This window comes from Saccostrea echinata, unplaced genomic scaffold (genome assembly GCF_033153115.1).
Source record: "Saccostrea echinata isolate AGI-Se365-2 ecotype Australia unplaced genomic scaffold, CSIRO_AGI_Sech_v1 ptg000004l, whole genome shotgun sequence".
In the NCBI taxonomy this organism is placed as follows: domain Eukaryota; kingdom Metazoa; phylum Mollusca; class Bivalvia; order Ostreida; family Ostreidae; genus Saccostrea; species Saccostrea echinata.
In genome coordinates this window covers 622,501-765,000 of record NW_026889753.1, presented here as the reverse complement: position 1 = coordinate 765,000, position 142,500 = coordinate 622,501, and the positions used below count along the sequence as shown (strand labels likewise).

The window sequence follows — 142,500 nt, the reverse complement described above, 5'->3', positions numbered from 1 at the left end:
GATAGGTGGTAGATGCAGCTTAAATTTTTAAAGCGCAAGCACTGTAAACAAGAATTATTATGGAGCCTTCCGAACTTCGTATTCGTATACACTGTAGATAAAAACCCAAGCAGCTGTGGAAACATAAATGCGCATTGATTGAACACCACAGTATAACACCACAGTCTGAGAGTCTTCCGAATAAAGGGTCGAAACATATCATGACGGATGGCATCGGCGGTGTTTGCAGCAATTCCATCAGGTGGCAGGGGATAGTTTCGTACTAAAGACCCGGTCAAATTTCTTAAAAAATTGAGATATCCCCTGTTTGATGTGATATTTTATGTAGAAAAATGATTAGAATAATTATGGGACACATTTGCAGTGTAGCAGAGTGCTTGCTGAAAAAAATGATGTGCAACATGTAGGTGTCACTATGACGCTTATCATATACAGAGTTGTAAATGCGAAACTAAGACACATGGTCAGTTGCAGAGGAAATTCAGCTGAAAAGCAGTAGGCCTTAGAAGAAGGTGTGCATCTCAGAGGGAAGGTGAATGACCCCATATCAATTGGTGAATTTTTATTAGGGCTTGCATTGATTTACAGACTACTGGGTGTTTTATCCTGCTTGCTCGGGCCTGGGGTGGGTTGTATGGGTATGAATGAGGCCCAAATCTTGGAAAAACAAGCCAAAATTTGGGGAGTCCCCAGGTGCATTTTTGGTACATGTGCACTCTAATACGCAGATTACATGTAATTTGTTGACATAATTTGTGAGCCATGGGCATATGAAGTGTAATTAATTACCCCTGGAAAACTGTCCCCATGTACATGTTTTTATGGATCGCATGTATATGTGTACCCCCTCGGCACATGTTTGGCATTAAAAAAAACTATCCTCTGCCACCTCAGTGCCGTATGTAAGTAGCAAGTGTTTGTGACGAAGCCCACATACGGATAAGTTGGCATGGAAAAAAATATGTCAACTTTAGTACAAAGATCTCAATGATTTTCCATTCATAATGATTGATGTGCATCTCCAAATTCTGTAGTAATTAAAATAAGAACAAATAGTGCATTATATATTTCTCAAATGGTTGTGCTGTATTAACACTGTGACAAATGTCCAATCTGCAGCTTTATTCATTGTAATTTTATGAATGATGAACAATACCACTGCCTAATGAGACATCAAAATGCTAATCATTATGTTTATTAATCCCCTACCGGTGAAACCGTAGGGGACTATAGATTTCCTCTGAGTCTGTCCGTCCGTCTGTCTGAATAGCTATCTGTCCGTCTAGCTGTTCCTCTGTCTGTCTGTCAGTCTGTTCCACTTGGTTTTCCGCACTTTTTTCCTAAACGCTTGCAGATATTGAGCTGATTTTTGGTATGTGAGTGTATCTTGATGAGTTACAGATTAAGTTTGCATTTCGTTCCGCTTCATTGATATTTGACGGAAGTACGACCTTTTCAATTTTCAATGGTTTTCCGCTATTTTTTTCTAAACGCTTGCAGATATTGAGCTGATTTTTGGTAAGTGACTTTACCTTGATTAGTTATAGATGCATTTCGTTCCGCTTTTTTAACGGAATTATGGCATTTTCAATTTTTAACGGGAACCAGATTACACTTGTCGGTAGGGGACTCGTATTGCTAATGCAATACTCTCAGAATGCTTGTTATGATTATTAGTTTGTATACCTAATCGCAATCATCTGTTATCTTAGTGCGATATGACACTCTGTATATTTGTTGTTGAGGAAAAAATTTTAAAAAAATTGATATATTATATTATAAATTAACTTTGAAGAATTCATACCAAATTAATTTTGAAAATCAAGACTATCCATTAAGAACAGTCAATTTAATTTGATAGATGCTATCAATTGCAATTAAGAGGTTAGATTCCTCTGCCCATTTCCAAAGAGATGTAGATAACACCTGCTTGATCAGAGATGCCCTAACAGAAATGATTTAGACAGTTTTCTTACACCAATCAATCTTTAACTTCGCAATTTGGCTCTTATCAAAAATGCTCTTCACGTGTTACTCACATGGTAAAAATAAAATTCATCTAGTTATTGCAAGAAACAGAAGAAATATTGTATTTGTTATAAATATATAGCTGTACAGTATATAATAAAATATCAGTATTTTCTTGATATAACATTTTTGAATAAGGATGCTACAGTACTCTTGCATCATGGGGATTATCTTCATTAAAACATGGTGTTGTTTATATTTAAAAAAAAGTCCCTTGATAAAGGGTCGTAGTGACCTTAATGTAGGATGCAACAAACCTTCAACGTAAGGTGCATTACTTGATTAAGGTCTAATAGTTTTCCAGTGTAAGCCGGACAGTGTTTGCCATGTATGACTATATCACCTCAATTTAAGACCAGAGTGACATTTTTAATGTGCGACGCACAAACTATATAAGCCGACAAAGTTTGCTGAATATGAAAAAGCTAATAGACGGACGGACAGATGCACGGACTATGCCATACTATAATACGTCGAGAGGCCAGCCACCAGTGCTATTTTGCATATTATGATGATGATCATTTCTCTGATTTAAAGCTAAAGAGTAAAGCTCACAGGGGGGTCGATAGAGAAACCAAAAAAATCCTTTCAAAACCGGTCATAGGACATTGATTTTTACCACCGTAATATGACAGAATTTTGCTGACTCGGCGGAAGAAACAGATATACACTGGAAATATCACATCCTAAATGCTAATTAAATTTGAATTAATGAAAACCATTTAAATATACATCGAAAATAATATCTAAACTTCAATTACCTTGTCATACCACTATATAAAAATATTTCTGCCAAAACATTGTTGTATCAAATCAATCAATTCAAACGAGTAGACATGTAAATGTTAGGAGGAAGTCTTGAAAAATACAAGAGGCCCAAGGGCCTTAACGGTCACCTGAGTATAGTACAACAATTTCGAAGTTAAATACACTGATAGATGAAGCAATGTGCCCTAAAGCAAGAGAAGTAGGAAGATTAGGATCAACAAAATAATTAGTCTAGTATTCAGTATCAACTCATAAATTAAGTTCTAATCTGTCCCCCACTTAACACTATCACCATGCAGACTATTGACAAACTATTAGTGCTTCTGTACTATTTTTAAACCCATATTAAGACCTCTAGCATTGACCTCTCTTATGGTCTTTGAAGAACTTTTAATAAGATAAGTTATTTTTGTCTCATTTTTATTTATCTATTACTTACAGGTCTACCTGATTATTAAAACTAAGAAAGTACTTTTTTAATTATATGATAAACATTCTTGCATAATTATCTTATTCTATTAACCTTTCAAATACATTATTTACAGTGATTAATTGTCAAAGGTGAATGGAAAAGGGGAATAACTTCTCTCAGTAGAATACAAATTGATAGAGCCCTGCCCAGGACCAGAATGCTTAGACGAATGGTCCAGATGTTTAAAAATCTGGTAGAAATACACTTACTCATATCAAACTTTTACTCAGTTTGCTTCCGATATGCCCAGAAGCAGAGAAGAATTTCACAGGCACAATGCATTTTCACTACAGATTCAACAAAGCCTTACCCTAACACCAGAACCCAAGACCAAGGGTCAAGAAATTTACAAATTTGGAAGAGTTACCCTCATCATCATAACTATGGACTTCAAAGAATTAACACTTTTCCACTATATTATCAAAAGTCCCCCCCCCCTCGTTATGCCAGAACCCCTGACCCTAGGACCACAAGATTTATAAATTCTGTTCAAAGCTCCCATTTTCATCATAGCTAAGCAATTTATTTATCAGCTCAACACTAAGGAGCAGACAGGATTAATTAATGATTAATTAATAGAATTAATGCTTTTTCACTATATAATCAATAGAGCCCCCCCCCTCCTCAAGAACCCCAAAAACTGAGGCCATATATTTAAAAATTTTGGAAGAGGCATCCTTGTCTATCATAATCATGCACTTAGTTTGTTTAAATAATCTCCAGTAGCAGAGAAGAAGATTTTCAAAGAATCAATGCATTTTCACTATTTAATCAATAGAGCCCCACCCTAACACCAGAACCCCTGACCCTGGGGCCATGAATTTCACAATTTTTGAAAAGGCATCCTTATGCATCATAACCATGCACTTAGTTTGTTTAAATAGTCTTCAGTAGCAGAGAAGAAGATTTTCAAAGAATCAATGCATTTTCACTATATAATCAATAGAGCCCCGCCCTTACACCAGAAACCCTGACCCTGGGGTCATGAATTTCACAATTTTGGAAGAGGCACTCTTGCTCATCATAACTATGTACTTAGTTCTTTTATTTAATACCCAGGAGCAGAGAAAAAGATTTTCAAAGAATTAATGCATTTTCACTATATAATCTATAGAGCCACGCCCTAACACCAGAACCCCTGACCCTGGGGCCATGAATTTCACAATTTTGGAAGAGGCACTCTTGCTCATCATAACTATGTACTTAGTTCTTTTATTTAATACCTAGGAGCAAAGAAGAAGATTTTCAAAGAATTAATGCTTTTCCACTATATAATCTATAGAGCCACGCCCTAACACCAGAACCCCTGACCCTGGGGCCATGAATTTCATAATTTTGGAAGAGGCACTCTTGCTTATCATCATAACTATGTACTTAGTTCCTTTATTTAATACCCAGGAGTAGAGAAGAAGATTTTCAAAGAATCAATGCATTTTCACTATATAATCCATAGAGCCATGCCCTAACACCAGAACCCCTGACCCTGGGGCCATGAATTTCACAATTTTGGAAGAGGCACTCTTGCTCATCATAACTATGTACTTAGTTCTTTTATTTAATACCCAGGAGCAGAGAAGAAGATTTTCAAAGAATTAATGCATTTTCACTATATAATCAATAGAGCCCCGCCCTAACACAAGAACCCCTGACCCTGGGGCCATGAATTTCACAATTTTGGAAGAGGCACTCTTGCTCATCATAACTATGTACTTAGTTCCTTTATTTAATACCCAGGAGCAAAGAAGAAGATTTTCAAAGAATTAATGCTTTTCCACTATATAATCTATAGAGCCACGCCCTAACACCAGAACCCCTGACCCTGGGGCCATGAATTTCACAATTTTGGAAGAGGCACTCTTGCTCATCATAACTATGTACTTAGTTCCTTTTATTTAATACCCAGGAGTAGAGAAGAAGATTTTCAAAGAATTAATGCATTTTCACTATATAATCTATAGAGCCACGCCCTAACACCAGAACCCCTGACCCTGGGGCCATGAATTTCACAATTTTGGAAGAGGCACTCTTGCTCATCATAACTATGTACATAGTTCTTTTATTTAATACCCAGGAGCAGAGAAGAAGATTTTCAAAGAATTAATGCATTTTCACTATATAATCTATAGAGCCACGCCCTAACACCAGAACCCCTGACCCTGGGGCCATGAAATTCACAATTTTTGAAAAGGCATCCTTATGCATCATAACCATGCACTTAGTTTGTTTAAATAGTCTTCAGTAGCAGAGAAGAAGATTTTCAAAGAATCAATGCATTTTCACTATATAATCAATAGAGCCCCGCCCTAACACCAGAAACCCTGACCCTGGGGCCATGAATTTCACAATTTTGGAAGAGGCACTCTTGCTCATCATAACTATGTACTTAGTTCTTTTATTTAATACCCAGGAGCAGAGAAGAAGATTTTCAAAGAATTAATGCATTTTCACTATATAATCCATAGAGCCCCGCCCTAACATCAGAACCCCTGACCCTGGGGCCATGAATTTCACAATTTTGGAAGAGGCACTCTTGCTCATCATAACTATGTACTTAGTTCCTTTATTTAATACCCAGGAGCAAAGAAGAAGATTTTCAAAGAATTAATACTTTTCCACTATATAATCTATAGAGCCACGCCCTAACACCAGAAACCCTGACCCTGTGACCATGAATTTCACAATTTTGGAAGAGGCACTCTTGCTCATCATAACTATGTACTTAGTTCCTTTATTTAATACCCAGGAGCAGAGAAGAAGATTTTCAAAGAATTAATGCATTTTCACTATATAATCAATAGAGCCCCGCCCTAACACCAGAACCCCTGACCCTGGGGCCATGAATTTCACAATTTTGGAAGAGGCACTCTTGCTCATCATAACTATGTACTTAGTTCCTTTATTTAAAACCCAGGAGCAAAGAAGAAGATTTTCAAAGAATTAATGCATTTTCACTATATAATCTATAGAGCCACGCCCTAACACCAGAACCCCTGACCCTGGGGCCATGAATTTCACAATTTTGGAAGAGGCACTCTTGCTCATCATAACTATGTACTTAGTTCTTTTATTTAATACCCAGGAGCAGAGAAGAAGATTTTCAAAGAATTAATGCATTTTCACTATATAATCAATAGAGCCCCGCCCTAACACCAGAACCCCTGACCCTGGGGCCATGAATTTCACAATTTTGGAAGAGGCACTCTTGCTCATCATAACTATGTACTTAGTTCCTTTATTTAATACCCAGGAGCAGAGAAGAAGATTTTCAAAGAAATAATGCACTTTCACTATATGATCTATATAGCCCCACCCTGGGGCCAGAACCTCTGATCCTGGGGCCATGAATTTCACAATTTTGGTAGAGGGCTCAATGCTAATTACAATGATGCCAACAGTTTGACTGCTTGATGTCCAGGAGTAAAGAAGAAGATTTTTAAAGATTGCATTATTTTTGGTGGTTTTAGCCCCACCCCTCAGGCCCCAGGGGGGCAGGGACCATGAAATTCACAAATTTTGTTCCCCTTCACCTATAGATGCTATATACCAAATTTGGTTGAAATTGGTTGAGCGGTTCTAGAGAAGAAGTTAAAAATGTTCAAAAGTTAACGCACGACAGACGACGCACGACGCACGACGACGGACGAAAACAGATAGCAATAGGTCACCTGAGTGACTCAGGTGACCTAAAAATACCTATTTCCGTATCGAGTCCGACTGCTGCAAATCCTCATAATTCTTTTCACAAGCAATAGATATGACTAATTTGCAAAAGGAAATTAAAAATTCATAAAAAGGGAAGGAAACCAGAGATATACAGTTCCATAAAATGAAAAAAGTTCATTATGTAAAAAGAAAGTGAAAGTTAGAGAGTAATAACTCCTTAATTTAAGCTGCCATGTAAACTATTCTTTTTCGTATACACTATCACCTTGCATAAGCTGGAAGAGACAAACACTTCTGAACTTAACAAGTGCCGAGCAAATAAAACGCGACGAAAATCACAGGAGGAGTATAGTGCCCGGGGTCAATCCACCTGACAGAGAAATGTAGGTCAGCAACAAAAAGAATAAGAGGGACAACATTGAAAGCATACAAAAACAGAATCCCCTTACAAAATTTACCATAGTAGTACATGTAATTATAGTTTACCTTAGTTAACTATACTTTAACAATGATACTATGAAATTTTACTATACTTTAATATTCAATTTAGAACTTTTCTTGAGATTTAGAGTTCTACTATGTATTAAATCTCATATGTGGGTATATGATGTAAATTTTGAAAATATGTGAATATACATGTACAAATAATATTTAATCTTTAACTCACCTGAGCCGAAGGCTCAAGTGAGCTTTTCTGATCGAAATTTGTCCGTTGTCTGTCGTCGTCGTTGTTGTTGTCGTAAACTTTTCACAATTACATCTTCTTCTCCAAAACTACTGGGCCAATTTCAACCAAACTTGGCACAGAGTATCCTTGGGAAAAGGGGATTAAAGTTTCTTCAAATAAAGGGCCACGCCCTCTTCCAAGGGGAGATAATTACAAATTAGTGAAAAATTAATGGCATCTTTTAAAAATTTTCTTCTCAAGAACCACTGGGCCAGGAAAGATGAAACTCATGTGGAATCATCCTCAGGTAGTGTAGATTCAAGTTTGTTCAAATCATGACCCCCGGGGGTAGGGTGGGGCCACAATGGACGATCAAAGTTTTACATAGGAATATATAGGAAAAATCTTCTCAAGAACAGCAAAGTCATGATTGGTCATATTTATATGGAAGGATCCTTAGGTGGTGTAGATTCAAGTTTGTTCAAATCATGACCCCCGAGGGTAGGATGGGGCCACAAATGATGATTAAATTTATGCATAGGAATACATAGGAAAAAAATTTAAAAATCTTCTCTAGAACAGCAAAGCTATGATTGGTCATAGTAATATGGAAGCATCCTCAGGTAGTGTAGATTCAGATTTGTTCAAACCTTACCATAACCCCCGGGAGTAGGGTGGGACCATTATGAAAGTTCAAACTTGTAGGAAAAAAAGTCATAGACAAAGAAATATGTAAGCATCTTTAGTTAGTGTATATTCAATTTTGTAGATTCAGTGTAGATTCAATTTTGTTCAAATCATACCCCCCACCCCACCCCCACCTCCACCCCGTCCCTTTTTAGGGGTAGGTCGGGACCACTTATGCAATAAAGCTTTTCTTTTTGCTTTTTTTCTAGCCACAGTGCTCAGGTGAGCGATGTGGCCCATGGGCCTCTTGTTTCAAATCGAATGATCACATGTCAGGATTAAAAAAAGTAAATATATCAATTTCAAATCAATAGTAAAATACTTTAAATTACTATCAAAATACCGTATAGCGGAATTTTTTTTAGCGGGTGCTAACTTTGGCTTTAGCGGTTTGGTGGTAGCCTGCTAAAATTTTAATCGCTAAATTTGCACCTTTACGTACAAGTTCTAAACACAAGAATAATAATTTTGATCAGTCTGTTATGAAGAATAAGGCCTTTCTGCACTCTTGTGTAAATCAGTATTCAAACTTACAGAAGGCTCACTTGATGATACATTTACGTGTCTAAGGTACCTGAAATACTTTTAATGTAACTGGCTTGCAACTTCATTGAACACCGTGTCCGCTAAAAATAGTTCCGCCAAAATTATTGGCATACCTTTGAGCATGCAAAACGCCAAATTTTACACCCGAAAAATAAACCCGCGATACGGTAGTAAAAACTTTCATCCATTGATTTACTTGAGTGAAAACTTTGATACGATAGGAAAATATGGTAAATTTTAAGGAAGATGCAACAGGTCAGGAAAACCTCAGAGATCTCGAGGTGACGAACGGAATTGCAAAAAAGTTTACGAACAGACCGATAAACCTGTAATGGATAAAGATTAAGACTCACAGCAATAGAGGGGAGAACAATGCAAGGTAGTTCCAGTCTGTGAAGTTCCACTAAACATCCAACCGGAACTGAAGTATATTGAACTTCCGACATATGTTTATATGCCAGGTGTGCCAGTGACTAAATGAATAAAACTCCTACATTTCTAATGGCATATCTCAAAATGCTTCAGAAGAATTTTTAACAAATTTATTTTTGGTATAATGTTAAGTCATTTTGTTTCTATTTTGAGTTTATGTTTGGTTATTGCCATCGCTAACGTTTTGATCATCAGTCATGAATCGTTATTTTGGTGTCACAAAAATGTCCACCTTAAGCACAATACATGTATTATAATTAAAAGCAATGTATATATAGTTATTTGTTCATGTATTGAGAATTTTTTTACAGGGCTTGATAACATGCACACTATTGGAACATGTCACTCCATCTTCCGCCTGGATGATTATAGTGCTGCGGAAAGCAATGTGTAGGGAATATACATGTACATGAATATACATGTAGATAGCAGAGCGACATAAGGGACTATCTGTTCGGTGTTATTCTATAAAACACCAAATTAACATATATTGAAATATATTAACCTGTACCTATCTTCAAACTAATGAATCCATCTTTGAATAATTAAACTTAATTCAATTGCAGATAGGTTTAATTGAATTATATCTATCTTTATTTGAAGATAGGTACAATCGATATAAATTTAGATAGGTACAATTTAAACATCTCCAGAAAGGATTTGAAGATAGGTTCAAATCAATAATATATACTAGGTTCAATACCATTGCACCTATTTTAAAATAATTACACCTATCTTTAAATAGTTAAACTTCAGATGAAATGAATTACACCTTCAATTCCATTACAGATGTAGGTTCAATTGAATTAATTATAACTATCTTTAAATTATTTGAAGATAGGTAAAGTTGATATTTTTTAGATAGGTACAATTTCAATACCTCCAGAGTGGATTTGAAGATAGGCTCAAATCAATTATATATATTAGGTTCAATTGATTCCATTGCATCTATCTTGAAATCAAATATACCTATCTTTAATTCTTGGTATTTGCACCTACTGAGTATTTTCAATTCTATAATATCTATCTTGTATCAATTGTACCTATCTCTCAATTAATTAAAGATAGGTATAATTCAATTGTATTTATCTTTAATTGATCTGAAGATAGGTACAATTAATTTGAAGATATTTACAAGTATTTGAAGATAGGTAAAAATCAAATACGTTGTAATTGTATTTATCTTGAATTAATTGAGCTTATCTCCAAATGAATTGAAGATAGGCAAAATTGAATTAAAAATAGGTCTTAATGAATAAAAGATAGATCTAAATAATTATACCTATCTTTAAATAAGTGAATCAAAGTTCAAATGAACTACACCTATCTTTAATAAATTTACATCTATCTTTAATTCAATTACGGATAGGTTCATTTTAATTGTACCTATCTTTAAATCATCTGAAGAAAGGAAAACTTGATTTAAAGATAGGCACAATTCAATTGAAGATAGGTGCAATTTAAACATCTTCACAAAGAATTTGTAGATATATATATAAATTATTTAATCAGTTATACCTATAGGTTCAATTTAATTGCAGCTTTCTTTAAATCAATTATACTTAGCTTAATTTTAGGTAATTGTATCTATCTTCAATTCTATCAAATCTATTATACCAAATGAATTAAAGATAATTATAATGTGATTAAACCCTTCTTCAATTCATTAGGAGATAGGTACAATTAATTTGAATATAGTTACAAATAATTGAAGATAGGTACCAACATTTGAACATATGTCACTGGTAATTTGGCATTCCAAATCCTTCCGGTGTGTTAATATAACATCAGGATGTCTGGTAAAATTTCTCTCACTCAGACCTATTCCATCTGTTACACAGTTAAGAGTATTTTGGGATGCCAGAACTACAGGTGCTCGATTTCATGATGACGTATTTAGTGTATTGAGTGTTCTCTTATTTCGGTCTGCATCATGAACATGATGATTGAAATGAAAACTGATAACCACTGATATTCGAATTTTTTCTTTCAATATGGTGGTTCTGTATGCATTAAAAAAGGTAAAGGGACGACGCTTGCAATCTTTTTTTTTTTTGGGGGGGGGGGGGGCAATTCACATTAAATCTTGTTTAATATCTACATTTTCCCTACCGATTGCGGATGAAATCTAGCTTTGAAAAAGATTGTCCGTTTAAACAGCAACTTGCTGACCGATACACCACGCAGTCACATATATATGAGATGTGAATTCTCAAAAACTCTAAAGAACTTTTAGAAAAATTAAAACGTCTGTAACATTAAAAAGTACGACTTTTCTACATTTAATACAACCATTTCTTACGATAAATTAAAAACTAGACTTTTTGATATCATAGATAACTGCTTTCCAATAAAAATGGAAGTCGGAAATTTTCCTATCTTGTGACTGGTCATCAACAGAATTACTTTGTTAAAATTACTCTGATCTACACACAAGTACTCTGAAGTTCATATTAAAAGATTGCTGGAGTTCCTAATTCACAACATTTAAGTAATCTCCGGAATTGGGGTCTTCCAACAAACTGTTGGAAGTTCGTTGGGCACTAATTGTGCTCCTTTATTAGCCGGCCTGTTTTTATATTCCTATGAAGCAGAATTTATTCAAAATCTTCTTCATATTAAGAAGAAGAAAACACTTGCTGTGGCCTTCAACTCGACATTTAGATATATCGACATGTATTAGCAATTAACAACAGCTACCTTCATTCATATGTCGATTCGATATACATGTATTCCAGTTTTTGTTTGTTTGTTTTTATGTTGTTTAACGTCCCTCTCGAGAATTTTTCACTCATGTGGAGACGCCACCACTTGCCGGTGGAGAGCTGCAAATTTTGTCCTATACTCGGCACTTACCAGTGAACTTGAAATAAAAGACACTACGGAGATTGTCACATATGTTTCATATTTGGATGTTTTCCTGACTATAGACTATAAAGGCCAACTCAATTGCATGACAAACGAGATGACTTCAACTTTTCCATCGTCAACTTTCCTTATTTATGTATTAATATCCCGGTATCACCTGCATATGATGTTAACATCTCCCAACTTATTCGATATTCAAGGGCATGCTCCGAGTACGATCAATTTTTAAAACTGAGGCAGGCTACTGAAAGATAAGTTGATGTTAGAGGGATTTCAACAACCTCCTTTAATATCAGTATTTCGTAAATTTTATGGTTGTTATAATAACATTGTAAGCAAATATAACATTTCATTAGCTCGTAATTTGGCTCACTTGTTCCATACTAATTGTTAAACCTTTGTTCTCCATATTTAGCAAGCGTATTTGGACTTAAAAATTTTTGAGACCAAGGTGAAAATATAAGTAACCCAAGAAATAAAAACATGGATCTGTGGAAATTTTTCTAGAAATTGCAAAACACTGAGAGTTTCAGCTTGGTTCTCTAGATGTTGAATGATGTACAATTTTAAATGAACTGCAAAAATTTTCAATTTTGTTCCAAACATTGTGAAATAGAGGTGTTAAACAATTTCCTTGAAACCGATCAATGATTTTTTCCGTATTTTTCGGGGGAAATCTCAATGGGAAACCATACTTATGCTTGGTAAAAGTATGTGGGACGTCGGTTTGGATATGACGTCAATTATATTGACTTTCTTAAAATCACGGTGCACAATACCGACTCTGTAAGAATTATTAAACGACAAACAGAGGTGCTGTTCATTTTTAATAAACAAATACGATAAAATAATAATGAAATAATAAACAAAACGCATTAGACATTCATAAAGCAAACCTTGCTCTATCATATGATTGTTAATTTTTATCCGTTAAACCTGCAAGATACTAAGCTTGTTTGTGTTGTATTCGAACGGTCGTCATATATATATATATATATATATATATATATATATATATATATATATATATATATATATATATATATATATATATATATATATATATACATAATTTCATTATAATTTTTCTCATTTATTCCAAGCTCTCTGATTGGCTCAAACATGGTCACAGGATCAAGTATAAACAGCATATAGACTTGTGACTTGTGTTACTGTTTGAAGATTCTGAAATGCATATCGACTTGATGTTACTAAAAATGGAAATAATTTTAAAAAAAAATTATACTTTAACTCCTTTTTATAATTGTGATGTTATGTAATAATTGGTAAGACGTAACAATGCCTAGAATAAGGATCTACTTTATATTAAAAATACTGAGTATTAGATTTGTTTTTCAAAAGTCGATACAAAACATAATAAAATAAATGTAGCCTTTTAAATTATTAATTTCCCTAAATTACTCTATCAGTATAAAGGTTACCCAATTATTATATTAAACAGCTTAATTTATTTTGATCTCTAGTGTTAAAAAAAAGCCAGGAGAAAAAACTTGTAGTTTGTTCCCATTGTTTTCAGATTGTGTTTTGTTAATCTCTGTAACAGGAATATAACAAATATACATTGTAGCCCTTTAAAATATAACAAATATACCCTTTAAAATATAACAAATATAGCTTTTTAATTCGGTCAAACCATAGATATATCGATTTTTTAATAAACTTGCAACTTACATCAACATTAAAACATAGACAGTGTAGCTTTAAAAAATGTGCTATTGGATTCTGAAATTTTAGTGAACATTTCAAATTAAATTATCTGCAATGGAAATACATTTTTAAGCCTTAAAATGTAGAAGAAGCCCCAATAAAACGGTTGCATATCCTTTTGTAGAAGAAGCTCCTTTTTAATCATGGAAATCCATGGATTATATATTGAGCAAAATTCCAAAATTTTATCATACACCCACAAGACATAAACAATGTTATGTCAATGGTTTTGATAACTACCGGCAATGTCGAAGAAAAAGTAGTCTCTGGAACACACTGATTTTTGGACATTTTTGCACCTCGAAATGATAACCATTCATTCTTTACCAAAAGAAATGTATTTGCTACCACTGTATATAACATTCTCACAGCGTCAGTGGTTGTCAGTTCACTCATGGACGACCGTATCAATAATATACCAGAATGTCCAAGAAATTTCAAGCATACCCAGATTATATAAACTTTTTATACTCAAGTTTTAATATAATATTGTATGAAAACTTAAGAATTCACTTAGTAGAGCAAGCACTGTTTTTTTCCTATCTTTCCAAATCCACTCAATTTGAAGGCTGAAAATCGTTGGACAATATTATATGTAAAAGACACGCCATGCATGCTTTTCCTCCATAATACTCACACACATAAGCCCTTTATGGGATTTAATTAGCTGACCGTTATCAATACACTAGTATATATCGATCAATGTTTAAAAATATTTATTTACATTCAATAAAAATGGACAATATTGCAAATATTGAGATAATTTCCTGCTAATTATCAACTGCGTGAGGTGAAACATATGTCTGTGTATAAGGATACAGCTATAGGAAAGACAGTAGAACACAACATTTTGTTTCATCTATATTTCCTCTTACCTCGTCGATCCGAATTTCAGTCTGTGTAATAACTGCTTTTCCTCCTTTTAAAGAAACTCAATGATCTAGAATAGATGAAATGTTTGATTTGTCAGTAAAGCTCCGAGATTATCGAAAGACCATTGTTTACTCATACTTTGTTAAATAAATAAATAAAAATAATTTCTGTAACCCTTTCTGAGCCCCTTAATTGACCATACAGCGAATCTAATGAAGGCCTGAGATACAGAGATCAAACTGACCAGTAGATGCTGAGCGCCTTGTGCAGTTTTCCCAAGATTATATTATAGAGTACTGGCGTTTGTTTCATACAGTACATAACTATGAGTAATTTGATCAAATATTCATTATCAATGAAATTTGCCATAGAAGAACAATTTGTATTCTTCAATAGCCGACAAAAAGAAAAAAAAACCTTATATCAGACGATTTTGACCCAGAAGACGGTGAAACGTTTTGATAATTAAGTTCTCTTGATCATGCTGATAGGACTGAAATGATGATGGTGTGTGTGTGAGGGTGTGTGTGTGTGTGTGTGTGTGTGTGCAAATTCATAGTGTATCTTAAGTAAGATAAGGAAATATTAGCATTTTTTAATAAAATAATTACTATTTCAGATAATTTCGGACCATGATTTTTTTTATGGTTATCATAGGAACAAGATCTGTTATGTAAGTGGTATAACAAATAGATCTCATCAAGTCCAGGTAAAATTTCTTTATATTGTTCTAGCTGTTGCATCTGATAATGGCGAATACGTACAATGTTACAAGGTAATACAATAACAGAGAGAGCATAACAGCAAGTACGCAGAACATATCACTAGATAATTGTTAATGAGAAACCATTTTTAAAATATTACAAATAAGCGTTCTCTCATGGAGGTTTGATACAAATATTTACATTACATGTTACATGTTGAACGCTTAGAAGTATAATTTCCACACAAAGTGTTTTCAAATATTACAATATAAGGTTATGATAAAACACAGATGCAGATCTGTGGCTCGCTGATTTGAAAAAAAAAAATGGGATGGACGATCAGAGAGCTATAGAGCCACCCATTGAAAAAAAAGTGTATTTATTGCCCACAAAAAGTGTACTGTCTCTCGATTAATTTCTTCGTATATTTTAAAAGCTGCCTTCCCAAAATAATACTAACCGTGTGTTCCTAACATATTCTTTCACTAATTCCACAACAAAACACTCCTCACACCCGTTTTTTTTTTTTTTTTTTTTTTTTTTTTATTATTATTATTATTTATTTATTTATTTATTTATTTTTTTACGTTTTTCTCGTATAGCCCTTCTAGACCTGTGAATGAGAGAAACTGCAAAAAAATCACCCATTTATCGTAATATTTGAAAAAGTATTACAAGAAACATTGTGTTTGGAAATTATACTTCTAAACGTTCAAAACGTAATCTGAAATGTAAATATTTATGTGTTTAGGAGAAATTCTTCTTAAAGATGAACACGATTCGTTATCATTGTCTGTCATATTATTCTTCTTAAGACTGTCCTTCTCCAGCCGCTATATAAGCTCCAGCTTACATGTAGTTCGAGTTCAAAAGGGGCCATTAATTTGAATCTGCACCACCTGAGGATGTTTGTTAGATAAATTGTAAACGAACTTATTTTAGTGGTAATCATATTTTAGCGCCTTAATTTTGACTAAATTATGTATGGCATGTCAAGCGATGCAATATATTCTATCTTTTCCATTCGTATTGTATACTTTTCCATTGTATTGAATATTTTTTCCATTTGTATTGTATATTTTTCCATATGTATTGTATAATTTTTTATTTGTATTGTATAATTTTTTATTTATATTGTATGATTTTCCATTTGTTTTGTAAAATTTTCCATTTGTATTGCATATTTTCCCATTTATTTGGTATAATTTTTCATTTGTATTGTATAATTTTCCATTTTTTAAAATATATTTTGGGTTAATTTTTCTTATATATAATTTTTCATTTGTAATCTTCAATTTTCCCATATGTATTGTATTTTTATCTGGAAAAATATACAATACAAATGGAGAATTATACAATACAAATGAAAAAACGGATGCGCTTATCAATTTTTTGATGAAATTTAGAACAGAGGCTCATTATACCTTAAGAAATTTTTTTGTAGATTTTATTTACCTAGATATCTAGATATTGCGAAACTATTTAGCAAATTTATATTTTTAAAAGTTGGACTTGTTGAACTTAATTTTAACCACATCTGATCCTGTACTATTCGGCATAGTTTGACCAAATAAGTTGTAGATACGCGGTCATACAGAAAAATATCTAGAACAACCCGGATTTCTATATATGACAAATTGTTTTTCAATGGAGATTTACAACTGTCTATTCCCGAAAAATAAGGGAATACTCAAACAAAAGAATGAAGTCACAAGTGGCATTTAATTATGGTTCTTTTGTATTGGTCTTCTTGATCTAAGAAAATTTATTGCATTTTCACTAAAGGCAGTTTTAAAGATTTCCCACTGACACTCTCTCATTGTTTGCTGATTTTGTTCAAGCATGTTGAATGAATTTAATCTGAATTCCTGTTTTGATTTCAATTTACGTGTTTCGTTTCCGGCAGAAGTCTAAATTTTCTTCCAGGTTTTTGTAACTTGAGTTTGTCTCTAATGACTACAAAGGTAATCACTCCCATAGTCGCCACTGTCAGTGTCTTAGCATTCAGGATTGACTTTTCATACTTTCCAGTTACCGGTGTATAATCGACCTGATTGATCCATTTGGTGACATGTTTGAAAGAGAATAAATGTATTATTGGAAGTGGAAGCCTTTGATAAGTTGGAAATACCGGTAGCACAAAGGAGGGGAAATCGTTCACCGTTTTCATTTCTTTCACATTCTTCACTATCAAACGTCTTGCAAGTTCTGCATCAACGTCTCCAATGACTAGGGTCATGTCATGATGTATCTTCTAGCACCGGTACTCTCTGCAGCTATTCGCAGAATGAGTCTTTGCCTTCTTCTGCTTCACTTGGAATACAGTGGTTTTGTTAAACTTTGACCACAATTTTGCTGCAATGATTGTAACACGGTCCATATACTCGGGGATTTTGGGACTTCAGTTTGACAAGGATATTGCAGCTCCATTACTGAAATATTCATTCTATCTGCCTGATTATATAATATTTTGTCATCTTAATGTCCATCTGCTTATACCCAAGATGTCAAATTTATATCTTTACATTTATCGTGACCTGAGCCGTCTTAATTCTCAATACCCCGGGGTATCAAACATGTTGCTTACAATACATATCCCTATTTTTTGATTAACTTCGGAGTTGAAAGTAAGTCAGTCTACAGAATTCCTTACGGGTTTGTCCTTGAGACTTCCTTCTGACATCTACATAGTAGTGACAATTCATCACATCATCAGGACTATATCCGAAACCTCGAAATCCGTGTTTGTGTAATATCTGAGCTATACATAGTTTCGGTTTACCGTGTGCTGTTCAACGACCAACTTGCAATCTGCAAAAGTCGTTTTTTTTCTGTCAGGGTGCATAAGCTGTGCTGTCTGGATGGACTCTCAAGGCCTCTTCGTTTCCCAAGGAACCCCAAGACAGTGGAACCATTTAAACCATATTTCAGGGCTTGGTTTGCAGACGCCAAAATATATCCACACATCGAATGTCCTTGCTCCTCGTGCATATGGGGTCAAATCTGCTACGAGTCCTTGTAGTTCGGCATGGATCATTACTGTGTCCAGTTTCCATCTGCAACCTCGGGAAGGAAGCAGTAGAAAACCTGCTGTGAGGGGCTGAATGCTGGAAGGAAAGACTGTTTGCATGTTACGCTAGCTAGCCAGAGGTGGGTCTGTAAGCGAGAGGTGTTAAGCTACATGAACACAATTAACATGTACACTATATACAGACAATATACCACACTAGAAGCTTCTTGCAATGTCATTGACAGACAACCTGAACACAAATAAGATTCATCGCTAGGAATTTATAGGGTAATAACTGACCAAGCTTTTATCTTGTTTATTCAAGGTTTTTACCACGAAGAAAGACTCTAAATGACAGAGTCTGACACATCTGTTTCATAAGGTCAAACTCCGAGGTTAAGGTCAAAGTTCAAAACTTATGATGAACCTGGGTAGGTTTTGTCACAAGGAATATGCATGTGAAATATAAAAGCCTTAGTTCTATCCATTCAAAAGTTATGGCCAAGGTTAAAGTTTATCAAAATTAGGTCAAACTCCAAGGACAAGATCAAAACTATTGGTACCATAGGAAAGGACTTATCACAAGAAATACACATGTGAAATAAAAAAAGATATGACCAAGGTTAAAGTTTTCTTAAAGTAGGTCAAACGGTCAAAATTGTTGGTACACAAAGGAAGGTCTTGTCACAAGGAATATACATGTGAAGTAGGAAAGCTCTTGCACCAACTGTTCAAAAGTTATGGCCAAGGTTAAAGTTTTTCAAAAGTAGGTCAAACACCAAGGTCAAGGTCAAAGATTAAAAATTTTGGTACCTAAGGAAAATTCTTGTGAAAAGGAATACACATGTAAAATATGGAAACTCTAGCAATAACTGTTCAAAAGTTACGACCAAGATAGATTCAGTATAAAAGCTGATATTCATATGCATATTTTTTGTTTGTAAGCAAATACAATATCATATTTGTATGTTTAAATTACCAAAACAAAAAAAAATCAAAACAATAGAATATATTGTTAAAACCTCTTTCTAACAGTTTCTTTGTAACTGAACACGAAAAAGGTTCATTATTTGGACTGTTTATGGCAACTGTTAGACCGGAACTGTTTAAATTGACTATCAAAAAAGACTGTTGACCGACGTGACATCATGTGGCACTAAAACGGGTTATCATTTACGTCATTTGGTTTTAAAAAAAATATAATTGATGTACGCTTTTCAGTTGTATAAAAAGAAGGAAATAAGGCCGTTTTAGAAAGCAAAGTCAGCAAAAACGCTAAGTGTTGTGAAAACAGGTTAAGCATTGTCGATAATCTTTTTGCAACCCGTGGTCGCATGCATTTTCCTGCGGAAAATAATCATCGAAAATTCTACTGTACAATTCGAGAGATATAGATTCTGAAGTTTCTACGCTTTCATTCAATATGGATTACAGATAGAAAGCATTCGAAAAATCCCATGTTGAATAATACATGATGCACGGTTAAAGACTGCTGTGACAGTACAAATTAAAAGAAATGTAATATAATGCTGATTTAAGGTCTCTACTTCTCCCAAAGATCAACTGTTGCCCCCAACCCAAGTCAACCATGCACTGTATTACATGTGTATTACTGGTAATTAATTTTATTAGCTGACTTGAGCCAAAGGCTCAAAAGAGCTTGTCTGATCGTAAAGAGTCTGATAGCCATCTGTCTAGCTGTCCTTCTGTCGTGTGTCGTATATTTTACATTTATGCCTTCTTCTCAACAACTGCTAGGCCAAATTCAACCAAAACTATCAAAAAGCATCCTTGGGTGAAAGGAATAGATAATTTATAAAATGGTAAAATTTAAAAATCTTTTTCTCAAGAAACATAGACTAGAGAAGATGAAACTTACGTGGAAACTTTCTGACATAGTGTAGATTCAAGTTAGTTCAATCATAACCCCTCTGAATAGGGTGGAAACAAAATAGTGGATCAAAGTTTTACTGGGGAAAAAGTGCAGAGCAAATGTGACTCAAGTGAACTTTGTGGTGCTTGGGCCTTTTTAATTCTCGGGGTGTTTTTCTCTGTAGTCATCTAGCTGTCGTTTTTCTCGGATAAAAAGCGGTTTATTTTTCACTGTCTTCTTTCGATAGGAAGCTAAAACCTCAGTAGCATTGATCAAGAAAAGAACCTCTAATTACAATAGATATAGCAGTGTCCATAGCATAAGTTTGCATCAACATAGTACAGTGAAACGTCTCCAATTCGACATTCAATGGGAGACAAATTCTGCGTCGGAACAGACATGATTTCGGATTACACGGTGTTAAAACACGGAAAATAATAAAACAGGAATGAAAAAAAGGTCAGAATTCACAGTGAGACGGATTGCACAGTTGTCGGATCAGACATTTTCGCTATATTTCGTCAGTTTCATTGGAGCTTTCTTCGCACGACCTATAACGGGATTTTTCTGTGGAATTAGGGAATTCATCCCAGTTTTCTGTAGGATGAACACACAATCGGTTAGTCTGAAATACAGACGCATTTGATGTTTAAGACATATTTGTTTTCAAAAGAAATGTACTCCGTTTATTATAAAAGATGCAGTCGATGCGTTTATTATAAAAGATGCAGTCGATCATTTCAGGGCTCTTAAGCTGGTTCATTCCAATCTCCCTTCCTCTTACTGTTGTTTGCTGAAGCAGTGATCTTGCAAGACAACTCATAATGAAATAGCTATGTATGGGTACTTCCAGTGTTATTAAGACTAGTCCCCTTCTCCCCATCACACCAAAAGATGTCTTATCCCTTCCTTTAAAATCGCAAAAGGCTTAATTGTGGTCTGGGGTTGATTGTTTTCACAAATATCCGTCAATCTCGTCGGCACCCCAAGCAGTCGTCCGTAGTCAGTTCTTATCTCATTCTCCCTCGTTTAAGATGCGTCTAAACTCGTTCTTACTAGTTTGCAACTACCAGTAGTACAATGTACATCACGACCAGAGACAGCTCATCTCGTCCTTACCTCGTTCTTAGGACGTTTACATGCGCTCGAGTGCAGTGAGTTTGTAAACTTGTCTTGACTCAAGTGCTGTAAAAGCCACTTCCTTATTCTTACTCAACACGTTTAACTACATACATCATTTCATCATACCTCTAAAGAGAAAAACTATCCGTGCGAAAAGAGCAATACAAATATCGCCAGACTTCAGCTCCTCTGGCTGCCAACCACATCAGGTCAAAGAAACTAAGTCTCCTGAAGCTATTCCTGGAAACCGTAGAAATCGTCACTCGGTTGAAGAAGAGCAACAGAAGTCCCTAAAAAACAAGACTTCAAAGAGGAAGAAATGGTTCAAAGCAAATGGAGTCATTTATAGCCAAAACAAAAAATTCGAGGTTTATAAGAAGAAAAAGAATTTCCTGCAGCAGAAGCAAGCAAAGGTGATTGGGGGATTAGCAGTGAGGGGCTGTTCACAGGATGATATACCAGCCTGTGGACACGTTATACCAAGATGAAGATAAAGCTCTCAAAGGTACTGGGCAACTTTTGTTTTCTGTCCTTGAGGTAAAGAAAAGGACGCTTCTAAATGTTAGTTCATCTTACAATTACTGCCTTAACATATCTATATCTAATACTAAGCAAATAAGAATTAAAGAATTCGAAACAGCACATACTTACAATTATATACTTATAATCCATTATAATAAATATAAATTCCTATGCAGATCTGACAAATTGTGTACATTTCTAGCAGAAAGTTCTCTATGACTTTTTATATCATCTATAAATTAGATAAAATTGTGATTTTTGGTGTAAAATATGCAATGTCTTTTATTTGACACACATTGCCCTCTGCAATCTTTTATGAAATATCATTTTTACCTTCAAATCTTCTAAACATTGATCTTTTGATGAACACTCAATGGCCTTTGCCACAGGGTCTGCCTCGTACAAGTTAGAGGGAATGTAACCCCCGGAAACGGCGTCAGGATATAGCATCCAAATAAAGATTCTCATTAAATTTTCCAAACAGCCAGTAAGATCCGATAATTGTTCATCATTGATTGAAGATGCAAAGAGTGTTTAGACTTTGTGAAAGAAAACTTACTGGCATCCAATTGTTATTATAGAGCTTTTAACCGCTTTCATTTGTTTCATTTCATAAAAAATACAGATTGGTTTGATCATATTTTCGACTTCATAATTTATCAAGCAAAATGATTGAAAACAAGTTCTATTTAATTATTATTCAAATGATTCCTGTCCCATGGATTTAATTAAATAAAACAACTTAATACTCATCCACTTAATGGAAATATAATCATAGGGACATCATGAAGATCGTGTTGAATTATAGGCAGAGGGATACTGAGCCCAAGAGGGGCCAGCATCTTCGAACTACATGTACAGCTAGATATAGATCTTCAGCTGGTTGGACACCATCTCCGTAAATGTGATCATCAACTGTACAGTAGTCAGTGTGTTAGGATCCTTCCTGGATGTAACTCCAACGATTATCGCAGCAGCAGAAGCCATCTCTCTTGAGGAAATAACAGCACGAAATACAGCATAAAACGTACAGCAACACTCAGCATCCCCAGTGCAGCCTAATTCGTCCCTAACCTCTCCCAGAAAGCAATGATTTTTGACTCAGCTCGGTTGTCGGTGAACAGGGTCAGCAACAGGATGTTGAACAGGAAACCGAGGACCACGTACAAATTGTCTCCGACCGATGGACTTTGATAGAAAATTTATTTCAATAATGTTGAATATGAGAAATTAATTTGTAGTTATATTTGTGATTTTATGACGTGTTCTGATGCATTTTGTAGATAGGTTACGTGTCACAATATAAACAAGAAAACATTGATGTAACCATCAATTGTCGCCCGGGAAATAAATAAAGGGCGAATTTGTTTCTCAAAAACTGGTTTTAGTTTTGAACTAGTTTTGTAAACTGTTCATTTGTTCCACAAACTGGTTTTAAACTAGATTAAACCCAGAACCGGTTTTCCATTTGTTTTTGCTGTAACTGAAACCAGTTCGTTAAACCAACCAAACCACCTCCGATGGTGGTTTATTCGGTTTACGAAAGAGCGGGAAGTATTCCAGTATGGCGGTGATGAAAGATGGTGACTATTTTAATAAAGAAAAAAGTTATAGATGATTGTTTTTTCGAGGACAAACAACTCTTTTTGACTTTAATGCCACATTCTGATGTTTTATATAAAGCTTCAGAGAATAGATATATGCTGCATATTGTAATGGTGTTTGTTCAATGATAATTTTCAAAAATAAGTTCTGAATCATTTGAACAAACTTTAACATGTATGGTAAATTGTAGAACATACTATAAAAACAGTTTTAATGTTGGAAATCTAAAGAGTATAATTATAAATACCTGAGTTTTTATCTTTCCATGTGTTAAAAATGTAGAAATTGATCATTTGATGAATCTTTGAGGCATTATAAATGTAAATACTGCATTTTTAAGTAAGATAAACAAGGAACAAAAAACTATAATTTCTTGGATTCTTTTATTAAGAAAAAGATTTTAACTTTATTTGCATGTGTAATTTGGTTAATATGTTGTTCTAGCTCTTCATATTAAAGTTCCTACATTGTAAATGCACATGAAAAACGTCATAAAATTCTTGCAATTCTATCTCTTTTTTTCATCAGCAGCATTATTTCCGCGTTAAATTTCCAATTAACATGATTAATATTAATATAATTAATCACAGGGACTTGAGACAATCTTAGCAAAATCGGGTATATAGTATAATAGTATTAATATATAATAATATTATACTATATACCCTATTTTGCTAAGATTGTCTCAAGTCCCTGTGTAATTAATCATGCATGCATCTTTTAGACGCCATCTTGTATAAACTGTTCATTTGTTTTACCGAGGTAAACCGGATCGAAACTTATAACCAGTTTGAAAACTAGTTTTAAACCTTAAACCAAAAACCTGAACTAGTTTAGGTGCAACAAATTCGCCCAAAGTAAGTAATGGAAATGAGTCTTGATCATCAAACCGTTTCGATATGTGTGAAAAAGGCATGCGTCTAAATGATGGAGACGATAGTCGAGAATATTTTGAAAACTTATAGTCGGATGAAAATCGAACAAAAACGATACCCTTTTAAACTTTATCAATTCCTCAAGTAAATGTTGGCTGCATAAAATATAATTTGAAACCAGACACATGCATCACCTATTTTCAAAATGTCTTTCACTTAAAGAATATAAAACACGAACTGTGTAAAGTACTTTTTTACGTTTTTATGCGATAAGTAAAATTCGATGTTCTAAAAAAGGGACCTGTCGTTTTTTCGATAGTAAATGATAAGCAACTTTATATATCAAATATGAAAAACATTTATATTTTTACAGATTCACTTTATGGAAGTAAATATATTGTGTATCTCGCAATTTATAAAGGGAAAGAACATTCTGATTAACAATCTTTTTAATGTTTAGAAAACCTTTAATTCTGAATAACTTCTCCCACCTCAATCCCCATATACCAACACTTAAACTTATATGTATAGAGCAGCCCAGTCCTCCGGGCTGCAATGTTATTATGTTCATTTTTTATGTATTACTGAAGACGCATGTAACTAGATGCCGTCATAAGACAGAAACCTATATAAGTGTTTGCCTCTAAATGTATGTAGCTTTCTTGTGTCTGGGAAGCGAAGAAACCACAAAATTTATTATATAGTTAACAGAAAATATGTATACATGTACATGTATCAAACTGAGCATAGAATTCACAGGTGGGCATACGACCATATGGGTCTCTTATATTAGTATTTCAAGTAATAAGTTCATTACCGGTCTGAATTAAAAAGATTGTAATGAAGTAAATTCTGATTTAAAAAAAGGTAGTTTCGGGAAAATGTTTTTCTTTAAAGAAAATTAAAGAAAAAATGTGATCAAAATGGAACTTAAGAACATCATATTTCAACCCCCATTTGGCCCCAAGGGTGAAAATGAGCATTCGGAAACTTTATTCCACAGAACACCTCTAATCATCTTGTAAAAGATGAAATGACTACTGCATAAAATGTGTGAGGAGTTCTGGGAACCAGGTTTTTGTAAAAAGAAAAACGTCTTTTTTCGATCCAAATTCGGCCCGTAGGGTGAAAATGAAAATTCTGAACTTTATTGGACATCTGCAGGATAACAGCAATCATCTTCCAAAAGATGAGTTGGTTTCTGCGTAAATTGCAAGAGGAGTTCTTGGAACCAGGTTTTCTGTTTTGGGAAAAAAAGTCATTAAGACCCAAATTTGGCCCCCAGGGTAAAAAAAAATTCTGAGACTTTATTGCACATCTACAAGACACTAGCAATTACCTTCCAAAAGATGATTAGGCTACTGGGTAAAATGTACGAGGAGTTCTTTTGTAGGAAAAAAATCGTTATTTGATCCTCAGTTGACCCCCAGGGTGAAATCGAAAATTCAAAAACCTTACTGCACTTCTATAGGAGACATCAGCAATCATGGCTACTGTGTAAAATGAAAGAGGAATTTTGGGAAAAGGGGGTGGTAGATAAAACGTCGTATTTCTACCCCGTTAGACCCCCATAGTGAAAATGAAAATTTTTAAAAAACCTTATTGCACATATACAGGGAACTACCTATCATCATCCAAAAGGTGATTTGGCTACTGTGTATATTGTAAGGAGGAGTTCTAGGAACCATGGTTCTTTTGTAAAAAAAAAAAAAAATAAAATAATAATAATAATAAATAAAAACCGTTCTTCGACTCCCATTTGGCCCTATGATGAAAATGAAAATTGCAAAACTTTACTCAACATAAATTTCGGTCGAGTTGTATCTATTCGACAGTGGGAGCAAACAGACCCGGTCGATCAACAAGCTGTCCTGGTCATGCTGCTAATTGAGTGAGATCAACGGCAATACAGTATCCTTCTTGGTATGTATGTCATTTGGTTTGGAGTACGCTGTCACCCCGACCAATTTTAGGGCGGTATGAACATGTATCTGCATCTTCGACCCCTTACTTTATGGTCGTCTCTTCTTGCAATACCCTTTGTCATTAAATAGGCCTCTCTCTCTCTCTCTCTCTCTCTCTCTCTCTCTCTCTCTGTTCAACTTGAATCCCTGAAAACTCTGTTCAACATGATAGATAGTTAATTTCGGCGGTCTGTTCTTAATTAATCATTGAACCGGACATTAAATTGTACAAAACGGTGGACAGTTAACAAGAGAAGAATCTCTCATATCATTTTGGATCTGTTTTCAAATGAACAGCTTACTACAATAATTTACAAATAACAGCAACATTGAAGAACTAGTGAGAAAGTAAAAAGTAGCGGTTTATTGTCATTTTGTAAATTTTGCATTTACCTCCCCGTAGTAAATTCAAATTTTACTACATGACATTATGTTGTCTTGGGAGTTCAATGAATTTGATTTGTTTACGAAATGGTTACGAAATGCATTCATTGGTGCTACTCATCTAATAGGATATATATGTACACTGTCTGTATACTTTTAATCTTATCCCATTATTGTTTTAAGATCACAATTCCAACACAGTAATAATGATAAAGTAAGTTGGTTGCATTGTTTCAATGCCTTTTCTTAAAACTTAAATTAAATGTAGATTTTCAAAACTCCAAGTTTCCATATTGTTTTACAAGAAATATAAACCTAAATTCATAAGCTGACAGGCCCAAACAAATGCTGACCCCCTCGATCAACACAGAAGATCCCACACAATAGGTACATTTATTGTTTTAAATGTCTGCATATTTGCCTTGTGATCATATTTAAATCTTCACGCCTGTACTCCTGATGTACGGTTACTAAGAGCTCGTGTGCCTCTTGTGAACATTGTTGACCCTCCACAAGATTCAGGAATCCTGTCAGTGTTCATCATTTGTTTTATTAGTTAGGACTTAATTGTAGAAAGATTTCGGTAAATTGTGGACTCTTCGTGGTTTTGCAGAGAGTTTGAAGGTTTGTAATTATCATACATGTTGTTAGTCTGGCTAATAAGATAAAGGAAAATAAATTATATACCCGTAACATTCATCTTAAATAAACTTCATTGCCTACGGTAGAAAAAAAATGTTAAGAGAAATGCTGTTATATATATGTTCATAATTTTCGGTTTTCCATCCCCAATTAATAAGCGTTAACAGTATAAAGCATAATTAAATACACAAACGTTATTGAATGATTTATTTCGCTGAGAATTATATCAAGGAGTAAAAAAATGAATAAATAGATCAGAAGATCGCACAGATTAACGCACTAAAAAAAACGAAAATAATATTAGAGCAGTCATACGTGTTCTCATCTACCAAGTACGCTTTAAGGTTCATTATACCTCTGCTCATCCATATTGAATTTTGCTTTAAAGCCAATGATTTTCCAAAAAAGTCTTACTTATGATTAAAATGAACATAACTTCAGCATACATTGCAGTGCTAAATGTAACAGAAATTGCTTTTTAGTTAAGTTTTATAGAGGAATCTCATGAAATCAGAGGGTTAGTGGATCTTAAACTGATTATTGGTCGAAAGCAAATGTACTAAACTGCAAATACAAAAAATCTACTATAAATTAAAAAAAAAAAAGTGAAAATAAAGAGCAGTTCAATAGCTCTGTTTATTAAAGTTTTAGAATATTTGGTTCGACCAATTACAAGAAACTATGTTGTTCATTGTAAATCTCTTTAAATTCCATTGTACAGTTAAAATCGGCAATGGTGACCGTAATATAGAAAACTAGGTTATCCTTCTTTGTCAGGAGTGTAATTGAAGCCTAAAAATCTAATCAATTTGATGCTTTATTGTCCAAGGAACACTCCTTCCCATAATATCAGAGGATCAAGAACATTTCTAAATTGTCATATTTTGTGAATAGAATTGTGGTCGGAAGGTCGTGTGTTCGCATCACGTCCGCGTCTGACTAAGTCGATAAAAATAGGTATAGTAACTGTTCCTTCGCCAAGCGCTCGGCACATTGGAGTGAAAGTTGCGGGTCTTTCGGATGAGACCTTAAAAACCGAGGCCCAGTGTCACGGTAGGCGTTGGCACGATAAAGAACCCTCACTGCTCAGTAGCCCTGAGTGCCGAGTAAAGGTCAAAATTCGAAGCCCTTCACTGGTATATGGTGACGTATCTATTTAAGTGAAAAATTCTCGAAGGGGACGTAAAACAACATACAATCAATCATTATTCCTCTGATTAAGTTTTGCATTCAAAGTTTGTGATTTTTCATAAGAAAACTAATTTATAATTAAAATTTAACATGCAAACTATCTCAGCATCCCTTGCGGAGCAAAATTTGACAGAAATGACCGTTTAACTCGACAGTTTTATAAAGGAATAATAGCCATTTATTCCAGTGAAAGTTATCTCCCTTATTAGACGGTCAGTGAACCTTATTAATTTGTTGGCCAATGGTACTTTTGCTTCAATTTTGTATTTCAAGTTTTCTATACCTTGTAACTCAAAGAGTTCACATGACACTGAATTGGGTGTGGATCCAGTGTTTATCGAGGCTCTATATATTACATGACAGAGTACATGATGTATATGTGGGAATCAACTGTTTTTGGTTCTCTCGCAACAGAGTCTGTGTCAAATCTGACTAAATTACAAAAGGTGTCACTTTTTTATCATTTTTTGTAGATAACAATATAAATCTATCTTTTAATCAGGATGTTTATCCCAATAATCACGATTAAATTAAAACAAAAGAAACAATGTGTAGGTAGATTAGGGGGAAAAACCTGGTTCTTGTATAGAATAAGTACCTATTAAGACTATCAAGTTGTGTTTGTGTATATTGACAAAACAAATGTTTTGAAGCATTTAAACGATATCATACTCTCTAGAACACAATAAGATTCTTTGTTTTATATTGCTCCATCATACCTACTAGTATAACGTACCTGCTCCATCATACCTATAACGTATTTGTGATCGCTTCATTCAAAACAACAATCAAATTGCTATATATTATTCGAGCCACATCAAGGATTTACTTAGTCATTGGTCATCTGCAAAATTATTTTGTCAAAAAACATTCTGATTGTACACACAAGTACTCTGAAGTAGATATTAGAAAGATGCTTGAGTTTCTGATTGACAATTTCTGTAGTTTTTGGATATCAGGTCTTCGAACAATCTGTCGGAATTTCCATGGGTACCAATTGCACCCCGTTATTAGCAGACCTGTTTTTGTATTCATAAGAAGCAGAATTTATTCAAAAACTTATGCATGAGAAGAAAAGGAAGACACTTGCTGTGGCCATCAACTCGACATTTACATATATCGACGACGTATTATCAATGAACAAAGGTTACTTCCATTCAAATGTCGACTCGATATATCCCAGTGAACTTGAAATAAAAGATACCACAGAGTCTGACACATCCCTTTCATATTTGGATATTTTACTAAAAAAGACGTTGATAATAGCATAACAACAAAACTTAATAATAAAGGTGGTGACTAACTTTTCTATCGTCAACGTCCCTTAAGTATGTAATGGATATATGCCGAATACTGTTCTATATGTAAAATTATCAGACTGTTTGAGGCCCGTTAGGGCCGAAAACAGTCTGATAATTTTACATATAGAATTGTATGAGGCATATATCTTACTTAAAACATTGCCATTTAAATGTCCAAAAGTTACCTGGAGGAGTCCGATAATAACACAATAGGATTTTGGGCATCAATAGTTTTCTATCTGAAACCATATAATACGTAGACAAAAGAAAAGAGAAGGCGTTTTTTTTTCTTTAGACAGTAAAAACAGTGAGTGAACTCTTTTGTTTCATTCATTCAATGACAGTCGTTTAGTGTAGTGGGAACTATCGACAGTGCTTAGGTGATGTAGGAATTTTTTTATGATTCGGAATATTTTTTTTATTAAGTGCGTTTGACATTGATACAGATACAGTATTGGATGATACCTTCAAAATGCATTTAAAGTAAATATGCGGATTTTTGTCTAAAATTTCTATTGGATGATATAATGAAAATCTTGGGTTTTAAAAGTGCGGTCATTGGCAAACAAACCTCGTTAAATGACTAGATTCGCAGACTGGTTCTTTATCAGAAATGGATTTAAATTGGTTTATTCACAGTGCTGTACATATCGAAAACGCTTTGCAGAAAAATGGAAAGTGTTACTTTTGAGGAAGGTTAAACCTCCAGTTTCTTTTTCTTGGATTTGCTATTTTTAACAACTTAATTTCCTCGTGTTCGCTTTCCCTGAATTTTTTTATCCCTAACTTTTTTTTATGGTTTCTGGATATATTAAACCTTGATTTCACTCTTGTTGTTGTTTTTAAACTACTGTCCGATTTTGTTATCACTGCCGTCCGATAATATATTATTGGACTGTTAATTATTATTATCGGACGGCTACAGGTAAATTTTTAGACTGCAAGAACAAAGGCATGACGTCACAGCAATGTTTTAAGAAGCAATATACCCTTATCACCTGCACTTATGGGGTTTGTATCTCCCACTTGATTCGATACGCAAGAACATGCTCCTGTAATAACACTTTCTAAAACGAGGCAAGCTATTGACAAAAAAAGTTGAGGAAGCAAAGATATCAACAGTCTCTTTTAAAGTCATCATTTCGTAAGCTCTATGGTCGATACAATGACCTTGTCAGCAAATACAATCTATCATTAAGTTGAATGCTGACTGACGTTTTTCATACTAATTGTTAGGCTATTATTTACACACTGAATTGTCTACGTATTTTTTCTGTTAAACCGATCATGACAATTTGCATACGACGAATGTGATCAGTAGATGTTTGCGAATGCTGAAGCTTGACAAGTTTTTGGTTACAAATAAAAAAAATGCTAATACTAATGAAAAATGAGTACCATGAAAAGAAATGTGTTTATATTGTTAGTATCGCTAACGTCAAACAGCCTTCTAATTATCAGTTTTAAATGTGCATACAAAGGGTGCATAAGGAATTAGTTCAAGAAAAAATCTTAAGACTGTTTGGCAATTTATGTTACTCGAGATTTAAGAGAATCTAGAATAATGTTAATTTGAATATTAATTGGTCTGTTGTTAATAGACAGAGAGAAGTACAATAGTATGAAATAAACTCTAACAATTAAGAATTTGCAATAATTTAAAATGAAAAGGACAAACTTCTTCAACTTGACCCCCTATTAATTATTATAATATTCAAAACACAGGTAAACTTCATGGTCTTAGATAAAGAAGAATCTTGGTAAACAGTCTAACTGATTAAAGTCCCATGCAAAGATTTTATTTAAAACTTGTTCATTCTCCATTTTCTGAGTTTGCATTTGATCTGATCGCCTAAAACATCAGTGCAATAGTTTCGTATATCGTCGGTTAGATTGATATTATAACCAAACAAAATAATACAACCCAGGAAAATTTAACCATTTTGACCCAATATCTGCATATTGGTGTCTGCGTCCACAATGTAAATGTTATTTAAGACAGTATTACAAACTGTTGCTATTTGCAAATATTTAAAATTCTGGTCACAGTAAATAGGCATTTACAAATGACTGTAATTCTGACGAAAGTTTGTTTCATGATCCCGTGGCCAGAAATGACAGAAAATAAAGTGAATGCAATTCACTTTCAGTCTTTGATAAATACAAAAAGTTCCACTGAACCAAAATTAGATCAGTTTAGTAGTAAAGAATTTACTTACTTTACTACCATTTATATTTTATTTTCCATTTGTCAGTTTCGTTTGTTTATATATTAGAGCATCTTTTGTTGATTCATTTCTTGCTTTAATTATGTTTCCTTCGCCAGTTTCTGTTTTGGTTGACTTATTACTTACTTTTATTTTGCCACTTTCTGTTGTTTGTATCCTAGAGTATCTTCGGTTGATTCTTAGGATACTTTATAAAATTATGTTTTAGTTCATTAACGTACATAATGATATGGATTAGTTAACCGTTTATGCTGTCTTTTTTTTTGGTGTTGATTATTAGTCCCCTACCGGTGAAACCGGAGGGGACTATAGGTTTCCTCTGAGTCTATCCGTCCGTCTGTCTGTCTGTCCCTCTGCCAGTCTGTCCCACTTGGTTTTCTGCACTTTTTTCCTAAACGCTTGTAGATATTAAGCTGATTTTTTGTATGTGAGTGTATCTTGATGAGTTACAGATCAAGTTTGCACTTCGTTCCGCTTTATTGATTTTTGACAGAATTACGGCCTTTTCAATTTTTACGGATTTTCCTCAATTTTCTTCGAAACGCTTTCAGATATTGAGCTGATTTTTGATATGTGATTTTACCTTGATTAGTTATAGATCAAGTTTGCATTTCGTCCCGCTTCATTGATTTTTGACGGAATTATGGCATTTTCAGTTCTTTACGGGAACCAGATTACACTTGCCGGTAGGGGACTAGTATTGCTAATGCAATACTCTCAGAATGCTTGTTGCCATTAAATATTTTTGTGGATAGTAGGTTGGATTTTTTTTCCGAAACATTCTGACAATTTGTATCGGTCTATTCTGCCATACTGTAATTCAAAGGTTGAAAACCATGAAATGATCCCTACAAGGGATTTTCCAGAAGAGAACATAAAAAACATTTGGATCCTTGAAGTTGCAGTTTCAATACTTTGTCTATCACCTGAGCTACCAAAATATAAAAATATATAATGTATTTACTCAGTTGTCGCTAGTCTATGTTTGCCCCCAGCTCTGAAACCTTACACCCCCTGCAACAAGGTGCTTTGCGCTTAACAAACCATACTTTTACTAGGTAGAGTTAGAGCACTTAATTAGTCTTCGAAGCTTCTTAGTGGCTAAATTCTGCGACAAAATGGGCAATTAGGGTACCGTTTCCAAAAGTCATGACAAATGAAACATGTTTTACATGTATTTTTGGTGAAAATGGTTAGGCCATGCATTCATGATCTATCAAAACCTAAATATTAATACTTCTTATACGTTTCTATTTCAAATTGTACACATGCATAGCGCTGAATATGTCAAAGACACTTAAGTCATTCCCTTTAATTCGGTCACTAGACTAATGACTGGGGAATTATTTGTCGCAGTACGATGGAATATGACTGGGAACGCTTGATGTTATCTGACATAAGGTATTCATAAAAGTTTTTGGCCACAGGTGTCACGTAGGGTGCCTCTTGATAATAAAACACGATCAACTTTATACCCAATTTGTTAAGACAAGGTTCTTTTTTATCTACCTTAATTTAAGGTCAACGTAAAGTAATTAAGTTAATACAAATAATACACATTTTCGAGATCCTTTCTAGTGTCACAATTTCCATTTCAAGCAGAGCTCTTTCTGAAAATTTAAATCTGAGACGTAAATTATAAAAAATGGAAATAAAAATTCAACTTGCCCCTTTTAAAGACAAAGAACTGCGAACGATAGTATTGTTCTCTTGCCTACCTCCGAGTCAATTTTCAGAAGTTAACACATTTTTTTCATATTTATATAGATATTTATATGAATTTTCATAAAACATTACTTATTAGGCAAACAAAGAGATTTAACTCTATAATTTTGGTAAAATTTGTGATTTTCACTATAGAAATCAAAGGAAATATTTTTAAAAGATCCCTTCTCCGTGAAACAAAAATTCCTTTTTACAGAAAATATGGATTGTTATTTCACAAATTCATACCACAGTTGTTTGTTTGTTTGTTTGTTTGTTTTTTGTTTCAGGGGGGGGGGACGTATGTTCACAGACAAAACACATTAAAAATCGTCATTTTAAAACCAATTTCTAATGAAATAGCAGATAAAAAATGTACTTAATCTTATACAGTGTACTTTGAATTTTACATAATTTTAACATAGGAAAGATGTAAGGGTCTTCTATCCAATTCCGTGCATATTTGAAAATTTGGTAATGTTTTAAAGCCTGATTTCAATTGATAAAACTTTCAATCCCCTTTATGAAAAGAGTTGTAAAATAGGGAATTAACTTTTTGACGCTAGTTTTAAAATTATAAATCAATTAATAATGAACTCTTTTTTGCATTCAAAAAAAGTTTTACTTGATTTTAGGTGAAAAAAAAACAATATATCCACCTATTAAATTTGGGGAACATGGCCCACACATTACTCAGAATATATCTCATATCCACTAAGGTTTACATTTCCAAAAAGATGCTACGTGGACATTGCATATACAATCAATTCATGAAAAAGCTACAAAATGAATAAATATCCTCAGAATGCTTAAATATATAGTTAAGAGGAAAACACTTGTCAAGATATATTTTGCATTTATTAGACCTGTTTTGGAATATTCTGATGTTGTTTGGAACAATTGCTCTGAAAAAGACTCTAAACTTTTAAACGATATTCAAGTTGAAGCGGGTAGAGTTATTACTGGATTAAGATCCAACTCCTCTCCATCAAAATTGTATGATGAATTAGGGTGGGATCTTTTACAAATAAGGAGGAATATTCATAAATTGATACTATTTCATCAAATCATAAATGGCTTTTCATCTCAAGATTTGATTGAACCTTATCATCCATCAAATCACTCCTACAACCTTAGAACTAATGATGCAGAATTCAAAATTTCCCACATTAGAACTACATCATACACGGAAAGTTTCCTTCCATCAACAGTTAAACAGTGGAATAACTTTGCCTGACTATATTAGAAATGTATGGAAAGCCGTAGGATACCCCCACATTATTATTATTTTTTCCTATTAATTACTTTTCCAAAAAAATCCAAAATATTATTGATTGTGATCAGATTATTTCTGAACTTGATTTATTATTATATGCTAGTCCTGATCATGGACTCGATATTAATATTCAAATATTTGAAGCAGTACATGCTTACGTAGCACTGTTAAGGCGTACTTCGAAGAAATCAACGCAATATAAACCTGCATAAATTCATACCTTATTAAAATGAATTTTAATTTTGTAAAGGCACTACATGTATATTACCTTATGACTTTATCATTCTTTGAAATAACATTGTATACCCCGCTCTGTACTGAATTTGGTTTGGTCACGTTGATAGTCACGTGATAAATGCATGTAATGTGCACTGTATGTAGGTCACAAACAAATTTCAATATCGCAAGGGCATACCCTAGTTAAAATTAAAAATTAAAGTAATAGATTGTTTCTACATAACTTGTAGTTTATGGAAATTGTTGCTGCTTTAAATAGAATTCGCATTTTATTAGTTTAAATTTCAAGTTATCTTGCTAATGTCGAAATATCTGTGACCTTTACCAAGTATTTTATGTATTTATTAAGTTATGCTATCGATTCCACGAAAGCAGCAGCACTTTTCAAGTTAAGGAATATGTCCGTTTTGTGTATTCAAAAAATGGTCAAGATCTATTAAGTGTATGCCCTTGCGAAAAGGCGATTTAATGAGGCACCTCGGCGTGAAACATGCACACCCTGTAGACAAAAACACGGTAGAATTAATTCAATACATTCTCTCGATATTTTTTAGATAACGGCATTAAACAAACGTTTCAGATTTGTATTAATGGTCTACCTAAGATTTGCAAATAATATTCTATTTAATAATAAAATGCATTTTTCACTGTGAAAAAATTTCTTGATCCGCCTCTCACTGCACATAAAATGCGTCAAACTTTACCATGATGACGTCATGTCGACTAGTGCATCGCGATCAGTGACTTATCTATATCTTGCTTTGTGGAATTTAACTAGCGACAAAAATGAATGCAGTGGTAAGTTTTGATATAGTTCTTTACTCTTATGCAATTTAGATTCGCAGATTATTTCATTTTCTGTTATTGTGAGGAATTGGCATATTTGTGTGATGTCACAGTAAACTTTTCCCGTATAAATTAGGCCCCGCCCCCTTTATGCAGCCTTAACAGAGCTGCGTACATAGCAGCAGCAAAACCTTTATTTTGAACACTGTCATGTAACAAATGTAACTTTTGTCAATATTTCCCAACCGGTACTTTATTTATTTTTCCTCCTTTTTCTTGTTTCGTCTTCTTCAATGTTTGTTTAATTAGTATTATAGTAAATATACACGTATACTATAGTATGTGTTTACCTTGACCTTGTTGTCGGGAGAGGGCTAAAATAGGCTCCGCCTGCTGCTCAAAGCCATTCACTTTTTTCTGAATAAAATTTTGTATAAATAAAAATAAAAGTTTTAATGATCAAAATGCCATTCATACTGAATTGGATGGGGATAGGCGGGAATCGAGAGTTAGCGTGCGTAGTTCTTTACAGTAAATCAGTAAATATACAATTAATCCCGTATATTGAATGCCAATAAGAAAAACTATTTCAGAGATAAATAATCTTTTTTTTTAAAAACCCTGAAGGCCCACAAGTAATGTTTTCTCCTAGATTGTTTTCGGATAACCTCTCGCTCTTGAATTGTGAAGCCGCATGAGAAAATATAGTATGTTCGGAAAAAGGTAAATATATAGGCACTGTCTTGACACTTGACACTTCGTCAGAATGGATTAAAAGTATCAGATGGATGTTGAAATCTCGCATTAACAGATTAAGCGATTGAGGGGCAATATGAAAACTATCTATCCTTCTGTCCTCTGTAATTCAGAAGTGAAAAGGGAACTAGATAGATTTTGATGACACTTCGCTCATTTTTATATCTTGACACCAGAAACATATATCAAGCAAAATTTGGTTGCTATGTGTCTTGGTTACCATGGTTACAGACAGAAAAATTGGGATTTTCAGCTACTTGAATCTTCATTGGGCTTTAAAAAAAAATAAGAAAACCAAAGTAAGCACTCTCAAAAAAACATTAAACCTTATTGCCAATTTTGCATAGTGATATTATAACATAGATATCATAAGAAAAATCGGGATTCATTAATACATACATAATTGTAGTTTAACCATGGAAACAGCATACTAGTAGCTTAAAGTACATGTATTAATTCAATTGCTGCTTTAGGAATTTAGTTTCTTTTTATTCAAGAAACATACAATCTAACTCGTCTTTAGTTGTACTTATCTGATAGAACTAAAGTTGAATATCATATATTGATCAAGATTGATGAAGAAAAGAACATTGTTGCTATGGTTACCAAGAAGGAAAATGTTCAACTTTGTTAACTTTATACCAATTATATTAAACCCTATTTAGTAGCTTCCTGCATCCAGTTAGAGACTGTTGGCAACCAAAATTGAAAGTCGGGTTAGTTTTTTAAAAATATCAATCAAAAATGTTTTGAAAATTTACATATAAATGGACGTATCCAAGGAAATAAAAATAATTTTTTTTTTAGCTTTTTATACATATTTCGTATAATTTCCGAAGGATGCTCTATTTCAAGGATTAATTTTTTTTTTTATGTGGAAATTTAAACCACAAAATTCCCTTTAAAGATTGCTTTACAGTTACATGTATATAAAATCCGAAAGTTCTCTGGAAAAAAGAACCAAACAGATAAAAGCATACAGAGGGTAAAGGTGAAGTCACTTTTCGGTATTACAAGCATAGCAAACATTGTCAACCAATTACAGAGAATGGTTCTTGTAACGAGTAAACAAAAATGAACAAATAAACAAAACAAACACTGATAAAATCAGATCTAATCCAAAATACTTATTGGAAACAAAAATGAACAAGGCTTTAAAGTATTATCTGATCATTTAAATCAATCGGTAAATGAACATAAATCGAAACGTACGCAACTGAATTTTTTTTATCTGATATCAAAATGAATAGTGGATAAAGAAGTTACATACGATAAAATCTTAATTTGATCTTGAAGATCCGACAAGCAACTGCTGAACAGGATAAAAGGCCGAACAAGGCTAAAATCCACCGTTCTACCTTCATCTCAACGAGAAAAAACATCCATAAAATTTAATAATTAGATTGTTATTTTTTTTACATGCATTTTTTGTCATTGTTCTACAACTTTACAAAAATTAAAGAAAAAAATCGTGATTTTAAAAGAAAAAAATCGTATATGAAAGTGCTAACATTGTTAAACTTTTGACATAATACCATCGGCAAATAACACACATCGACCTGTCTGTTAAGAGTTAGAATATCATCGAAACTCAGCAAGTTTATATTCATTAATTAATTGATTAATAACAATATATTGTGAATCAGCAATCTGACTTCATACGGGAATTACAAGTATAATAAATTCCACAAGAATTCGACAAAACACCCAGCTTAAACAGTCACTGTTCGGTAAATCGTACAGCAAACCCACTAGTAAATACGTGTAAATATTTGCAATTTGTTCAACTGGAAACTTGCCAAATATCACATTTAATTGTTAATTAATTTAAAGTTAAAGTTAAACCACAAAACACTTGGTAAGTTCAGTATGCAATAGTTAAAGACTGAGTGGAGTCATGTTCAAACTAGAGGTCAATTTTAGTCAAAATTAAAAGTTTGTCCCTTTTGTTACTTAGACGACAATATTTGAGAAAGAAACCTCTGAAGTGATGTTCTCTGATTTATTTATGCCTGCCTGCCCAAATCCATGTAAGAAAACTCAAGTCCTTCATAAAGAATAAACTGATCATTTATTAAGGATTTCAAAGCATAAGAGCTATACAAAAAATATATATAAACTATATAAAAATATAATATATGTACAATAATAAAGGGCCACATTTGAATTGCATTTTCTATCAAAAGGAGTTTAATTAAGAAATAAGGTATCATTTTTAAACATCTATCGGGCTATAAATAGGGGTTGGTCACGAGATCAAATTCCATAAAGCCCGAAGGGCTTTATGGTAAATTTGATCTCGTACCAACCCGTATTTATAGCCCGATAGATGTTTTAAAATGATACCTTATTACTTATATTTACATTTGTGACTTATTCATATTTTATATTTGCCTGATTATAATCTTTAACGCGTGAAACGTTTTATTTTTCAAACCCAACGACACGTGTTTGATCCTCTGATTGCGCGTCGACCCTTTGTGACGTCACTGAGAAATTACGTCGAACGTTTATGACGCGAGGAACCCGTGTTTATACGGATTTATTTACATTTGCAAATATTTTTCTTAGATGAACCTATTGAAGAGAAAATATGTTCAATTCTGTATGAACTTATTAGGGGGTCAGAGGTCATGGCGTGACCGAATCACCCAGCGAGATGATATCTTGTCTACATATTTCTGTCACGGTGACACTGGTTTCGGAACTTCTAAGCCGTTAAAGCGATGAAAAAGATAAAATTATTGAAACATATATGTTTTTTTTTCGTTCAACAAATGATCATTAGCTCTTTCTTCGGTGTGAAGAATGTGTAGATTAGCCTAAAATCACGCTTACCTTTATAACCCGAAAGAAACTGAAGACAATACCACCGCTTTTGACTTCATATTTTAAGAACTCATACAATAAAAGTAAGATTTTTCTCAGTAGCGATCATAGTTCTTTCATTATGAACAGATATTTCCTGAACTGGACTGCTGAACATCAATGTAAGTATTCAAATGTTGGAGCGAGGCGAACTCTCACGACCAAACAGCTTCTAGGTCATTGCGCGTCACAACATAGCAATACGGCGGGCCGTTCGTGTAATGAATGCAGTTCTTTTCAGAATTTTCGTCTCAAATGTAAATAAAAGTAATAAACAACAATGTTAAAAAATTCACTGGGAAATGAACTTGGTTGGTACGTGATCAAATCTTCTGAGAAGCCCTTCGGGCTTCACAGGATTTGATCACGTGACCAACCAAGTTCATTTCCCAGAGAACTTTTTAACATTGTTGTTTATTTCTTAAATAGATACGCGTTGCTTTTAATAGTGTTATATAAAAGAAAACATTTGGAAATGTAAATATTTAAGAAATAAGGTATCATTTTAAAACATCTATCGGGCTATAAGTACGGGTTGGTCACGAGATCAAATTCCATAAAGCCCGAAGGGCTTTATGGTAAATTTGATCTCGTACCAACCCGTATTTATAGCCCGATAGATGTTTTAAAATGATACCTTATTACTTATATTTACATTTGTGATCTATTTATATTTTATATTTGTCTGTTTATAATCTTTAACGTCTGAAATGTTTTTATTTTTCAAACTCAACGGCACGTTTTTAATCCATTGATTGCGCGTCGACCCTTTATGACGTCACTGAGAAATTACGTCGTGCGTTTATGACGCGAGGAACCTGTATTTATACGGATATAGATACGCATTGCTTTTAGTAGTGTTATTTAAGGAAAACATTTGCAAATGTAAATATAAATCAATATACGAGTCTATCTTATCGTTTACATTTTTTTTTACATATTTTATTTTGTTTTACTGATAGAAATCAATGAGTAATAAATTGAATGCTACACTTCGTTTAAGGCTACATGGTACTATGCGCCTGAAAAATAAGAAAAGAATTAATACTACTATTTATTATAATCCTTATTTTCAACAGACATTGTTATATTTTAATCAATCGTTTAACATTGTGAATGACCCAATTTAAAATTTTTCTATTAAAGTTTTATTGACTAGGGTTTCCATTTCACATTTCATGACAAAACGTTTTTGTTTTCAGGTTTCATGGAACGAAATTAGAAATGAACATCCTCGAATAGCAGGATAACTGCACAATTGCCATGGTGTGGGATTCCAGGACTTTTGCCGTCAGACCGGGCTCATTTTTAATCTCCCTTCTATTTCTCGTTTCGTTATTTAGTGAGATATACTCACAATTAAGTAAGTATCTTTGGTTAAAATGAATATAATTATTTATTATCTTTCTTGTGAATAACGAATACATAAATGTTACGCTGAAAAAGTTTGTTTGTTTGTTTTTTTAAATTAATATACATTTATTAGTGTATTACTATACCTTTAGTTCAGTAAAATTGCATTGAGAGGAAAGGTTTTTTTTTCCGAGTTAAGTTCAAATGAACTTTATGAATGTGTTATGAAAACCTAAGATTTTATACATGTATGATTATAATCATCTTTACATTAGTAATGCCGTTTTTCTTACTAGTTTCTCATTGTTTCATTTCCTTTTTTTAATGAACAGCCTCTCCTGGCAATCCTAATATCAACATTGTTAACACAACGAATGAAGGTGATACAGTGACCTTGACCTGTACGTCTTTTGGGGGTAATCCACTACCTTCCGTGCGGTGGTATAAAAACACCCAGCTTGTAGATGCAGGAAGTAGTCCTAACGGAAACGGAGATGGAGTGTATACAATTGGATCCACCACTGTCACTTACAATAACTACACTTTCCAAGTGTCAAGGTCGGACAACGCAGTGTCCTTTATCTGCAAGGTCAACAGCTCTGCTCTAACCAGCGAGCTTCAACGATCCTTAAACATAGAAGTCTATGGTAATTAATATACTGTATTTAAAAAAAAAATGAAATTATGTTTTTGTTTTCTATGACAAACACGGGGTTCTGATTGTTTCCTCCTGTAATGTAACTGTTTTTTAATGTTAACGTTAATCCTGTTTATCGTCTCATGAAACCTTCTGGTCCACATTTTATAAAATTATAAATTTTTGCCTTACATTTTACCCTGTGTCAGAATGTGATTACAATACTTGCTACAAAGAACGGTTTTGATCCCTTTAATGGGCTGATGACATATATTAGTTTCACAAGTTATCTTTTTAAATAAGCATTACAAACTTGATGAATCATTATAAAAGTGTGGGAATGTTTTTCATCATGGAATATCCTTTAAGATTTTTTACAAGTACAATCTAATTATATATTGTTAAGTTCTTTTTCGTGGAGAAACTACTGAGAAATTTCGTTCTACAACATCAGGGTCTAGGCCTAATCTTTTCTTCTTACCATTTCAGTTCCAGCTAGTAACCCGCTCATCAGCGGGCCTGTACCGCAAGTCACTACAGCCCTAGATGCTGGCAGGACGTATAATTATACCTGTACTGCCAGCAGCGGCTACCCAGTGGCAAACATTAACTGGAAACTGGGAACTTCTCTTTCAAACTCGGTAGACCTCCATCAGGGGATGTCGGGGAGGACAGTACGGGTGTCGGAGAGCATAGCCACCAACTCCGACAGTACCCTGACCAAAATCAGCTTTCTGAGCTGGATTCCCATCACTGCCGACAATGGGAAGATTCTGTTCTGTGTGACGACTCAGCCTGTAGTGTCCGGCGGAACCATCACAACAGCTACAAAATCACAAAGTGCAGCCATTTTTGTACAACGTATGTCCACTCTTTCAATTCTTTCTAGAGCAATAAATAAAAAAAAAATATTTTGAAGCATTTTAATGATTCAATTGTATTTTTCCTCGCAGAGATTCCCATCGTTCAAGTAAATAGCAGTAGTTACACCGTCCAGGTCGGCCAGTCAGTCACTCTGGGTTGTACTGTCTTAACAGCATTACCACCTCCATCAACTATTTACTGGAGCAGACTAGTCAATGGTGCCTTTAATAGATTAATCATCGATAATGTGCGATTTTTTGGGTCTACACTAAGCAATGCTAGCTTGATCATCACCAGCGTGGCCCTCAGTGACGCTACCAGTTACCAGTGCTCGGCAACGAACACTGCAGGAACAGGCAACAGTGGCGCCACCACACTTACTGTGACCGGAAGTGAGTACTACTTCTGTACAAATTTATACACATCTATAATGCTTATTGTCAATAAAACTAAGATTACTCAATATATAAAAGATTGGATGCATGGCAATTTTATGAAATGTTTTATTTTTAAAATGTCACGCTACTCACATATATCTAACCCATGCTGAGTGTGAATTTTTGTTGCCATCCCTTCCATACAGAATATGAAGTCTTCCAATTTATTGTATTTTGGGAACTTCAGTTTTGTGGAAAGGGATGTCAGATAATTGATGTGCCTAGATGAAAGTACTGGTACACATGCAGCAATGCTTTAATTACACTGGCTTTGCAATTTTCACGTGATCTTCATGTACCATATCATATTTTGTAAAGTGGGGACTACTATTATATTATAATTCAATTATAATCTTATTTCAGGTTTTCTTCTATTCCTGTTACAGGATGTATGTACATTTATATAGTATTCCTTTGTTATTTACAGCAGTGCGTTTTTTTATTTTTAGATATTGCAAATACGGTTAACCGTATAATTTATCAGTATGTGTGTGCAGGATTTTAAAAAAAGTAATTTTTTTTTCATTGATTGTGTTATTTTACTTTACTATCTATTTTTGCAGGAAGTGTGGAGATTTAAATATGTATTAACGATTTTTCAAGATTATTTTTGGGGATTGTAGTTTTTTGACTATTTATTTTGGCAGGAAATGTGGCGATTTAAATATGTATTTGAATTTTACTTTCACGATTTTCCCAGATTATTTTCATAGGTTTTGCAGTTTTTGGGGTAATTAGTTGAACAACTGATACGGTTAACAGGTAAATGTCTCTTCAGTATATGTAATGTACGTGCGTAACTAATTGGGCCGGGTTCTGGTATATGTTAATTAGTTCGGGCTCGGTATTACATGAACTACAGGCGCTGAAACTCAAACTCGGGCCAGACCAAAATATTGAGAAATTAACAGGATAAATCACTAAACTTTACAGACTTAACCTTGGAATCGAAAAGGACAGTATTTTAGTACACGTGGTATATAACTTTCAGTAAATAACAAAAGAATATTCGAGGGCATGTTCCCATTGCATGCAATCCCCTTCTCACGCGGAATACGAGTTGTGGCGGTACCTAGTCTTACAGTATCACATTGATTGATCAAAATTATGACAAAAAGCGTTTGTAACTATGAAAACATCCTGTAGATTTATGTTCCTGTTCTATTTTATTAATCTTTTCTGCATGGAGGTGTCAGCGGAGTGTTTATAGCAACCTACATCTTTGTCCTTGGCCATACATGTATTTGTTGGCATTTGTTTGGGGAAAAAATTTATTTGGTAATGTCATTGTCATATGGTCTGAACAGGATGTTAATTGGATGATACGCAGATTTTCAGCTTATATATTTATGGAATGATAATAATAGAGCAGAATAATATGATAAATAACCATGCAGTTTCTTTTAAATGGTGAACAGGATGTTTGTTTTCTGAAAAGATATTGATAAGGTAATCACCAAGTATATATATTATGGTTTTTATTTAAAAATACATTTCTTATTAAATGTATTGAGAGAAAACGAAGATATTTGTAAGTAATGCAAGTTTGTATTGAATTTCAGCATATAGGTATATGTAGTTTATTTCAGGACAACAGAACAAAATGAAAAGCACCATGCATAGTCCTCTCTGTATTGTTATAACTGACAATCAGTAAGTAAATAATATGCTCTTCATAAATGTAAATTGGTATTTGTATTTGTAAGCTTACTGTGTTTATTACACATTTAATTTAATGCATTTAATTTCAGAATGAAAGTTTTTGTCTAGGAGGAAGAGTTATTTCCCTTTGAACACAGCTTCTACATTTTTCAGGCAAGTAAACATGTACCTATTATCCCCACCCCTCTCTCTCTCTCTCTTTTGATAGATAGATGTAATCAGTATGCATCTATAGTTAGAATTTTTCAAGTTCCATAATGATATTGAAGAAGAGCAATTAATTTTCAAAGAATTTAATAGGAATTTTGAAAGAAATGATGTTTATACTATATATACTAAAAAGATCGAGTCAATTAATTTAAAAGTTCTATTTGACATATAGAAATGGAAGTTTTTGTAACCTTTTGATAATTTTATAGCAAAAATTCAAAAAGCGTTAAGATTTTGAAAAAAAAAATCTTTCAATTTCTTTAAAAAGATTTTTGTAAAATTGATAAAAAATGTATAGTGTTGTTTATTTCATTGGGGGATTTATTGTATATTTCATTAAATTATCTAAAAGTTAAAGAGGAGTTGCTTAAATTTGTGAAAATGTAATCTTGACAGACAATGATAACTACATGTCATGTAAAAAACATTTCAATGAATATTTTAAGTAATGTACTGCATGCCATTGATAAGTTTAATGTTCTGGAGGATATGCAAGGTGCAAAATAAAGTTTGGACATGGAGGATACATTTATAAAAACTAAAACTATGCACATACATACAGCTGATTTTTCTTTTTTAAGAAATCTTATTTCAGAGTTTGGATTTCATTTTCACTTCATATTCCTCCAAGATCTCAGATCTTTTTTTTGCAGTCATTGATCATTTACATATATCTTAGTTATACATGTAATGTTTTTATAAGCAATAAATAAAAATTATTTAAATAGTTCTTCCTAAATGACAGGTAGATATATAAATATTAAAAATAATATCAATAGTATTTTGTGTGATATACCAAAATTAGGGCCATTATGCTATTCCCTTGATATTACAAGTGTATATATGGCCATATACACAGCTTAGTGGACCCATTGCTGCATGGAGATGTTAAAAGAATTAATACACAGTCTGGTCAGGACTGATGGAACAAGTCCAAACAAATGCTGGCAGCAGAGCATTTCTGAATTGGCTTGGGTATTATTTTTAAATGTCTACATAGTTGTTTGTACATAACCAGTTATTGTGTGTAGAGCGTCATGCCTGATTGAGCAGGCCCTGTGTGTGCTTAGTTAATGGTTACTAAGAACTCATTTGCCTGTTTTCAATACATGTGATCCATAAGCTGGGACAACAGGACTGATTTTTTTTCTTCGGGTTAATTTTTTTTCTTTTCGAATCAGGCTTTGGGATTTTTTAAAGCATATCATTCAGTGGGAAGGAATCTTTAAGCTAAACAACAGAATAGTATTGAATTATTTTTTTGGTTGGATTTTCAAAGATATATTAATAATTTTAGGTATGTACCTTCTTTCATTTTATTGATCTTCTGGTATCTTTATAGATAATTTTTATTTTAAGATATTTAAGATTTCAATACCTTTTCATGTTGTCATTATATCAGTCAAATTACAAGAAAATATAATTAATATGCTACAGGTTGGAACCCATACTCTCAAGTTTGACACCATTTTGTGAACTGTTGTCATATGATACAATTGTTCTTGGACAAACAATAAAAAGTCATTTCTACCTGTGAATTCAGAGGAATAATTTGTAATAACTTGTCTTTGATTTCAATCAATGGCAGTATGGCAGACAGAAAATCTATATTCATTCACTTGGCTCTTGTTGACAATGTTGTATGTGCATGGTTATTTTCCAATAGTTTTAGCTTGGAAAACTTAAATATTCCATATCTTTTTATCACTTATTATTTCATTTAATGAGCTTATATGGTATGGTAACCTAGCTTTCAAAATTTCAATTTTTTATATGAACTTGATATTATAATCTGTTTTGGCCTGTTCATTGATCATACTTCTTTTTAGTGAAAGAATGTACCTGTATTTGTCTTATGTAGGAAATCATTAACCTATGAAACTGCCATTATTCATTTTCCATGATGGGAATTGATTAGACTGTTTTTCCATCATCTACAGTAAAACACACTTGTAAACAGGTAAAGAAGTGCCAGGGATGGATGTTTTTGCTTCATTGAAACCTAATTTGTTATATCTGTTAAGTTCACAATATATTTTAAAGCGAAGGGGAATGAAAATCACTTCCCTATAAGCATCAATTCATTATAAGCATGTATTACTGACTCTGGGGGGGAGGGGTGGGGGGATAAGGCTCCATTGCCAATGCTAAAAAGCAGCCATTTTTCCCAATTTCTGCTTAAAAATTCCTAACAGTGAAAAAAATCAAAGTAAGGGAGCCTTATTCAGAGCTGCCAACCCTTACGATTTAGGTGTAAGGCTTACGGTTTGATTATCTACCTTACGATTATATACTTTCATTTCTCGATCTCCATCAGAACTTTTAGATATTGGTATTTTCATTATCTGTCTGCCTTTAGTTTTCACTATTCAAGTAAGATTAATAGGATTAATAAGATTAATATTCAAGTAATATTAGCACATACTTGTATTGTCATTTTCTTTCTATGCTTACTTATTATGTCAAACATTTTAACATGAACAAAATGGAAAAAAATTTCAGAGACAGGGGGTCTAATTGGCCAGTGGACCTATTCTTACAATTTTTTGTTTTTTGATGTTGGCAGCTCTGCTTATTATTCATACTTCTCCAAAAAAAAATGTACCAGAAATTCCAATTTTTACCCCAAAATTATTATGTAAACTTCTTTTTTTTTTGGCCTTTGCTTATTTAAATGAGGTAAGCCTTGAGCATATTGAAAGTAGAAGGCTTCTAATTATACCTTAACACAATTTCCTACTTTTCTTATATAAATTTATGATACATAAGTTTCTTCATCAAACATAAAATATTTCATAGTAGATATTAAAGCCCATTAATATAGTACATTATATGCATGTATTATATATATATGTATAATAATAAAAAGGTCCATATAAGCAGTATATAGCAGTATTTCTCATAGAAATTTATTGTATATATAGTAACATGTGCCCCTTATTTAAAAAAAAGTGATCATGAAATAGGGAGGAAGATACATAAAACTCGTAATGTATACGCCTTCACAAGCAGTATTGATGATTTAATCTTTTTTCCCTATAAATGCTGAAGATTTGTTTATAATTCACCATTCAATTTATTTTCAAAAACATTTTTTTGAAAACTCATGTGAGATGTACAGCCTTTATCAAAGTTAAAATGTTTGACTGTAAATTGTTACTGGAAGAGGAGAATAGTATTCAGTGTCGGTTACAGTTAGGCTTTGGTATCTTCGATATGATAACTTTAAAAATGCCGGAGATTGAATCTTGAATTCATACTTACCATGAAGGTAGTAACCACTGACTCAGACATATCCCTTCTATTCAACAAAGTAATGTTCAAGATGTCCAAGTTTAATTTTAAAAAAGGGTGTTAATTAATGAATAAAAAATATGCAGAATGTGATGCACATTTTGTCTACAAATAGGCTACATGACACGTATAACTATGTAATAATAATTATAAATATTAATAATAATAATAATTATTATTTATTTCTTTATTATAAGTGACTTTTGCAATACATTTTAAACATGTACAATTAATTTTAAATATAAGAAAACAAGTACTTAAATGATACACCTGGAACTTAAATTTGCCCTATACTGCACCAGCATGGTTTGAAGTTAAATTTTAATTTCCACACGGACTATATAGATGTACATTTGTATAATTTTCTTTGGCTCTTTAAGAATAAATTAGTAGATTGTATGTCCATAATGATAACATTTAAAGAAGATATTTATTTGTTAACATCACTGCATCTTTTTGTGTGACTTTAGTTAATTGGACTCAGTCACACACCCCTCCCGAGAATTTAATGTGCCAACCACATGTAATGAGTTTTCTGAAACAAGCAAATTCTTAATTATATATTCATTTTCAAATATAAAAAATCAGTTGCTTGAAACATGCAGCTAAGAACTAATTGTTGATAATTATTGCTAGCGCTCTCGAGCGCTAGCAACTACGTTAGTCTATTTACTGGAATACGCATGCTCGACTTCACGGTAGGGCATTCTGGGAATACTACTGTAGATAAACTGTACCATGTCATTTTCGTTTTATCATCTGAAAATACATATGATCTGAAGTTCCGTGTTTCATTGACTAACCTGTATATTAATGTACACAAGCAACAGTAACTTAGGTCTTATACTGTATATTAAGACTGTAGAGATCAGTTATTTCTAAAATTATGATACCTAGCTTTTCTACAATACCTTCCTGGATCTTTCCATTAAGTAACTTTGGATATGTTTTCTGAGCTTGCCAGAAAAGCCTGGAAGAAGTGATTGCTACAAAACAGTAATGCACTGGAATATTTTAAACTAGGTGCTCATTGGATCTACTGATGATTTATATTTTACCCCAAAATTGAAATTACAGTATTAAACTATACAGAATGCTTTAATCACAATTAATGAGTTAAGCCATTGTCAATGTGAATCCCTCTCTGGATTCACCACTCTGATTTGAGACCCCATCCCCCAAACCAGGTGCATCACTGTGACTTACTATTAATAATAATTACTCAATTCTGCAAATTAAACCAATGATTCAGATATCTACTTCTGTGTCTTATGATGGCTACAGCGCTAGCTCACCTATCTTTTTAAAAGATAAGCTTGTTGTGATTATATTATTTCAATTTCTGTTGCAAATGGTATGACTGGGTTTGAGGGCCTGTGGCTGATACCCTGTTGAACCCTTGTAAGTAACAGTTTGGATGAAGAATTTTGCCAGAGAATCCTGTCAATATATGTTATGCCTTTTACATTTTATCATGACATACCGTGTCCTGGTTTCCATTTTGCAGTGCAGGTGGCAAAATTTTGTTGTAAATTTGGTTTACCCACATTGTATATTTAACTTGGTCGACTGGTTCAACCTTTTTGGGGGGGGATGGGACTGGAAATGTTTGACTTTTTTAAAGTGTAGATTTATATAGGAAACAATTCTTAGAGGTATAATAATGACTTTTATTGAATTAGTGTTATTAATGTAGGATTAGGATGTACAACACAACTGTCTTAAATCTTTGTTGGAATTGTTTGATTTACAATGCTAAATAAAGAAAATGTTCTCTTAAATTTTCCCTAATGCCTAAATTCGGGTCAAAACCTCTCAAAATGTAGCTCTTTATGGTATTCCTTTCAAAGGCTCTATCTTTTATAATGCTCTAGGGTTTTGATCCACTTCTACAGTCAAAAACCAGGAAGAGAATTTATCTACAATTTTATGGATTGTTTTCAAAGATGGGGAAAAAATTAAGTTTAGTTCTGTTGTAGCTTAGATTCTTTAAAAAGCTCTTTAGCAGGATATTGTGTTTTCTGCAATCAATATTTATAGGTTAGCATTACTTATTCATAGCAACTAAACTCTGTAAAAAGGGCCATAATGACATTACCTATATTTCTGTGACAATATTCTCTAATCATTGTCCATCTCTGTCACCTGTCTGGTTGGCATGGCAACACAGGTACACAAACAAATTGCTTGTATTAATGGATTATAATTCTATATTGAATACATGGATATGACATCTTCATCAGTATTTTGATGGCATTCCGATGTTCTGGATATTTAATTTCTTGCTCTGTTGATTAACATCAGATTGAATTTTTTTTCATTGGGCAGATGTGATCTCTTTTATATAACAGGTACCAGGATCTTTCACAAAATAATTCTTCCTTCATTGATCATGTAAGTGAAGTTTTCGTTTATGTATGTCAGCTGATTGTTCTGTATACATGAAATGGTTATTTCTATATTTTATTTTACCTATTCTTTGTTTGACACCTTATTGTTTTGTTCGCGGACTGGTATGCATTTCATTTTACCTGTTCTGCGGTTCAGTTACAGTGAAAACATACTGTAAATGTTCAGAATAAGTTTTATCATTTAAATGAATCAATGTATTATGCATAGCTAACATCATCTAATTGTTACCTGGAAGCAAGTTTACCTGTTACATATTCATTGTCCTTGGAATACTTGGATATTGATCCTAGAGTGACAGAGTCATTTTCCAGTTCATTAGGTTATGGGTATTCCTTTCTTACAAACTGAATCATATGGTCTTTAATTCTGTAAACGATTAGTCTAAATACTGTTAATGCAGTAATTAGTTATGTATTGATCGATCACAGACTTTGATAATTGATTGTCAATCTTAAAGCTGCTAATGACTAAACTACCTTCAGTTCCTATTTTCTGGTTTCTAGGGTGCAGGTGCTTTATTAATACATTTGTATTTGCAATTGAGCATTTTTATATAAAGAAACTATTTCATACTTGAAATAACCATTTGTAATCTTGAACATGTTGAATAAGATGGTATTTAAAAGCTTACTGTGAAATTACTTATTTTTTGTGGTTTAACAAAAAATATTCATGGGGATTTTATTTCATGTTTGATAAGGTGATGAGTATAGTTAAAATATTCCAAATTTTACATTTCATGGAGGACATAAATTTAATATGTCTCTTCATACTACTAAAACAATGAAAAACTTCCACTGAAATTAATGATTTTCACAGTAATTCAGAGTGATTTTGAATGTACGAAAATTAAAGTGTAAAAGCACACCTTGTGTTATTAAGACAATCCTATTAGTTCACAAGTCCTTATTGAGTGTACATGATTAAATTAACCAAAATGAAATGCCTTTGAAGTCAGTAATGCATAATGAATTTACCTTGTCAAAGAGGAGTTTGATGAAAACATTTCTTTTTTGATATGTAAATTTTCTGTAAACATTGAAGTTGACAGCTATGTTGTGCCTAAGCTGAGTTGTTTTGGATTGATTTTGTCCAAGCAGAAATATGTTACAAGAAAAATGTGATATAAAGTATTTTACCATTTTCAAACCCATGTTGCTTCTTAAGTCATGAGTTATTGGCAACAATAATAATTGTATGTTATATTTCAAGTAATTATTAGTGTACATAATGAATCACAAAAAATCTTTCAAGGAATATTCTTTTTGATTTACTGTAAATTTTCAAAAGATAGATCTTTGGTATTTGTAAGCGAGACAAATTTTTCACGAATTCTTGTTATGTCATTGAAATCTATAGTAATAAAAATATATAATTGAGAATGAAAATTTTGTGAACATGCAAACCGTCTCAAGTAAATGAAAAGAACCACAATGGAAATGTTCAAAGAATAAAAAATTCAGTCATACATTGTACCTGCATATTGTGCCACCATAAGACATGATCTTAGAGATGAAATCCCAGGAAAAGCAGCTAATATTTGAATCGTCCTAGGTATAAGCAACCAATCAGAATTGTCCAAGGTGTTCTCTAACATGTTAGAGAACCTAACATGTTAGAGAACCAAAAAAAAAGAATTACTGCACAGGAGTGATGAAATATTGAGGGGTAATGGGAGGAATATGGAATAAGTTGTTTGCCTAATGAGAGAGCATTTTACAAGTTACGATTTGTAAGACACTTGTGCAGATCTCAATACCTACACACAGGGTTAGAAACTCCCTAAAATTACAACTCGCAAATAATTGCGAGTACCAAGAAAGTGAACTCGCAATTTTATAAGACTACTCGCAATTTTCATATAAAGTTGAATTTATATAAATTAAATACATGTAACTTAAGGAAAAAGTAACTACTGTACAATACACAAAATACAACTACAGTGTGACTTTTATTCAAATTACTGATTTAAATCAAAAGTATTGTGTTCTGTCATATTATATAATTTTGCTACAGTTTCAATGTAAAAAAAAACTCAACTCGCAAGTTTTTGCGAGTTACCTAATTTTTAACTCGCAATTTGGGAATTCTAACTCGCGTTTTATGAGTTGTATATAGTGAATTTCGAACCCTGACACATGTATTAAATAATCACTGTATGCAAAATACGGAATGTGTACTTATACTTGTAACTATATGTAATAGAAATACCATCCTTACCTTATTTGTTTTCAATAAATATTTATTAATATGGAGAAAAAACAAACTGCAGTTCACATGGTGAGAATACTAGGCTAATAAACAGGATTTTATCAGGCATAATTAGTCATTGTGTTAGGGGCATTTTTAAACAGGATGTAATTGTTCAACTGCCTGCGATTTACAGAGAAGGATAAAAGAATATACAAAATGCTGTTATTTTCAGTCTCTTCAGATTCTATTTATTGAATCTAGGTTGTCACGGTTTCTGTCAGGAAGTAATGGTTGCTAAGGAATACATTTGTCAGACAATGGAGACCCTGTTGTGAGTTTGAAAAAATCAATTTTTTGATCTCATAAGGGATCTGAAATTATTAGGCTGTGATGACAGTGTTTGAAATAAGTAACTGAATATGCAGAATGGATGGTATTGTCATTAAAAAATCTTTCTCCCCAGTAATGTGTTTTTAGGGCACAGAGCAAAATGCCAGCGAGTTTCAGCAAAACCTAAATCCAAAAGAGGCAAAATTTGCATGCATGGTTTCGTTTTGAAGACATGGAAATGTTTACACAAAGGAAAAGGTTTTACATGCTGGGTTTTTAATATTTTTTTTCTGCAATTGATTGTGCAATTCTGGTTTTTCAATAGTAAAACATGGAAATGGAAAGAGAATTGTATGAATAAGACTTTGATCTGTTAGAGATAACAAAGATTTCATAATTTGGTTTTAAAGTGATTGTGCTGCCATAGACTATAGAAATATTTATAAAGGCTTTATTTAATGTGAAAAAAACATTGTTTATTGATTGCTTAGTTGAATGGTTGTATTGAGAGGTGCTAGCTCTTTTTCTGTCCCAATAGATTATTAATTAGCAAAGTACACAAACGTGTAATATATGGTTATCTGGATATATATTGATGTATTCATGGTCCATGTTAGAAAAGGTTAAAGAAATTTCCAAATCATTTAAAGCATCTCATATATTCAGTCTAACGATAGAGCTAGAGAGTGGAAGCAAGCTGTAAAAAGTTTAATTTTTAGGGCCACACATGAAAATGTGGGAGCCCTGTAAGAATTATGTTGTCCATCCGTCTTGCTGTCCATCTGTCAGTCAACACTTCTGTTGTGATGCGATAACTCGGTTCTCAACGAACCGTTTTTCAAATTTTTTACATAAGTACTATAGATTTTGGGGTTATATCTTATTTTGTCTGTTTCTCTTTTTGTTTGAATGTTTATTCATGACACCTTTGTTGTGACATGATAACTCGAGCTTTCAACATAAAATTTTCATATTTTACACTGAAGGATATACTATAAGAGAAAGATTGTTATAAATTTAAGGCCATATCATTTTGTCTGTCTGTTTGTATGTAAGCATGCCTGAATGTGTATCTACTAAGTACAGTTGTCACTTTTCTTCAACAGCCCTTAGCAGGGCCTTTTCTAACTGTTAGTTTTCTAGTTCTGGCCTTTTTATCATGGAGCATCGTTACAATATAAAATGGGTTCATAGACTATTATATTTTGGAAAAACCATTTGCATCTGTATATCATTTGATTATTTTGCCCTCAGTACATACTGCCACAGGTCTCTCTTTTCTGCATCTTTTTATTTCGTTCGGAAGATGAATGATATCAAATTATTAATAAATTAGTTCATATAAAAAAAAATGTATATCAAGTAGGCATCTTCTTTTGGTGGAAAGAGACTACAATACTCATAAATTATTAAAGTCCTACAGCTGAATATTTGATATATCTCAATGTCATGATGAAATGAAAGCTATCTCGATTTAAAAGAAGTAATTGAGATGTTGGTTCTTCTTTGATGTGTTTCTGATATTGTGATGATAAACTTTAAAACGATCGAAATTTAAAGTTAAATGCTTGACTGATTGAACAGTGATCCTTTCACAGAAATAATGAAAATTCCACCTCTTTAATCACTTAGTAAAAAAGTCATTCATTTAGTCTATCATTTATAAATTATTAATTTTATCATAAAAGAAATACTCCATCTCCATAGCATATTTGGCAATGCTTTGTTCAGAAACAGGTTTGAGACACATGAGCAGAAATGAGAGTTTAAATCCCTTGCAAGTTATGTACGAACTATTTAGATTATGGATTTTCTGTGAAACTAGTACTATAGAGTCAATGATTTAAAAAAAAAAAAGACTGGTTGGACCAGTTTGCCTTCTATTTATTAATAAATGTGCTAAGCAACCTTATTTACTCAGCCTGTTGTTGATTGACTACATTGGACTATAGTGTATTAACTCCCACTCTCACCATTATAAATTAGACCGCAGGGTCTTCTTATTCACTCTTTCATGTTGATCAAGATTTCAAAATGTAGACACAAGGGTATTTAATGCAAATACATGTATGTGAGTTTTAAAAAAAATTGAAGAGCTTAAAGTGAATTCTGCAAGGTGCCTTACCTACTAGAATACTAGTATACACCTACATAAATGCTAAATCTTAATTATGAATGCAAGGGATGTAAGATTTATAAAATTAATTATTCTCCTAAGAGTAAATTCTTTTGCTGATTAATCTTCTTACACATATTTTAAATGACTAGAGCTTATAGCTCAGTTATAGAAGATTAGGTTTTTACTCTCCGAAGCAAAGTTTCCGTTTTGGTATTCAACAATAGGGATCAGACAGGGTTACAGGTTAAAACCCTTGGTTTATGATATTATTCCACCCAGTACTAATTTTCTCTGTATGAATTGTTGCTTATTATAGTCTGTGTGATTTATCTGTTTGATACTCTCAGTTTACATGCCAGTCATTTTTCCATATTCTGTAAACAACTAACGATTGTTTATAAAACTATCAATTGTTTAATCAATATTAATTTGAATTTTATACAATATATATTTTTAAATATTTTAAAAGTTATTCTTTTGATTTTAGGTTCAAGGCACAGTAAGTGAAGGGATGTGCAAACTTATAAAGTGAGAGATATTTTGTTTAAAATCCACATTCCACAATGGTGTGTGATATCAAGACTTTTGCCAACAGGCAAGGTTCCTTCCTAATCCCAGTGCTATTAATTATTTCGTTATTCAATGGGATTAATTCACAAAGTAAGTATTATGATATTTAATTTTTAAGAAGTTTTCTCCTTAGTAAAATTTAAAGAAGAGGGAACTTTGGATTGTAAATGTGGACTTTGTATAACTTGAATTGATGTTTTTTTAGTGATAATGATTTCGATTTTATGTGACGAAAGGGTGTCCAAAAAATGATTTTTCTCCATTATGTCTTGTTTATATTTGAGTATATTTGAACTGTTTCCGTGTCTTGGCTTTAATAATTGATGATGCTTGTATTATTAGATAAAACATAATTTGCCAATTTTAATTCAACAGCTAGTCCTGGTAACCCAACTATTGTCGGTGACTTTGAAAAAAATGAAGGAGAAACAGCAACACTGAGCTGTACAGCTGTGGGGGGTAATCCTCTCCCATTGGTGGAATGGTACAAGAACAATCAACTGGTGGATCCAGGAAGCAGTAGTACTGGAAATGGTGATGGAGTGTACACAATTGGATCCACCTCTGTTACTTACAACAACTACACATTTGTCGTGTCAAGATCAGACAACTTGGTCTCCTATATCTGTAGGGTGAAAAACTCTGTAATAGCCAACAATCTTACCCGCTCATGGACAATTAGTGTTTATGGTAATTTATGGTATTTTTGCCTTCTTAGAATAACTTACACTGTACTAAGAATGTGTCTCTTTAAACTGATACATGTAGGCACTGTTTTTCAATAAAGATGCATGAAATACGTGAAATACTTGTACAATACACTGTAGTCTTATTCAGCTGATTTAGGTTGACTTAAAAAGGTTTACAAGATTTAGGTTGACAAGAAATAGATAGGAGATTGTCACTGTGTTATTTTTTCAAACAAGTATACTTTGCACAAGAGTATGAAATGTTGGAGACCAAAGCCTTTCTTTCCAATCATTTTAATTCTGACTGTTTGATTTCAGTGCAAACACAGCAACCCATCATCACTGGTCCAGAGCCTGCAATCACCAATGCACTTGATGCTGGCTCTACTTATAAATATGTCTGTACAGCAAGTAATGGTCGACCTGCCCCCCAAATTATCTGGAAACTTGGAACCTCTTTGTCAACTGCAGTAGAATTTCATCAAGGAATCTCGGAGAGCACCAGCACAAATGCTGATAGTACTCTGAGCAAGACTAGCAACTTGAGCTGGGTTCCCATCACTGATGACAATGGAAAGAATCTCTACTGTGAGACCGTACAAACCATAGCTGGTGGGAGCTCCACCAGAAAATCCAGTTTTGTACCAATTAATGTACAGCGTAAGTCAAAAATTGTAGCCACAGGTTGTGGTCTGATGTTCAGATGTACCAATTTTTTTCATTTACACATGTCTTTATACATTAATGGTTCAGAAGGTATTTGCATGGTTTGATATGAAACTTGGAAGGTGATTTCAGCAATAATGGAGGTTTGTGTTTTTGATTAATCTATTGCAGAGCTGCAAAACCAAGGTAACAATCTGTGGTAACTTTTTGTGCAGTCAGACACCCACTTTCGTAATAAGCTGTCCAAGTGTTCATTAATAGATATCACAAGTCCCAATACAGTGTATTTCTTTCTTTGCTTTTAAATAATGTGTCCTTAGTAAAGCAAATGGGTACAAAAATAACAGTGAAAAAGCAAAACAATACACTGATATTACCAGATTACCCATCATGCTTTTCAGGGTACATATAGTATCTGCAATGAACACGCTATACACCAATCACTGGTGTATTCATCCAGTTTTATTTTTCAGGAGAAAACCCAGCTTGGTTCTTCTGACCTGTTTATAGTTCAGTACATGTACCTATAATTAGAATAGTGGAAAGGAAAATCTTAAAGTAGCTTAGAATATAAGTAAAAATGGAATCTTGAAAGAAATGCACTCTATTATACAATAGGTATACAGTCTTGTAGTTAGAATAGCATTAACTCACAGTATATCTGGTGAGTTTTTCAGTCAGTAATTTTGGATTATTTATATGTCTATCCTATTCCCATTCAGATCAGTCCAGTGCTGTAACAGATATTTTGATTTTGTTTTACTTGTGTGATATACACTTTTCCATTTTCAATATTTACATACCTTTCCCAAAGATAATTAACATGGATTTTTGGTTGTTATTATTGAATTCTAAAATAACTGATTTACCGGTAATCAATTAAAAGTGAAAACAGTGTATACATGTATATAGTCATTCATAGGTTAATGAAGCTAATATTTACAAATAGAGAATTTTTTTCATTATCTTTCTGCTGCGTAAAATATATTCATGCAGGCAAATGTCTTTTCACTCCTTGTTCATTGTAAATGTTTGTTTTCTGTGTGGTCTGTCACTGATAAACTTTATTACACAATTGTCCCTAATGTACAAGAGTACAGTTGTAATGAATATGGAGCACCAGCAAGTCCACGGCTTTCCATCTTCTGTTCTTAATTTTTTTTGTTTCTTTGATCTTTATGACATTCTTGTTACAGTACAATTAAGTAACAAAAGAGTTGCAAATCAGTGACTTTTCATTATGTAAGTTACAAATGTAAGTCTTGTGCTGATTAATATTACTTAATATTCCATATTTATAAGTGTAATTAAAATAAGGATCTATTATATGCAATATTCTGTAGACATTTAATTCTCATTATGAATCTTCAAGTGGTACTGCTACAATGATGCATGCACAGAAATATATATGCACAGTTTTGTTTTGATAATTCGTCAACCAATCTACTTGCTCAGAACTATAATTAATTTCGCAGACAGGAACATATTTCTACAAAAAAAGAAAATCAATGTTTTAGCCTCCTTGAAAATTGAATGAGTGTGCAAACATGAACCATCAAATTTGTTTATCTTTGTAGAAACCCCCCTCCTTCAGGTTGGCAGTGCATCTTACACTACTCAGGTTGGGGGATCAGTGACCCTGGCCTGCACTGTCCTGACAGCGACCCCAGCTATCACTGAAGTCTACTGGTCAAGACTCATTAATGGGGCCTATAATAGGATCAGTATTGATAACGTTCGATTTTTCGGATCCACAACTAGCAATGCTAATTTGACCATTACTAGTGTGGCTCTAAGTGATGCAACAAGTTACAGATGCTCAGCAACAAATGCAGCAGGAACGGGCACCAGCTCAGCAACCACACTCTCCGTAACAGGAAGTATGTTTCTAATTTCTCATAAATCCTGATAAAAATTAATAAAATAAATTATTTTCATGAAGTATATTAGTGAATGAATGCTACATATATATGTATATGAAATGCCAACTTTGGTCACATTTTTCACACTGTTCACATTTTATCCCATGCATTGTCTGACAACTTGATCAAACTACCCACTGACACAGAGTATGAACCTTTCATGTAGAGGAGTTATGCTCTGTGGAAGATGGGTGTCATCAGATGTGCTTGAAGAAATCTGGCATGAGGTGGCTGATATTGTGTAGTGCAATGTACAGATTTTATTCTGCCTCATATAGATTAACAGTCATTATTCTTGACTCTTGAGTCATAATGGTTGATAATCACAGATCTGCTTCATGCAGTAGGGGAACTGGTACACATAATATTTACTATTCTTTGTTTAATTTTAATTTGTTATTTACACATCTTTGTTTATTTGATATATTGATTGTTCTTTGTTGTAAAAATATATGTAACAGAAATAATTAATCATTTTCATTTTCAGGTTTTTTTAATATTTTTTTGAAAACACACCAATGCATACATCTTTTTGTTTAATTCTTTTTTTACTTCCATAATATGCAATTCAGATCTGTAGGGACTTAATATGTCAATTTAACTTAATACCAAGAATGTGCAAGATTTTTTTCTAGTGAGCCAGTACTAGTCACATAACAGTCATGTGACAAAGTCATATCCTAGTGTGCTGTAAAGGCACAAGGTAGGTGACAAACTGTAGCTGGAACTCACAGTGTGTTGTACGTGGCTTTATGTGCAGACATGTAACTTTTTTACCTCTAGCTTTGTGTAGAATTCTTTCAATGTAGCTTATTGGCTTATGATATCTAGCAGTAATTTTGGTTTTGGTACTGACAAACCTTAAATTTTTTTTTCTTTCCATTTTTTCTTCTTTTCTGGCAATGGTTTACATCAGATTTACCTCTAGGCTTGTTGCAGTCTTTAAAAAGAGCTTAGTTTTTATTTTTAGTGGTTTTACAAATTTTTTCTCTGTGAGAAAGAAATGTGTGTGTTTGCTGAGTAAATTGTATACCTGTACATGTTTATACACTGATAGGAACAAAATATCACAAAATACAAAGCTACAATGTAAAAAGAAGAGAATGTTAGAATGTGTGTGTCAAATCTATAGCCAGGATTTGTTACTTCAAGGCACATGGTTTGAAGGATACTATATAAAGATTTCCTGATGTTAAGTGCTTTTCTGTACTGTTCAGTTAATGAGGCCTCCTGATTGGTTCATAAGCTGCTAGTTGATCCAGCAGAAAATGTCCTCACATTGATGGGATACTGAACTAAATGTAAAACATACAAGTGGAAGGAAATTTGAATGAAATTTAATCAGAATATCCCTCTTTGTTACAATTAGGTGTGTCCGTGCGAATCGAAAGACAGGCTTCCTCTTCCATAAATATCATTCTGGACTCTAGGTCCTATGCTGTTCCCGTTGGACAATCTGTTACACTGCAGTGTACTGTGATAGCTATACCTTTCCAGACCTCAGTCTACTGGCAGTTTATAAAAAATGGTCAGGTCGAGACCATAGATGTGGTGGGAAACCCACAAAAGTATGGGGGTTCCAACGTGACATTTCCATCACTTATCATAAAAACAGCAGAAATTTCGGACAGTGGTTCATACACTTGCTCAGCTGTTAACTCTGGTTCTAACAAAACCAGTGAACCGATTTCCCTGGACATTACTGGGAGTGAGTAGAGTTATCTCCCCTCATGCAGCACTATTCCTTCGGAATGATGTGTATTGTGCAATGCATCAGTTTTATTTTCCCCTTTAGAATAATTATTCTCTCATATCCTCTCTGACAATTTGAAGTGCTGTGAATTGAATGTTACTTAAACACAGTATGCAGTGGAATGTATATCTATCGCAAAACTTTTCTGCTTATTGCTTCTTGTAGTGCATGTTAATACTTCTTAGATCTGTACTCAAGAAACACACCCATTTCTCTCAGAATTGAAGTGGGAAAAAAGTCTTGGATTGTGTATTTTAGTTGTAGCAACCCATTTTTAGAATTTCATATTCTGTAACATGGTGAATTTTCTTCATCAGAGTTCCGCCCATTCTGTTAGGTGTAAATGCAAAAGATATTTTACAGTAATATACAATATTTCATGATTTGATAAGATGTAATGTTCAATTTTCCAAAATTAAAAGCTACACATACGTAATTAATGGTGTTAACAAGAAATACTTTCACAATATGAATCTTACCAGCACACTAGTGTCTTGTCATTGTACTTTTTTCTTGCTTTAGTTTCCTCTGATAAATCACAATAACTTAGTGTTATGGTAGCATTAGATAGCTAGTTTATTTCAACAAATAAAATTTTTATTAAATATGTATTTATGAAAAATGATTTTTGAATCAGATATAAAGCAGAACAGGTTAATTTTAAACTTCTTCTGTCTATCAGTTAAACATGTAAAATGTTTTATGCATAAGATCTCATTTACCTTTAACCCAGATTTCTGTATTATTATTTTTTGCATGTAATAAATAATCAGTAAAACAAAGTATGATTTGTGATTGCAGGTGCCCCTTTAGTGCAGATAGACCAGGACAAGTACCCCAGCACTAGTGGTAACACTGTTACCTTGGTGTGTGATGTCTACTCCAGTCTCACTGTCTCCCGAGTCTACTGGGAGAGGGAAGTAGGGGGTCAGTTTACAACCATAGATGTGACTGGGAATCCAAGTAAATATGGGGGAGTGACCATCTCATCCCCCTCCCTAGTGGTCAAAAGTGTGACTACCAGCGACGCTGGAAAGTACCGCTGTGTGGCAGTTAATATTGCAGGAACAGGGCAGGACACTTCCGTTCTTGAAATACAAGGAAGTGAGTGAAGCATTTTACTTAAATTCATCTCCAAAGAACAGAGTCATTAAAATTGTTCAGTAAATTTATTGATCAGGATATTTGAGAAATTTTTTTATGTCATGTTTTTTTTTTTTAGATCTGCCTCGTGTAACTATTGAGAAGGATTCCTACTCTGTCAATGAGGGAAATGCTGTGACATTGGCCTGCACAGTTCTGTCCTCAACATCAACAAATATAATTGACGTATCATGGCAAACCATTGAAAATGGTGTCAGTAGTACATTAAATGTCAACGATCCAAGTAAATATTCAGGAGCTTCTATAAGTAACCCCTCCCTTACCATATTTAATGCAGAATTAACAGATAATGGACAATACAGGTGCACTGCTACCAACACTGTTGGCACAGGAGAGAGTGCCATTACAACCCTGAAAGTCATTGCTAAGCCTTCCTTCAGAATCAGCCAGAGCTCCTACTCTGTTAATTATGGCAGCAATGTTACTCTCCAAGTCACCATATCATCACCGGATGCACAGATTCTGGCCATCAATTGGCAACACACCACAAAAGCAGGAATCACAAATTACATACTAACAGGGAGTGGCAGATACAGTGGGGCCATCATTGGATCCCCCAGTCTGAGAATTTCAACTGTAACTTTCTCTGATGAAGGAACCTATCGATGTCTTGTCACCAGTTCTGCAGGATCTACCACAAGTGGACCAATTTCTCTCACTGTCATTGGAAGTAAGGATATCTTATGTGCATCAAGGAGCGTGATTACCAATCAAATTTTACTCAAAATTTTTTAATGGTGCAATGTAAAATGTAACTCATTACTCCCATTTTAATTATTTAGAAAATTTTAGCAAATGAAAATTAAAAGTCTCTTAATTCTATCTTTTTCATTTGTGTAGCTGTTCCCTCTGTGGTGATTGGCTCAGGTTCTGCAGTTGTGTTCGGTGGAAATGTCTCAATAAGTTGCTCAGTATCATCCAATCCTATTGAACAATCTGTGTCCTGGCAGAAAACTGTGAATGGAGCTACGACTACTCTGAACATTAATGGAAACCCACGTTACGAGGGTGGGACCCTCTCCAATCCCTCGCTGTCTATCTACAATGTCAATCTGGGAGACAGTGGGGAGTATAGATGTCTTGCCACAAATATTGTAGGAACAGGTCAAAGTGGACCAGCAATGGTAGATGTCACTGGAGGTAAGACAATTTCTTAATGTCATTTGGAAATTTTCAGTAGGAATTAGACTTAATTTTTCCCAATGTTAATTTCATTTAAAACTGTATTTTTTATTTAATGGTAAATGTTAATTTCTCTGAAGTAAAAATGGTGACTTACAGTAATTTTCATAGCTTTGTTGAGGGAAAATAAAAGAAGCATAAATTTTTCAGTACATGTATTTCTGTTTTGTTTTCTTCAATAAGAAACATGAGATGGAGACTTTTTAAATCTTATTTGTGCTTGCTAGCTTGATAATGGATATTTTTTCTATGTGATGTCCATATTTGTAAAACTTCCAGTCCAAGAGTGTTTTTTACTTCAATGAAAGGAAACATTCTATTCTTTTGTAAATTAAATAAACTTCTAAATTATACCTTTGAATTCAGTTGTACACATTATTATTTAAGGTGTTCCAGCTGTTACGATTGGTTCTGGTTCCACCGTTTATGTGGGTGATGATGTCACAATATCTTGTTTTGTGTCGGGAACACCTGCTGTTACCTCCGTCTCTTGGGAGCAAACTATCAATTCTACCACAACTGCTGTGAACATAAATGATCTCACAAAGTACTCTGGAGGTACCTTGGGGACACCCAGTCTAACCATAAAAAATGTCAGCAAAGCCAACGAGGGCAGCTATCGATGCCGAGCAACAAATCTGATAGGAACAGGTCAAAGTGTCACCTCAGCATTTCTAAGTGTGATTGGAGGTATTGAACAATGCTAAAAAGTCTGGAAATCTTTTTGTCAACTATTGCAAGTTTAAAAACTTTATTTCCATATGATGCTATGTAACTGTGTTCTTCTATTGTAAGGGGTTCCTGTAACCCTGATTGGACCAGATGTCAGTGTTACCATTGGCAACCAAGCAACAATCACATGCTCAGTGTCTGGATATCCCCTTAGTACAAGCATTTCCTGGCACAAAATTGCAAATGGAGTCAGAACTGAAATAGACACCTCACAAACTCGATTCAGTGGGGGATCCATTTCCACCCCATCCCTCACCATTAACCCAGTGGAAAGTTCAGATGAGGGAGACTACCAGTGTACTGCCACCAACATCCTGGGGACCAGTCAAAGTGGAACTGCATATTTAGATGTTTTGGGCAGTAAGTGGAGTTGTATGGTACAAATGCAGTGTTAACATTTATCCAAAAATAGAATAAAAATTCTATATTCCTGGTAAAATTTATGTATTTACTATATCAAGGTAAAATGTCTAAGTTGTATACCAAAAGTACATGTATAGTGGAGTACCGTTTAATCTTTTGTATTGGTAACATACCAAGTATTTTTGTTTCTCAATAATGTCCATTTGCAGTATAGGCCTAAATAAATGAATAAGTAAATATCAAAATATTTTGAAAAATGGTCTCTTTAATTTTACTTTTGCCTCAATTACAGAGACACCAAAGACAAATTGTATTGTTTCTCGAGACTTATATTTGACTTGAGCAAGGAGACTTAGAGTTCAATGTGTATCATTTATCCATTTCCCTAGGGAAAAAATCTTTTAACACAAGTCATTTCTGGTCAGTAATAAGCCAAACTTTTCTTAAGAGATGAGAAATTTAAAATGACTTTAAAAAAATCAAATCTCATGGGAAGTTGGGGGGAGGGGGGGGGGGGGCACACAGAAAAGAAAACTAATGAAAAATTATGTTGTATATAGGTAGAAGAGGGGACAAAAAATTAAATTAATTTGGGTTTTGTCTAATTTTATTTTATGGGAGAGGATCTACAATTTACGGGTTGTTGCATTTTATCTCCCTTCAGATAAATTTTTGTGACATAGCCATAATGAATGTGAGACTACTGTTCTGAAAAAAAGTGATAAGAGTTTGAAATACACAAAATCAGCTGTAGCAAAAATTCTTAAAATAGTTTATGAATATTGCAAGTTGCATGACTCTCACTGAAAAGACATGCATAAATATGCACAGACTTTGTTGCACAAGACCTACAAAATTTATATTTCTTTTCTTCAAATTTATATTTCTTTTCTTCAAAAACACATATGCATTGTACGTTTCTCAAGCATGTCAATTGACCAATTCCTATGTTTTCAAGAACTCAATATTTGAATTAAAAGGTTAATTAAAATAAAATTAAAAAAATCAATTGAACACAAAAATCTAATTATATTTGGAGAAAATTTACAATTTTTCCTCTATATATTCAATAATTGATTACTGTTTGTAAATTTTAACTCCATGGCACTTTTCTCTCTTATCCTTCTAGGTATACCCTCAGTAGAAATCCCCAGTTTTTCCTATACCGTTGCCTTTGGTTCCCAGATTCGACTCCAGTGTGTGGTCAATTCTATTCCTCCTGCCACCAGCATTCGCTGGCTCAAAACCTACCAAGGCGTGACCTCTGCAATTATTCTTAGTCCCTCCAAGTACAGTGGGGGCACAATAAGTGATCCTTCATTGAGAATTTTTAATGCTGAATTATCTGATGAAGCTACCTATGTGTGCTCTGCTACTAACATCGTAGGGACTGGCAAAAGTCGGGAAATGACCCTGAGTGTTGTTGTGTGTAAGTATGCAATTACTAATTATAGTAACAGTATTATTGTCCACTAAATCTAACAGAGTATATGTTATTAACTTTTGTCAGGATTTCATATCGTAATTCCATTTTGCTGAAATTACAACATAATCTAATGAATTTGTTGTTTTTAAGGTTCATGAGAGAACACACGTATGTTCATTAGTATCACAGTTACATGTACCCAGCTATCTTTTATTTCTTACTTTATTTTATTTTGTATATATCCAAGCTTTATTTATATCTCATATCACTCTTCTGCAGTCCTTATAGTTTCACATACTTTGTTATTATTTCTCTTATAATTATCATAAACTATCGTAAACTACATCTGCTTTCTTTCTCAGCTTGATGTTGTAATCTTGCATACAAAAGTCTGAATCAACTAACATAGTCTTGTAATTTAGTAACTCAAATTCCAACCTCAATAAGGAAAAAGGGGGGGGGGTCAACTCACAAATGAACATCTCCACAAATGGCATGATGTCAGAATGAATCCTGCTTTTTGTAGGAGAGAAATTTATCAGCATGGGTATATATGTGAAATTGGTGTGATATGTGAATCAAGTGTCCAGAAATTAAGCCTTAACAGGTTCAGTAATGGTGTGTTGCCTTTTATGTTTAGCTTTGCCAACAGTCCAAGTTGGATCATCTGCCTATACAGGCATTGGTGGAGGATCTGTTACCCTTGTCTGTTCCATCATCAGCTCCAATCCCACAGCAACCGCTGTCATCTGGGAGAAGGACATTAACGGAAACCCCACCAATGTCCAGAACTTCATGGGGGGACGCATCTCTGGGGGGACAGTCAGTCAGCCGTCCCTCACGATATCATCCCTGACAGGGAGTGACACAGGAACCTACTACTGCTCAGCTAGAAATAGTGTGGGCACCGGGTCACGATCTGCCACTTCTCTAACTGTACAAAGTAAGTCAATGGCCAAGGATTAATGGTAAACGTGATTTTTTAAAGTTTCAATTAATGTTTTAAATTTTGAAATATATAGTTCAAGGAGCCTTTTTTCACTGAAAAAATTGATGTTTTTTTTATTTTTATTATGTTTATCTAAACATCTTAGAATTTGTGAATTTAGTGTTTTGATTTCATTTGTGGAAAGTAGAATTAGGTTTTTAATATTATATGACTTTGGTAGTTTATAGTTGCTCCATTAAATATTGAAAATTGTGCAATATAGATATATCTAGAGTTAGGTGTTGACTTCAGTTGTAATAAGCTTGTATCATGCTGGTGATTGGTTCCTTTAGCTACCCCTGAGATCACAGTAGGTCAGACCTCTTATGAGGTGGTAGTGGGAAGCAGTGTGACCTTGACCTGTACAATAAGTTCATCACCCCAGGCAACATCTGTGATCTGGAAAAGAAGTGTTGGTGGAGCAACACTAATTATAGATGCAGGCAGTAGCCGATACTCAGGGGGTACTGTAAGTTCCCCGTCCCTTGTGATAAAAAATGCCACCCTCTCTGATACTGGGCAATATGTCATCTCTGTCACAAATGATGCTGGTGTTCAGTCAGGACCCACTATAGACCTGACTGTTCGTGGTAGTAAGTTGAAATCTATGTGGAACCTTCTGAAGCACAAACCACATCAAACTCCACTTCCTAGTTCACTTGTGATGACCCAGGTTGTTTTATCAGATGGATTTTGCTAATTATATTTCACTCAAGACAGTTCCTCACCATATCTCCCTCACCGTGTGATTTTTCAGATCAAAACTTATAAGGTTATCCTATAATTTCATATATATCATTTATTCATCTTTACACAAGGGTCCTGTAGTCAAGATTTGGATGTGTAGGCAGTCTACCAACTGGAATGTCTTTTGTAGTGATTGGTCAAATTATTTTCTGCACAATTTTATGAAGAGATACAATTAACTAATCATTAAAGGTTTGTTTAAAAAATATTATAAGGGTTGAAATTATGAATTATAAACTTTCCAGTCATTTACAAGGAATAGTAAGGTACATTTACAAGTCCAATATTCTGTGATAAGAGTACTGAAAAGATATTTTATACAATTTCATAGAAAGGGATTTAGTATGGTATCAAAACTTCCATTACGTTCTTTTTACTGTTGGCTTAGACTTATATTTTCTTTTTGTATTATAATCAGTGTATCTCACTACTAATTTATAACTGTCCAGTAGATTGCAGTTTTCCTTTAGCTTAAATATTTCCACAGAGTACTGAAGAGTTAATAGCAATATTCATAGAAGAGCCATTTTATCATTAAATTATATCTTTTACACACTCTCTAGATCGTCCAAACATCACCTTGCCTCAATCCACTTATAACATCAATTATGGACAAGATGTCACCTTAGTATGCAATGTGATCTCTGACACGACCTTGACCTCTGTAGTATGGAGGAAGTACAATAATAGTGTACCCGTTAATATGGTGGTTACTGGGTTATCACGTTACAGTGGGGGCACTACTCAGACCCCAAGTCTTACCATTAGAACACTTGTGTTCTCTGACTCGGGGAATTACGATTGTTCTGCCACCAATTCTGCAGGAACTAGTGTCAGTGGTCAGATAACTCTTAATGTTAGAGGAAGTACGTGAGCACGTTTTATATTTATAGAAAAAATAGCTTTTTCTGCATGTATCATAAACATGTGCTTATAGCTTAGATACTTGTTTGTTTATAAAAAGCTTTTTTGAAAATCTAAACCATTTATATATATTTTAACTTTATCCAATTAAAGTAGTTTGGGAAGGGGATTACCACTTGATTCATTTTGAAAATCATCTATAATTACTTATTGTTTTAAAACACATCATAAAAATTTATACTACTCCTGTCATTATTTTTTTCATTCCACTGTATCTAATAGTTATAGAAAATTCTGTTTTTCACTTTTCTACACTTTAAATACCTTGTTAGATTATAAAACTATTAATTCTATCATCATGCTCATAATTCTAACCTGCAGTAAATTGCTTTATTTTGCTTGTCTATATACAATGACTTCATTTTATGCCAGACAGTAGTTTTGTGCTTATTTGTGATAAAAAAAAAAATTAAGCTTTTTTTTGGCAGCAGAATAAGTACAGGTAAACTTCAGTATCTTAACATCAACTATGAAATATATACAAGATATCCTGAGTTTTTCCAAGTTCTTATTCAACATTCATGTTTTCAAAAGGAAAATAATGATAGGTTTATAATTATTCTGAACTTGAATTCAGTAATCATGTACTTCTCAAGAATAACAGAGCCACAATGAATCTGATTATTTATATATTAGAATTAGGGTTGTTCAAATCATGGACCCTGGGGTTAGGATTAGGCTGAAATTAGGGTTCAACGTTTGACTTATGAATATTGATTTTAAAAAATCTTTTTTCAAGAACAGCAGGGCCAAAATTAAAGTCAAATGCAAGCATCTCTGATGTAGTGTGAATTCTAGACCTTGATTATGGGGGGGAAAAAATCGCACCAAAATATATTTACATTCACTTTTAAAATCAGTATTATTTAATCTTCAATATACTGTAAATTCAAATTGTTGAAATATTGGCTTTTAATTTGGTTTCCACAATTAAAGGTTTTGTTTATCTATGAACATAATTATTTATTTGTCAGGAAGAGAATATTGGTTCAAGAGCCTCTTTCAATAAATCACTTCTAAAGGGAATGTCGCTGGGATCTCTTTAGCTCACCTCAACAAAGTTGGGGGAGCTTATGTAATACCCTCGGCGTCGGCGTCCCAGGTTAAGGTTTTTGGAGCAGTTTTCTTTTCAAGTAGTTCTATGGCCTATATTAGTCAGAGATGCATGGAGGATGCTTCTAGTGTGTTTTATTGTACCAGTCAAGGTTTCAGATGCTGCAATTTCAGCTAAAGAATGACCAGGTTAATGTTTTTGGAGCAGGTTAAGGTTTTTGGAGCAGATCTCATTTCCAAGTAACTATAAGCCCTATATTGACCAAACTTGCATGGATGATACATCTAAGGATGCACACTACTGGACTTGCTTCGGATGCTGGATTTGACTTACATTTTCCAGATGAGTGACCAGGTTAAAGTTTTTGGAGCAGATGTCATTTCCAAGTAACTATAAACCCTATATTGACCAAACTTGCATGGATGATACATCTAAGGGTTCACACTACTGGACTTGCTTCGGATGCTGGATCTGACCTACATTTTCCGGATGAGTAACCAGGTTAAAGTTTTTGGAGCAGATCTCATTTCCAAGTAACTATAAGGCTATCTGAACCAAACTTGCATGGATGATGCATCAAGGGACGAACAATCTCAAAACTTGCTTCGGATGCTGGATTTGACTTGCATTTTCTGGATGAGTGACTAGTTTTAAGTTTTCAGATAAGTCTATTCCCAAGTAACTGCAAGCCCTATCAGACCAAAATTGCATAAATGTTGCATCTAGGGATGCACACTCCTAGATTATTAGTTTAGTGTGGGACTTTGCCTTACTTAAAGACAACATTCGTTGAGGTGAGCTCTGTAATCTCTGATTACCTGTGTTTTGATATGTATGATGTTAAGATACCGAAGTTTACCAGCAATAAGAGTTACCTCCCATTGTTATTGATGGGAACTATTTTTTGTGACAGATAATGCACGAATGAAGTCTATCACAAATTTAATACAACTTACAAGTAAATAAGTTTATCCGTTATCATTTCAAATTTCATTTAGTGTGGCACATTGTACGAACAATCTCACTGCTGTCTAACTTTCTTTTTGCTTGCAGTTATTTCCCTTAAAATTCATTTATTGGTTTAAAAATTCACCTATTGTTTACTACAATTTTATGAATTTTAATGTTAAAATCTTGCTTTCTTTATTAAAAAAATAATTTGATGAAGTTTAAACTTCTAAAAAAAAAAAAAAATTTTAAGAAAAACATTTTTTTGAAGACAAATGTAAATTTGAAAGTAAATATAAATAAGAAATAATGATATAAAGATAAACCTATTGTGTGCTTTTCCTGTAGTAGTAGTAGAATGTATTCTCTGGCACATTGCCAGTGGAGCTTGACACTGATTTCTCTCCCTTCTTTCTGACAGCTGTTCCTAGCGTAAATATTCCACAGCCTAGTTACAGTGTAACGTACGGAGGTTCTGTTACTCTCCAGTGTAATGTAAGCTCCAATCCATTCCAACGTGAAGTGGAATGGCAGCGCATCTCTAATGGGGTTTCCACCACCATCAATGTGGCTTCAGAACCGCGATACAGTGGTAGTTCTCCAAACACACCTTCACTGACCATAACAGGGGCCATCAGTGGTGATGCAGGGGTATATGTGTGCTCTGCCACAAATGATGCAGGGAAGGGCGTGAGTGGGCAGACAGTATTAAATGTAATAGGAAGTGAGTACAGTGATAAGGTCTAGTTAAAGACAGAAAATTTACAGATTTTTTTGTCTGGAAAAGGTGATATTATGTGTACCTGGAAAATGTTCTTTCATTTGGGCACATATTTTTTATACACTAGAATGTATGCATGAATCACTGAAATGTTGCATAGCACAGGCTGATTCACATATAGAATGAAGTTGAAATGTTCAGTAACTTAGTAAGTCACTGCATATTTCAACTTTCATAGTAATCTGCCAATTGTAAAATTGGTGGTCATGAACTAATGCTTTCACAGTCTTGTTTCTATTAAGGCAGGTTCTTGCTAGCTGGCAGCTGAACATGTTTAACTACATAATGCTTTCAATGTTCAAGGCTATGTGCTTTAACGTTTTGTCAGGATGTTGTGTGTTCTCAGATTTTTGTCTTGTTGATGTAGTAATATTATGGTTAATGTAAATTGTCTATTCAGACTTGGCTCAGGTGCGGATAGCAGAATCTCGGTATTCCGTTCTTTATGGAGGATCAGTATACATGGAGTGTTCAGTAGAGAATGCTTTACCACCTGTTACCACAGTGCGGTGGTACAGAGGAACAAGTATCAATAACATTAATACATCTATCGATGTCACAGCCTCTAAGTTCTCGGGTGGAGTTTTAAACAATCCTTCCCTAAACATAACTAATGTCATTCCCTCAGATGAAGGGTACTACTCATGTAACGCTACAAATCTAGTTGGAACTGCCTCTGCCGCAACGTTTTTAGATGTTTTTGGTGGTACGTCTATGTTTTATAGTGTTTATATGCAGCTATTTCAAGTAAAATATGGATAATTATGGCAAAAGAAATATTCTTGGATATACTTCTTTATTTTTGTACCAAAATATCTTCATAAACTTTCTGGTCTGAGATACCTTCATTTGTTAAGTTCAGCTAAATTATAGCTTCCATTTTCCTTTCAATTCTTTGTATGATTGACCTTTCTTTTAACTAGATTTGCCTTCTGTCACTTTAAGTAATACATCCTACACTGTGATGGTGGGAGATCCTGTCACTTTAGCCTGCGACTATAATTCCTCCCCCTCTCCGAGTACCATCACATGGCAGCGTATATTAAATGCTCAGTCCTCCAACATTAATGTTCTTGATTCTCGCTACGGAGGCGGGACCATTGTTGCCCCGTACCTCACTATTCATTCCACACTTCTCTCTGATGCTGGTGTCTACACTTGCTCGGTGACCAACCAGGTCGGCACATCAACCAGCCAACCAATTTTTCTCTTTGTTAATGGCAGTGAGTATGATGACTGCAGTGATTGCAGCATTTGGAGACTGAGAATTTTTGGTTTATGGAGTGGATGGAGTTCAATTTAAAAAAAAAAAAATAACTTTCAGACTCATCTCATTTGCCATTCATTTCATCCCGTAATGTAATGGATAGGTAGTGATAAAAGCAATACCGAGTTAAATTGTATACTTAGGAATATTTCAGAATACATGCAGATAGGTAATGATTTAAAGTAATAGTAAATGGTATGACTGTGTTTTGCATTTGATTGAAAATTTAATTTTAAAATCTTCTTAAATCATGTTTAAAAGGAATAGTTATGGAATTGGAAGATAAAATTATATTTATATAAATACAAGCTGTACCCATAACTCGATATAAACAAAATCCCATGATACAGTATTGCATATGATTAACTCATCTCTTCATATCACTCCATACTGGGCATGGTCATTGAGAAATGTTTTCTTGATTGACAGTTTATACTAAAAGACTTGTGGAATCTCTGTGGGATTTCTGATTTCTTATTATACCATCTTTTCCTTATCAATATAATATTGATGTCTTGGTTGTACAGATTTCAGAGTGAAGTGCCTTTTGTTGTGGCTCTGCATGCTGTTAACAAGGCATGTCATGGAATAGATGCATGTTCATAGTTTATCATAATGAAATAACCAAATACAAAGATATATTCAAATAGTTTTATTTTTTATGCCCCGCCATGAATATGGCCGGGGCATATAGTGTTTGTCATGTCCGTCTTCCGTCCTTCCGTCCTTCTGTCCTTCCGTCTGTCCTTCCGTCACACTTTGCGTTTAGCTCTGTTCAAAGCTCAGTTTCAAAGAAACTATCCAAGATATTTTTATCAAACTTCATATGCTGATAGATATTGATGAGGGCTATGCAACTGCATCAACATTTTTTGACCTTGACCTTTCCTTTGACCTTGACCTCACTTTTCTTAAATTAGTGTTTAGCTCAGTTTTAAAGATACCATTCAAGATAGTGTAATCAAACTTCATATGTTGATACATACTGATGTATGCTATTCAATTGCATCAACATTTTTTTGACCTTGACCTTTCTTTTGACCTTGACCTCACTTTCCTTAAATTAGTGTTAAGCTCAGTTTTAATGAAACCATTCAAGATATTTTTAACAAACTTCATATCCTGATACATACTGATGTAACCTTTTCAACTGCATCAACATTTTTTGACCTTGACCTTTCCTCTGACCTTGACCTCACTTTTCTTAAATTAGTGTCAAACTTCATATGGTGATACATACCGATAAGAGCTATTCAACTGCATCAATATATTTTGACCTTGACCTTTTCTTTGACCTTGACATCACTTTTCTTAAATTAGTGTTTAGCTCATTTCTAAAGAAACCTTTCATAATATTTTCATCAAACTTCATATGCTTATACATACTGATGTAACCTTTTCAACTGCATCAACATTTTTTGACCTTGACCTTTCCTCTGACCTTGACCTCACTTTTCTTAAATTAGTGTCAAACTTCATATGCTGATACATACCGATGAGAGCTATTCAACTGCATCAATGTTTTTTGACCTTTACCTTTCCTTTGACCTTGACCTCACTTTTCTCAATTTGTGTTAAAATGTTGCATTACTAATATACCCTCGGCGGGGCATTCATGTCCTATGGACATATTTCTAGTTTTCTCTTTTTTTTATTTATTTGTTTGCAAAATAATGTGTAAAATGCTAATCAAGATTTAAAAACAAAATAAAGAAGAGAAAAAGACTTTTGCTAATTATTTAAAGCTTCAGTTTGTGTGTGTATTTTATCACTCATTCAAACATTTTTTTATCTTTTTTGTTGACTGTGAATCATTACACTTTAGGCGTTCCATCAGTCTCCATCCCACAAAGCACATACAGTGTAAATTTTGGAAATCCCATCACTATCCCATGTAATGTCACGGCCATTCCCATGGCGACCAATGTGTCATGGGTCAAAACAAGTAATGGGGTCAGTGTTACACTTGACCCAGCTGCTCAACCAAGCAAATACTCAGGGGCTACTCTGTCAAACCCAAACTTGACGATAAGTAGCACTGATTTAACAGATGAAGGGAACTATGTTTGCGCGGCTAGTAATATTGTGGGCACAGGAAGTAGTAATACGGCCCTCCTGGATGTGATAGGTGGTAAGTGCCATGTGGTTGCAGTGTGTCATAGTAACCAATGTTTGGCATGACTAATCCAATGTCCACACGTTGCAATAAAGCAGTGGTCTATTTTAATGCATATACTTTTTTGTTATGTGTATGTTCAGTGTTTATTGTGTTCATTCATGTACCAAGTTGTCATTGTTGCTGGCATTTCATATACTTTGCTTGCAAAATGAATAAAACTTGTAATAGTGCAATGAGTGCAATGCTCAATTCCTAAAATGTAAACTTTTCAATGCAGTTTTCAAAAGGAGATTCCACCAGCATTGGAATTGAAATTGCTTTGAAATTGACTCAAAAAAGATTTTTCTTATATGTTTGACACATTCAAGTTTTGTTCATGCTGTGATCAGCCATATAGATATAACATATGCTTTGCCTAATCCCTCATCATGCTGCATCCCCATCATAAACTTCTGATTGCAGATGTGCCAAGTATAACTGTCACTCAGACGTCCTACAATGTTTTTGTTGGGTCCAATGTGACCTTGGCCTGCAGTGTGTCGGGGAACCCACCCGTGACCAATGTTTTTTGGACCGTGACCAGGAATGGCATTACTCAGAATGTTTTGACTTCTGGAGGAAGTCGCTTTAGTAATGGAAATATCAACATTCCATCTTTGACCTTGACTAATGCTCAGCAGGGTGACTCTGGCGTGTTCATCTGCAAGGCACAGAACTCTGCTGGAACATCAGATGGCTCTGGTATTACCCTCACCGTGTCTGGAAGTAAGTGATGCTAGTATTATGTCTTATGTACTTGCTTTGTTTGTGTTACTTTTAAAGCAATATTTTTTATGCCCTGCCATGAATATGGCCGGGGCATATAGTGTTTGTCATGTCCGTCTTCCGTCCTTCCGTCTATCCTTCCGTCACACTTTGCATTTAGCTCTGTTCAAAGCTCAGTTTCAAAGAAACTATCCAAGATATTTTTATCAAACTTCATATGCTGATAGATATTGATGAGAGCTATGCAACTGCATCAACATTTTTTGACCTTGACCTTTCATTTGACCTTGACCTCACTTTTCTTAAATTAGTGTTTATGTCAGTTTTAAAGATATCATTCAAGGTAGTATAATCAAACTTCATATGTTGATACATACTGATGTCAGTTATTCAACTGCATCAACATTTTTTGACCTTGACCTTTCATTTGACCTTGACCTCACTTTTCTTAAATTAGTGTTTATGTCAGTTTTAAAGATATCATTCAAGGTAGTGTAATCAAACTTCATATGTTGATACATACTGATGTCAGTTATTCAACTGCATCAACATTTTTTGACCTTGACCTTTCATTTGACCTTGACCTCACTTTTCTTAAATTAGTGTTTATGTCAGTTTTAAAGATATCATTCAAGGTAGTGTAATCAAACTTCATATGTTGATACATACTGATGTCAGTTATTCAACTGCATCAACTTTGTTTGACCCTGACCTTTCATTTGACCTTGACCTCACTTTTCTTAAATTAGTGTTTAGCTCAGTTTTAATGAAATCATTCAAGATATTTTTATCAAACTTCATATGCTGATACATACTGATGAGGGCTTTTCAACTGCATCAATATTTTTTGACCTTGACCTTTCCTTTGACCTTGACCTCACTTTTCTTAAATTAGTGTCAAACTTCATATGCTGGTACATACTGATGTAAGCTATTCAACTGCATCAACATTTTTTTACCTTGACATTTCCTTTGACCTTAACATCATTTATTTTAAATTTGTGTTTAGCTCACTTTTAAATAAACCATTCAAAATATTTTTATCAATATGCTGATATGTATTTGTGAGAAGTATTCAACTGCATCAAAAACATTTGACCTTGAACTTTCCTGTGACCTTGACTTTTCTTAGATTTGCATTTTGCAAAAGTTTATGCACTTATACATAATTTGGCGAGAATTTATCATCTATATCCAACTTTTTAGATTTCAATTTCAATTTTAAAGAAACTATTCAAGATATTCTCATCAATTTCATACACTAATAAAAATTTTCATGTTGCATTACTAATATGCCCTCGGTGGGGCATTCATGTCCTATGGACATATTTCTAGTTTAATGTTTATGCAATGTTTTAAGCTTTTGTTGCAATTCATTTTATAGATGTTAATGCATATTTATACTTTAAATGTACATGTACTAGTATGCATGTTGTTGTCACTAGCATGTGTAGCAGTAGAACAGTGTTTGCTTAGCACTAATGTGTTTGATTTAGATTCACCGAGTAGTGGCTATATGTTACAAAGTATAGTGGTACCCAAAATCATGAATTACCAATTAAAAACTAGAAAATATTCAATATACATGTAGCATTATACTTGAAGTTTTCTGATGTAGGTTTCTCTAGTGTTTAGCATGTAGTTTTTTAGAAATATTTTGAATTAGTATAAAACCTGTGATTTTCTGAATGTCCCCTCTGCAGTGTTCCCCAGTCTGCCTACTCTTTACAAACTTCTAACTCGGTGACAATCTCCTGCACAATATCTATCAATTGTAGAGCTACACCAGTCAAATAGCACAGGGAAGCTAACTCTCCTAAGAGCCCTCAATGATAAAGTCTTCATCAAAATATAGTGGAAAGTCATTAGCCACTCCCAATGCTACCAAAAATAGTATACTGGACAGTGACAAAGGGATTTAAGCATTAAATGCAGTTGACATGGAAACCAGCCCAGATGTAAAATTTTGATGTGCTGGAAAAATCTTTAAGGAGTTGTCTTTTTTTCCAGACACTAGAAATAAAACAAAATAGACCCAATTGTATGGAGCACCTTTGTTTTAAACAAACTTTTTTCCCCTGCTTTTAAATGCTGAATGGATAATTAACCAATGGGTGCAATGCACTAAAATGAAACTAACACTACCACTTACACTGCTTATGTTTTTTACTTGCATGGCATTTTTGCTGTTTTCACCACAGGTTTGCCAAGTGTGAGAATTCCCCTAAGTTCTTACTCTGTCAATTTCGGTGACAGTGTAACAATTCCTTGCACCATAACCGCCAATCCAAGCGTGACCAGTGTGTTCTGGGAGCTTGTATCTCAGACTGGAATCCCTACCTCCATATCTCTCGTGGCTCCTAAATATTCAGGAGGAACAGTCTCTACTCCTGGCCTAACTATAGCAAACACAGAAACCACTGATCAGGGATTTTATCGTTGCTTGGCAACTAATTCTATTGGCACAAGCACCAGTGATTCTACCTTTTTAACAGTGGTTGGATGTGAGTGTTCATTAGTGGCTAGCTTAGATTTTGGAAGACTACATTCCAAATCTCAAGTATTTTCCTATCGCTTAGACTTCACTTTTATTAGTTTTTAGCTGCAGTTTGCTTTTCAGTTTGCTTTGCTTGTCACTTTTCAAGTAATGTATTTTGATTAGAAATTGCTTTCACAAAACTAGTTATAAGAAAATTGGCCTTTCTCTCTGATATATATAAAGTGAAATGAATGTATATATAGCAGTTTTACTGTGATTATAAATATGTTTTTTATCTGCTGAAATGTAAGAGATTTAACTATTCATCAAAATTCAACCTGACAATAATACTACATGTACTCGGTAGTATAAAGCAGGAATTTACCTAGAAATCAAAAGTTTTGAATATGTTCATTCATAGTACTTTTATTTATCTTTTCAGCTGTTCCCAGTGTTTCTGTGGCACAATCTATTTACAGTGTGATTACCAATGGAGACGTAACCATGACTTGTTCTGTGTCAGCCAATCCAGCAGCTACAATTACATGGATCTTCACAGCAAATTCTGGTGGAACAACAACAATCTCTTCATCATCATCTAAATACACCTACTCTTCTTCTACTACGTCCTCCTCACTGACGGTCAGGACGGCGAACAGCAATGACCAGGGAAGCTATGTCTGTTCAGCTTCCAATGCAGTGGGAACCAGACAAGCCACAGCTACACTGACTGTCACAGGAAGTAAGACATTAATTACATTATTTTGTAAAATGAGATATTTTGATTGACAGAAATGTTTTGATATGGCAGTATACCGGTAGATGTTTAATGTTTGAATGAAAGGACATGGTATGGTAATGTCTAAATTTAGCCCTCTTGTTTGACAAAAAATTAGAACAGTTAAAATTGTGAAAGTTTGTAAATAAAAAACTTAAATAATGCCTTGTTCGAAATTTGGGGATTGAGTCTGATTCAAATGTACACAAAATGGTGATAACTTAAAGATATAAAACAGATCACCAACACTTCATGAGAATGCAGCAGTTAATTTAAGTTATTGACCTGTTTCGACCAGAGGCAGTCGTCATCAGAACATCAAAAGTTTGATAAATTTAAACATCTTACATCTGACATCTGAGAATTTTATACACAATATGTATTGAATATTAGTGCATGAAATATGTACTTTTGGTAGGTAGGCTAGCTTGCACTCTATTTCTGAAAAAAAAATCATGAAAATATGAGAAAATTCAGAAAATGACAAAATTTGTGACCTATAAGTATGCTACCACTAACATTAATCTCATTTAGAAGCAGGTATGGTAACAGGTTTTTGATTACCAGTATGAATTATTGCATCATTTTAATAGACATCCCAAAGTAAGAGCAAAAAAAGGTCCTTGGTCTATCTTGTCCTTTCTTAGGGAGTAAACAGTTCATGAGTGAACTGTGCACATTTTTTTTATCTTTCTCATTGTACTTTTGATTTTCTGTACTACATGTACTTATATCTGTTTTTACTTTGCTTTGAATTTGGGGTGGGATTATTCTTGATAAAATAACATCAAAGATATGACTAGTACAGATATATACAATATTGTGTAGAAACCATACATTTCTATTAAAATTAAAAGCATGATTTTGATTTAATTTTAGGTTACCCCTCTGTAAACATGCAGTCCACATACTCAGTTATAACAGGAAGTAGTATAAATATGATATGCTCGGTGTCGGCCAATCCCGCCGTCACCTCCATTACATGGCAGTTCCAGTCAGCTTCCAGTAATTCCTTTGTTTCCATCTCATCTTCATCAAAATACGGCATCAGTGGTACCTCTGGAACTTCTTCTACTTTGACTGTGAGGAATTCAGCCAGTTCTGATCAAGGTGTATACAGGTGTCAGGCCACCAATCAAGTGGGAACCAGATCTGCCAACACAACACTCACTGTGTCAGGAAGTAAGTGGCTTGTTGAAGCTTCAGATTTAATATGCTTTTGATTGGTCTAAACTGCCTAACTTTTGCAGTCTTTTTCACATTTGTGAGTTTCATGGTTTAACCTGGTGGAATTTGGTTGAATTTAAGCATGCTTTCAATTAGTGAACTATTTTTGCAGTGTGTTTTAGAGGGATTGCAATTAAAAGGCTTTTCATGTGCTTTTTTCATGATGTAATTTTAATAACATAGTTTTGTAGTTGATTTTTTTCTTTTAAACTTTCAAGTGTTCCTTCAAAAATGTTTTCAAAAAATCAAAATCCATTTGACAATCCCAGCAGTCCCCCTTTTATCACTTTAATCTGTGTTAATTTGTAATTGATTTTCTTGCACATTGTTTTTAAAAAAATATAGATCATTTTTCATAATAGTTAATGATTGACACGTTTTGTTATTAGATTTTCCTAAAACAAACTTTTCCTTTACACTTTTTTTCTGTTATGCATGCTATTAGCAGCCAAGGCTATGTAGTCTTTCATTGACTCCCATGGTTTTGAGGAAACATTTTCTCCCATGACAAAGTTGATGTAAAAGGCCCACATCTCCCCTTTAGCATCACTGGACACCATTTTGTTTTCTCTAGGTTTGCCCTTGGTAAATATTCCCCAAAATTCATATAGTGTTGTAACTGGGCAGGATGCCGCAATCCCCTGCTCGGTATCTGCTAGCCCCACTGCATCAATTAGCTGGATCTTTATCTCAACTTCCCAGTCTCAGACACAAATTAGTGTCTCTACTACAAAGTACACGTTCAACCCATCTTCCACTGATGGTACTCTGATTGTGAGATCCACCACCAGCAGTGATTCAGGCACGTACCGGTGCCAGGCAACCAATAGTGTTGGGACATCATCAGATGTAGCAACTCTCTCAGTTACTGGAAGTGAGTTAAACTTTTAGTTTATAAGATTTCATTACAACTATAATTTTTTTAGATGAAAACAAAATCTAGATGAATGGCATAAATGAAACCAAAAAACATCTTAATCTGACAAGAATTCTGTTCTTAAATTCCATATGCATTTATGAAAACCACACCTGATTAACTCAGCAGTTGAGGTTACATACAAGTTTAATGATCCTTTAAGGTGCACCATCAGTCAGTTTTGGATCCCAGTCCTACACTGTGATCACAGGAAATAATGTACAACTGTCCTGTTTTGTGAGTGCCACTCCAGCAGCTAGTGGTATCTCTTGGACATTCCAGTCAGCCTCTGGGGGTGGGTCCCTCACCATCACCCCTTCAACTTCAGGATACAGCATTGTTACTTCATCCTCTCTGACACAATCCACATTAACAGTTCTGTCTGCCCAGAGCAATGATGGAGGTACATACACATGTACAGCCACCAATTCAGTGGGAACCAGATCAGCCAGTGTTTCTCTCTCCGTCTCTGGAAGTAAGTTACTTTTACTTTGACCCATTTAATATTGACTTATTTTACTCAGGGAATAGATGTTTCTTTCCGCAGTCGACTTAATTAGCTGATAAATACATGTGTATACCTTTTCATTTTTAAGTCTTTGAGAAAAAGTCTAGTACATGTATTTTCATTTTTTGTGTTCTTCAGAGAATTTGTTAGGGTTATTTACTTTTCACAGCAATAGAGATCTATTCAAATTCAAGATGGTTTCAAACAGAATTTGATTCAGCTAAGAAATGTGTTTTGAAGTATACTGTCAAAGAGCACATCAAGTTGTAGGCTGATTTATTAAGGTCTTCCGTCTTCACGGAAGACCTTATAGTGATTCTACTGTTTCTTATTATTATTATTATTCTTATTATTATTTTTTTGACTTTCTAATTTTGTGCACGCGATTTCTCGGAGACTATTGGGTGGATTGGCATGAAATTTGCAGGGAAAACGTGTCGTAGGCTGAATTTATTTTATCCGAGAGTAAATTCCATTAATCACATCCGGTGCCAAGTTATGGACCATTTCCTGATTTTAAAATGAAATTTTGTCCAGGGATAATCTCAAGAACGGCTAAAGATATCAATGTGAAACTTTTAGGAATTATAGATCATGATAAATTCTAGCCGGGACGTGACTTTTCGTTCGTCGTCGGTACTTCCGGTCGTTACTGGATGCGAATTTAAAAATTCGAATTTTCTAACTTTTTTGTTCTTCAATATTTTTCTTTTATATTAGTAGGGTTAATAGATGCCTTTCCAAAAAGGCTTAATATATAATTTGTTTAAAAATTGATAAATCCAAACTCTAGATATTCGCATTTTAAAATTTGAAGCGGGTCCAAAATGGCGGCTGTCTTCGCAAACTCCGACGAGCAGGTCGGCACTCGGAGATCCTCGGTTGGATCGTTCCTCGCACACTAACTTCGGACGTCAATGGTGTTATACCATGTTGCTGATACAGTCATGTGATCTTATATGAAATTCCTCCAAATGTTATACCTTTGAAGTTAGTTTCAAGCATGCCCAACACTATGTTTTGCTTTCAAAGACTACTTACATGATGCTGTGATCCAAGGAAGAATTAGACAAGAGAAAAAAATGTTTGAAGAACGTTATGCAAAGTAAAATAGAAAATGAGTTACAAGGCAGTTTCCGGCGGAGAAATGTAATCGATATGATGCATATTTCTCCACCAATCACTTCCGAGGTTTGTATGGAGCGTAGCGGAGTCAGTCGAGGATTGCCGATTGGCAGGTTGGAGTTTACGGAGACATCCGAGCGTCTTGTTGAACGAAACTACCATAAGGATCAATGAAATATGAATGAATTGTTGGATCTTTCAGGTTATGAAATGGATAATCTGTCATTGAAAACATAAATAATCTGACCTCCAAATGCAATAAAATGAGTAATTTGCACGGTACATACAATAATATATATGAGAATGGAGACCATTCAATAGAACATACATTTCAAAGAAAAGGCGCGAAGATTTACTCGTGACGTAATGTATCGTGACTCTTCGTTCATAGTAGAAAAATGTTTTGTTGTAGAAGTGCAGAAAAAGATTAGACGGATACGTTTGTATAAAATACAGGTAATATGGAATTGCATGGAATAAAAAAGTTGAATACACAAAGAATAAAGGAAGTAAACAGTATCATCAGTTCATCAGTAATAGATTATTTGTTATTGTTTAAACTCAAGTAACAAATTCCGATGTGAATCTGCTTGCACAAAATTTGGCTAGCTAGCTCTCATTTTATAATTCCGCATTATATAAAAAAACTTTTAACCTCCCTGACGCTCGTTACTTCAGACAATGATACAAAATAAACATTGATGATGGCTGGTAAAATTGCGCTGGTGTAGTGTCTTCCATATTGAATATCACGAAGGCGATCTGGGTTTAATCCCGAATTTGTTTGCTTAAATTTACGTTTTCAACTTTATAAATGATGTTGAGTGTTTTTTTTTTTTTTGTTTTGTTTTGTTTTTGTTAGAGATGATAGAACATGATTTCTAGATTGGCGAAGGGACCTTTTCATGCGTCGTCGTTAGTTCGGGTCGCTTCCGGAAGTGAATTTAAAAAATCAAATTTTTCAACTTCAATATTTTTCTGTATTATTTGTAGGGTTAAGAGAGCCTCCTTTCAAAATACTAAATATATAATTTGTTTTCGAATTGATAAATCCAAACTCTTGATATTTGTCAATTTCACTTTGAAGTGGGAGTTGAAATGGCGTAATGATTAGCACATTGGATTCTCACGCTGACGACCAGGGTTAAATCTCCAGAGTGTCACTTTTTCAGCTTGAATTTACATTTTTATTTTCAAAATCGGACGGAAGACCTCTCATTGCTCGCAATGAGTTTCTAGTTTATGTTTACTTTTTATGGTAAGCAGTTCATTTTAAACAATGATCTATTCTTGTCATTACAGGTCTACCATCAGTGAATATTCCTCAGAATTCTTACTCTGCAGTAACTGGGCAGGATGTCACTATTCCTTGCTCAGTATCTGCTAACCCCACTGCATCAATTACCTGGACATTTATCTCAACTTCCCAGTCTCAGACACAAATTAGCACCTCTACATCCAAGTACACATTCAACCCATCCTCTACAAATGGTAACCTAATTGTGAGATCCACCACCAGCACTGACTCCGGCACATATCGTTGCCAGGCAACCAATGCTGTTGGAACATCTTCAGATGTGGCCACCCTCTCTGTTACTGGAAGTGAGTGATAAAATTAATACAATCATTTATTGCTCCTCATCATTAAGGACAGAAAAACCAACTTTAAATTACTTGTGAGAAATACCAGTATTTGTCAATGAAACAGAAAATTCAGCACAATTCAAAAACAAGATTGGGTGATACACAAGTTTGATTCACTGTTTATACAGTGAACTTATAAAAGTTGTCATTTTAAAAAAAAAAATACTTTGTATGGAATCAGAAGTACAGAAAAATATCAAAGCAGCTTTTCACTGGATTTCCCTTCACATCATATCATATTCTTAGGCAAAGAAGCCCTTATGGTTGAATATTAATTTCGTTTACGTCCCAATGTTTGTCAATTTGAGAAGAGCAAGAAGCCTTGCTTAAGAGCATGGGAGATAGTTTAGCTGCTACAATTTCTGCATTGCACATACCATCTTGTATTGCTTGAACACAAAATGGAAATTCATACTACCTTTATTAATAAAACATTTACAGGATGTTCTTTCTGATATGTTGTATCTTGTTTTTCAACAGCATTTGGTTATTTTAAATTCTATAGTTATGTGGGCTCAAGCCGAAGGCTCAAGTGAGCTTTTCTGATCACATTTTGTCCGTCTGTCTGTCTGTCTGTCCGTCCATCCGTCCGTCTGTCTGTCTGTCTGTAAACTTTTCACATTTTTGACTTCTTCTCAAGAACCACGAGGCCAAATTCAACCAAACTTGCCACAAAGTATCCTTGGGTGAAAGGGATTCAAGTTTGTTCAAATGAAGGGCCACGGTCTCTTTCAAGGGGAGATAATTAGGAATTAGTGAAAAAATAATGGCATCATTTAAAAATCTTCTTCTCAAGAACCACTGGGCCAGGAAAGATGAAACTTATGTGGAAACATCCTCAGGTAGTGTAGATTCAAGTTTGTTCAAATCATGACCCCCGGGGGTAGGGTGGGGCCACAATGGGGGATCAAAGTTTTACATAGAAATATATAGGAGAATATCTTTAAAAATCTTTTTCTTAAGAACAGCAAAGCCATGATTGGTCATATTTATATGGAAGCATCCTCAGGTAGTGTAGATTCAAGTTTGTTCAAATCATGACCCCTGGGGGTAGGATGGGGCCACAATGGGGGATCCAAGTTTTACATAGAAATATATAGGAGAATATCTTTAAAAATCTTCTTCTTAAGAACAGCAAAGCCATGATTGGTCATATTTATATGGAAGCATCCTCAGGTAGTGTAGATTCAAGTTTGTACAAATCATGACCCCCGGGGGTAGAGTGGGCCACAATAAAGGATCAAAGTTTTACATAGAAATATATAGGAAAATATCTTTAAATATCTTCTTCTTAAGAACAGCTAAGCCATGATTGGTCATATTTATATGGAAGCATCCTCAGGTAGTGTAGATTCAAGTTTGTTCAAATCATGACCCCCGGAGGTAGGGTGGGACCACAATGGGTGATCAAATTTACAAAGGAATATATAGGAAAAAATCTTTTTCTCAAGAACAGAAAAGCCATGATTAGTCAAATTGATTATTGATATGGAGGCATCCTTGGGTAGTGTAGAATGAAATTTGTTTAAATGAGGGCCCCTGGGGGTAGGGTGGGGCCTCAATGGGGGATCAAATTTTTACAAATGAAAATATGGGAAAAAATCTTCTGCTCAAGAACAGCAAAGCCATTTGTTATATTGATATAAAAGCATCATCAGGTAGTTTAAAATTCAACCCCCCCAACCCCCCGGTAAACTTTTCAATACTGAACTGATTTTTGCTTTTTTTCCCTAGCCAATATGCTCAGGTGAGCGATGTGGCCCATGGGCCTCTTGTTATTTTCTGAGCTTATATGTTCATGGCAAATGTTAGTCTTAAAAAATTTAGTAAACTTTAAACTCTGAATCAGGAACAAATTTGAAGAAATGTTCTATTTCTTGCAAAGAGAACCTGACTATTGGATTTGGAAAATGGCTGTGAAAATTTTGCTATTAAAGGCTCATCAAGTTGCATGCTGTAGATGTTTTTCTAGGTGTGAAATAAATTTGAAACAATGATCTATTTTTGTCATTCACAGGTTTGCCATCAGTGAATATTCCTCAGAATTCTTACTCTGCAGTAACTGGGCAGGATGTCACTATTCCTTGCTCAGTATCTGCCAGCCCCACTGCAACAATATTCTGGACTTTTATCTCAACCTCTCAGTCTCAGACACAAATTAGCACCTCTACATCAAAGTACACATTCAACCCATCCTCTACAAATGGTAATCTAATTGTGCGATCAACCACCAGCAGTGACTCCGGCAGGTATCGTTGTGGGGCAACCAATGCTGTTGGAACAACATCAGATTCAGCCACACTCAGTGTCTCTGGCAGTGAGTAAAAAAAAATGTATTACATTGTTTGTAATAATACAGTCAAACCTGGATTAATCAACCTGTCAATGGAAATTCTAAAATAGTCACATATGACATGTAGTCTGTTAAATCAGGGAATCATATCGGAGCATGCAATTTTCAAAGCACATTGAATTCATAAATACCAAATAGTAATACTTTTACTTTTCCAAGTCCTTTAATCATTTTCTTTCTTCTTGATAAATAAAATATATTTAATAAATATTTGTAAACTCTGTTCTTATTCTCAAGTGACTATTTTTGAAAGAAAATCAAAAACAGGTTCCTTTTATTCATGCATGTTCACACATTTACAACAGTTTAAAGGATCAAAAATTACTGTGACAAGATCATGCTCGAAAAGAAACACCAAACTTTAATAATTAGGCCATTCCAAGTTTTTTCTCTGTTTAGCGTCCACCCATCTTTCAAAAACCTACCTACCTATTTGCAAAAAACACACAAATCAAAAAATAAAACACAGACTTATGGTCATAAAAATGATGTCATTCAAAGGATTTGATTTCATTAATCTATTTTTCTCGGAGAAAAAACTATTCTTCAGCAAAATCAAGGTATTCAGTGTTTACAATGTTCCTAATATGACATATTGTAGACAAATATCTTGAGAAATTGACAGAATTCAGTAATTTCGACCAGAATATTCAATTTCAGGACTCCTGATTTTGTTTGTTTTTTCTGATATGGGGTATCAAAAACCAAGGCGCACGCGGACGCTAAACATAGAAAAAACTTGGAATGGCCTTACAGAGAAAACTCAAGATCCTCTTTATGCACAAACACACACAAATTTTAAACTCATACCAAAAAAAAATTAAATTTAATCATCATTACTTTTGAAATTTTTCATTTATCAATTAGTTTTCATTGGAAAAAACCAAGTCACACACTGTGAAATATTCCATTAATGAGTATGTGTATGCAAGCATCTTTCTGCAAAGTGGGAGCAAGGGTAAAAAAACAAAAGTAAGCATTTGATTACTTTTATTATCAAAAGAAGGGTTGAAAGTAGCTAAATTCAGGGTGATAAACTATTTTGAGATGAAAAGTGATGGTATTTGTCAGGTTAGACAGGGAGTTGCTGAATGCAGATAGAATGTAATGAAAAGTTATTGGGAGGAAATTTAATGGTAGCATATGACAAGAAGTCACTAAATACAGGTGTTTGCTTTGACAGGTTTGACTGTAATTGATAAAAACCAACTTTAATGGCTAAAGAGAAATATCTCTGGAGTAAATATACAAGTCTTTGATTCACTCTCACAGGTGTACCATCAGTTAGTTTTGGATCCCAATCCTACACTGTGATCACAGGAAATAATGTACAGCTGTTGTGTTTTGTGAGTGCAACTCCAGCAGCTAGTGGTATTACTTGGACATTCCAGTCAGCCTCTGGGGGTGGGTCCCTCACCATCACCCCCTCAACTTCAGGATACAGCATTGTTACTTCATCCTCTCTGACACAATCCACATTAACAGTTCTGTCTGCCCAGAGCAATGATGGAGGTACATACACATGTACAGCCACCAATTCAGTGGGAACCAGATCAGCAAGTGTTTCTCTCTCTGTCTCTGGAAGTAAGTTATTTCTGGATTCTAGTTGCTTGTTCTTATTATTTTACTTAGGAAGTATTTTTCTGTATTGAGGATTGACTATCATGGACACATGCAGTGAAGTGAACTTTAATAATTACAGCATCTATTCAGGTATTTTAACAATGTATTTTGAGCTTTTGTTTAGTTTTGTACATACAGAACATTATTTCAAGTTCAGTCTAAATACATGTATGCATAATGAAACTTTCAATGGAAAAATTCAATAAATTTTTATAAAAATGGTAATCCCTCTGAAGATATTAAGATATATGCCACAATTGAATTATTCCGTAGACAATCTCATAGTATTACTTTAATGATCTGAATCGTTGCTGTCTGTAACTGAGTTCACTTCCCAGCAAATATCTTGTACCATAGCATTCTTCATTCAAGTATTTTTCTCATATTTCTCTGCTAACAGACTTGAATGTTTTATATTTGTCATTCACAGGTTTGCCATCAGTGAATATTCCTCAGAATTCTTACTCTGCAGTAACTGGGCAGGATGTCACTATTCCTTGCTCAGTATCTGCCAGCCCCACTGCAACAATATTCTGGACTTTTATCTCAACCTCTCAGTCTCAGACACAAATTAGCACCTCTACATCAAAGTACACATTCAACCCATCCTCTACAAATGGTAATCTAATTGTGCGATCAACCACCAGCAGTGACTCTGGCACATATCGTTGTGGGGCAACCAATGCTGTTGGAACAACATCAGATTCAGCTACACTCAGTGTCTCTGGCAGTGAGTTCTTTTCTCCTTTTTTAAAATTGTACATAAATGCCCATTATTAAACCAAAATGATAAGGAGACATTTAGAATGTTATACTAAAAGTGGTATTTTTACTGAATGAATGTTAATAAATTCTTTAAAAATGAAAAATATGAGCTAATCTGCCTATTTATAATGGATATGTTTATTCTATTTATAATGAAAGGACTTGCAATTAGAAAAGTGAAATTATCCAGATTTATGGTATTTTTGATTTTGTATAGGTCTGCCCACTGTAACAATCCCACAGACCACCTACAGTGCAGTCATTGGCTCAAACCAGCAGATTGTGTGTTTCGTGAATGCCAATCCCACAGCTAGCTCCATTGAGTGGACATTCCGCTCCTCCACATCAGGATCCACAATCACTATCACTTCCTCCACACCTGGTTACTCCATAGTTACACCATCCACATCACAATCCACATTGACGGTCCAAGCCGTAGACAATGGTGACGAGGGAACATACTCATGTAGAGCTACAAACCAAGTGGGACTGGGCTCAGATTCAGCATTTTTGGATGTAACTGGAAGTAAGTTTGTTATTTCTAGCTTTCACAGCTTTCAGTGGGGTCAAAGAAATACTGACCTTTTATGCTAACTGTTCAGCATGGCAAGTATATTTAGTAACATTATTAACATTACTGAGGCCCAAAGCTGAAACTGTAAAGAATTAAGTTGTCAAGATTCGTTTGTTGCATTCTCTTGAGAAAAATTGTCAAAAGTATTTTTTTTTTTTTTTTTTAAAAAAGAATGTTTGGCAGAAAGAGTAATATAATAGAATTTTTTAAGAGGTGTTTTTTTTTTTAAATTAATTTTTGTTTCTTTTGAGTGTTTTTTTTTTTTTATTTTGGCTTGAGAAATGAAATAAAGATGTATATTTCATTGTTCAATGTAATTTGTTCCAAATGTTTAAGAAATTTGGGCCTCAGCTTTTTAATAAGCTTGTTGCATTTACTAACAATTTGCAGTGAATGTGCTTGTAATGTTTTTTTGGCTTTTAGCTAATTTTATACTAGATAAGCCAGCACACAGAGTGCTTACTTTTCAGACCTTCCCACTGTCAATATTCAACAAAACACTTACACATCCATCTCTGGCCAAGATGTATCCATCTCCTGTGTTGTGTCAGCCAACCCTAGTGCCACCATCTCTTGGATATTTATTGCTACCAATAATGCCCAGACACAGATTACCACCTCCACAGCTGATTACTCAGTGACCACATCATCCACAGGAAGTAGCTTGGTGGTAAGGGCCACCAACAGTGGAGACTCAGGAACTTACCGTTGTACCGCCACTAACAGTATTGGAACTGCCTCAGACTCTGCTACACTTACTGTATCAGGAAGTAGGTTGATTTAATGTTACACATCAAAACCTTCTGTTTTCTACCAGTAATATAACCCATCCAAAAAGGGAGATTTTCTCTGTGGTGAGATTTTATCCATAAAGCTGTAACCTAACCATGAAATGATTTACAGGTCTGCCTACGGTTAATATTCCCAACAATTTGTACACTGCTGTACAGGGACAAGACGCCACCATACCCTGTTCAGTCTCCGCCAACCCAGCTGCCACTTCATTCTCCTGGACCTTCATCTCCTCCACAAGCTCCCAAACACAAATTACTCAGTCTACCTCCAAATACACTGTGTCTTCCTCCTCCACTGACAGGACCCTCATTGTCCGTGGCACCACCAGTGCTGATAGTGGGACATACAGGTGTAGTGCCACCAATGCTGAGGGAACCGCCTCAGATCAAGCAGCCCTCTCAGTGACTGGAAGTTAGTGGGAATATTTCTAACATTTGTAACATCCAAATTTGTGAATATAAACATACTTGATATACCAATATACTGTGTGCAATAATATTTAATATTAAAAGTTTAACATTAATGTAAGTGAGTTTGATCCTTAACTGCATGCTAAACTCCAATTTCTATATGTTTATTTTCATCTGAGGAAATAACATTCTAATTCTCTGTCAATATTGTATTTGTGTAGATAATTGGCATATTTAAATAATGCTGATATGTTTTTGTGATTTAGGTAGACCAGTGGTAGACATAACTCAGACTTCTTACACAGCCATAACAGGAAGTAATGTGGTGATACCATGCACTGTCTCAGCATCTCCTGCCGCTACTTCTGTCCAGTGGAAATTTACATCAGGAAGTGGGTCAGAGGTCACCATCAGTGCCTCCTCCTCCAAATACACACTGTCAAACTCCTTGAATTTCCCACAACTGACCATTCTGTCAGTTAGTTCAACTGATTCAGGAACCTATCAGTGTAGTGCTACTAACATAGTTGGCACAGCATCTGATACAGCTTCCCTATCCGTGACAGGCAGTAAGCCACAAAGATTTATTGCAGACTTTGCCATATTAAAGATTTTAATAAATAAATATCTTCTATATCTAACCTATTATAATAGACAAGTTATTGTAATATAAGAAGGATATTACTTCAAGTGAACCCCATTATACAATTACTTTCTTTTTTTTCAGGCAGACCAGTTGTTTCTATTTCCAGCAGCAATTACAATGTCGTAATAGGCAACTCTGTCACAATTCCCTGCACAATTACTGCTTCCCCAAGTGCAACATCGATTTCCTGGTTCTTCACCTCAAATTCTAATAATAGGATACAAATCACTACCTCTAGTGTTAAGTACACTGTATCTACTGGGGGTAGTTATTACAATCTCACTGTGAACTCGGCTGCCAGTTCAGATGCCGGAGTTTACGAGTGCAGAGCCACGAATGTCATAGACACAAGCACTGATTCTGCCCGTCTTACTGTCTCAGGAAGTGAGTTGAAATACAGCCAGAAGCTCTCGTTCTATACAAATATCTATACACTGCTCCACAGCAGTACTAATATAATAATGTCTACATCTCTTTCTTTGTTACTTGAGAGATTTATATATCGACCTCTTGCCTTCCACAAGCCCCTAAATCCCTAGTTATCTCCCTTAGTTTTAGTTTATCTATGTACAAAAATCTGTGTTATATGCATTAAAAAGACCTTTTGAATATTTTATTTATGTTTTTATTTAGATTTCTTATGTTGAACATGATGTAGTAATATTTCTTATGTATTATATTTACATCTAGGTGCTTTTGCTTTATAGCTTTGCTGCTATTGCTTTATGGTGTTTGTTTAAAGTTTGACATCATGCTATTAGTTTATAAATTTCATTATTAATCCAGTGATATCTATCTTTTAATGAATGACATTTTAGCATAATAATGATGTAGTATTAACTAGATTTATTAATATACAGTCTTTTAATACAATTAATTTTTACCAATAGTCACATAACACTGAAATAATTAAGCTGTTCTTTTCAATATATCATGTGGAATTTTTTTTTTAAAGTAATATTATGTATGAATAAAGTTCAAGAAATTGAACAGGATTATTTGAGTAAATTTCTGGTTTGAAGATAATTATCAATTTTGCTTCAAATATTTTTGACATCCTATTTTAAATTTTAGACAATTCTGAACTTTTATTCTAGGTATACCTGTTGTGTCTCTACCAACAACAAACTATCAAATTACCTATGGGCAGAATGTCACACTACGATGCTCAATATCTGCAACTCCAAATATCTCTTCTGTCCAATGGGAGAGGCTTGTAAATGGTGTATACCAAAGCATACCTACTCCGTCATCCAAGTATTATGGCAGCAGCATCACAGACTATGATCTGACAATTGTCAACCTTGTGTTCAACGATACAGGGGTGTACCGCTGCACAGCCACAAACCAGGTCGGGCGTGGAGTCAGTCCAAACACTGCTAGTTTGCAGGTGCTAGGGGGTAAGTCAAGTAGAAGTATAAGCAGTATGAAGGAAGAAGCCTTCTAGCTTCTGAATACAATTTTCTTACTTTTGGACATGGCAGATATCTTTCCACTCTCAGTACTACATTGTATTTTTGGAACTTTAATTAATGCATATCACTTTGCTTACACAATTTCTGAAATTGATTTCTGCTCTTCAATGAAAATACTTCTTTTTCATTAAAAGGAAACTTCTGCTGGTAGTACTTTTTGAAAAAATGATTAAAAAGTCAAAGTTTTTTTCAAGATTTTTTAAAAGATTGTATAGTTGAATAAATTTGATTGAATTTGGAGCTTTTCTCGATGTAATTTTCAGATTTTTTTTCCTACAGAAAAATTAACACGGGTGTACAAGTATATTATCAAATATTGCTAATTTTATCAATATGTCATGCAATACATTAAGAAAATATAGGTGCAATGGCATATCACCATTTCACTTCACTTTACTTTCAAAACCTTGTTACCTGGTATTTATCATTAGTTACCCATTTCCTTTTCTGATCCAGGGATAACCTCTTATTTTCATCCATTTTCTTCCATTAGACAAACCCTCTGTTTTTGTACAGCAAAGCAGCTACTCAGCTGTAATTGGAACAAATGTCTCCCTAGCATGCATTGTTTCTGTGACCACCAATGACCCTCCTGTACTTAATGTTTACTGGAAGAAGACTACCCCAAGTGGTTCTGGCACTATTGATGTGTCAGGATCTTCTAAATACTCAGGCAGCACCATTGAATCTCCGAACTTAATCATTACAAACCTTGATGTTCATGATAATGGCAATTACAGTTGCCTAGCAACCAATGCTGCAGGCACTAGTGAAAGTGGCGTGACTATTTTAACTATCACAGGCAGTGAGTAAACTTGCAACCCTGTACCGTATATGTCGCATGTTAAGCACATATCATATTCATATTGTACTGCTTATTAGCTACAGTGTATTTACTGTCAATATAGCTTTCTTATGTGAAAGTATACCAAATGCACAGATTAAGTTTCAATTGGGGGGTTCAGTATAGGGCAATAAGACTGTTAAAAATAAAAATCCTTAACACAGTATGATAGGTATTCTAATATTAATTATATTTTAGTATTTTATAGACCTGCATGTATTATGTATTCATACCTTATATCCTTAATAATTTCATAATATTTCATCTTTTTCAGGTAAATATTTCTCATCTGATTCTATCATAATACCAACTCCGATGTAGAAAATGCATGTATACTCCTGTTTATACCCAATGTGTACCAGTATCTTCCTTTCCATGCACATCATGTAACAAGGTCTATGATTGGTTCTGTATTAAAATAGATGATTGCACTACCCTTGACCATAATTGAAAAGTGTTTTGAAATATTTTTGAATGTACTTCATGCTATAATTCATGGGTATTGCAAACTAGATTTATAGACCATTCATAGAGCTACCAGTAGTAACAAACTTATCATGGTTATTACACTAGCTTGTAGTAAGCATGCTAATTTTGGACTATGCAGTTAAATGACCTTTTTTCTTCTTCTATTTCTTAAATTTCCATTTTGGTCCTCTTTTGAAACAGAGGTTCCTTTCATTTCCATTGAATCCACTAGATACATGGTTAGTTTGGGGCATAATGTGACCTTGACCTGCTCTGTGATTGCTGACCCTCCATCTACTATTGTGTACTGGCAAAGAAGGAACCAACTAGGCTCCCAAAATATATTTAGCAATACTAATATAAATAGATATGGGGGTGTGACTCTGTCAGATCCCTCACTCATTATCTACCGCGTGGATTACGTGGATGAGGGGGCGTACAACTGCTATGCCAGAAATGCAGTCGGACTAAGCAATAGTCCAACTGTTAATTTGTATGTTTTGGGAAGTGAGTAAATTCTGGGTGGTACATTGGGATGTCTGGTTATTTAAGAAATTGTGTGAAATCCTGCAAGTCTTGGGGGAAAATGTCATCTTTGTATTGCAGTTATTTGTTTTTTAGAGCACAAGTAATTTGGCTAAAATGTTTTAATGTCAAGAATTTTTTTTGTCACCATATTTTTTATTTTGCTTTTTTTTTCTTTTGCACATTGTACTAACTCAAGTATATAAACATTTATTTTTAAAAAATTATATTTTACAGAAAATGAAATAAATTTAGCATTTCTGGAAATACCAAAAATCATTATACAAACCATCATTTCAATGTTTTAATCAAATTATAAAGAGTAAATAGGCAAAGTTGTGGGAGCCACATAGAGTTAAGGAATCATGTCCAATTTTCAGGTCAGCCCGCTCCAAACATTCCCTTAGGATCTTACTCAGTTTTAATTGGGGATGACATACAGATCCCATGTTCTGTGACGGCAAATCCCCCCGTCACTTCTGTAGAATGGACATTCAGATCCAGCAGTGGGAGCACCATAACCATTTCACAGTCCAGCACCAAATACACCTTGGCCAGTGGCACCTCTAACCCGAATCTAACGGTTAATTCAGCTGCCTTGACAGATGCTGGCACTTACACCTGCAGAGCTACAAATATAGTTGGGCCAGGTGAAGATTCCGCTACCTTAACCATCACTGGAAGTAAGTCTGAGTGTGGTGATGGGCACTGTTGAAAAATTCTGGTGATTTCAAGCATTGAGGAAGAATCATCTTGGGAATTTTTTCTTGCACTATGAATTTGAGCACATTGTTTCCAGATTTTTTCTTTTCTAATCAATTCTTACTAACAATTTATTGTTAAAATATGATTTGCAAATCTGTCAAAAGCATGGATATGTATTAGTATAGTATTCTGGAAAAATATGCAAATTTTGTTCTCTTTAATTATTTCAAAACTTTGAAATTTCTTAAGCTTTTTTCTCTGCATGCCAGATATATACATTTTATATATTTACTAACAAACCCTTTTGTAGTTATTCCTAATGTAACAATACCAGACACATCTTTATCCATACAAAAACGTCAAAACATCACCATCACATGCGTAGTCACTGAGGCTCTGCCAAAAGAGACATCTGTATTATGGGAATTTAGGGCCAACCAAGGCGATTCAGGAACAATCATAAGCACTGCTTCAAATCCTACAAAATATCAAGGCGGCACTGTGGTAGTGCCGTCACTCACAATTTTGTCGGTAGCAGCTTCCGACCAAGGTTATTACACATGTATAGCATCAAACATATTCGGCGAGGGGCGCAGCGAACAGGCTTTTTTAGAAGCCACTGGCAGTGAGTACATGTGTTATGTGTATGTAGTCTGACCAACACATAATGAATACTGAAATACTGCTTAAGTTGTGAAATGCTTTTACAATGTATATAAATTGTAAATAACTACACTGTACGTATAATCAGCTTACTGATTTAAATATAATTGTTTCTGATTTATCTAAATGAAGCGCCATGAAATGTTTAACACAAAAATAATAATAAGCTTTTAGTATATTTGTCAACTTTTTCTGATTTGAAATTTTATTACAGTATGTTTACTTAATAATTGATATGATTGTACTATCTTTCCTAAATAGTATTTTATACAATAGATTACAATTATATGAGTATTTATATTGTGGGTGAATTTAAACATCATATGAAGCATCATTAACATTCATCATTTGGCTTTGTCCTATTATCTTATCCTACATTACATACAACTCATTAAGTCACCGCCAGGCTTTCAAAATTCATCTAACATGCAGTCCCATGCTCTAATATGTATGTATGTCCCCTCTCACAGCTTGATGTTTCTAGCATTATTATAAATTTCAGTACTCTATGCCTGATTTATTTTTTTATACTTACAATATATGTTGTGTGTTAAATGTACCATATTCTCAAAAGATACTAATCAATTTCCAGTAAGCTTAAGTCATATTGATTATGTCAACTTGATCACTGTAAATTCTGTGAAATTTGAAAAAAATGAAGTGTTTAAAGCAGCTTTTCAAGAACATAAAATTACTTGGATTTGGTATTTTACAGCTTTAATCAGAGTTCATTGAAACCTTTAGAATTTGTAGTAAGTAAGAAAGAAAATTCTTTTGGTTGTTCTATGTGACTCAATTTTAAATAATATCTGCTTCCTGTTTAGATGCTGCCACAGTAACTGTCAATCCTCCCAGTCAGTCTGTGCTACAAAAGAGCACAGCCTTCATCACCTGCACAATCACTAATGCCAATCCCGCTGTAACGGAGGTCACATGGGAGAAAGTTAGCTCAGGCGTGACCACCTCCATCACAGTGACGGGACGCTTCAATGGTTCTACTCCATCTGTCCCAGATCTTACCATCAGTGACCTTCAGCCAGGTGATGCAGGGACATACTACTGCTCAGCCAGGAATGCAATAGGAACAACCAGGAGTAACACAGGAAGTGTGCTTATAGTCACAGGGGGTCAGTGTCAAAAGATTTTTTTATTTAAGTGATTATTTCAACTTTTATGCCTTTAGATTTTTTGAATGTCTCAAAATTTGCTGTGAGCAATATGGGAAATATTTCACTCAAATTTTGGAAGGATTACAAAAAATAAATAAATAATTAAAAGAAATGATCCCATACACAAGGCCTTATGTAGTTTTCATGCTCAACCATTGTGTAGTGTTTAATTATTTTACTTTTACAGCTGTGCCAAGCAATATTCAGATAGCAGGATCATCCAGCAGAAATGTCAATCTAGGAGGGGCCTTGACCTTGCAATGTTCAGGTCAAGGTCAACCAAGCCCAACTTTTACGTGGATTTTCAGTAGTAGTAGTTCTGGTAGTACAGTGGTTGGAACAGGAACTACATACACAATTACTAATGCCCTGCGGACAAATGGTGGAACATACGTTTGTCGAGCAACTAATTCCCTGGGAACATTGGATAGTCCAGGGGTTAATGTCAATGTCCAGTGTAAGTATTCTTGAATTTTCATTGCATGAATAAACAAGAAAAAAAATTATTTCCCTACTCCTACATTGAAAAAATTGATTTCCCTATTCCTACATTATACTTGGACATTGAAGTTGCTTTAATAGGAGACAAAAGTTTTATAACAGTGCCAGTGGTTAATTGAAGGGTTTTGAGAAAAAAAAATTATTACTCAAAATTAAATGTACCGTAGATATTTTCATAACTAATATCCATTTTAATGAAATAAATCAAAAGTGTGTAATTTGACAATTCCTCATTACTTATTTTGTGTAGATGCTCCTGTTGATGTCAGAGGGGAAGCAGAGAAGACAGTGACTGCTACTGTAAATTCCCAGGTCACCTTGACCTGCTCTGTGGATGCCAATCCAACAGCCACTTACCAGTGGTACCGTAACTCACAGCTGGTGGGTTCTCAGCAACAGTATACCTTTAGCTACGGTGGAACCAACTCCCAAGGAGATTACACGTGTAGAGCCACCAACAGTATAGGATCTCGGGATCTTCTGTTCACTGTGTCTCAGGGTATACTCGCAAATCCATTATCCAGAATTCAAGTATTCTCAATATAAAATGTTCTTGATGATTCAAAAATCATTCTATGATATTTCACTTTTATAGATCTATATATGGTTTTTCAGGAAGGTTGATGAAAATATCTGAAATCATTGGTACATGTATCACCAGTATACTTGATCATATTTGTTGTCTCCATTTTCATTTGTTTCTTGGCAATAGAATGCTCCCACATTCCCCATTTTTATGCATAGTTTTAAGGAAAAAAGTCAACTCCATTAGATGATCATAGTCATTGTTTAGACAAAGCTACACATCTAAAGCTTTTAAGCATTGCTTTAACTAATACCAGAGTACTTGTGTGTGCTTCTCACTACATCAAGTTTGATTCAACTTGTTGAAGTTTGGAAGAGTGTTGAGCTTCATAATTTGCAAATTACGCCACAGAATTAATTTTTTATTTAAAAAAAGCAATAATCATTTAGTGATTATTCAAAAAGAAGCTGTTCTTTCATTTTCAACACTTGGGAGACAAGTGATGTGAAATATTTTGTGACCTTTGATTGATGCTTGTGTGTTTCTTATATTTTCATATGTCTACTTTTACAGCTGTTGGCAACACTGGGGCCTCTACAGTCAGTTCGGGGCTCTCCACGGGAGAAATTGCAGCAATCATCCTGGCCTTACTTCTCCTACTTCTGCTTATCATTATTATCATTATCTGCTGTCTGACACATGGTAAGTGACATAGCTGTCAATCACAAAAGGCCACACCTCTTACTGCCTCAGTTTGGAACAGTCGGAAACATGCAGAATTTTATCGGTGAAAATCTCATTTCAGGTGTTTGTGGGGCTATCTGTGGCAAGAAACAAGAAGTCAAAGGTCGTGTGGAACCAGTTGTGGAGAAGGAGGTGTATAAGGAAACACAGAAGGAGGTCATTATTCCACGCTTCCATGAGGAGTCCATCAAAGGCAAAAGGTACATAGAAAAGTCTTAACACAGCAAATCAGTTGATTCTAGCCCCCTCCTCGAATTTGCACAAATCACTGCCAAATATTCTGATGTTATTGATATAATTGTTAATCATAGTTAACACTTTCTATACTTTTACCCTGATGATGATATCAGACCATGACTTACATGGCATTTCAATATATATTCATATTTCTTTCCTAATGATTTTGATGCTATGCATATGATTGGTCTGTTGATGTCATGTGACAATTCAGTTACAGGGAGCCAGCAAGGGCAGGTTCTTATCGGTCTTACCCTGCCCGAGCTAGCAAATATCGGTAAGATACCCCGGCTTAAATGTTACCAAAGTGTGCATGTTATGTTTCTCCTGTTTTGATTTACTCCATGACTTGATGAAAATGCCTTGCTTCCAGCTATGACCTCTGCAGCAGTAACAAATATAAATAATGCTTACATGTGTACAAATGCGTAAATTTACTGTCTCCCGCAAAAAAAAGGGGATGGCTTATGTTTGAGTTTGGCTCTCATAATCTGTATGCAAGACTGGAATAATTCTTCATAGTGTTTAGGAAACGGAAGTATTGTGGAGTGTGTGTACCATAATAAGTATTTTGTGTTGACTTTTACCTCTGTGACAATGTTAGCAGTTTGATTGGGCATGATTCTGAATATAACCTGTATACAAATTGTACAAAATGTGGACCAAAATATTCCCCTTCTATTAATCTACATGTACTTCTGAAAAAAGTACATGTATTTTGAATGAAATGTTTGTGTACAGATATTAAGGATTTTTTTTATTTTTTTTTGGCAAATTTCAAAGACCAGAGCAAAATTAATCCACAAACAAAATGGTTTTAGCTCACCTGAGCTGAAAGCTCAAGTGAGCTTTTCTGATCACCCGTCGTCCGTCCGTCTGTAAACTTTTCACATTTTTAACTTCTTCTCAAGAACCACGGGGCCAATTTTAACCAAACTTGGTACAAAGTATCCTTAGGTGAAGGGGAGTTTAAATTGTTAAAATAAAGGGCCAAGTCCCCTTACAAGGGGAGATAATCAAGAAAAGACAAAAATAGAGTGGGGTCATTAAAAAATCTTCTTCTCAAGAACCACAGGGCCAAAAAAGTTGAAACTTATGTGGAAGCAACCTGGGGTAGTGGATATTCTAAATTGTTAAAATCATGACCCCCGGGGGAAGGGCGGGGCCACAATAGGGAATCCAAGTTTTACATTGAAATATGTAAGAAAAATCTTTAAAAATCTTCTTCTCAAGAATCACAAGGCCAGAAAAGCCGAAACTTATGTGGAAGCATCCTGGGATAGTGGAGATTCTAAATTGTAAAAATCATGACCCCCGGGGGTAGGGCGGGACCACAATAGGGAATCCAAGTTTTACATTGAAATATGTAAGAAAAATCTTTAAAAATCTTCTTCTCAAGAATCACTAGGCCAGAAAAGCTGAAACTTATGTGGAAGCATCCTGGGGTAGTGGAGATTCTAAATTGTAAAAATCATGACCCCAGGGGGTAGGGTGGGGCCACAATAGAGAATCCAAGTTTTACATTGAAATATAAAGGAAAAATCTTTAAAAAATCTTCTTCTCAAGAACCACTGGGCCAGAAAAGCTGAAACTTACTTGGAAGCATTCTGGGGTAGTGGAGATTCTAAAAGATAAAAATCATGACCCCCGGGAGTAGGGCTGGACCACAATAGGGAATCCAAGTTTTACATTGAAATATGTAAGAAAAATCTTTAAAAATCTTCTTCTCAAGAACCACAAGGCCAGAAAAGTTGAAACTTATGTCGAAGCATTCTGGGGTAGTGGAGATTCTAAATAATAAAAATCATGACCCCCGGGGGTAGGGCGGGGCCACAATAGGGAATCCAAGTTTTACATTGAAATATAAAGGAAAAATCTTTGAAAATCTTCTTCTCAAGAATCACTAGGCCAGAAAAGCTGAAACTTATGTGGAAGCATCCTGGGGTAGTGGATATTCTAAATTGTTAAAATCATGACCCCCGGGGTAGGGCGGGGCCACAAGAGGGAATCCAATTTTACATTGAAATATGTAAGAAAAATCTTTAAAAATCTTCTCCTCAAGAACAACTGGACCAGAAAAGCTGAAACTTATATGGAAGCATCCTGGGGTAGTGGAGATTCTTAATTGTAAAAATCATGACCCCCGGGGGTAGGGCGGGCCCACAATAAGTATTACAAGAGGGGAAATCTGGTTAAGAACAGCATGGCTAAAGTTACTCAGGTGAGCGATGTGGCCCATGGGCCTCTTGTTAAATTATAATACCATGTATGCTATTATACAGTCATGTTTGATTAACCCGATTTCCTTGTTTTTGCAAAAATAATCTAAACTTGAGAGGTTTGGTTTTTAAAAAAAGCAAATATTAACTATTAATCTGCATGTACTTCTGAAAAAAGTACATGTATTTTGAATGAAATGTTTGTGTACAGATATTGAGGATTTTTTTTTTTTTTTTTTTTTTTTTTTTTTTTTTTTTTTGGCAAATTTAAAGACCAGAGCAAAATTAATAAAGTACAATGATTAACAATTTATGAAATAGTCTGAGAATGGTCTTATTTTTACAGGTTAATGAAGTTACACTTCACAGCCTAATCTATTTTTTAATAAGTGTAATTTACTCAGAAACATGGATGTTGGATAGTAAAAGAATCTATTTTGATACCAGGAAGTGAAATATATCCTTATATTTAATTTTTGTTGTAGACAACCATCCGCCGTATCCAGGAAAGATGTTGATGTCAGAGTACAGAACGGTGGATTCAGGTCAGTTCATACCTAGTGTGTCAAAAGCGGAAAATTCTTTTTGATATTTTCATACTGTAATAAATGTTTTCTGTAACTAATTGGACTCTGTTTCACAGGAAGGAGAATGATTATGAGATCGTGCGTTATGAGACTGTGCCTCCAGTAACTACTCAGCTTGTGTAAGTTAATCCCAGATCAGTCTTGTTCAGTTGATAATAGTTGGTGAAATAGGTAGAATAGTAGGAATCTTCTTATTCCTTTGAATATGGTTTTAAAATATTTTTACTCAGCTCAGTAAGGTGAAGATGAGCTTATATTCTATACCCTGATGTCAGCATCAGTGTCTCGTACATGTTAATGCTTTTTGGGCAGGTCCAATCTTAAGTAGTCTGAAGTGTTCCAAACTGGCATAGATGATGCATCTAGGGATGCATACTTCTTGAGTTTGTCTTCAGATGCTTTATTTTTCAGCTTGTATCTCATACATTGTTCAGTTGAAACTAAGCAATATTTCTATTGATCATTAATTTGATACAAGACTTGGGCTCGCTTTTAGAACACAATGATTGGGGGGGGGGGGGGAGCTTTGTTATATCTGATCACCTTACTTGATGTGTTTACCCTTTAGGACGGAGTCTCCTCGACCACACCGCCTACCTGCTCTCTCCTACACATATGAAGATGTGGAGAAGAAACGCAAGAGGAGGAAGAAGAAGAAGCATCACCGCAGGCGCCACCGTGATGAAGGAGAGGAAGTGGTGAGTTATCTCCCCTTCATTTAATTTGTTAAAATTATTCTTTTACTTGTAGAAATGTTGCAAAGAAAGGAAGAAAAAAATTCTTGTGCATTTCTTACATAGCTTCAGATTGAATTAATGATTTCTTATGGAGTGATTTGTAGTGATAATTGTTGTGTTCTTTTAAAACTAATACTTTTAATAATTGAAACAATGTTTATTTACCTCTAAGTGTGTTGATGTGCGACAGTTAAGCTTACTAAAAATTTAGATGATTTGGCACTAAATGTTTAGTTTTATGTAGAGTCAAGATTTTGAACACTTTGCGGTAGGAAATGTTTAGTATGATCTACAAGGGATCTATTAAAATTAGGGAATTTAGATATGTGCTTTTACCTCAAAAGAAAAATCTTGGTTTTGGTTTTACAATAACAGGTGGTTGAGACTATGCGGTCTGCTAGCCCTGTTCGTTATATAGAAGAACCGGTGGAAGAAGTGGTAATTATTGTAGACTCCAATTATAATGGCAATGGCAGACCTGTTTACGAATATTGCAATACTAAAAAAAAAATAGAGGTATAAATGTTTAAGTCTTTATTTTGAGCTCAAATTAAATTTTATAATTTAATATGAACAGGTCTGCTAATGAAAAGTAGAATTATTATCATAACATCCTCCCCATAGAAACACATGCATGTATAGTCCCTTTGTAGCGACAAATTATGTACTGTCTTCTATTGAATTAATCAAATATGATATTTATTTCTGTAATGCTACCCAATTGCATTACCGGTACTCTGAAATTTTATAACACTTAACATTTATATACAAGCTACCTATCAATTTAAAACCAGATATTCAACTTTTCTCAATCTGAGTAACCAAAACTTCTTCAGGTATCAATATGTAATACATTAGCTTTAAGCTCATAAATTTGGGATGGAAGTTTAGCATATTTATTGAGAATTCTATACAAGTGTACTGATTTTCAGGAGGTAGTGCGCTCGGCTAGCCCGACCCACTATATAACTGAGCCCAGCAGTGAAATGGTAATTACTAAGTAGACTGGGAAGTAGATATTTTTGGAGTTCCTCTGGAATCTTCACTTAGACTCTGTCTATGACTACACATCTTACATAATTTTCAGAATCTTAAAAAAGTTTTCTTAATAGTACTTTATTTCAAGAGCCAAAAAAAAAAAACAATTAAAGGATAGAAATAATTTGAAACACTTGTTATGCATAGATTAACAAAAAAAATCTTACTAGTTATAACATTAATAACAAGACTGCAGCACATTACCTCCTTTTCCCTTTCAGTGTCTCAGCTATTTAAGATGGATCAATAACTTTTCCTTCAGTCTCTTTTTTAGCACTATTGATTTTATTCTGAGTTTTGGTTTTATTTTTTAGCACATAATTTATCCATAGAAAAATTAATTATCTCATGACTTTCATATAAAGTCAATTTTTATTTGATGATTTATAAATTAATAAAACTTGTACAGTATTACACAATTTAAACATCCAATATTTGTCCTGTGAACTAGGTGGTTGAACGAGTTATACGAAGTCGCAGTGCTAGTCCTACTCGAATAATTCGCACCGAGGCAGAGGAACCAACGGTATAACCTCATATTCTCTGTACCTCTGTCTTCCTCCATTATATAATCTCATCCCTTACATTTTTGTTAGTTCATTGGTGTTGGGCTTGTTTTATTTTTCAGCCTCCTTCCATTTTATTTCTGATATAAGCTGTTATTCCTTCATGAAATGTTGTTTAATTTACGTGTACCTGCATAATCCTCTTCTCAATAATTTTGTTTTTATAAGGAATATATGTTTTTGTAACAAAGATTTCAGAGGGTTTTTAGCAACCGTAAAATTATGGTTAATTATGGAACTATGCATTTTAATAAGATAGCTACTATTTTACACCAATTAAAAAAATTTAAGGGGGGGGAATAAGAATTTAGGGAAATCACAAAATTACCAATAAAGTCATATTAAAAAAAATTGAAATTAACAGTAATTATAAAATAAGAAAAGAAATGAAATGAAAGGATGAAATAGAAATATACCATTTATTTTAATACCTGTCATATATACAAACTGCCAGGTTGTTGAGCGGGTGATCCGCAGTTCGAGTCCAAGTCGTCATGTCTACCGACAAGAAGTTGAGGAACCAGTGGTATAAAAATTTAATACATGTGCATACCATCCATGTAGTTGTCATAATGATACCACTAACATTCTCCATAGACTCCTCTTTTATCATTCTTGTTTTTACAGGGAAAAATTATTAACTTTATATGTATATCGTTGTATCTCCATGCAGTTTTGACAAGTTTCATAGTAAAGTGTCATTCTTATTAAAGATTTCACAGATCAAGAAAACAAGGAAAGACCACCATCTTAATTAACAGAACTTCTCATTCCAGCATCCCGTACCATAACAAAGCACTATGTTCACTTTCACTTTCATGTTTACTTTCACTGGTTTTGCAGGTTACACGACAACTAATTAAAATAACAAAGATTCTTACTAATGGAAAATCATTTAACATTTAGATTTGGAGCCAATTACACTGTTCCATATTCAAAATACTTTACTTTTAATCTTGTTGATGTTTGATATGTTGAAAACATTTCAGTGCTAACAATGCAGTTGAATTATTACTGTGTCATGAACAGGAAATTAAAGTTCTAGCTGTTGGAGATTTAGGTGCTTTGTATTTTTTTGGTTGTTATTTGTCCAAATTATATGAACATTACATGCCTTACATTAAAAAAAAGAGAGAGAGAGAGATAGGAGATCGTAAATAGTAACAAAAGCGGAATCTAGGTTTCACTTTCTTATTCACACCTTTCTTAATGTTGTTTATAGGAATATTCACCTTCTCCAGGAAGGAGAAGCCACGGTTACTATGACGATGAAAGGGTAAACAGAAATCAGTGTTTGGATTGTTTAATTGCTAATTTATTAGTTGTTTGGGCTTTTTAAAAATTTCATTAGCAAATTTTTTTTTTTAAGTAATCCTTAAATCTTTTATCTGTAAACCTTACAAATGATATAATTTAAAAAATTAATGTATGTATTTATAGAAATCAAATGAGGTGGGAGTTTGTGGTGTGATAATTTGTAAGCTAGGATAACTGCTTATAATAATTATTGAATATGTATAGTACATGTAAAGCATATTGTAGTTGGTATTAACATTTTTATTTCTTATTCAAAAAAAAAACAAAAAACAAAAACATATACATTAGCTGTGTCTGTTTCTATCCTCCTAACTGTAGTAAAAATGATCCTTATGTAATCCACCTTGTGTGATGTGTGAGTAGATGTAAATACATGTAACTTAAACATCTAGGAATTTCTTTAAATTCTACCTGTAAAACATAGAGCTTTCAGTAAAAGATTTTCATACTAAAAATGAAAAATGTATTTTGAATTTTAATTCTTTTTCTGTCTTTTTTTTTTTTTTTACATTAAAAAAATTTTTTTGTCTTTCTTTCTCATAGATCATTGAGACCACGAGGAGCTCCAGAAGTCCTCGACGACACAGGCACCAGGAGGATGAAGAAGTGGTAATAGAAATGTTAATTAAAATGGAAATGGATAAGGGAAAAGTTTATTCTTAATTTGATACTAAATATGAAATGAAAATGAAAAATGATTCTATTGAATAAATTCAAGCAATTATGTCTACCTGTGGTCATTTACAGATAATTCAACAACGCAGTCCAAGCACTAAGCGGAGATATGAGGAGAATTACATAACAGATGATCGGGATATCATCCAGGAAGACGGAGATCTCCGTGCATACAATGGAGTCGTGTATCACGAGGCTCCCAGTCGCCATGGCAGTGGGCGTTATGCTGTACAGAGCAGTGAGAGGCGGAGTCGAAGCAGTCGTCGTCATGGATCTGATGATGATGTAGAAGTGGTTTATGGGAAGGAATATGTTGTTGAACGTTAACTAGGTCTTATATGAATTAATATTAGGATTTTACAATTATTTTTATCAGAGATTTATGTAGAATGGGTCGGTTTTTGAGATGTAAATGGATGTGATTTTTGTAATTTGATAGCTCCTCTAGTATTTTTTTTTTCTAGCATCAAAAAGAAAAACTTGTATTAATTCGGTGTGAATAGATTTTTTTATCCTTTAAATATCATGCAAAGAAAACCAAAGTTGAAAGATGAGTATTATTCTATGTATGATGTTGTTTAATGTCCATGTTAGTATAATCAAGAAGCAAAGAAAATTTTCAGAAGTGCTACTAACTAACCATGTGTCCATTTGTTACAAAGTGCCTACACTCCTGTGTATTACATTCCAGGAAGTTTGCATAAGAATCTAGTTTCTTTAAACTTGTATTTGAGAGAAATCACATTTTATGGGACAAAGCATATTAAGAAAATGCTCAGTTTAAGTTATCATTAGTTTACAGTAACATTCCAGCTATTCTGATTGGTTTATCAGGGTACATGTTTTTATGTTTACCCTTCTGATGTGAGTTGTGTATTATATCTAATGGCTTTTATAAATTTTAATGCACTGTGATATTACCAGCATAATTTTTTATGAGGGATACTCGTGAAGTGGCATAATATTATACTTTTATCATGGATTGGTAAATATATTGTTTGATTGTATATTTTTCTGTGTTTTAGAGCATTTTTATTTTTTTTTTTTCTTTTTACCACATACTCCAGTTTTTTGTTTTTGTTTTTTTTTTTTTTCAAAAATTCCGTCCTCGTTTTTCACATTTATATTTGTATAAGTTTATACCAAATATGGATTTGACATAATGGTCCATTTTATGTTTGTAATATTAATATATGAATATTGTATACTTGTACAAGAGCCTCAACACATCTGTAATTTTCTTGTCATTAGATGAACGTAGAGATATTTTCACTAACATATTTTACACAATCAAAATTTCATCATTATTCTATCAAATGTGATAACATGACAACTAATTTTTTGTTCCAGCAAGATTTTTCAGCTATTTATTTAATAACTGTATTTATAATTGTTGTATATAACTGAATAATTTATGTATTGTATAATCTCCCTCCTTGTATATATACAGTAACATGACAATGAAAACTGTGATATTTTTGTATTAGATTGATTGGGAGGTGCTACTTTGCTACGATGTGATTGGTCAGAATTTACAGATACTTTGCAATGATTGGTCCACAACTGATAAATATTTTATATCATAGGAATGGTGATTTGAATTTGGATGAAATAAATTTATGGGAAATTGAATAATATTTTAATTGTCATATTGTGTCTTCAAGCAGATGTTTCAAGCTGCTTATTAAGTTTACTGAATTGTATTGACTCTTTACTTTTAGTACTTAATTCATATGGTGTATTTTTTTATCATTTTAATGCAAATCAGTTCTTAAAAATTTATCAAATTCATTCAATATGCAAGTCAGAAATATTTAGAATTGTATCTTTGAATTTCCCAAGCATAATTAGAAATTTAAAATCAATAGAAATAAAGATAATTGTAGAAGTATATTCAGTGTGTTATCATTTTTAAACCCTTTTCTTGAAAGCTATGGACCATTTTAACCTTGGGTTTACAGGGAGATAACAAGAGGTCAAAATTCTATGACATAGGAAGTTTTCAGAACAAATATGGTTTAAAAAAGTGTGCATAAACCTACACACATAAATTAATTTATTTTGTAAGATTCTGACCTCAAAAAGATGACCATTGTTAAAATTTAGGTGTTTCTATTACCTCCCTTGACCTTTTCTGAATTTTCTGGGGGTGGGGGTGGGGTTACAAAACCAGAATTTCAGTAGCTTACAATTCAACTTGCAGCAAAGCTGATAGATTTCTTTGTGCTAACATACCCTTAATCAGATCATGATCAAAAGAGAACCTAATACACAGAGGTTGTATGTCCCATCGAAATTGAAAAAAAAATGTGTACCCTCATATGTTATGGGAGGATTGCCGATATTGCTTCATGTATGTAGGTAACGCCTCTACGTTCATTGAAAAGGAGATTAGAATTGACAAATATTATTGCACTTTACAGTATATAATCCCATACTGATTATAAATTCGACATGAATTATAGATCTTATGCAGGACAAAAAAAAATTTTCGAGATGTGATTCCAGCATGATAAGTAGATGCAATCTTGTTCGTCCCCTTTCAACATGGCACCATATGCATACCATTTACAAATAAACTGTGCATTGCCGACCAGAGAAGGCGTAAAGTGACACAAGAATTCTAATAAGGATATCTGCTTTTTTTAACTTTATTCCCTTCCTACGTCAACGTAAGTTAAAGGTCACAAAAACGATGATTTCGAGAAAAACGTAATGTTTGTTCTTAATGTCAATACACTGCTATAGAGACGTGGTAAATGATATCTTTGCTTTGCGTCCATAAATTCTAAAAGGTATCCTCCAGACCAATTAAAACATCAAACATTTCTAAAACAATTTCAAGAATTAGCAAGTATAAGAAATCTGTTTTGTTTTGCCATTATCTATTTTCACACGGTAAGGAATTCAAAGCATGTATATGACGGAACACACTCGAATTCTTTACAGATTTGCTTCTTTAGTTGGGATTTTTTATTTGTTAACATTTAAAAACTGGAATTGCATCAAAGATTGAGAAAGGGATAGTCTTAACACCGAATGAATCTGGGAAAGAACTAAAAAAAAAAAAATAATTTATTGATTGACAGACTTATTTTCTTTTTCCCTACAGGATTTTTCTGAAAACTTGCCTGCCCGTAAAATAACGCGTTAATTTACCGTGGCCTAATTCTTACAGGCACATTTTCACCAAGGAATTTCTGCCTCCCCCCCCCCCTTCCCTGTCATATGAATGGAGGGTTGAAAGTTCTTTGATATGAATTACACCACAAATTTAAACAAATTTTAATATTACATAATTATACCCCTTTATAATATATAAATGCTACCCTTTTATTTATGTGAATAAACTAGCTGTCGATCGAATAATGAGTGAAGTCTATGGTGAAGGAAAAAGATTTCGGAGAGTCGCTTTGCAAGAGGGCCATCATGCATTTGTATGTCTGAATTTACTTGTCATTCCATGCATGTGGGTACGTGTACATATATTTAAGTACATACAGAATTACCTGTATTGTCTATTGTCCAAGACAATTATTGTCTGTGTATTGAAAGATGACCAGAGCGCTGACCCGTGGACAACTTCTGATCCGATTAAGACTAATCCCTGGAGATCAGTGACATTAAATATAAACGACACACTTCATATTCCATTAATAAAAGTCCAACCAAAACATTTCATTGATTTAATTTGAACCATTCAGTTTTATATTTATTCTACAAATACACACATGTATACCCTGGCATTAAGCATTTCTTACAATAACGTATATGGAAACAGTAGCTAATACATGCCCCCGTCCATTAAAAGAGCGACGACCAAACTGAAACAATACCAGGTCGTTCAAAACTTCATTAACTCAGGAATAAAACCCGTGTGAACACCTGAACGTGTATTAATTGTGACACGGAGTAAGTGAGAATGACTTAATTCACCCAGCATCCTCTGTATAAAGTGCTCGAAAGCTTCAGGATATCGATAATGGAGTGAACCGATTTTCTGTCTTTCACCATTATGTCAAGTTTTCTATTCTAGTCTTCCCATCATTATTCTCCGATGAATGGAACCTGGAGACGAAGGAAAATGGACCGTTATTTTATGGTGGTGTGGATATTTTTATCCGTTTACATGACTAGGGTAAGGGTGAATAAAACATTATACATTTTATTATGTTTTGTAGAGTAAAGTGCCAGACATTTTTAAAATACTCCAAATAAAGATACCAGTGTATATCAATAGGTCCCATCAGTGCTACTCAATATTACAATTAAACCGTTGACAAGAAACAATAAGAATATATCCTCAGTATATAATACACGTTTAGTAGATAATCAGTTGGGTTGTAGAAATACAGGAGCTAGAGCAATCACGCCTTATATTCCTGTACCAAGTTAATCCTATCGAACTATTGTTTCAGCTTGTGGGGAAAGGGGGTAGGTGCTTTCACTGATACAATAGTATAATACCCCACCCCCACCCCCTCCCCCTCGTGATTTTGACATCTTAGACGCGCAAATTGAGTCTTTGAATGATTTCAAAGTCTATGAGAATAACTGTTCCTCAGTCACAGTAGAGCTTTCGAACAATGGATATCATACTCCATGTAGAATCACCAGTGATTTTACTCCCTTGTATTATTTACGAAATACTGAAAATGTTAGCGATATTTTTCCAACGAAGCTATAATTCAACAGATAGCTACACATATTTTGAAACAGTTGCAAATATTTTTTGTTGGTTTTTATTGGTATGAACAAGAATTCAAAGAGAGGAAGTATATATATTTACTACATTTTCAACGGTGAAATACTGTGATTTATTCATTGAATAAAAGTGATATTCTCTCACAGTGTGAAAGGATACCAAAGTGATATTCTGTCACAGTGTGAAAGGATATCGAAGTAAGTAAAATATAATTTCTAGCATGTAACAAGATTGAGATAGAAACTAAACCATCTTGACGGAGATTACAACTGCCAAATTCTTCACAAATATGTTGCTAAAATCCATTTTACAATGTTTTCAATCTCACAACTGCCAAGCTATGACTTCGCAACTGCTACAACTATGACGCCACACAGCCTATGACACTGACAAGGGGCAAAGGGAAAAATCAAAGAAAATGTAATAAACAGAAAATTCAATGTTTTCTAGTTGGATATTGAATTTATTTCACTCGTGAGACAAGATTTTCTTTTTATTTTCACTCGTGCTTCGCACTCGTGAAAATATCAAAAATCCTGTCCCACTCGTGAAATAAATTCCAACTAGAAAATATTGAATATCCTCTCTCTCTCTCTCTCTCTCTCTCTCTATATATATATATATATATACACTGTAGAAATATGCATATATTCTACATATAATTTCCAACTGTTCACAATTCCCAAAGCTGACATAAGCGCACTTTACAAATTGCATACTGAGAAGGCATTGTTATTTATTTTAGAATATTTAATATTTTCTCCTTTTTTCAAGGGAGGTAGTGAGACTTTGGTATTACAGTGCGATTCATCACCTGGTAATGTATTCATTAGTACAATACACTTGCTTTATCTAATTTCAGCTTCAGATAGCAATGTCATATGTTAGTCAGTCTAATGCTGGTTATTAATTTTCATCTTCTTAGGGTGGTACAAGGTTCTGGGGAAATGCGTTCTTAAAGTCCCCCACAAACAGTCGTGGATGGAAGCATACAAATATTGTACACGGTAAGCTACATGTATGTTTAAACATTTTTTGAAATATGCCATGATATTACAATTTTTTCGGGATGGGGGATCAGTACTCCTACAAGTAAGAGCCCCCGGTTAACGTCCCTACGCTCCTTATATACCTCGGCGCCAAGTCAAAAGTATCTCGCCGTGGGCAGGTCTCTAGCATGTGGAGTAGGGGATCAGAAATTTATCTATATACCCACTAAAAATAAAATTGATAAAACAAACGAATTTAAAAAATGATAGCATTAAGATAATCAGATGTTGTTATTGAGGGCGAATAACCGTAAATTAAATAATATATTAGATGTTATATGGGGGAGGGGCACCTTTTTGCGTGTCCCTCCAATCCCTATGAGCCTTAGTATAATGTCCTCGTAATCACCTCTTTGAATATCTTGTACTGATTTTTTGTCTTTCTTGAGTCAAATTTGCTTCTTTTTTAAAACAATATTAAATGTTTTCTTTATTTTTTAGTACAGGAATTAAAGTTACAGTTGTTATATTGCAGAAAAATTCGTCTGTGATAGCTACAACCGTTCATTCCCGTACTAAGTTAACAAAGAAAGATATTTTAAAAAAAATTATGCATTGTCGGATCCAGGGGAGGGGGGTCCGTGGGTTGGAACCTCCCTTTATTTTTTGCCAAGCGAAGAGAGAGAGAGGGGGGGGGGAGAGAAATAAAACGTTTCCTGGAATAGATATGTATACCACTTTGCTATAGATACAGTCGACGTCTCACACATATACTTTCACTATCTCTCCCTTTCAGGGGTTTTATTTTTTGGTAAATGGTTGAGAAGGGAAGGGATAAAACATGTCTTCTGAAAACGATATTTTTGTGTCTAATACGTTTTGAATATGAACGTAGTTCAAAATAGATAGTCTCACATATTTCCTTTCCTCCATTTACCTTCACTATCCATAGGCGTCGGAAGTAAATTGAAGGGGGGGGGTAATTGAAAGAGAGAAAAAAATTGACACCCCCCCCAAAAAAAAAGAAAATTGAAAATTTTCCAAACCCGAAAATCCTATTTCGGGGGGGGGGGGGGTCGAACTTTTTTCAGTACCAATTCTTTGTAAAAAAAAAAAAAAAAAAAAAAAAAAAGGGGGGGGTTAAGCCCTCCAGGTTCCGACGCCTATGCTATCCCTCCTTTCAGCGTTTTTTATTTATAAGTGAATGGTAAAAAATATTCTACTTATTTCAATATATGATAGGTTCAATTTGATAACTTTGGCTATATACCATTTTGGATCGTCTTTTGAAGGAACTATGGCGCAAAATCTGTTTCCTTTTCTTTTCAGTTATCATGTAGGTATACAATGTGCAAGTACGTGCTTTCTGTGTATTTTTACAATATCAACTAAACAAGGCTCCTGTTGAGCAGTTAAACTTGATATGATTGAATTCACAACTTGAAAGAGGGCGAAACATTAATTTCTGTGTTAAAAAACCTTGAAAGAAAACATGAAAGCATATGAAGTCTATGATGTCATCCAGAGGTTCTCACACAACCAGCTGCTAACCTTCTAATGTGTACACACAGGTCACCTGCTATACCCACATCAATTAACAGGGTTGGCTTGATAACGTGACCTCTACACCGTATGTATAATGCTGACCTTCAGACCAAACGCGCCAAACTCGAGCGCCCTCTTACGATAAACAATAAATAAAAATTGCATGGGTGAGAGAGATCAACGATCTGATACTTTTCTACAAGAATTTGAATGGTACATGTTAGTTATGGTTATTTTTTGAAACATTTTTTGCAGGTATGGTGGAAAACTTGCAGAGCCAAAAGGGGTCGAGGTCGGCGCACTCTTTGGAGAGATTGCCAGCCGAGGAACGAAAATACAGGACTACTGGATAGGTAAATTGGGGGTATGCCGAGGTCCCAAGCCTATCAATATGACTCAAGAAGAGTGCCCGGGGGGGGGGGGGGTTCGGAATTGGAGAACCTTATTTGAACTCGTCAATGGCTGTAATTTTACTATTTTACATCGTTCATGGCATTGAAAACTATTTGATTTTTGTGTGTTGAGCTTTTGGGGACAACCTTTTGATTCTGAGGGAGGGGAGGGGTGCATGGGGGGATTGGCAAGTTTTCGAAATAACTAATCAGTCCTCGAAAATGGAATGAAAATAAAAAATCTGTCCTCAACTGGGAAGAAAATAGATAATATGACTTGAAAAAATTCGCCCCCCCCCCTCAAAATCAAATGCATGATAATTTCAAAAGAGGGGAATGCCCCTACGTAAATCTGCCCCTACCTAAATCTGCAAGTGAGGAAAAGAAGGTGTTATTTTTTATTATTTCAATAGAATAATTCGTTATTGATTACCGTATGTTAAAGTTATGACTTTGAATTTAAAAAAATGATCTAATAGATATAGATTATGTCATAATAGTTATGATTCATACCTTTAAATTTTGTTTTACATTTTTTTAATCACACTAAATTTTTTGATTTTACAAGAAGTTTTACAAGAATTTTCCAAAGAATCTGGGGGGATAAGACGAGCCATGTGCCCATGCCCATTTTTCGGCTATGCAAGAACATTATTGGAAAAAATCTCTCAATTGTTCAAATTTACTTAAGCATTTTAATGTTTACCGTAGTTTTCAAAATGATATTATATTCTAAACAAGCTAAACAGTTGACTTTCATTTACTGTCACAAATGTTTAACATGGGTAAGGACTTCTATTAATTAATCTGTATATTGAGTGTTTACACTTATTGTGGAGATATTATAAAAATGTTAACATCGTATATAATGATAATGGTGATCTAGAAGCGCTTTTATTTAAAATAAATAAAACAGGAATAAATGTATTCAAATATCTATTATAATTTTTATCCAGCATTTTAAATAATTTACTGTAAATAAGTTCATTACTACATGTATATATTTTATTTCCAGTGAAAAATGTTATTCCTATAGACATTTTTATAAAGTAAAACAAAATTAAAACAAAAAAAACCCCAAAAAATCAGAGCATGACTCGAACACTTTCCTTTAAAAACGTCACTTTAAAGAGCTCCTCGCTAACCACTAGACCATGGTGTTGTGGAAAGAAATAAAAGATGTCTTGATCGTATAGTGGTTTATTTGAGACTTGTTATTATCTATAGAAACAAACGAAAGTATTATGACGTCACAACAAAGTTAACGTTACATACACTCGCGGATAATCCATGACACTCCGGGCACCAAAATGAATAGTAAAATTTTAAAAAGGCTCATATTAAATTAACAGTTCCATTGAAATAAAAAGCAAGTTCATAATCACTAAATTAAGAGGTCCATTCACGGATTCTTTCTTTGGCTTTTGGTTTTGATACTCGATCATCTTCTCTTCAGACACTTTATATTTCAGGTTTTGTATCAGAGTCTCAGTTTCAGAGTGTTTGTGACATATTTCTGTGATAGCTTTCTCCAGCTCCATGTTCCGAATCTGCTGGTTGTCATTTTGTTTCTTTATCTCTGTCATGTCCCTGAGATTCTTTTTCTGTGACTTATCTTTTTCCTTCTCCTTGGCCTCTTCAAGTTTTTCTATCAGCTGAGTTTTCTCCCTTAGTGCCTCAACGTGAGTCTTTACGGCGAACGTGTAATCTCTCTCCCTGCTATCTACGGAGCCCTGTAAAGTTTGCAGCTGATTTTCCAATCTCTGTACTTTGATCTTTAGATCACTTATTTCCCTTCGAGTGTAATCACATCGTGACTGAAGACTGTTGTTTTTAGCCTTGACGTGCTCCTAGTCAGAGCTGGCGGTTTTGAGTATGTCAACTTGGCCCCTTAATTCCTGAATCTCCTTATGTAGACCACAGGTGCTTGAGGACAGGACCCCCCCCCCCCCCCCCCCATATAGACCCCTGGGCCTTTTCGACTTTTTTCTCATAAATCATCTTTCAATGACATATTTCTGATATAATCTATACCAACAATTCGAAAAATTACCTAAAACAAACATTTTATAAAATCTACCCCCTCTATCTATATAAATCAACAAGGTTGCCAACTTCGTCAAAGCTTATTCAACGGAAGTAATGAGGAGAGGACTATTACCCATTTCCTCCATATAACCAAATATGAGTGCAAACCAAATATGAGTGCAAGGTATAAATACTGGACACATTGTTGTTTTTTGCACGAATTTTTAATAAAATAAATATTTTTTCTAACATTTTTTAGATTTTATGCGAAATATCTAGAGAAAAGAAGGTATTTAAATAAATTGCATTTTTAAAAGGGGCATAACTCCCAAAACGAAAACCGCAAATCAGGTAGTTGAAAAATAATTAGAAACATTTCATTTACATAAGTGGTTTAGAACTTTATGCTTCCAATACATTTGAAATATATTTTTAAAGTGTATCTCAACCAAATTTCTTCAAATGCTTATTTCAAAATAGTGTTTCAGACTTTCTGCAGAAATGTGTATTTGGGTAGAAAGTCGTATCCTCATCACTTCCGTTGAATAAGCTTCGATCAGTTTGAAAACGCTAACATCCTTGTGGAAAATTGGGCGAAACGACTATTGAAGTGCCTAAACCTTTATGAGAGTTGGTGGTTAATGAAAAGAATAATTATCCTACGACATGAGTTGTTGATTTTAGGGCTATGTGTAGATTTATGAGACAATTCAACAAAAATTCCTCGGCAGTGCCTCTCGGTTTGCAGACGAAGTTGGCAACCTTGTTAATTTATATATATAGGGTAGGGTAGTAATTTTTATAAAATGTTTAAGTCAATTTTCCGAATTGATGATATGGATATTATATCACAAATGTGTCATCCATATATAATTTATGAGAAAAGAGTCGAACAGACCTGGGGGTCTGTATCCGGGGGGGGGGGGGTTCCTGTCCTCAAGCACCTGTGATGTAGACGTCCGTTTTCGTACGCCAGTTTATTTTTCTGTTCCATCATCTCCATCACATTCTCTACACGAGTCTGAAAATCCCTTTGTTGGTCAAATTGTGACACTCTCTCTAGCAGGGTGGCATTCTCCTGCTCCATTGCGTTCCTCCTTTGTGTCTGGATCTTCAGCTCTGATTTTAGTTGCTGTATTTCGTTAGTCATCTTGTTACGTTCTTCTTGCATGGAGTCCACGGTCTGACTTATCGGAGAGATAGGCCTAGCTGTATTCAGTAAAACACTTGTAGGTCGATGTTCAAAGTTCATTTCTCTGGTTTCTGGCTTCTTATTCGTTTCTACGATGTTGACACTTGTTGATTTGGTGGGCTCGTCTCAGTCCTTCGTTAGTTTCACGTTACATATACTTGTGTGGTGTTTTTTCTGACACTTTTTACACCTGTTGCGGGATTTACAATCTGAGGCGCGGTGGTTTCCCAAGCAGTTGAAACATAATTTCTTCCGTTTTAAGATGTCGAATCTTGCACTTACGTCTGTAACTTTCTTACAATCCCCTGGAAAATGATTCTCTGTGCAACAATAAATGCATGGGCGGCTCTTCATCTTTGTTTTTTCAACATGAGGAGTTGATTCTCTCATTTTCTGGTTATGTGAATAACGAACGTTGTGTTGTTTCTTTGAGGCTCCGGTAAGAAACATTGCTGTTGCGTGAAATCCACCGCTGTTTTCAATCTGGCCTGATTCAAGGATTTTGACTTCTTTGCTGATAGCTTTACGAAGATTTTGAAATGTTGTCACCATCGTACTCACGTGCAATGTTTTTCCTAATTTCAATTGGTAGTTTGTTGATTATGACTGGAATAAGTAATGCTCCAAACATCTCTTGTCTTTGTCCTAGACACTCTAAGCTCCTGACATGAGATTCCAAGAAATCTCCATAATTTCTTAAACTAATGGCATCATTTCTGGGGGCAGGAAGTTCGATGAGTGCTCTCATATGAGCGTTAATAATTTTCTGTGGCTGACCAAATCGTTCTTTGAGCAAGTCTATTGCCGTTTCGTAATTAGCATTTGTAAGCGCAAATCCTGCTATTGTTTGTGCTGCTGTGTCGCGTAATTGAGCTTTGAGATAGCTAAACTTTTGAATTGGTGTCAAAGTATGATTGCAATGAATCGTTGATTCGTAAGAATCCCAAAATGTATTCCATTCTAATACATCTCCGTAAAAATGCAGAAGATCTAACTTTGGTAATCGGTGATTATTCGTGGCGTGTTGGAGTGTTGATGACAAAACATTTTCCTGGCTACTTTGTGCATTGAGATCAGAGGCAGGAACATTGTTCAAAATATTCTCACAAGCCGTTTCACTTGAGTTAATTGTAGCTGACGTGTTAACGTTATTATCATAAATTTCTGTGGCGGGTGTAAAACACTCAGCATTGGCGTTCAAAGTTTTACATGGAATTTTTTCTGTAAATTTTTCAGTTTGCCTAATTTTACAGTCTAATTCATACATGTACTCATCTGTATTTGCGATTTCTGTTTCGATGTCCTCTTCAGATAGGGTATCCAATATGCGGTCGTTCAATTCTTGTAGGGTCTGCCTTTTCAGCGTGAGAGACTTTCTAATTATGTTGATTTCCTCGGTAATTTCTTCACTGGCTGGATTTTCCTTCAAGTCCAAAAACCGTCCAAATAGCTTTGTAACTGCTGATCTGTTGCCGGCTCGTATAGCTTTTAGTCTTCCTTCCATTGTATGTACTACGTAGAATTCCGTCGGTCACGGCACCAAAATGTTGTGGAAAGAAATAAAAGACGTCTTGATTATATAGTGGTTTTTTTGAGACTTGTTATTATCTATAGAAACAAATGAAAGTATTATGACGTCACAACAAAGTTAACGTTACATACACTCGCGGATAATCCATGACACATGGAGTCGCACTTACATGTCTATTTAAATAGCATACAGTTCTCTATATTTAGCAAGCGTTTTCGGACTTAGAATTTTTTAAGACCACGGTGAAAATTTAAGTAAGTTAACTGAATTTTTTATGTAGAGTGGGTCTTAATACCAAATTTTTGCAAGTGTAAAAAGCAACATCTTTCCATTGCCTTTCATTAATCGTTCTCAAAAAAATGGTACGATGACCCACTCTATTTAAAAAATGTAGTTATATCATCCAATTTATGGCAGTTTCTGTGAAAATTGAGCGTGATGCCATTTTGTTGTGTTAATCAGAATCATTTTCGCTGTTACAGTATTCAGGTTTTGTCAAATTTATATGCAAATGGTAATGAGCATTACATTGATTCAACAAAAAGTGAAATTTTTGTAAAATGAATTTATTGATTTTTTATCGATCGTTATGTAGGCATATGGCTCGGCTTATCCCCCCAGTTTCTTTTAGAGAAATTTGGAAGAAAATTTTGTTATTGAATGTGAGTACTACAGATGTGAATGACACAACAAAATTTTTGGGACACATACTTTACATCTATTGTGATGTTCAGCTGCAGAAATCATTGGTATCATCAAGTCACAATTAGATCCGGGGTTTCATGATCAGCATGTCACTCTCCAGGAAGTGATGCTTTGATTTGCATCAATTTTTTTTTATCCTGCAGTGCATTGTATAATGTTATATAATTGAATCAGTTTTCATTGACTTTCCTAGGTTACAACAGAAATGGTTACTCTGGTAGTAGAGACACGGTTGGATTTTGGAGTGATGGGAGGGATGCATTGTTTGAGGCTGGTGTATGGGGAGACTTCCAGCCTGACTGGGGAAGAGGGAGCTGTGTATTAGTCAACACAGACGGGAAGTGGAAAGCTGAGTCATGTGACATGTTACAATCATCAATGTGTGAACGCCAGGCATGTCCTAAAGGTCAGAGGTCAAAGTATAAAAATCCAGTAAATACATGTACTAGTTTAATGTGATGTTCCTCCTTAAGTGTTAAAAAATAACTACCTGTAATCAAAGAAAATTCATTGAAGGTTTCAGAATCTGACATGAATTTTAGTATGATTACATTTGGATCATGCTTGCCCTTTTCCGTTACCGATAAAAAGTTATTTTTGGTTAAGGAAATGGCCCAGTAGTTACAATTGAGTATGATTATATACAGGAACTTTTAGCTGTGCTACAACAGAGCGGTGTGTGGGAGCTTACAGCCTGTGTGATGATAATGATGATTGTGGAGACTGGTCTGATGAGAGAGATTGTGGTAGGTTCCGGTGTCTTAAAATCATACACTATCTCTCATATAATAACCCTCTGAAACTATCATTTATACATAAATTTCTTGATACTCCATGAATTAACACATCTTACTGCATCCTACTACATGGCTCAGGTAGCTCACTACACCACAACTCAACTAATTGTGCTCCCCTGAACACCGTTTTCCTCTTCTGACATCAGAACTATGTACCGAAGCACCCAAGATGACCTTCAGGCCACATCATCCCCATTGCACTATATTACTCCACAGTGATACCACTTTTCACTGCTTTGACCACATCCACATCCATCTTAGTGTCATCACATCATCACTACCTATAGGCAGTATGTACAGTAAAACTCGGTTATAGCTAAGTCTTGGAGAAATTACTTCTCTATATCCATAATTCGTTATATTCGTAAAATGAATTTGTTAAAAAAAGTAAATTCACAATATCGACTTTTTCCTTCAAGTGTGACTACAAAATTTTAATGTATTTTGGGAAGTACATGTATTAAATACAAAAGTTATCTTGGAGTTCAAAAATTTTCGGATGAATTGATTTTCAAATTTAAATACTTACAAAAAAAGTGTCAGTTTAATATTTTAAAAATTGGGATCCTTGAAAATTTGGCAGTGCTATAAAAGATGTAAATTTAGTTGTTTTAACCTCTAGGGGACACAAAAGCAGTTCGTTATATCCATAGATTTGATATATCTGTGTTCATTATATCCATGAAAATTCACTAGGAATTATAAACAATTTCACTGGGGATTGCAAAAAACTTTGCTTTATCTGTAAATTCGCTGTAACCTTTTTCGCACTAAACGTGTTTTATTGTATATACAAATTCATTTCTCAGTTAAAACTACCCACGTCAATACGTCATCCCACATACTCTTTCCTGATAGAACAACTACACAGAGACATGTCATTACATTATTCCCTATGACAAAGCCCTTTCAAGGCCCCTGCCCCCCTCCCCTCGGGGCCCGAGGGGTGGGGCTAAAACCACCAAAATTGATGCAATCTTTAAAAATCTTCTTCTTTACTCCTGGACACCAAGCACTCAAACTGTTGACATGATTGTAATAAGCATTGGGCCCTCTACCAAAATTATGAAATTCATGGCCCCAGGGTCAGAGGTTCTGGTGCTAGGGCGGGGCTATATAGATCATATAGTGAAAATGCATTATTTCTTTGAAAATCTTCTTCTCTTCTCCAGGGTATTATTTAAACAAACTAAGTGCATGGTTATGATGCACAATGATGCCTTTTCCAAAATTGTGAATTCATGGCCCCTGGGTCAGTGGTTTTGGTGATAGGGTGGGGCTCTATTAATAATATATAGTGAAAATGCATTAATTCTTTGAAAATGTTCTTCGCTGCTCCTGGGTATTATTTAAACAAACTAAGTGCATGGTTACCATGCATGAGGATGCCTTTTACAAAATTGTGAATTTCATGGCCCCTGGGTCAGGGGCTGTGGTGTTAGGAGGGGACTCTATTGATTATATAGTAAAAATGCATTAATTCTTTGAAAATCTTCTTCTCTGCTCCTGGGTATTATTTAAGCAAACTAAGTGCATGATTATGGTAAGCAATGATGCCTTTTCAAAAATTATGAAATTCATGGCCCCTGGGTTGGGGGAGGGGTCTATTGATAATATAGTGAAAAAGCATAATTTATTTGATAAAATATTGAAAATGCATTATTTCTGTTAAATAATCCTGTCTGTCCCTTATTGTTGATAAACAAAGTGCATAGTTATGATGAACAATTGTGCTTCTTACAATTTTTTTTAAAACTTGTGGTCCCAGGTTTTGGTGTTTCACGGGGGGGGGGGGGGGGGGGGGGGGGGGGGGGGGTATTGATAATATAGTGAAAATGTGTTAATTCTTTGAAAATCTTCAACTAAGCGCATAGTTATGATGATGATGAAGGTACCTCTACCAAATTTGTGAATTTCATGACCCTGGGACATGGGTTTTAGTGTTAGGATAGGGCTGTGTTGATTCTGTAGTGAAAATGCATTATTTCTTTGAAAATCTTCTCTGCTCCTTGGCAAATGGAAGGCAAACAGAATAAAAGTTTTAATATTCAAGGATATTTTATCAGATTTTTGAACATCAGCAACATTTGGTCAAGTGTTCTGGTCCTGGCCAGGGCTCTATTAATTTGTATTCTATTGAGAGAAGTTATTCCCCTTTGCCATTCACTTTTGATAATCAATCACTGTAAATAATGTATATGTATTTGAAAGTCATTAGACTTAGAGAATTATGCAAAAAATGTTATTGTATAATACAAAAAGTACTTTCATAGTTTTAATGATCAGGTAGGCTTGTAAATAATAAATAAATCAAAATGAGACAAAAATAACTTATTTTAAAAATGTTCTTCAAAGACCAAGAGAGGCCAATGTGAGAGATCACAATATGGGGTTTAAAGTAGTACAGAAGAACTAATACTAGTTTGTTAATTGTCTGCATTGCGATAGTGATAAATGGGGGATGGATTAAAATTTAAATTTAATTTAATTTAATTTAATTCAATTTAATTTACGAGTTGTTACTGAATACTAGACTAATTATTTCATTGATCCTGATCATCCTATTTCTCTTGCTTTTGGGCAACAAATCTTCTTCTACCAGTTTATTTTATACTTTATGGATCCTCTAAATTGTTGTATTATATCGTTAAGGCCTTTGGGCCTCTTGTTGTCCCTCTGTCCCCTTTTTTTGCTTAAAGTAGGGAATATATTAATTTGTGTCTGCTTGTCCATCAATCCATCTGTTTGTCTGTTATTCAATCTTCCTGTATCTCTGCAACACTAAATTATTTCTGGATGAATCTCTAAAAGTCCTTAATGAAATTTTATATCATAAATCCCTGTTAGGCCATATCTTTAAGAAAATGTTTGGTTACTGTCTCCTAGCTAAACTACTAGCTAAAAAAACTTTTATTAACCTCCAGGAAACAATTATTTTTTTTATGCATTCTGGAATTTTTTTTTTTGAGAATTCAGCATTGATACTGCAATTTTCTGAGATTTTTTTCCCCTACCTACCTACTGACCGAATTTTTTCATCCTGAGTCGGGAGAGGACAAACAAGCATTATTTTAAAATTGGCCTTACTTGGAAAAAAAACTATCTCAAAAGATCAAGGTCACATATTCAGTTATTGCATAAAACAATTTCCAGATGATGTCTATTGATTCTGAGGTCAAAATGTCACATGTATCAATCATGGTCACAAATTCATATATTATGAATTGGTACACTTTCATTTCCAAAATAATGTCTCAAAAAATACCTGAGCCTAATTGCAATAACATTTCATATTGTACATCCCTATGGCTTACGTGTCAATGTCAAAAATTCATTTTTTGCATAAAATAGTTTCAGAAGAAAATTTAATTCTCTTTGAAATTTTTAAATGAACATTTGGAGTTTTCAGAATCAAAATGTACCTTCTACCAAACTGGTACAGAAGGAGTCATTGAGAGTTTGAACTATGGAGTGAGTCAATATCCAGCCAGCAGGACGTGTGTGTGGACTGTAGAAGGTCCAGTGGGATCACAGATACAATTCCAGGTGACATACTCACATAGAGAATGAAGTAAAACATTAAGTGGAATGAGATGAATTAGAATAATCTTTTAACATGCATTTAAATTAGCTTATTTTAGTCTACCTATTCATTTCTTTAACTGGAACTATAAATCAAAACCATAATTTTACATATTTATGTAAATATATTTTCAGTTTTATTCCAATTACATGTATTAGAAATGTGAGTATTTAAGTGCATTGATAATTAGGGTAGCAGAAATTATGAATTATCAGTAAGCACATTTTTTTTTTGTGAAACCAGACTGAATGAACTGTATTTAAAGGGAACTGGTACATGGAAGGCTATATTTACATGAACCCGTTTTCTTGTGTACAGTAATAAAAGGTAACCCCCCCCCCCCCCCACCCCACCCCAGAGTAAATTTTGTTAATTTCATTATGATAAATTATGATGATTGTGCTTTAATTGAGCAGGTGCTTGATTTTGAGACAGAGAAGAACCTTGATGTGTTAGAGTTGTGGGAGGGCGGTTTAAGACTGGTCGACAGTAAGTGTCTGACCCGACTGAGTGGGAACCAGAGACCCTCTGAAATACTGCTGAGTTCTAACAACTTTCTGATTGCCAGGTTTTCTTCAGACTCATCTGTCCAGTACAAAGGATTCTCTCTCAAGTGGACCAGTGGTCAGTTCTAGTTAGCTGCAATAATGTAGCCCTCACAAATATTTTAAATCTGATGTTTTCTCAAAAAAAAAAAAATTAATAAATAAAACAAAAAAGGAGAGGGCTACATTATTACAGCTAAGTTCTAGTTTAACAAATCTACTAATCAAAGACCACCTTGTGCATTGGTAAAGTGTCCAACATCCATCTGACAGTCTATCTATATCTGTCTGTCTGTAACAAGCAATTCTTTTTTTCTTTTTGCTACCACAGTACTTGTCAAACAGTTTAAATTCGATTTTCAAAAATCAAATAATACAAAATAGAAGTAGTACATTATCTTTCACTTGCTTGTTAAAAAGCTCAGCAGTATATATTTACAATTTTGTCCACCAATTAAAATAAATATCACTTTAGGTATGTTACTTGGATATCAGGCATTTGGTTCATAAATTTAAATCTGACTTTATTTTAACAAATTTTCATTTTCCATGGATATTATGCATTTTATTGATAAATGCAGTGTTTTGCTTTTAGTATATATACATACATGTAATGTAGACCAGCTGTACATGAAATGTCAGTGACACATATTTTTTTTACCCATTCACGGGATCATGGAGGTACACCAAAATTCACGGGAAATGAAAATTTGTCCCCTTTTTTTTTTTTTAAATTGTTTACCAGAAACCATCATTTTTCTTTTATTCTCACTGTTAACATTTTGTCAGTAGAAAGACTTTTCAAAGAGAAAACAACACTAAGCAGAGCAACTCTGTTGTATGACAACAATATGAAATTTAATTTATAACTTTTTTGCTCTGCTTTGCCATAATTCTATCATAGAATAAGAGAGATGCTTTAAGTTTCATGAAAATAAATGCAGTTGAATGGAGACACTCTCGCATTGTACACTGCACTATGGACAGTCTTCGTACAAAATTCAACATTGACCATGGGGGATTGCTGAAATTCTAATACACTGTAGCTGCAAAAGTTGCTTGCAATAAGTAATTAACAATACATGCAGTGGTTCATTTGTTGATTTGAAATTTAGTAATAAATTGAACCTTTTATATTGATTTTTGGTTGATATTCTGTACAGTTTTTTGTTAAGCGATGTACAGTATTTGCACCTAAATTCCAGTATTTTCAAGGCTCTTGTACAGTATTTGGGTCTAAAAATTTTCACATGTATGTACATATTTTTCTTAGTAAAATACAACGTCAATAATGAATATTTCATGCATATTTATGTATATTCTAAAACTCTGTTATGCTCACCTGACCCAAAGAGCCAAAGCCTGAGAAATAATTTAAGCAATTTCATAATGTCCAGAAAAAATAGCTAAAACCATCGATACAGAATGAATTGTTAGCGATATTTAATTTTAGCGATATCAAAACTCTTGCTATTAATGCCAACATTAAATACTCGCTGAAATTTTTAAATGAGGTGGTTCATTTGAATACCTTGAATTTCACTTTGCTTGAATAAAAATTTTATCATTTATTTATTTAACTAGACAACAATTTCGTAAAATAAAATTTTTGAAGTAATAAACTTTGAGAGAGTGGGGTTCTCCAAATTTTCAAAACTTTTCTTTGATACTAATGACAGAGTGATTTTAAATGGCATTTTTTCCTAAATTTAGGGGGTAGGATGGTCTTTTGTGATTTTTAAAAAGGTGATAAAAAAATCTCATTTTGAGATCCAAACTCCAGCTGAAAAATTTCAAATCTGCAGTTGTAATTGTTCAACTATGTCACATGTATGCATATCCCCCCCCCCCCCCCCCCCTTTCCAAATGATGAAAAATGCCTGAAAAACTTCAGATATTTCGGACCAATCTTTGTATTGTCTGAATCTCTTTTAATATATAGTACTTAAATTTTTATGTCTTTAATTGCATGCTCCCCCCTCCTCCATCAATTTTTTAGCAAATAAGGTGATAATCAAACAAAATAATTGGGCATTTTAAAAAGGATAGCCATCATTTACTTTATTATAGCACACTCCCAAAAATTTTCATGTAGTCTTTGATAAAAAGGGCAAGCCACTTGTATTAATTACTATAATACTATTAGTTAAAAAATTTATTAACAGCTGATTACAAGTGCCTGAGTTATTTTCACACCAACAAAAATTTCTCATAAGCAAAAATACTTGTGTGTAAATAATTACCATATAATCAGGGGATATGTCAGGTTCTGAGAGCTTCATAGATTATGATATCAGATCCTATGTATGACTGCATGACTGTTGACACAAGATGAACAACTGAGGACACTTTTTGTAGGAAGATTGATATCTTATCTCTACTTTTATCACTTTAAAGGACATTTAAATTTTTGATGTGTGCATGTACTTGATTGTTTAGATATCTTAATTAGTTCACTATGCTTTAATTATAAATTGTACATAGTATTTTTAAATTCTGAACAGGTAACATAGCATAGTCTAAGATAAAATTGTTTTAATTCATTGTTTCTTACATTTGTAGGAGTGAATTTTTGTTAATGTTTTAAGCATGTTCCTCTTAAAAAAAAGCTATGAACAGCTAAGTAAGAATTAAAGGTTTTATCTTTTATTGCAATGATTAATAATTATATACGATAAAACAAATTCCAGATAAAATACAGTTAATTATAAGTGATGTTTAGGCTAGTTATCTGTATTGTTTTCAAATTTATTTCCCTTTGTTAGAAGAATCAACTTTTTAAAGTGATAGCCATCTATTCTGTAAGCATTGTTTCTGTCGTTGGAACAAGTTAAAAAATTGTCTGCACTTATTTGTACAAATGATGCCATTTATCTTTTTTACAGCGTATTATATATTTTGTTTTTCTATACTTGCTTAGTATATGTAATTTTTTATTTACAAGTATTTGACTGCTTGATTTGTGTTGGATTTATATAGTTTGAAAAACAATTGTTATATTGGAGTTTACTTTAGTTGGGCTGAGTCCTTTAAAAATTTCCAAAATAGACTGGGACCCTTCCCACAATTCCATTTCACATACTTTCCACACACTGTACAGAGTGCACGAATAGAATCATTGGAAGCGACTAGTCTGGCACCCTTCACCTGATGACACCCATTGCACACTCACACAATGTGAGAGTGTGCAATGGGTGTCATAGTGAAGGGTGCCAGACTGCGCCCCACTAAACTGAAGACTTCATTTTTGTTAGGTCACCTGAGTGACTCAGGTGTCCTATTGCTATCCATTTTTGTCTGTAGTTGTGCGTCGTGTGTTAACATTTGAACATTTTTAGCTTCTTCTCAGAAACCGCTTAACCAATTTCGATATAATTTGACATATAGCATCTATGGGTGAAGGGGAACATAACTTTTGAATTTCATGGTCCCTGCCCCCCCCCCAGGGGCCTGAGGGGTGGGGCTAAAAAACCACCAAAATTAATGCAATCTTTAAAAATCTTCTTCTTTACTCTTGGTCATCAAGCAGTCAAACTGTTGGCATGATTGTAATAAGTATTGAGCTCTGTACCAAAATTGTGAAAATCATGGCCCCAGGGTCAGGGGTTCTGGTGCTAGGGTGAGGCTATATAGATCATATAGTGAAAGTTCATTATTTCTTTGAAAATCTTCTCTACCCCTGGGTATTAAATAAACTAACTAAGTACATAGTTATGAAGAGCAAGAGTCATCGACTCTTCCAAAATTGTGAATTTCATGGCCCCTGGGTCAGGGGTTCTGGAGTTAGGACGTGGCACTATTTATTATATTTTGAAAATGCATTAATTCTTCAAAAATATTCTTCTCTGCTCCTGGGTGTGAAACAATCTAAGTAGTACAGCTGTACTACATAGTTATGATGAGCAAGAGTGCCTCTTTCAAAATTGTGAATTTCATGGTCCCAGGGTTGGGGTTCTGGTGTTAGGGTGGGGTTCTATTGATTTTATGGTGAAAATACATTAATTCATTGAAAATCTTCTCTGCTCCTGGGTATTAAATACTAACCAAGAACATAATTATGGTTAGCATGGCTGCCTTTTCAGAAATTGTGAATTTCATGGCCCCAGGGTCAGGGGTTCTGGTGTAAGGGCAGGGCTCTATTGATTATTATATAGTAAAATTGCATTTATTTAATTCTTTGAAAATCTTCTTCTCTGCACCTTGGTATCAAATAAACTAACTTAGTGCATAATCATAACAAGCATGGTTGCTCCTTCCAAAATTGTGAATTTCATGGTCCCTGGATCAGGGGTTCTGGTGTTAGGCGGGGCTCTACTGATATATATATATATATATATATATATATATATATATATATATATATATATTGGAGCCTCATTTATCCGGACGCTTTGGTTCCCAGTCAATTCGTCCGGATATGTGAAGCGTCCGGATACCTGAATTTAGTTACATGGCCTTTCATTCCATTTTCAATAGTAAAGAATGTTGCTTTATATCAATATGTTTTATTGTTTAAATACTTTAATAAAAGTAAGTACTACTCAATACTTGTTTAAATAAATAAAAAAGTAAGTGTCATTGGAAAAAAACGTGTTTATATGGTCACATTAATTATTTCTTCTTCCCAGTGTCTAATGAATCAATTTTTCCTAGTAGCCATGTCGGTACGTATGGTCGGTAGAGTCTTATTTAATATCAATGCTAAATGTGACATAATCTGCACATGTATACAAACGCTAATCGTAATCATCCAAAGCGAGATCGTATTAACAATTGTGTAATTTTGAAGGTGATTTTATAAATGTCATCAAATCATAGAATGTGTTTTGTGCACAAAATACTGTGCATGAAAAACTCCAATATCATGTCTATAAATACATAAAACCATGTTACGACTGTATTCTAACAGTAAAAGAAATATATATTTGCCGAGTTATCCTAGACTTTTAAGTTATTTCCATAAATTGATAAGTATCAAAACCATGTTAGAGTCTCGTGCGTACTTATCGACCTACAATTAACCTTGCCGCAAGCCATTGATAACAGGTCACAGGTGATCATCTTTTAAAACACCAGTGTTTTTACAACAATTTACGTCAAGATCAAGAAATTTGAGCAGACTTGACAGACCAGTTAAAAAATTATCGTCCGGATAAATGAACCAAAATGTAGCGTAAAAATTCATTATGTGGTGAAAAAGGACCGTCTGGATACGGAACGCGGAATTCCGGTTAAACGAAACAAATTAAAGTTAAAAATTTTCGTTCCCATGAAAAATCGTCCGGAAACTGAAGTGTCCGGATATCTGGCGTCCGGATATCTGAAGGTCCACTGTATATATATATATATATATATATATTATATATATATATGTATATATTTAAGGAATAACTGTCTAATTTTTTGGATTCATGATGTGATCAATCGAGTGGCTTGCGTGATAATTTGCATAAACGCCGAAGGCGTTTATGCATAAAATTATCACGCAAGCCAATCGATTGATCATCGTCATGAATCCAAAAAATCTGACAGTTATTCCTGATATTTACATGCTCCTGATTCTGCAAATTCCCGTGCTAATAGCCCCGCTTCTGTCTCTATTTGTCCCGCCCCGCACGTGATTTTTTTTTAACCGCGCCTATTGATGAACCAGTAGATTTATGTAGAAATAAAGTGTTTTTACAATTTGTAATTTTATCTTGGACAAAGACATTGGAAATGTAAATATATATATATATATGTATATATATATATATATATATATATATATATATATATATATATATATATATATATATATAAAATGCATTATTTCTTTGAAAATCTTCTTCTCTGCTCCTGGAATTTAAATAAACTTAGTTCATAGGTATGATGAGCAAGGCTGCCTCCCCAGAAATTATGAATTATATGGCCCCTGGGTCAGGGATTCTGGTGTTAGGGCAAGGCTCTATTGATTAAGTAGGGAGCATGCTTAAATTCTTTGAAAATCTTCTTCTGTGCTCCTGGGTATTATTCAAACAAAGAAAGTGCATGGCTATGACAAGGAAAAATGCCTCTTCCAAAAGTGTGAAATTCATGGCTCCTGGGTCAGGGGTTCTGGTGAAGGGGGGGGGGCTCTATTGATTATGTAGTGAAAATGCATGATTTCTTTCAAAGTATTTTTTTTTTCCTACTACTGGTTATAAAGCAAAGAAACCCGTGTATAATTTTGATGATCAAGGGTGCTTCTTCCAGAATTGTGAGTTCATGGCCCCTGGGTTCTGGTGTAAGGGCAGGACAATATCTATTTAATAATAAAGTGAAAATGCGTTTTTTTTGAAAATCTTCTATGCTTCTAGGCATATTCGAGGCAACAGAGTACATGTATAAGTTTTAATATGCAAGGGTATTTTTACCACAATTTTGAACACCTTGACCACTTAGTCAAGTGTTCTGGTCCTGGCAAGGGCTCTATTAACTAAGTTGTATTCTGCTTAGCAAAGTTATTCCCTTTTGCCATTCACCTTTGATAATTAATCACTGTAAATAATGTATTTGAAAGGTTAATAGAATAAGAGAATTACTATAAATGAACTATTATTCGCATCATCTTTTCAGATTTTGTCGGTTTACAATCAATCCATGACGGTTAATTTTCACGTCTGAGGAAACATTCTCTACAAATACAAAGCAAAATAAATGGTTCGTGGTGATTAATATTCACAAGATAAAATAACATCTTTTTAAATGTTCTTCACAGGCCAAGAGAGGCCAATGTGAGAAGTTATGATATGGAGTTAAAAAAAAAGACATTTTGTTAATAGTCTGCATGGTAATATATGTAGTGAGAAATGGGGGACAGATAGATATTAGACCAATTATTTTGTTGATCCTAATCATACTATTTTTCTTGCCTTTTGACAACAAAGCTTCATTTATCAGTGTATGGATCCTCTAAATTGTTGGACTCAGGTGACTGTTAAGGCCCTTGGGCCTCTTGTTAGCTCTACTGGTCTCTCTCTACTGGTCAGAGACCAAAAGAACTTATGCATTGGTAAGGTGTCTGTCTGTCCATAAAAAAATTTTCAAAACGCTAATCCTCCTACAAATTTTGGCCCAATTTCAATAAGACTTGGTACACAAATAGACTGTAACAAGATACATAATTCTGTAAACTGGTTTTGATTTTGACTAATGGTGTTGCCATGATAACTGAAAATAGAAATTTCTTTGAAATTCTTTCAAAATGTTACTTCTCTTAGAGTTTTGGTCAAATTCAATAAGAATTGTTGCTTAAGTAGACTATACTAAGATACATAATGCTGTGTATCTTGATTTCAACAAAGTTGCCATAGTTACTAAAAATAGAAATTTCTTTAGAATTCATTCAAAACACTAGTAACAATAGTTTTGGTCTAATTATGCATAACACATGTAGACTATGCTAAGATACACCCTTCTTTATTACAAGTAATAGCTTTTCAAAAAACTTGCTTGACTAAATCAATCAATAATTCTATGGAACGTATAAGCAAGAGAAGTGCTAAACGTTTCCGTCATTAAGGAGCGACACAATTGCGATACTTCATTACACAAGATGTACAATTGACTTTCTCAAATCTCATAACCAAACACTACAGATTAATGAATATCTAAGATATGCCACTGTTTGTTCATTTATTACTTAGTCCACAGGCTGACCAGTTGGGATGAAACTGCAAGTGCGCTAGCGTAGATTGGAATTCTGGGGAAAATAGTTAAATGAGTCATTCTAAAGAAATTCATATTACTTTCTTACAGAGGGCGTGCTTCTTCATGCACACTCTCTGGTCAGTGATAGATTGATTAGATGGTCTCTAATTATAGACTCAAAGTAAATGGCCTGTGCACTTTATAGCTAGAGCAAAACAAGATATTTTGAACTTATACACTCCCCCCCCCCCCCCCCCCTGAAAAAAATAACTTGATGGTGATGGTCTTACCATATGCATGTATTATGAATGAGTTTAAATTAAATACATCTCTCTTTATGTACAGTATAAACATTGTTTACAGTTTTTCTTTTCAATCGATTTCAGGACCATTCTTATTTATTCTATAATAACGTGTTTTTTTAATGAAATGAAAACCAGCATAGATCATGTTGTCTTCATTTTGCTGATTCTTTACTTAGAACCTTACAGGAGTGAAGCCCATTCATCTAAAGGTACTGGCCCACACTCTTTTCGCTGTATTAAAAGGAAACCCTTGTTCCTTACAAAGCATGAAATAATATGCTACTAGCTGACTTTCTAAGCTTTTCAAAAAGCTAGCCTTGTACATTATTATGTAATATTGAAAGAAAAGGTGGAAAACAGACTGAATCAAGAAGGGATATCCCATTTACTAGGTAAAGAGAGTTTGTTTATGATTGGACTGGTTCACTTATGGGATAAATGGAAAACAAAATAGTAAGAATAATTAGCAAATCCACTGCTTTAGTGTTACCTGCATCTTGGGTTCTCAGAATACGTCAACTGAAAAAAGGGTCACATTGATATACCTTTTGAATACTACAACTAATCTTTTCCAAAATATTGCTGTCATTATTTCAGATACTTTTAGGTTTAGAATCATCAAACTTGCAAGTTAATGCATCTTGTCTCTTCATGAAAATTTCCTTCTCATGTATATTTTTTATAAGTAAAGAATTTATAGGACATACATGTAAGTCAGAATTCATGAAAAATTTGGCTGGCTTGTAAATGCCAAATACTCAAAATAAGGTCTACAGTACATCATATAGTAGAAGTGCATGATTTTTTTGAAAACCTTCTTCTCTGCATGTGGGTATTAAACATACTAACTAAGACAAGTACATAGTTGTGATGAGCAAGCATGCTCCTTCCAAAAATGTGAATTTCATGGTCACTGGGTCATAAACAAACTAAGACAAGTACATAGTTATGATGAGCAAGGTGCTTAACCAAAATTGTGAATTTTGTGGCCCTTTGGTCAGGGATTCTGGTGTAAGGACGGGGCTCTAATGATTATATAGTGAAAATGCATTAATGGTTTGAAAATCTTATGCTTTGCTTCTGGGTATTAAACAAACTAACTAAGTACATAGTTATGATGAGCAAGGGTGCCTCTTCCAAAACTGGATTTCATGGCCCTGGGTCAGGGGTTCTGCTGTTAGGGTGGGATTTTATTGATTATATAGTGAAAATGCATTATTTGTTTGAAAATCTTCTTCTCTGCTCCTGGGTATTATTTAAACAAACTAAGTGCATGGTTATGGTAAGCAAGGATCTTCCAAAATTGTAAAATTCATGACCCCAGGGTTGGGGTTCTGGTGAAGGGGGGGGGGGGGGGGGGCTCTGTTGATTATTATATTGTAAAAGCATAACTTCTTTGAAAATATTCTTTTCTGCTCCTGATTATAAAGCAAAGAAACTAAGATATAGTTATGATTAGCAAGGGTGCCTCTTCCAGAATTGTGAGTTGCAAGGCCCCTGGGCAAAATGTTCTGGTGTAAGGGTGGGGCTCAATTGATAATATACTAGTTATGAAAATGCATTCTATTAAATAATCCTGTTTTCTCCTTAGTATTTAGCAGATAAACAAAGTACATGCTACTGATGAGCAAGGGTGCTTCATACAAAATTTTTGAAAACTTTTTTCTCTATTTCTTGATTCAATGTGGCAGTAGTAACACACAAAAAGATTAGGTATGGTAGTATTATATCAATTCTCAATTACTAAAAAAAAAAAGAATTTATCCTAGAATTTTTCAATTAAGAAGGCACCTAATTTATCAACGACTAGTACAGTGAAAATACTGACCGCACAACAATTTAACACATACAGTAAATATTGAATGACAGATACAGTCAAATTTAGAATAAAGCAGTAGAATTAAGGATAGTCTAATCATAAGTAGTAATAAATTATGTTTAAATACCCTAATACTTATATTTTTCATTTTTAGCTCACCTTGACGAAGTCAAGATGAGTTTATGCTATACCGTGGGCGTCGGTGTTGGTGTTAGCGTCGACGTCCCGGTTAAAGTTTTAGGAGCAAGTCCCATTCCCAAGTAACTATAAGCCCTACCTGGACCAAACTTGCATGTATGATGCATCTAGGGATGGAAACTACCACACTTGCTTCGGATGCTGGATCTGACCTAGATTTTCCAGATGAGTGACCAGGTTAAAGTTTTTGGACCAGGCCCATTCCCAAGTAACTATAAGCCCTACCTAGACCAAACTTGCATGTATGATGCATCTAGGGATGGAAACTACCACACTTGCTTCGGATGCTGGATCTGACCTAGATTTTCCAGATGAGTGACCAGGTTAAAGTTTTTGGACCAGGCCCATTCCCAAGTAACTATAAGCCCTACCTAGACCAAACTTGCATGTATGATGCATCTAGGGATGGAAACTACCACACCTGCTTCAGATGCTGGATCTGACCTAGATTTTTCAGATGAGTGACCAGGTTAAAGTTTTTGGAGCAGGTCCATTCCCAAGTAACTATAAGCCCTACCTGGACCAAACTTGCATGTATGATGCATCTAGGGATGGAAACTACTACACTTGATTCAGATGCTGGATCTGACCTAGATTTTCCAGATGAGTGACCAGGTTAAAGTTTTTGGAGCAGGTTAGTTCCCAAGTAACTGTAAGCCCTGCCTGGACCAAAATTTCACGGATGATGCATCTAGGGATGTACACTAACCAACCTGCTTCGGATGCTGGATCTGACCTAGATTTTCCACATGAGTGAATTTTAGCCATATTTTAACAAAATTAACATGGATGATGTATCTAGGGATTGACACTTCCAGACTTGCTTTGGATTCTGAATCTGATCTACATTTTACAGATGAGTGACCAGGGTAATTTTTTTTAGAGAAGCCATATAATATTATGGCCTGTTATGATTAAACTTGCATAAATGGTGCATCTAAGGATGAAAATGTCCAGACTTGCTTTGGATGTTGGAACTGACCACAATTTTTTGATTACTAAACAGGTTAAAAGTTTTTTGAGCAGGTCCATTTCCAAGTAACTACAAGTCCTACTTAAACCACTCTTGCATGGATATTGATCTTGGGATGTACCCTAACTAGAAAAAAAAATATGATGTGAAATTTGCCTTACTTATAGATAACATTCGTCGAGGTGAGCTTCCTAATCTTTGATGACCTATGTTTTGATCAATTATTACCATATATGGGATTGATTTTAATGCCACAATGTATCTTTTCAAGTCTTTGTACAACTACCCTGCACTGCATTTTGCATTGTCAGTGTTAAAAACAAAGCTGCATGTTAACAAAATTGTGTTTGCTAGGGAAGCTCTGATCATAGACCTATATAATACTCAAAACATTTAAAGACTTACATATCTTCAAATAAGTGTCCATGACACAACAATTTCCGTTTTTTTAGTATGTATAGGTTAGATTATGACTGAGAAGATAGCTCAGTTAAAATACATAGTTTCCTCTGCAGCAGTTTGAATCTAGGTCATTAGGTTACTCAGATGTGGCATATAGATTTAATGGCTAATCTGAGCTAATTACAGTGCAGCTTTAATTTGTTTCCCGATGTATTAATTATATGTGCAGTAGATAAGTGCTATTTTGTTGTTTTTTTAAAAATGTGCATCTGTCTAAATTTTAACTGTATGAACAGTATACCTGAGGTCTTAATCTAGGCCATATGTAAAAGATTATGATATCATGAGTGTTGACACAGATGATCAATTGAGGATTTTTTTTCTCTGTAGATAAAGATCATTGATGTTTTTATTTATTGTTTTTAGATTTATTTCCCTTTGTTAAAAGAAATGACTTATTTAAGTGCTAACCTTGTATTCTATAAGCTGAGTCTCTATAGTTCCAACAAGTTTAAACATTGTCTTTTCCTTTATTTGTATTCATGAGATCATGTATCTTTATTACAACTCATAATTTATTTTTTTCCTTCATAGTTGCAAAGCGTATGAAATTTTTATCCGTTAGTATTTAACTATTTGTTTGTGTTGCATCTATATGGATTGAGAGACACAATTGAGGCTGCAGTTTCCCTTTAGTAGGGCACTTTTCTTCCCTAAATCAACACACAAACTCTCAACTTTCCTATTGCCTTACTAATATGAAAACTTCATTTTAATATAAAAGTATTAAAAATTATATGAATATATTTTCTATTTTATCTTTTAAATCATTTTATTGTGAAAGTTTATATGCATAAACTTTCTTGTTTCTTTTTGCCTGCAAATACAATATCAATATCTTTAGTAGAGTATGTGTTTTATTAGAAAAAAAATAATAAAGTCAATAGGATATGCATGTACAGTCATTTCCTATTGCCTTATAATATAAAAACTTCATTTTAATATTGAAAATGTGATTATAAAACATTCATGTGCATAATTATATGAATATATTTTCTATTTTATCTTTTAAATCGTTTTATTGTGAAAGTTACATTGATATTCATATATACATAAACTTTCTTTATTTGCCAGCAAATACAATATCTTTAGAAAAAGTATGTGTTTTATTTGGGAAAAAATTAAGGCAATAGAATATACATGTACAGTCATACCTCATAACTCAATGGGACTGTGGAAGAACATTGAGATATCCAAAGGTTTGAGATATTGAGGGTAATTAAAATACCTAGAGAGAAGGTGGGTGGGACTTTCAAATGAATTTGAATCGACATATCCATGGTATTCAAGCTATAGGTGTTTAAGATTGGAAGTTCAACTGTTTTTTACTTTAATTTATATAGTTTGATAATGTTATGTCTTATTGAGTGGTAATTATTTAAACTTCCAGTATATGAACTTTCTGTAAATCTTTTAGAATTGATGAATGTAACAAATCTTGGGGGAAAAGTTGAAGCTGATAAAATATCAAAGGAGATCTCTACACCTTTGTATCCAGAAAATTATCCAGGAGGGCGGGAGATTTTTTGGATCATCCAATCACAGGGCTTGTCTGTCATCATACTACAGGTTAGCACAAAAGTCATTTTATGATTTTCATAAAAAGTATTTGTAAATGTTTGCAAATAGTCATATTCATTGATTATGCATGAAATGGCCCTGTCTACTTTTCAGCAAACAAGTATCCCATATTCATGCAATAGAATGACATACTCCATGCTTGTATCACATATAGAAAATTCCTGCAGAGAGTCACTTTTTTGGAAAATTTGACTTAGGAATTTCAATGTTCTTAGATTTTTTTATGTAGCCTAGGTGAGTCACTCAGGTGACCTATACTGCTATCTGTTTTATCTGTCTTTGTGCGATGTGCATTAACATTTGAACATTTTCAGCTTCTTCTCTGAAACCGCTGAACCAATTTCAACCAATTTTGATATTATAGCATCTATGGGTGAAAGGGAACAACATTTTTGAATTTCTTGGTCCCTGTGCCCCTGGGGCCTGAGGGTTGGAGATAAAGCCATCAAAATTAGTGCTATCTTTAAAAATCTTCTCTTCTCCTGGGCATCAAGCCGTCAAAATAAATTCCTTAAAAATCTTTTTCTCTCTCTTCCTCTTGTACATTAATCAGATAAACTAGGTGCATGGATATGATGAGAAATGATGTTTCTTCCAAAATTGTGAAATTTGTGGCCACAGGGTCAGAGGTTCCGGAGTTCGGACAGGGCTCAATTGATTATGTAGTGAAAATGCAGTATTTCTTTGAAAATCTTCTTTGCTCCTGGGTATTATACAAACAAACTACATGCATGGTTATGATGAGCAAGATTATGTTTTTCATGGCCTCTGAGTCAGGGGATCTGGAGCTCTACTGATTATGTAGTGAAAATGCATCAATTCTTTGGAAATCTATTCTGCTCCTAGGTATTTTGAATATAAACTAAGAGCATATTTATGGTGAGAAAAGATGCCTCTTCCAAAATTGTGGAGTTTTTGGCCCCGGGGTCAGGGATTATGGTGTGGGGGGCAGTTGGCTCTATTGATTATATAGTGAAAATGCATTAATTCTTTAAAAATCTTTTCTGCTCATGGATACTTAGCTTATAAACGAAGTGCATAGTTATGATGAGAAAGGTTGCCTCAAGGCACAGGGCTCAATTGATTATGTAGTGATTATGTAGTGAAAATGCAGTATTTCTTTGAAAATCTTCTCTGCTCCTGGAAGTGCATAGTTATGTTGAGAAAGGTTGCCTCTTCCGAAATTGGGAAATTTGTAGCCACAGGGTCAGGGGTTCTGGTGTTGTGGGGGGTAGCTATAGCTCTATAGATAACATAGTGAAAATGTATCATTTCTTTGAAAATCTTCTTCTCTGCTCTTGCATAAGCAAACAAACTACATGCATGGTTATGATAAACAAGGGTGCTTCTTCCAAAATTCTGAATTTCATGGCCCCTGAGTCAGGTGTTCTGGTGTTATGGCAGGGCTCTATAGATCAGATACTGAAAATGCATAAATTCTTTAAATATCTTCTTCTCTGCCCCTGGATATTCAGCAGACAAACTAATTGCATGGTTATGATAAACAAGGATACCACTTCCAAAATTGTGAAATTCAAATCTATTGGGTCAGGGGTTTTGGTGTTAGGGCAGTGTCCTGTTGATGTATGATTGATTGAATGAAGTTTTACATTCTGTTCTAGAATTTTTCACTCATATACAGACGTCAACATATACTGGTGAAGGACTTCAAATTTAGACCTTTACTCCGCACTCAGGGCCATTAAACATTGAGGGATCTTTATTGTGGCAACGCCTGCCATGACACATGGCCTCAGTTTTTAAGGTCTTATCAGAAAGACCCACAACTTTCACTTCAAAGTGCCAAGCACTTGGCAAAGGAACAGTTGCTACCTATTTTTTATGGACTTAAATCAGTCATGGGCCAGATTTGAACACACAATCTCCCGATCACAGAGCATGCACTCTACCAACTGAGCTACCATGATGGTAGGGCTCTGTTGAATTTATAGTAAAAGTGCAATATTTCTTTGAAAATCTTCTCTGCTTCTGAGTATTTAGCAGATAAACTAAGTGTATAGCTATGATGAGCAAGTGTACATTTTCTAAAATTTTGAATTTCATGGCCCCTGGGTCAGGGGTTCTGGTGTAAGAGTGGGTCTGTGTTGAATCTATAGTGAAAATGCATCATTTCCTTGAAAACCTTTTTCTCTGCTCCTGAACATCTAGGGGGCAAACCAAAGTACAAATTTGTAATAAGAAGGGGTATTTTTATCAGATTTTGAAATTCTAGACCACTTGGTAAAGTGTTTTGGTGCTGGACAGGCTTGTATTAATTTGTATTCTACTGAGAGAATTAAGTTATTCCTCTTTGCCATTCACCTACTGTAAATACATGTAATGAAATATTGAAAGGTTAGTTTACAAGAATTTGTATAATACAGTGGGGGTCTCATTATAACGGTGACAGTTTTATAACACAGAATGCTTATTGTTGTAAATTCAAAGCACAAAACCATTTCTCAACTAATCTATACAAAATAGGAATCTTTATAACGAAATCCAAATATGATGGGACTATTACGATGTACAAATTTTGGCCAAAAAAACTTCACTCTGTGTTTATTCAGTTTTGACCTTTAAACATTCCAAAGTAGATTACGTACTATCTGGAGTGCAACCCTTGACAATACATTGTACTTTCAGCATACTGATTGTTCAAACTGTTTGATTGTCACTAGTGTAAACAATGTTTTGTCCAAGAAATCTGGCAAAATTTAGAGCTTCCTAAACTTTCTCTCAAAAGAGTGGCAGTAAGATAGATAACTTTGAGGTAGTCTCTTGATACTAAGTATTGTGGTTTACATGTAATATGCTTGGTCAAATAGACTAGTATTCTAGATAACTTAAGTTTTAGTCTTTGTAGGTCATCAACATTGAACTTTGTGGTTCAGATTTTATCACTGTGAAAGATGGTGAACATCCCTTAGCAACCACTTTGATGACCTTGACCTCATCAAGTATATCAGGGATCATGACATTGTCAACAGGCAACAAGATGTACGTCTACATGAAACTTGATGAGCATCTGAAATGTAAAGGGGTACTGATGCGATACAAGACAGGTACATGACAAGTCTAATATTACATTATAAGTGATTTATCTGGTAGTCTATAACTTTTTGGATACTTTGATAAAGAAAAAAACATGTAATTATACCCCCCGCAAACGAAGTTTAGGGGGGGTATATTGGAATCACCATGTCCGTCTGTCTGTCTGTCTGTAGACAAGATTTTATCCAGAGCGTTTCTCGGAAACTATTGCATAGATTTGTCTGAAAATTTGTACACTTATTATTCACCATATGAAGGTGTGCACCTGGTATTTTCATCATGATTGAATAATTTTTCTGCATTTTACAGGTGTTTTTTGCATTTTTATTATGTGGTTTTGTCCTGACCTTTTCTCAAAGACTATTTCATAGAATTGTATGAAAATTTGTAGACACATTATTTACCATATGAAGATGTGCACCTGGTATTTTCAACATTATTTGATAATTTTTCTGCATTTTACAGGGTTTTTTTTTCATTTTTATTGACTTAGTCATTTTGGGTTTATTTCTAAGGTTTGAGACATATCTAGAACATCTGTACAAAAATGTGAACTACAGCTTAAAACTATTCATTAAAACAAAAAAATCACCAAGTATTAAAACAATTTTTACATTACACAGCAGAAAGTGTAAATCCATTTGTCCCTTGGGAGTAATGAGTGGACATCATCCAGTTAGATATAAATTAATGAGTTCAGTGTGGGAAGTTGTTAGGGCATCTCTGATCAAGCATGTGTTATCTATATCTCCTGGGAATTTAAAGATCTCTGTTCTTTAATTCTCTTAATTATAATTTATTGTCTGTCATAGTACATAGTTCCTGGATGACCGGCCTTTAATTTTTAAAATGAATTTGATATAAAGTTATCAAGATCAATTTGATTTTGTAATTAATTGATTTTTTTTCAACAATCAATTTGCAGAATGTCATGTCTCAAAAAGATGACAGATAATGCAATTTGTTTTTTTCAATGTTTTAAAAAACAATGTAATTACAGTTTATTGGTATTGATGTTTCATTAGGTTGTTCCTTGGTTTCATTCATTAAAAAAATATAATGAGCAATTATTTTTTCACTCTAAATGTTAATAAGAAAATTGTGAACACCTCTTAGATCCATAAAATATTAGTGATTTGGCACCTCTGAAAAACCCAGCAGGGGGTATTTGTCCCTTTTGGACAGTTCTAGTTTTCTTATTGAGAAGGTTTGAAACCTTGGATCTCATGGAAATGGGAGAATTGAGTGAACTGCTTCATTGTCATTTGTTGACCCTAACATTTCTAAAACCAAACCATCCTATAGACTAATTAAGCAGAATGTTATAGTGTTTGTAGACTTTTTAGCAAAAGAAATAAACATGGCTTTTATGCAAACAAAATTAAGGGCCATAAACTCCTCTCTTCATGATGGATGATAATGGATTGTTGTATGTGGTCTTCAGACAGAAATTATTCATTAATTATTCATTAAATTTTTGTTTACCTATTTGCTCATGTAATGCAGAGCAGATCATTTTTTAACATACTTCAACTGCATTTTTCAATCTATATCCAACTTTTAAAAAATGCAAAGTACTAAATTCTAAATATTAATGGCCAAAATCTGCCCCCAAAATAAAACTTTAATGGATATTGTTTTTACTGTGTAATTCAATGAATCTGATTGGTTTGCCTGATATCACATGCAAAGTTATATTTTACAATATTGACTTGACTTCTTTTTTTTTTTTTCCAAAAAAAATAATATAACAAATGTAGCCCTTTGATTTGGTCAATCCATAGATATATCAACTTCACAGAAAAGCATATTGACTTTGCACTTCCTGCTCAGTTGATATGCTTTTCTGTAAAGTAGATATATCTATGGATCGACCTCTTCAAAGGGCTATATTTATATAATGTTCTAAACCAGGGGGATATTTGCAGACTTCAAAGCAATAAATATTTTCATCAAGAATGGTGTCACAAGTAAGATATGACATTAAGAAAATGACTTAATTTAATTGGAAATTTCATTGATTTTGAAATGAAAATAGTCATTAGTGTATTTTATCCGATATTTTGACTGGAAAATATCGAGCGCAGATATGTTAAAAAATGATCTTCTGATATAATGTGTAAAGTAATATCAATGAAATATGTGAATATTGTATCTGATCAAGCTTGCGCTCTGTAATTACTATCTTTAATAATGTAGCCCTCTCCCATATTTTTAGCTCACCTGAGCTGAAAG

General features: G+C 34.1%; 3 protein-coding genes across 3 annotated transcripts in view; all 3 read left to right on the top strand.

Moving 5' to 3' along the window:
- The first annotated feature begins 45,944 nt into the window (after window positions 1–45,944).
- LOC133178948 (hemicentin-1-like) lies at window positions 45,945–108,020 on the top strand. The gene is made up of 40 exons (XM_061313599.1): window positions 45,945–46,240; window positions 55,779–55,951; window positions 56,237–56,551; window positions 56,869–57,210; window positions 58,794–59,096; window positions 66,399–66,701; window positions 68,057–68,359; window positions 70,841–71,143; window positions 75,049–75,351; window positions 78,273–78,572; window positions 79,488–79,790; window positions 80,410–80,709; window positions 80,915–81,226; window positions 83,687–83,986; window positions 86,046–86,345; window positions 87,654–87,965; window positions 88,435–88,734; window positions 88,987–89,295; window positions 89,814–90,113; window positions 90,815–91,117; window positions 91,276–91,578; window positions 92,292–92,594; window positions 93,163–93,474; window positions 94,887–95,189; window positions 95,522–95,836; window positions 96,699–97,001; window positions 97,231–97,500; window positions 97,795–98,043; window positions 98,644–98,772; window positions 98,876–99,014; window positions 99,266–99,328; window positions 101,756–101,815; window positions 101,914–101,976; window positions 102,426–102,555; window positions 102,970–103,032; window positions 103,527–103,583; window positions 104,084–104,158; window positions 104,653–104,724; window positions 106,059–106,124; window positions 106,263–108,020. The coding sequence occupies exons 2-40, from the start codon at window positions 55,855–55,857 to the stop codon at window positions 106,515–106,517; spliced, it is 9,138 nt and encodes a 3,045-aa protein (XP_061169583.1). The 5' UTR covers window positions 45,945–46,240; window positions 55,779–55,854; the 3' UTR covers window positions 106,518–108,020.
- Window positions 108,021–113,376: 5,356 nt separating this feature from the next.
- On the top strand, window positions 113,377–120,770 carry LOC133179223 (low-density lipoprotein receptor-related protein 1B-like). The gene is made up of 5 exons (XM_061314015.1): window positions 113,377–113,411; window positions 113,685–113,782; window positions 119,471–119,683; window positions 119,925–120,023; window positions 120,697–120,770. The coding sequence occupies exons 1-5, from the start codon at window positions 113,377–113,379 to the stop codon at window positions 120,768–120,770; spliced, it is 519 nt and encodes a 172-aa protein (XP_061169999.1).
- Window positions 120,771–136,795: 16,025 nt separating this feature from the next.
- LOC133179222 (sushi, von Willebrand factor type A, EGF and pentraxin domain-containing protein 1-like) overlaps window positions 136,796–142,500 on the top strand; it is a 49,444-nt gene continuing 43,739 nt past the window's right edge. The window contains exons 1-3 of the mRNA XM_061314014.1: window positions 136,796–136,829; window positions 137,048–137,199; window positions 140,078–140,276. Coding sequence (XP_061169998.1) covers window positions 136,796–136,829; window positions 137,048–137,199; window positions 140,078–140,276 — 385 coding nt within the window. The remainder of the gene's footprint in view (window positions 136,830–137,047; window positions 137,200–140,077; window positions 140,277–142,500) is intronic.

Coding starts and splice junctions, on each gene's coding strand:
- LOC133178948 (XM_061313599.1), top strand. CDS start 55,855: ATGGTGTGTGATATCAAGACTTTTGCCAACAGGCAAGGTTCCTTCCTA. Junction 68,360..70,840: donor AACTCTTAATGTTAGAGGAA/GTACGTGAGCAC, acceptor TCTTTCTGACAG/CTGTTCCTAGCGTAAATATT. Junction 90,114..90,814: donor TACACTTACTGTATCAGGAA/GTAGGTTGATTT, acceptor TTTGTGATTTAG/GTAGACCAGTGGTAGACATA.
- LOC133179223 (XM_061314015.1), top strand. CDS start 113,377: ATGAAAGCATATGAAGTCTATGATGTCATCCAGAG. Junction 113,412..113,684: donor GTCTATGATGTCATCCAGAG/GTTCTCACACAA, acceptor CATTTTTTGCAG/GTATGGTGGAAAACTTGCAG. Junction 119,684..119,924: donor ACGCCAGGCATGTCCTAAAG/GTCAGAGGTCAA, acceptor GATTATATACAG/GAACTTTTAGCTGTGCTACA.